Source organism: Amphiura filiformis, chromosome 3 (genome assembly GCF_039555335.1).
Source record: "Amphiura filiformis chromosome 3, Afil_fr2py, whole genome shotgun sequence".
NCBI classification, from domain to species: domain Eukaryota; kingdom Metazoa; phylum Echinodermata; class Ophiuroidea; order Amphilepidida; family Amphiuridae; genus Amphiura; species Amphiura filiformis.
Window position 1 is genome coordinate 30,995,003 of NC_092630.1, and position 144,179 is coordinate 31,139,181.

A 144,179-nucleotide genomic window follows, 5' to 3' on the forward strand; every position below is an offset into this window, starting at 1 on the left:
GTTCCGCATGCGAAACTGCACATTCCGTCACGCACACCCGCATGCGGAACTACACATCCCAACTAGCATTTCCACATGTGGTGATGCACACCGATGTCTTGATTCGCGATGGGGAACTGCAACATTTTGGTGCATTTCCGCTTTTTTGCATGCGGCAATGCCACAAACAAATTGCAGATCCCCATGCGAAATACGCCAAACATATTGCAGTTCCCCATGCGGAAATACACCAAAAATATTGCAGTTCACCATGCGGAAATACACCAAAAATATTGCAATTCCTCATGCGGAAATGCACCAAAATATTGCAGTTCCCCATGCGGAACTGCACATCCTAACCTGCATCACCGCATGCGGAAATGCAAGTTGGGATATGTAGTTCCTCAACTTCCTCTCCTCATGCGGAAGTGCGTGACGGAATGTGTAGTTTCGCATGCGAAACTGCAATCTGATGTGTGCAGTACTGCATGCGGTACTGCACATATAACGGTCGGATGTAATACCTGGTTTGAGACCTTGATGACATATTTTTGAGACCATCAAGTGTTTTTGAGACCATAACATGTTTTTGAGACCATAATGTGTTTTTGAGACCATAACGTGTTTTTGAAACCTTTTCTGAATTCTCTGTGTTTGAGACCTTCTCTGTTTTTGAGACCTTTTCTGTTTTTGAGACCTTTCTCTGTATTTGAGACCTTAATTATTATACTATTGAGACATTCTTGTGTGTTTGCTTCTGAGACCTTTCTCTGTTGGTATTGTGCTAGTGAGACATTACTGTGTGTTTGTTTCTGAGAGCTTTTTGTGTTTTTGAGACCTTATTATACTTTTGAGACCTTGTTGTGTGTTTATTTCTGAGACCTTTGTGTGTTTTTGAGATCTTATTGTACTTTTGAGACCCTTGTGTGGTTTTGAGACCCTTTTGGCCCTCACGGCCACCCATAGATATCTACTACAGTCTATGATTATGACCAATAGCTAATAGTCCTTTGGCTTCGAGAAAGTGATATCAGTGTGTGCATACATGTGGTATTAAATTGTGCGTACAGTGACTCAAAGAAATATGTGTTTACAGGTGCAATCACTAAAGGTGGTACGTCTGTGCTCGCTGTTCGCATGATGTAAATTTTACTCCAACAAAGTTCTGACATCACTCTCTCTCAAGGAAGCCAAATAGACTATTAGAGTAATAAACATTTTCTATGTGTATTTGTATTTAATTAAGGCCCATTCAGTGATTCCAGCGTATGTGTAAAAAAATTATAATTATTCATAATTTGCCTAAATGTGGAAGGATAAGTAATTCAATTTTTGAAATGAAAAATTGGGCAAAAAACAAGAAAACAGCAGTATTGACAAAGTTGAAGCTGGGAAGCCCCATTCAAATACATGTAGCTAATTTCTCTACTGAACTAGAGAAATTACAGATTTGTGTAAAATGTCTTCTTTTGTCTTTATGTACATGGCTATGTTAGCACATGACACTGACAAAGGTGCCAAAACCTGAATTATGATGATTTTTATGATCCCCGATGAAAGAATCACTGAATGAGCCTTTACAGGCACCTTTAGGAATTGGGTATTTTTTGAACAAGAATACATGATATGATAATATATTGTACAAAGTTCAAACATGAAACAATCTCACAAAGGGAGGATGCAGCAGTTAAAATTAACGAAGTTAGCGTACTTTGTCCGTATGGACTTTCACTCTCATGTGGCAAGCCAGGGGGATGGGTTGGGGTAGTGGGCAGTGTTGTAGTCAAGACCTCTATGTCCGAGACCAAGACCTGCCCGTCCGTGACCGAGACCAAACCTTCCGAGATCAAGATCACCCCTTCCGAGACCGAGACCTCTAAGTTCCGAGACCAAGACCTTGGTTTAATCCCGGGGATACTCAAGTTTGATTTGCCGCTGAGAATTTGAAGGGGATTCATCAATGTACCAAGTTTTCAAGAAATTTGGACCCAAATTTAACACAATTTGTCTTAATTTTTATAATTTTCCTTTTAAATTTTGGGAAAATTTCAAAAATGTTGGCTACAGTGGAGGCAAAATTTTCTGCAAAAATTTATATAAAAGGACCCATTCTTATACCAAATTTGGCCTAGAAAAAGGTTTCATCGATATACCAAAAGGCTAAAAATGATACCCATGTTTGCAGCACATCCCCCATAGGGTAAGGAATAAGTAATGAACAACAACAGAAAATCATATCTTTTTCCTCATGTTCTTCTTGTCTCGAACTAGAAAAGCGTTTGAGACCGAGACTTTTAAGTTCGAGACCGAGACACTGCAAAACCAGGTCTTGAGATGGTCTCGAGACCGAGACCTGGTATCGAGACCTACAACACTGGTAGGGAGTGTGTTTAGTGGAAAGGTGGGTAGATGTGCAGCAGATTTAGGGTGCATTTTCAGGCTTTTGGGTATAACTGTGGGCTGCAATTTTCAGAAAACTGGTTTAGAGATGTGCTTTTTATTCTTAATTTCCCCTAAAAACTAGAAAAAGGGCAAATTCTTCAGCACTATCTGTGAAGTATTTGCGCTTCTTAAAGCCATAGTGTATGATTAATGTCAAATTTTAATTTTGTTATTCTTGAACCAAAACACTGTTATTAAAAATAATGCTAATAATACCTGTCAGAAAGATCTTCTGTCCATTTTATGCTGAAATAACAAGGTAAAGTGAAAGAAACCACACTGGCTATTTTGGCTGTTTAACATGGATTTATAGGGGAATTAAAGTTGTAATATGACTTTAAGTTCAAATTGTTCACATTGACCTACAAACACTGCCCACAACAAATTTGGCTGATTCAATTAAGGTGGAAGTTGGGACATGTGTAAATGTTACAAATAATGCCAAAATATATGGTTTCAAAAACATGGCTTTTTTACAAATTAGTTTTTAATAAATTTATGGATGTGTTAGAGCATGGAGCAATTTGTAACTCCTCTTTAGAGATTTTCATCCACCATGTTTTTCTGTTGGCAAAGGTCCACAGCTATCATAATGTGTTTGTTTGCCATTAATCTTGTGATTGGTATAGTGTAGAGGTCGCTCAAAGGTCAACGCAGGGGTCAAATTTCAAAATTTTGTTAAAAACTGTACTAGTATTCCTCTCATGTGAAGGATTCAGAAAAAGTTTGACCTGTCTGCAACATACCATTCTAGAGTTACAAACAGAAAGGTCAAACCCAGTATAATTATGGTCATTTATTTTGGCCACAAACTATACAAAATGTAAAAGTGCTCTGATTTCAACAAAAATTATCCCAAATTGGTTTGTAGTTCTTACCATTTAGGATGTTTTGATACATAGCAAACATTACAAAATAGGTCATGTTCAATAGGCCCTATACAGGGTTGATCAAATCATAAATTTAGGCAGTAAAAACAAAGCATTCTAGACAAAGCGAACTATTCCTTATTTGACTTTATTTTACATGACAACTAATTTGAGACCATGCATTTTTGTTGAAATCTGGACACTTGATCACCATGTTGACCTTTGACTGACCTACATGTATGCCTATACCCATCACCCGATTAATGGCAAACAAGCACAAGCAGATCAGGGGTAGCGTTAACCCCCGATCGGGGGTAATTGACCCCCTAAATTTTAAAAATATTAATTTTTCACCCTCTATATTGGGAATATGTGCAAGCTCGGGGGTGAACTCTGACCCTCTACTTTTGGACCTTACTCCTACCCCTGACTACACTGCAAAACATTTTTCACCCCCGAGATTTAATTTTCACCCCATGTATTTGGTTTTCTGCAAGCTTGGGAGTGAAAAACACAGGAAAACAACCCCCGACTTTCGGGCCTTAATGCTACCCCTGATTATGATAGCTGAGATGACTGAAAAACATGAAGGAAAATCCAAAAGCGGGAAGGGGTGTTTGGTGGCCTACAGTCATTCACATGATTGTTGCCAAAAGATCGAAAGGACCTCATTATTTCAGTCAATTTCAAGAACAATTTGCTCAATTTTAGCCCCATAATGATGACAAAATGGCTTAAAGAGACATTTGTAATGCACATCCTCCCAACTTACTCCAAAAGAGAAATCTGGGACTCCCATCATAATTTGTGTGCATAAGTTTTCTTGCAGATTGGATTGTTTGATGACATCGCCCAATTTGTATTTCCGGACAGCCCCAAATTACAACACATAGTCTATGTTGCACTGTATTACATGTAATTATGCATAACGTGTCAAATTCTCAGTCTGCATCAACTGAAATTTGCTTTTTTGTGGATATCTGTTGAACTATACCCTAAAAACAGGATGCCAAAATCACAAAATACCCCTTTAAATGACTACTCCCATTTTGGGCAATCAAGGATGTTTTAAGGGGTACTACACCTTAGCCAATTTTGTGCCTATTTTTGCATTTTTCTCAAAATTATAGAGCATTGGTGACAAGTAAGATATGTATATTATAGGGGCAAGGACTATAACTACTGCACTGGCATTTTTATTTCAGCACAGACAACAGTTGTGGAGTTACAGTCAAAAATGAAGGAAAACCAATATTTGATCAATAACTACTTGCCTTGAGTTGCTGAATTTTATAATATACATATCTTACTTGTCACCAATGCACTACACATTTTGAGAAAAATGCAAAAATAGGCACAAAATTGGCCAGGGGTGTAGTACCCCCTTAATGAAATTAAATGCCCATTCAGTGATTTGCTCATCAGGACAATCTTAAAAATCATCAAAATTCTGATCTTGGTACCATTGTCATTGTCATAGATGTGCTAACATAGCATGCTAGTAGTTCAGCCAAAAGCTGTGTATTTGAAACAAAATAAGACATTTACATGAATCTGTAATTTTATACTGACAGTATATAAATTAGCTATCATGTATTTGAATGGAACTTAGTCAACACTGCTGTTTTTGTTTTGTTTTTGCCAAATTTTTCATTTCAAAAATACCAAATGACAATTTTATCGACTTATCCTTCACTTTCAAGAATTTTAGGTTTTTTACACTTTTGCTGGGATTAGTGTTAAAGTCAAAACATTTCAAGATAACAGAAGGATAACACAAACCAATTACTTGACTTGAAAAAAAGAAGCACCCTATTTTAAAGGGGTTATATTTTGGGTTTTGGTCAAAATGTTTTAAATAACATGTCACGTTTTATAAAGGACATGAAAACGTTTTAAAATGTGTGTATGAAAAAATACTACAATATCATAAATGTCAAAATGTTTGCAACATTTAAGTAACATTATGTTAGAATGTTTTGCAGTAAGTTTTCAAACGTTTGTGAATGTTAATATGAAAAGCGCTTTATAGCCTTTATATAACCCGGCAACAACATTTGAACATTGTCGCAACCTTTTCTAACCATATAACCTTAGCGAATATGTAGAAACATTGTGTTTACTTGGATTGTATATTTTAAAAAAAAACGCATGAGAGATTTATAGGGCGCTACGCACAGGCACAAGGCCTGGACGTTGATGCCCAAACTTTGGCACACTTTACATTAAGAAATAAAGTTACATGTTTATACAGTGGTAATGTGTATTTCAATATTTAGCACAAATATAAAAAGAGTGATTGTTTTGATTTGATGTGATTTGTGAAAAGCCTTTGTATGTTGCATTATCCTATTTTGTTTTATAAAGGTAATAAAGGCTAAATCAATCCTTTGCTCATAACCTTTGACATTGAAATCACAGGTACAAAATGAATGAAAAGAGTTCTATATTTCCATGTTTTTTGTGTACAAAACACAAAATGTTGCCATGTGAAGGGTTTTCACAGATCACATCATGATACTCTGTAGTTCTATATCATTCCCTTTTTAACTGGTTATAAATTACATGTTTATAAAATGTAGTGCCAGGTATTGGTACATAAACAGAATATGATGGTAAATTAGTCTGAACATTTTAAACGTAAAACTAAATTAATTTTTTTTAAAGGGCCGACTCTGATTTTGGCCAATTTTGGGTCGGTTGGTGGATGGAGGACAAGTAAATGAAACAATTTTTTTGTTGCTTAAGGTGGTACTATACCCTTGATAAATTTGTGACTATTTTTGCATTTTCTCAAAAATAATAACACACAAAAGTTATATATATTTTAGGGGCAAGGAATCCAGTTACTACACTGGAATTTCAGTGACTCGAGACAAGCGGTACGTTATTTATGATAAGAAAAGAGGTACCGCTAGAATAACATATATAATGAACCACTTGTATTGAATCACTGAAATTTCATTGAAGTAATTGGATTCCTTTCCCCTATAATATACATAATTTTGTTACCAGTGTAAAGTTATTTTTGAGAAAAATGCAAAATTAGTCACAAAATTTATTAGGGGGTGTAGTACCACCTTAAGGTGGTTATTCCTTCATGTAATTTTACACGAAATTAGGGTTAGGGTTAGTTTAGGGTTATGATTAGGGTTAGGATTAGGGTTATGATTAGGATTAGGCTTAGGGTTAGGATTAGGGTTAGAGTTAGGATTAGCTTACACGAAATAATTACATGAAGGATCGACCCTTAAGGTAATGTTTTTGCCCATACTTTATAGTGTTCGTAATCATACCTCATTTAAAGTTTCATTTAAATAAAACATACTTATTTTGCATAAGTTGTTAGTACAAACTTTATGTAGAACCTGTACTTATTATAAGTTTGGTTCAAACATTTTGAAATTAGAGGTGGGTAACCTGATTGAAAATCTCATCCCCACTTTACCTCATCAAAATGCTGATTTTGGTATCAGAAGAAAGCTCATATTTTTCTCATAAACATATTGAAATTTGGCGTTCCAAAGGGGTGTATTTCCCAAGAAAAAAAAAAAAAACTGCCGAATTAGTCAAAACTATGGTATACCATTGTTTTGACTAATTAGGCAGTTTTTGAAGATATCTTGGGAAATACACTGACTTGGAACTTCTAATTTCAATATGTTTATGAAAAAATAGGACCTTTCACTTGAAATCAATATATTACATGATCATGATGATTATCATTAATTAAAACACTGTAGACTACCAATATCACACTGTACAGGGTGTCTCAATAAAAATAGGCCCTGTGGATTTGGGGACATAGCATCAATTACCAGCAGTAATCAAAAGTTTCTTACAGATTCAAAAACCATGAAATGTCTGCTATAAAATGGTGCAACAATTATCAAAATCCGTTCACGCGTCACTGAGATAATTGGAAAACTGCAAATAGACCCATTTTTGTATTTTTTTAATGGGCAATATACACGTTAACAATAATATGCTGCTTTGTAGTTTAGTATGGAGGAAATACACGTAAAACTCCCGGTGTTGTTGGGTAGGTGATAGCTTGTTTGATCAGAAACTATGCCTCCACGGTTATTGATAATATTTTTCAAATTTTGTTTATTTCACAATCAATACTTTCACCTGAACCATTTAATTTTTGTAACCATTTTTAGAACAATTTATTTCAGCCACTGCAATATTAAGGCCAGCCCTACTGTTGCTTGAGAAATGAGTGAACAATATTTTTAGAAGATTCACTTTTACATAATATTGTTAACCCAAAGAGAAATGTGTGAACAACATTCTTTGAGAGATTGCTTGATTGCTTGATTGATTGATTTATGTTGAATCCAGCAACATTGGGAGTATTCATCATTTTATTTTTTCATTTTAAACTACAATGCATATTGTTAATGTGTATTGCCCCATTGGAACGGTCCAAAAATGAGTCTATTTGTACAATCTCAATTATCTCAGTGATTCTTGAACGGATTGGGACGCTTTTTGCATAATTTTAAAGCAGGCACTTTGTGGTTTTTGAATCTTTAAGAACATTTTAATTTTACTGCTGATACTTAAAGTTATGGACCCCATTCCACAGGGCCTATTTTTATTTAGACACCCTGTCGGTAATTCCATTAGGAATTAGTCACATTTACAAAAAACATTTACATTTTCTTTTTGCATGAGTGCTTGAAAGGGATGACATTTTATGTTATACGTAAGTTTTAAAGAATTTGATTTTCCAAATAGGTCACCTTCCTTTAAGCCTAAGAAGTATTATACTCAACATATTTGTATGCCCCTTGTGGGTTTGTAAGAACAAAATAAAGAAGCGAATATAATGCAAACTTGTATCTGCTTTCATTCTACTATTTGTAATGTCACTTCTAAACAGGTCTTTCATTTTAAGCACCCGGGTCCCGTTGCCAGTATCTGTGTGAAAGTTTCCTTAATCACCCCATCTGTGTTTTACAATAACAATTTCTCTTTATAAAAATCCACAACAGTCCACATTTTTCAATGAAATGGTCCAAAACTGGGAAAAAAAGGTTCGATAATTTTAGTGGGGTTTAAGTCCCAATTTTTACAAGCGCACTTTTAATTCAAAGATCCCCTCTTTGGAAGTACCACATCCACACCCAAACTAAATCCTGCGTATGGGCCTGAAGCTATACATAATTACATACTTATGTGAATGACCCAATTGACTTTCTTCCTCCTGACACCCACTATCAAAGTTGAGATTCTGGTATCAGAAAAATTTCGGCTATGTCACTGAGTCTTGTCAATAATAGAAAAAAATCCCATACAATAGTAACATTACAAATCACAGACAAAATAAGAAATCATTGATATTATGTTTAGGGGCTGTGCAATAATGATGGGTATTTTCAAAAGATGTGCCAAAATTGCTGCCCTTTGGCCTGCCAAAATACTTTCTCCCTCTCGACCTGCCAAAACATCTTTGCCCCCCCCTTTATAATTGCACAAATCTTTAATGGTCAAAAAGGAATAATGAGAGGATGACATTTTGCATCTAAATCAAGGTTTTTGTACTGCCCCCCCCATTAAAAAGGTGATCCGTTAATGAATGTGTGCCCAAAAAATGGCCCCCCAAAAAAAAATTAACCCTCCCCAGGGTTCATAATAATTAGCATTCCCGTTATCTCACCCGTGCATGTTCAAAATCAATTTTGCGAATGCAAAAAAAATCGTAGCTGGAGTGTTTGACAAGACCATCACTTAAGGGGGTACTACACCCCTGGCCAATTTTGTGCCTATTTTTGCATTTTTCTCAAAAATTATAGCGCATTGGTGACTAATCTTATAGGGGCAAGGACTACAACTACTGCACTGAAAATTCAGCAACTCAAGGCAAGTAGTTATTGATTTATTGATCAAATATTGGTTTTCCCTCATTTTTGACTGTAACTCCACAACTGGTGTCTGTGTTGAAATAAAATTTCCAGTGCCGTAGTTGTAGTCCTTGCCCCTATAATATACATATCTTACTTGTCACCAATGCGCTATAATATTGAGAAAATGCAAAAATAGGCACAAAATTGAGCAGGGAGTAGTACCCCCTTAAAAAACCTTTTTCTTTAATTATTAAACATGTAAAAGGGGACATTATAATTTATGGGAAGCAACATGTGATTTATAAGAGCAGGCACTCAAACATTTACATGGTCATAAGGGGTTGTAGGTTACAAATTGCATGTTTGTGTATCATCACTGAACCAGATGGATTGAGAGCAATTGTGTGTGTGTGGGGGGGGGGAAGGGCCCCCAGTCATAAGTCATTGTCCCTAATGCCCCTCGAAATAAAAGTGAACACTGTTATTTATGGGAAGCGAGGTGTCCAAATAAGAAAAGGTGCTAAAACTTTAACATGGTTATAGCGTGCTTTAGGCTCAAAATGCAGTTTATTCTATCATCACCGAACGGGGTGTGTGTGTGTGTGGGGGGGGGGGCTGAGACGAATTCGTCTCAGGTGGGGGTCCCCTTCAGAAGTAATTTCCCTAATGCCCTTCTAAATAAATTAAACATGTAAAAGCGGACAATATAATTTATGGGAAGCAAGATGTGATTATCATGATTATAAGAGCAAGCGCTATAAGATTTACATGGTCATAATGGGTTTTAGGCTACAAATTGCATTTTTGTGTATCATCACTGAACCAGATGGATTGAAAGCAATTGTGGGTGTGTGGGGGTGTGTGTGGTGGGGGTTTCCCGCAGTCATTAGTCATTGTCCCTAATGCCCCCTCAAAATAAAAGTGAACAGTATAATTTATGGGAAGCGAGATGTTATTATAGGAGAAGACGCTAAAACTTTAACATGGATATAGCGTGCTTTAGGCTCAAAATGCAGTTTTTTTGTATCATCACCGAACAACTGAGGTGTGTTGGGGGAGGGTTGTGGGGGGAGGGGGTCCCCATTTAGAAGTCATTTCCTTAATGCCCTTCTAAATAAATTAAGCATGTAAAAGCAGACATTATAATTTATGGGAAGCAACATATGTCCAAATAAGAGCAAGCGCTAAAAGATTTACATGGTCATAAGGGGTTTTAGGCTATATACAAATTGCATTTTTTGTATCATCACTGATCGAGATGGATTGAGAGCAATTGTGTGTGTGTGTGTGTGGGGGGGGGTCCCCAATCAGAAGCCAAAAAAATGTTTTCCCCCAACAAAAATTAACCATCCCCAGGGCTTATAATAATTGCACAGCATTCCCATAACAAGACCATCCCTTAAAAAAACTTTTTTTCTGCAATCTCTTCTATAGAGAACCGTCACGTCTATCAGTGACTTGCTTACATGCAATAGAACTGCGTATTTGGCGATGAAAATATAGGAGGCCTAACGAGGGCGCTCTTATCTTTTATAGCCCGGTCGCCCTACGTACTAAAGCTGTGTTCAAACAGGGATGAACTAAAAAGTTTCATAAAAGCAAACATACATCATCACTGAACCAGATGGATTGAGAGCAATTGTGTGGGTGGGGGTGTGTGTGTGTGGGGGTGGGGGTTGGTCCCAGTCAGAAGTCATTGTCCCTAATGCCCCTTCGAAATAAAAGTGAATACTATAATTTATGGGAAGTGAGATGTCCAAATAAGAAAAGGCGCTAAAACTTTAACATGGTTATAGCGTGCTTTAGGCTCAAAATGCAGTTTTTGTATCATCATCGAACTAGATTGAGAGCAATTTGTTTGTTTGTGTGTGGGGGGGGGGGTCCCTAGTTAGAAGTCACTTCCCTAATGTCCCTTCTAAATGAATTAAACATGTAAAATGGTACATTATAATAGGCCTATATAATTTATGGGAAGCAACATGTCCAAATAAGAGCAAGCGCTAAAACATTTACATGGTCATAACGCCCGGTCATAACGGGTTTTAGGCTACAACTTCCATTTTTTTGTTTCATCACTGAACCAGATGAATTGACTCGAGCAATTGTGTGTGAGGGAGGGGTCCCCCAGTCAGAAGTCATTGTCCCTAATGCCCCATCGAAATAAAAGTGAACACTATAATTTATGGGAAGCGAGATGTTCAAATAGGAGAAGGCGCTATAAGTTTAACATGGTTTATATAGCGGGTGGCGGGGGGGTACCGACCATGATTTTTGTAGGCTACAAATTGCATTTTGTTGGTATCATCACTGATCTAGATGAATTGAGAGCAATTGTGTGTGTGGGGGAGGGATCCCTTTGAGTCATTGTCCCTAAGCCCCTCGAAAAAAAAGTAAACACTATAATCTATGGGAAGCGAGATGTCCGAATAAGAGAAGGCTCTAAAACTTTAACATGGTTATCATGGTTATAGCGTACTGTAGGCTCAAAATGCAGTGTTTTGTATCACCATAGATGGATTGAGCAATTGTGTGTGTGTGTGTGGGGGGGGGGAGGGGGGGGAGGTGCGGGGGGGGGGGGTCCCAGTCAGAAGTCTTTTACCCTAATGCCCTTTACAAATAAATTAAACATGTAAAAGTGGACATTAGGCCTATAATTTATGGGAAGCAACATGTGATTATAAGAGCAGGCACTAAAACATTTACATGGTCATAACGGGTTTTAGGCTACAGCTTCCATTTTTTTGTTTCATCACTGAACCAGATGGATTGACTCGAGCAATTGTGTGTGGGGGAGGGTTCCCCCAGTCAGAAGTCATTGTCCCTAATGCCCCATCGAAATAAAAGTGAACATTATAATTTATGGGAAGCGAGATGTTCAAATAGGAGAAGACGCTAAAACTTTAACATGGATATAGCGTGCTTTAGGCTCATTATCGAACAAGATGGATTGAGAGCAATGGGGTGGGTGTGGGGGGGGGTGTGTGTGTGTGTGGGGGGTGATCTTTATCGAACAAGATGGATTGAGAGCAATTGTATGGGGGGGTGGTGGGGTCCCCAGTCAGAAAGCTTTCCCCTAAAGCGGATATCATATATAATTTATGGGAAGCAAGGTGTGATTATAAGAGTAAGCACTTTAAACACATTTACATGATCGTAACGGGTTTTAGGCTACAACTACCTTCCATTTTTTTATCATCACTGAACCAGATGGATTGACTCGAGCAATTTTGTGTGGGGGAGGGATCCCCCAGTCAAAAGTGAATAGGCCTAGTATAATTTATGGGAAGCGAGGCGCTAAAACTTTAACATGGTTGTAGGGGGGGTACCGACCACGATTTTTTTTTTTTGGGGGGGGCAAAGGGTCTAATGGGGGGGTCAGCAAATTCGCCATGGGATTTTTAAAATTCCAGATCGATTGGGGGGGGGGGCCCCGTGTCCCTATGACACTATATGTACTATGTATGGGAAGCAACGTGCCTAAGTTATCACTGGTGAGCTGAAGCAGCTGGGTCGAGAGCAAGGAAGGTGGGGTCATAAGTCATCCCCAGCGGCCCCTTCCAAATAAAAACATGTATCAAACAGTACAACATACAACTTACCTTCAATGAAGAAACTGGAGGCAATCAATTGTGGGGTGGGGTGGTGTGGACAGTAACGGTCCCAAGCCAGGAGAAAGAAAGAACTTATCCATTCACCCCTTCACGTAATGTAGGCTTACTTTGAACTGCTTACTCAATCCCTATACTGCTCAATGACCCCATTTACTCACTCAGCTATTAAATCACCTACTTAACCAATCAACCTACCTAGCGATCAACAGATCAAGCAATCGATGAATGAATTAATCCAATCAACTAATCCGAATTAACTTGATATACTCTCCCCCCTTTCTGAATCTATCCATCTCTCTCATTCACTCACATAATCAATCAATCAAACAATCAATCAATCAATCGATTAATCGATCTAAATCAAACTAAACTAAATGAACGAATAACTAAATAGATAAATAAATAAATATATAAATAAGTAAAAATTTATAAATAAATAGATAAATTAATCAATAAATGAGTGGATGAGTCAACAAAATATTTAAAACAAAATCAAATGAATAAATCCAATCAGCTTATCAATCAACTTGATACTTCACCCTACTCACAAGCTCTCTTTCTGACTCACACAATCAACCAATCAATCAATATATTAATCAATTATTAAATAAATAAATAAATATATAAGTGACTAAATAAAATAAATAGATAAAATAAATGAATAAATGTTAATTAATTAATTATTAATTAATTAATTAATTAATTAATTAATTAATTTATTTATTTATCAGTCTATAATAATAAATCGATAAATAGGCCTAAATAAATAGACAATAAAATAAATGAATAAATGTTAATATTTATTTATTTATTAATTAATTAATTTATTAGTTTATTTATTTATTAATTATTAATTAATTAATTAATTAATTAATTTATTTATTTATCAGTCTATACTAATAAATCGATAAATAGGCCTAAATAAATAGATAATAAAATAAATGAATAAATGTTAATTAATTAATTTATTTATTTATTTATTTATTTATTTATTTATTTATTTATTTATTTACTTACTTACTTACTTACTTACTTACTTACTTACTTACTTACTTATTTATTTATTTATTTATTTATTTATTTATTTATTTATTTATTTATTTATCAGTCTATAATAATAAATCGATAAATAGGCCTAATAATTGCCATTCTATGTTATTCTAGATAATAACCTATTGAGCAATAATTCGTCCTGTATGTCTTGGTAAATTCGTATGGACCCTGTATGAGACTGCATGCGCACCCCGACACCGCTATTGCCCGTAGTAGCCACTCATTAAAGGGAATATTCGATCCGGTTATCCGGTCTTTTGTCCATTCGCGTATCAAAACAAAGACACGGTATTTACATACAGGTACACCTATACACACATACCCGTGGTTTAATATAGGCCTACGGATAAAATAAAAGCTATTAGGCCTAATATAGGGTCTACGAAAATTTTTTATCAGGCCTATAGTGTCAGCTTCTAGATAATTATGAGAACCAAATTTGTTGTGATCAAGGTACCCCGGGATGCAAGGTCGCCAGAGCCAAGCCAAATCACTGTCAAGTCAACCGTGCAATAAATACGCGTTTAAAATTTAAAATTGTCTAAAAGACCAGTCGTTCTGAGCTGCTCTGCTTTAAAACTAATTCATCGGATCCTAAAGAACAGTGCACTCGATCAATTAGGCAACGGACAGTGCAACGGCATAATAGGCATAGCAACAACGGGTCCAGCACACGGAATTACCCGTGTGCTTCTATACCAGACTACGCAAAGTACTAGCTTGGCATCAGTATTACTGTGTGCTTCTGGATACAAATCACTCAGTATATACAGATGCTTCTGTATGATACTGGTGTGCAGAGCTATAAAGAAATGTAAAAATGACGAAGACCAAAATTTAAAACGGCACTTATAAAGCAGAGATTATCACCTGCCTGTTTCTCTATTTTTACCTTCTCCCCCCTTTTTTTAAATAGCGCGGCATATACATGTATGCCGAATGCCGATTTGTTAATTCGGGCAGAGTAACCGTGCGCGTTTTAGGATTGTTTCGCTATATCTACTGAAGATAGCATTTAGAATCTCATCCCGATTCATTGCATCTTTCTACTCTAGAAGTAATGTTTTACATTATTTTCTCTAAATTTTTCTTCATCATGTAGCGGCGAGTTTTTCTTTCTAATACATTAGTCCCGATCAGAAAGTTTAAAGCGATATTACAGATTCATCACTTTCCGCATCTGCCTGTTTCTCTATTTTCACCTCTTTCTCCTCCCCCTTTTTTTAATAGCGCGAGATGAGGCCGAATGCCGATTTTTTTTTATTCGCGCAGAGTAAACTCGACTTATGGCCAAAACGCGACCACTATTTAGCACGTGTGACGTGTGACTGATGGGCCAAAACGCGACCACTATTTAGCACGTAAAGTCGCTGGAAAGTTTTTTTGTGGTATGTACCCTTTATCTCAGCAGACAAAAACGACAACCAACGGGCACTTAAATTTGAGCTATCTGCAGTTGATAGCAAAATCACACGAATTCGACAAACACCAAAATGACATAAAACAGATAGAGAAATGTAAAAGCTTTATTTCAAAGTTTGTTTGAGCGTCATACGGTATTCGGTTCTTGAGATATTTCAATTTTAATATTTCCCACGTAAATCAATGCAGGAGCTCTATAGACACCGGCACCAGAATCGATCAAATTACGGCATGTCTCGACACATTTTCTTTTAGTATAAAACTCGGCACTAGGCCGAATGCAAAGCTAAAAAACAAATGTTAAAATGACGAAGCTGACCAAATTTGCTATCTTCAGAAGATAGCAAGCAAAAAAAAATAAAAATAATAACATTAAAAAAACAAAAACAAAAAAACATTGCCTAGCACGCGTTGTAGATGATGATTCAGTACGGCGCGAAACGGCAAAACTACATTGAACGGGGCTGCGCGCTCAGAGAAAAATCGGCAGTGGGCCGATTGCAGAGCTATAAAGAAATGTAAAAATGACGAAGACCAAAATTTAAAACGGCACTTATAAAGCAGAGATTATCATCTGCCTGTTTCTCTATTTTACCTTCTCCCCTTTTTTTTTTAATAGCGCGGCATATACATGTAGGCCGAATGCCGATTTGTTAATTCGGGCAGAGTAACCGTGCGCGTTTTAGGATTGTTTCGCTATATCTACTGAAGATAGCATTTAGAATCTCATCCCGATTCATTGCATCTTTCTACTCTAGAAGTAATGTTTTACATTATTTTCTCTAAATTTTTCTTCATCATGTAGCGGCGAGTTGTTTCTTTCTAATACATTAGTCCCGATCAGAAAGTTTAAAGCGATATTACAGACTCATCACTTTCCGCATCTGCCTGTTTCTCTATTTTCACCTCCTTCTCCTCCCCCTTTTTTTTTAATAGCGCGGGATGAGGCCGAATGCCGATTTTTTTTTTATTCGCGCAGAGTAAACTCGACTTATGGCCAAAACGCGACCACTATTTAACACGTGTGACGTGTGACTTATGGCCAAAACGCGACCACTATTTAGCACGTAAAGTCGCTCATGGAAAGCTTTTTTGTGGTATGTACCCTTTATCTCAGCAGACAAAAACGACAACCAACGGGCACTTAAATTTGAGCTATCTGCAGTTGATAGCAAAATCACACGAATCCGACAAACACCAAAATGACATAAAACAGATAGAGAAATGTAAAAGCTTTATTTCAAAGTTTGTTTGAGCGTCATACGCTATTCGGTTCTTGAGATATTTCAATTTTAATATTACCACGTAAATCAATGCAGGAGCACTATAGACACCGGCACCAGAATCGAGCAAATTACGGCATGTCTCGACACATTTTCTTTTAGTATAAAAATCGGCACTAGGCGGAATGCAAAGCTAAAAAGAAATGTTAAAATGATGAAGCTGACCAAAATTGCTATCTTCAGAAGATAGCAAGCAAAAAAAAATAATAATAATAATAACATTAAAAAAAAAAAAAAAAAAAAAAAAACATTGCCTAGCACGCGTTGTAGATGATGATTCAGTACGGGGCGAAACGGCAAAACTACATTGAACGGGGCTGCGCGCTCAGAGAAAAATCGGCAGTGGGCCGACTGCAGAGCTATAAAGAAATGTAAAAATGACGAAGACCAAAATTTAAAACGGCACTTATAAAGCAGAGATTATCATCTGCCTGTTTCTCTATTTTTACCTCCCCCCCTTTTTTTTTAATAGCGCGGCATATAGGCCGAATGCCGATTTGTTAATTCGGGCAGAGTAACCGTGCGTGTTTTAGGATTTTTTCGCTATATCTACTGAAGATAGCATTTAGAATCTCATCCCGATTCATTGCATCTTTCTACTCTAGAAGTAATGTTTTACATTATTTTCTCTAAATTTTTTCTTCATCATGTAGCGGCGAGTTTTTTCTTTCTAATACATCAGTCCCGATCAGAAAGTTTAAAGCGGTATTACAGACTCATCACTTTCCGCATCTGCCTGTTTCTCTATTTTCACCTCTTCCTCCTCCCCCCTTTTTTTTAATAGCGCGGGATAAGGCCGAATGCCGATTTTTTTTATTCGCGCAGAGTAACCGCGCGCGTTTTAGGATTTTTTCGCTATATATATCTACTGAAGATAGGCCTAGCATTTAGAATCTCATATAGTCCCAAATTAACGCCTAACGGTAACGGTTTATCACGCCTATAGTCCCACTGAACTTTGCATAAAAATTCTAGAAAATCGGTACAATATTAACGATTTTAGTGTTGAAAATCGTGTTTTACTAGAACTTGTGAATGTGATCTCTACAAATTTGAAAAGAAAATGCGAAAATTTGAGTGATATTTACGATTATGTGCGCATGAACAAACGAGGTGAGAACGCGGTTAGCAGTCGGATGTAAACACGGGAAGATGTGGCCTTTTTATATAGCACTAATTTTCTCAAAAATTAGTCGGACCTAAAATGTGTAGTCATTTTTAGAAATGTTATGCAGAATTTTGTTCTAGTTAAGATGATATCAAATATATATTTCAAAGTTGGACGTAACTCGACTTATGACCAAAACGCGACCACTATTTAGCACGTAAAGTCTCTGGAAAGCTTTTTTCTGGTATGTACCCTTTATCTCAGCAGACAAAAAATGCCGAATGCCGATTTTTTTTTTCGCGCAGAGTAAACTCGACTTATGGCCAAAACGCGACCACTATTTAGCACGTGTGACGTGTGACTTGTACTTATGGCCAAAACGCGACCACTATTTAGCACGTAAAGTCGCTGGAAAGCTTTTTTGTGGTATGTACCCTTTATCTCAGCAGACAAAAAAACGACAACCAACAGGCACTTAAATTTGAGCTATCTGCAGTTGATAACTTATATACTTTATACTCGCATGCATAATTTGTGTCCAAAATTTTACAGAACAGTATGGCTGTATCGCTCATACAGGTGAACCGTAACGTTTATTTTAACGTTTATTTGGTATAATACTATGATATTTTAATAGGTGCCATTCAGGTCGTCAAATGTAGAGTCTTCGGAGCTGCACTTTTCGCAAAAAATAAGGTTCTTGCATGGGAACTGTCGTTCGGTTTGTAAACTGCTTGGGAACAGGTATTTTTGTGGGCATAACAACATTTTTTTCTTATAAGATCATCAAAAGAGAAACAGCCTGTCCTTTTCACATTTTGCTTGCCGTAAGTTTTTCATGTGCGCGTGCAACTTTCAAGACGGTGGTTTCATCCCAGTGTTTTCCTACGATCATCATACCCACTGGTAGCTCGTCTACCCAGCCCGCATTGATGGAAAGTGCTGGATGGCCAGTCACGTTGAACCCCATGGTATTATTTGGACTAACAATAATTGTACTGTCCACTCTTTCTGTAACAAAGAAGATAACAAATAGCCTAATTGTGATGATATTAATATACAACTCATTAAACTACATTCGAGTCAAAGTATTCATTAGTGTATTCGTCTTACTCTGTCAAGAAATAAATGTAAAATGTTGATTCAGGATGATTGATTATTATAAAAAGTTTGAAAAGTTATAATACCTTTAAATGACATTCCAGATTTAGGTAGTTTTGGAGGACCATACGGGACAGTTGGTAAGATGAGTACATCATGATGTTTAAAAGCATCGTCGTAAGCTTTGCGTAAGAGTCGTCCCAGATTCTGCCCACGTCCATAGTATTGCCCATGATAAGTATCGTTGAGATATGCACCGCTCAACATGACATACTAAAACAAATTATATAAAGTAAGCAACAGCTCACTTACATTATCGCTATGAACTGATTTTAAAATTACACAAAACGGATTGTTAGAAATTTATATTAACTGCGTACAAGTCTAACTCATGAATATTTTACTCCATGGAAACATCCATTTTTACTACTTAAGGATGAAATCAAAACTCGACCGGTGGTTGACCGTTGGTTCCGTCCGGTTTCTACCGGTGGTTGACCGTTGGTTCCGTCCGGTTTCTATTGTTCTTAACAATGGGAACTGGACGGCACCGGCGGTCAACCGCCGGTCGAGTTTTGATTTCATCCCTTACTTCGTTATTCTTCGTCATCTTCTTCGTCATCATCTCTGTCTCCTCTTCTTCTGCGCCTTCTACTTCTTCGTCTTCTTCAACTTCAAAAATTGATTTGTGCAAACAGGAACGGGTAGCCGAATGCACCTGATATCCCAACTATACCTTGAATGTATCCGACAAATGTTTAGTGTCATTCTTCAAAGCCGCACCCGATGTCTTCATATTGCTGGAGGGATAATATCCCCTGTAGCCGAGTCCATGTACTTAGAATGAAGGGGAGAACTTTCGTTTAATGTTCAAGAATGTACCAAAAACATAAATACTGATATCCTAATAATGCCGGGTAATAAATATCATTATTATTTAATCGCATATTTCCATAGGTCTTGCGGTTCTTAGAGTTCCGGCCAATAATAAAGCAATGCCAACATTTACCGGTATTTATTTTATTCAAACGAAAGATTTGGGCGTTTTTACCATCCTGAAACAATTATGGGCATGGCGCGAAAATTTCACTCATTAATAACAAGCCTTGAGATCTTCGTGTGTGCTTTATTCGTCTCAGTATTGAGTGCAAACACCGCTAGGCCAAAATATTTCAGTGATCCTTTAACATGTCATGACAATTTCTGGTGGTCGTTCATTATCGTGACATTTTGGTCAATCGGTCATATAAATACAGAAATTAATAATAATAATAAAAAACGCAGTGATTTATAGTGCGCTACGCACAGGCACAACGCCTAGACGTTGATCCACAAGCCTCAGCACACTTTACAGGTCAAGTTAAAGTAAAAGAATAAAAGAACCCCTTACGTGATCCATTTCGCATTGCATGATGACAGCCTTCAAAGCCAATCATAGTCCAAATATCACCGCCTATCATAGATATAATGAAAGACGAAAAAAAGGTTATTGCTGATCAACAGAAACACCCATGTCGCTATGGTGACCATGTACATGTATAATAGTCAATATTCAATGAGAGATATTACATTATTTCGGAACAAAAATTCAAGTTCTTATATGTACGCTGACCACAAGTAGTTCAAAAACTCAAACACAAGTGGTGAATACTCTCAATCATCTGGAAATCATACAATGAGAGAATAATTTCAATCTCTTCAACCAGATGAATCCAAAACGTACCTTGGAGCAACCAACGTTGCGGTCAGTACCACTGACCATCAGCTGGGTTGTGATGTTATACACCTTGAGACCCGATGGTGTATAACATCACAACCCAGCTGAAGGTCAGTACAGTGGTACTGACTGCAACGTTGGTTGCTCCAAGGTACGTTTTGGATTAATCTGGTTGAATAGATTGTTATTCTCTCAAACACAAGTGCTCTTTTGTCACTTACTATGTTTGTGTAATGGTATTGAGACATCTTTTATTTCAGCTCCAACAGTTGCCAACTTGTGAGCTGCTTCGGTGACAATATCATCAATAGCCTTCACAGATATCCCATGACCAAAACCTTCTTTAAGAATCCCAATTCGTATGCCATCAAGATTGCCCACTTCAATCTGTTGAAATATAGATGAAATACACTATAATGTGCATCAGGTTGTCTTACAATACAATATGAATTGTTTCATTTGGTCAAGTCGTCTAGGGCCAGTTATTTTTGTTTTGCTCTGCTTTATAGGCCTTTTATTTTGTCTGTGTGTTTGTTTTTATAACATGTATCGATTTCCCCTGGTAATCAAACACCTTGCTTACTTACTTGCTTATTTCGGGTGGTTTTCCCGAACCACGACAGCTTTCCATATCCTCCAGTCCTGCATCGCCGTTCCCAGGTCTGATGCTTGTAGTCCAGTGTCCTGCTTGAGAACATCTACATATGTAAGGGGTAGTCTACCAAACACCTACTTATTTACTTTATTTCATAATAAATAATTAAAAACGGTACCTCTTTGCTGTATTCAGGTACATCAATATTAGGAGGTTGACGATGATCCAATCCATTGTCATACCCAGCAAGAACCTTGAAGGGAAAAACAAGACTGGATTAAGGCGTGAAAGTCCTCACTATTGTGAGTGGCTATAACTTTGAGTACATTTAACTTTAAGCCATGATCATTGATGAAAGTTCGGAGAATTTTGTTAGCTTCAGTTTGATCCCAAACTAAACGAATGATCAGAATGATTGACGATTGAATGGAATTTGATGCAATTTGAAAAGGTACCAATTCAAACAAATTACGCGGTCCGAAATATTGCATACCGTAACATGTCCCGCTCACCTGAAATTTTATAGCTTTTTATGGTCTGGCCAGTTGTATTCAAGTAAGTTTGTTCCATCAAACCCAGTGTGGCGTACCGTGGCCGCTCCTTCCCCGGGGGGCTGAAGATAATTCAATTTTGCCGCACCTTCCTCAGCAGCCCGAAAAGGTTGACCCATTTTTTTCGGTGGTTTGAAAAAGTGAATTCTTTTTGCCGCCCATTCTTCTTCCACCGCCCCTTCGTTCTCCGATAGTAGCCATTTCGAGCCAGAATGAACCCAATATCGGGCCAATACCACAATGTTTGCTGGGAAGCAGATGGATGATCTACAGGAAGCTGACAAAAAGGGCGGCTATAACATCACATGGAAAATCCATAACATCTTTGGTAACAGAAGAGCTAACCCAAAGGTGAAGAAGCGTGATGGATCAACCCCGTCCAGTGACAAGGAACTACTTGTTGAGAGGAGAGAGTACTTTTCGGCACCTTGAAGTATTCACAAGACTTATTCTTCCTAATCAGTGGATCACCATTGTTCCATTTCAAAGAATGGATTCCTTGGTCTCGGTCCCAGCCGATTTGTGCCCCTTTGTCACCATGGTCACTAAACAAAAGTGACGGAGGAACACAACCCGACTGGGACCGAGACAATAGATTCCTCAGCCTTATGTCTAATTGTAGAAAGATCACACAGATGTCAATTACTGGAAAAGCATATATAATAACAAGATATGTTGATGAGAATTAGAGACCATATAGATCCCATATTAAATAAGGAAGAACCAGCCGGATTCTGCCCAACAGAAAATCCACATCCTTAGCACAATCATCGAATCTTGCAGAGCTTATCAACTTCCCCCAAATCCCCTCACCATCTCATTTTATCGACTTTATGAAGGCTTTTGATTCAATGAACAGGATTGATTGTTGTGTTTTCAATACACCGCCACTACAATACTCCATTATAGCCATTGTCAATGCTATAGTTGTACTTTATAACAAATGCAAGAGTACTGTTATGGTGGATGGCAACAGCTCATTATCCACCTGCAGTGAGATGTTCTAGTCCCATTCTTGTTCATTGTACTTATAGACTACCTGATGACGAATGCAACCGAGGCTACCGACTCTGGTGTAGTAACACACCTACGTCAGACAAGTTGATATCCAACCAAGATTATAAATGATCTGGATTTTACCGGACAACATTGCTTTGCTTGAATCTTCCATCAAGAGCACACGCAGACACAACTGATCAGAACAGCAGGCGCAGCAGTACATCTAGGTCTTTATATCATCAGCTGGTATACAAAACTGAGTGCATGACAGTCAACTGCAACTAACAGACACAGACACCACTTCAAGTGTATGGAGAACCTATCAAGCGCAACTTCTGATGTATCCAACTTCAAATATCTGAGATCAATGACGGCTTCCAGTACTAGTGACCTACAACCAGGCGGAAAGCACTTGTTTGGATTGCTTTTGGAAGTTAGAGCACATTTGGAGAAGATCTTCATCGCAACCAAAATCAGGCGTTTCAACAAAAACCTGCGTAACTGTTCTTTTTTTATGGTGGGAATCCTGTGTATCTCGTGACATGGAAAATAAGATATATGCATTCGCCGCATCATGCAACAGGATTATGCTCAACAACAAGCGCCTTGACTATGAGCAATGCAACGAACGGATCTATGCTATGACTGACACTCAGCCTCTCTTCAACTAGTAAGGCAGCGTCAACTTCGCTTCCTCGGACACATCCTGAGGAAGATTATCCGGGAAGATTATACTCATCGCATGCATGCAAAGGAGATCTGGGGGACAAATCACAACTTATCTAACTTAGGCCTATCATATACATAAGCTGTTTGGGATACCAGTAACGATTTATTGCCTCAATAGCTATGGTTCGCGGTGCTTAGAGAAACTTTGTAGTCGCCTGCTCCGCAGTTGAAGTAGTTGAATGATGTGGTGGTAGGCATTGATCGATAAGAGGCATCTCTGCATGGTTGACATGGTTGATTGATACCCATCGTACCAAATTCCATTTAATCATTATTCCGATATTGTTTTACACATGCAGTTTGGTATCATACCGCAGCTATATGTTTTTTGATGTATTTACTACGCAGGTTCTTTACTTAAATAGACCTAATTGCCCAAATAAGAATAATGCGTTCTAACCTTTAACATTAGCGCACAATCACGAACTGTGCGGGAAATCGGTCCCACATGATCCAGGGTTGGTTCCATGGACATAACTCCTGTAATAGGTATCAAACCCCACGTAGGTTTGAACCCGACACATGCATTCCAGCTTGCAGGTATTCGTATTGAGCCACCTTGGTCACCACCTAACGCCATGTCGACTTCACCAGCCGCTACCTAAATGGCAATAAGTAAGGCCAAAAAAAAAGTTATGTGATAGCGTGTAGACATATGCGCTGGGTCTCTTTACAGGCCGCGCAGCGGCAAAAAAAGGAGGGCTAAAAATAACAAGCACATCCCACACATACCCCACCCCACCCACACAAATCTCGCGCAGCACTTAGCCTGCTAAAAATAACAAGCATAGCACATAACTTCTTGCACAAAATGAGACAAACTTTTCTGGGGGCTTGCAATTCAAATTATGTTGAACACTAATTATGTTTATGACGATTGTTTTCTCAATCGTGTTTGTTTATTTGCGTGTTTGTGTGATTAATTTATTGCTTCTATTAGAGGTGTAATGATGGCTCTGAAAAGATTCTTTTTGTCCAAACAAACGAACAGATCCAATGCAATCAGTTTATAAAAGATTTCTAATTTATTTGTCAGTTTTAAAATACATTACCAAAACTGAACTGCCAGAGCTAGATCCCCCAGCTGTTCGTGTTTGGTCATAGTAGTTATGGACCGGACCATATGCACCTGAAGAACTATAGCCAGAGAAACATAAATGTTCGCAAGCTGCTTTGCCGACAATGGTGGCTCCTGAAATATTCAAAATTATACAGAGTGTATGGTTTATTCACTTTCGCTTACTTCCAAGCTCGTTCATAATATTTTGATATTAACTGTAAAGGATGTCAGCATATACTATAAACCTTATGTCTTGGCAGCAGACCCGTCTTCATCAATAGAAATCAAAGAAAATAGAAACAAAACAAATCTAAGATACAGAGACATGTCCGGTATGTCCAGCAAGTCATATTTCAAAACTGGCTTCAAAGAAGTGTCTTGCATTGCATGAAGTGTCTTGCATGAAATCATGAGTAAGAGTGTCTTGTATGGAGACGTGACATTTTAACATGTTGTTTTGTATAGAGACGTGACTTTGTGATTAGCTAAAAAACGTGCCTCAAAACTGGCTTCTTTCTGCAAGACCGACCGGTTTCACAGTGTACCTGGAAGAGGTTTCAATGAAAGTGTGACAATGTTCGATATGTTCAAAATAGCTGAAAAAAGTCTATTAGTGGATGAACTTCACTTCTTGCATGTAAGCATTCCTTTTCTGGGAGGGGGAGGTCCACATGTTGTAAATTCCGCCTCCCTCGCAAAGCTAGGGCGGTTCTCGCACCCTTTCTGGATTATGAGGATTCGGAAGTATCGCAGTATGGTCAGAAGTGTATGGCCTCTGGGTCTGATCTCAGTGGGGAAATTGGGCCAAAACCCGGGCCAAAACTGGACCACTACCATGACTACATGATCAGAAGATTAGTTGTACAAGACAACCAACCTACGGTATTGCGGAAGAATGAAATGTGGAAATGTGACTCAGTGCGGAATAATAATACGGTGTTGTATTGAGCTGAACAACGTAAAACATCCTGGGTACTGGCCTGGAAACCCTGGGTACAGGCCTGAAACGTTCACTTACCAGCATCTAATAGTACGGTGTTGTATTGAGCTGAGCAACGTAAAAACCCTGGGCACTGGCCTGGAAACCCTGGGTACAGGCCTGAAACGTTCACTTACCAGCATCTAATAGTACGGTGTTGTATTGAGCTGAGCAACGTAAAAATCCTGGGTATTGGCCTGGAAAACCCTGGGTACAGGCCTGAAATGTTCACTTACCAGCATCTAATAGTACGGTGTTGTATTGAGCTGAGCAACGTAAAATTCCTGGGTACTGGCCTGGAAAACCCTGGGTACAGGCCTGAAATGTTCACTTACCAGCATCTAATAGTACGGTGTTGTATTGAGCTGAGCAACGTAAAATTCCTGGGTACTGGCCTGGAAAACCCTGGGTACAGGCCTGAAATGTTCACTTACCAGCATCTAATAATACGGTGTTGTATTGAGCTGAGCAACGTAAAAATCCTGGGTATTGGCCTGGAAAACCCTGGGTACAGGCCTGAAATGTTCACTTACCAGCATCTAATAGTACGGTGTTGTATTGAGCTGAGCAACGTAAAATTCCTGGGTACTGGCCTGGAAAACCCTGGGAACAGGCCTGAAACGTTCACTTACCAGCATCTAATAGTCTCGTCACTACAGAGGCGTCGATTTCAGGTATCCATTCATCATTGGCACACCAGCTACCATGATATTATCCTTTACTGCGATCTTCTTACCAAATAATTTACCACTTTCGGCGCCTTTAATGGTTGATTTGCGGCTCCTGGGGCACAAAATGGTGAAATAATTATTATAATTTACTTTGCAAATCATCACTATCTGGCTTCTTAATCAGGTGGGTCCGTCACCTGATTGGTTAAGACTGAATCTACTTTCTTATGTACATTCCTTTCCCCAACACTACTTGGGTCAGATCAGATGTTTAAGTCGATTTTAATTAAATTTGCCTAAGAACCTCTGACCCAAGCATGTTATTATGGTTATGGGTTGTTTTCACATAAAGTTCTTCTTCATCGTCGTCGTTGGCCGTAGTCATCTTCATCATCATCATCGTCGTTGTTGTTGCCGCCTGCGTCATCTTTATCGTCATTCATGTCATTGATTTATCACCATCATAATCATCATCGTCATCGATTCATCACCAGGTATCATCGACATCACTGAAGTATCTGACTTTTCTTGAAAAACAAGTATACGCCAGGGGGATTTGAAGGGGGAATATAAATAAATGAGTATCTTGTCTCTTGAGGGTGGAATCTGATTATTTAATCATGAAGGGGGTATGTTAAGTTTTAAATGTTTTTTTGCCGATTTTTTCCCAGCGTAAATATTAAACGTCCTTTACTGCGGCGGCTACTGGACTACTGGTTTAAGGATTCCCAGTTGAAAGTAGAGGCCCTGCGATGCGGCTCTAAAAAGTAAAATGGGTATTTGTCATTTGGTCTATCATGTCTATACTGCCATATTTTGGTTTAATACCATGGTATACCCTGGTATATAATCATTATACGTCCAATATAACCATTTTGTATATTCACCATTTGGTCTAATATCCATCTGGTCTAAATAACCAATAGGTCCGTATAATGACCATTTCGTCTTGTACCCATTTACCTGAAAAGTCATTTAGACTACCAGAACCTTGGGAATTGGCAAATAGACCTTTTTCCCTCTTTCCCATCATGCACTATTCCAGGGGGGTATGAGTGTCGCAAAATACATCATCTCCCCGGGGGAGTACAGAGTTATGTTCATCACATTCTGGAATACGGACATTTCGATTGGTGCCTTCATCACAAAAAAGGAATCCCCGATAATGATGATAATGGCGCCACGGTCACTAATACCTTTCGGGAGCAAAAAACAACATTTCTATGCCTTATGGACATGGTGTATTCACCCAAAAAGTTTCCTGTTATTGAAACCTAACTTTGCATACATTTTATAGACCTAATGGTGAAAAACTATGACGGGACACGCAGTGATATTTTACCGGCGTCCGTTTCACTTTTTTTTTCGGAGTTGAAAATAAAACGAACACAAAATCTCTTACACAGATGTTCTGCATCGCTCCGTAACTGCATCACTCGTGTATTCAATAATTGCATAATTAGTAACATCGATGGCCTTTACGATAATCCGCATATATGGAATACGTATGCCCATATTAAGACAAAATAATTGCAAAGGACTGGCAAAGACCATCGGATGCACACGATCTATGAGGTTGATGAACTACGTCATACCCCCCTGGAATAGTGCATTGTGGGATAGAGGGAAAAAGGTCTATAGACGAACGGGCATTATAGACCAAATAGTTAGTAAACTTATAAATGGTAGACCAGATGGGTATAATAGACCAAACGGTTATTAATGGCTATTAGAAGATATTAGACCAAGTGGTTATTAGACTATCTGTCATTGGACCAAATACTATTAGACAACATTGGACTAGGTGATTATTAGACTAAGTTGTGCGACGCAACCACCCTAGAGCTGCAAAAGGTCTGCTTTGTCTGTAGAAAATATCTATAAATTAGGCCAAAAATTGTCAAATATTTTGATAAATATACCCGAAATCATGAACTTTCAGTGAAATTTGTTAAATAAGATCCAAAAATCAGTTGCAGAGATAAAGGTATACTTTTGAACAGTAATGAATATTTCTCTTGAAAAGGTCTTCATTTGTGAAATCCCCCCCCCCCACCACCACCACCACGAAAAAAGTCTGGGTATGGGTCTGGGTATAGAGCAAAATGGTAATAGACAAGACTCACCATATGATAATAATGGCAGTAGACTATCATGGCAACAAACCCCTAAAATTATGTAACTCACCAAGCATTGTAGGGGTTTTCGTCAGCAGAAGGCGTATATCCCGGTGTCCGTGCATATTTCACTGGTAGAGATGGTTCCACAAGATGATCCACACGGTCAAAGGCTTGAAGAGCATCGGTTATTAACGAGTGACATTGTTTTAGCTCGTCGTCGCTCACCGTATAGTTCAGACGTGTTGCCAAACCTGATAATTCGACTGTAGTTGGTCCAGGAACTGCTGGATCGCGAAACAGCTCTGTTACATAAAATACACATTAAATCACAGGCTAAGGCTTCCTATATACAGATACTCATGGATGCTAAAGCTATATAATAAATGCTTTGTATAGATAGTATTATATGCTAAATGATTGCTGATGTGTCTTCACTTTTGTAGATAGGGTACACAAACACCATGCACCATATAGGCACTTTGGTGTCATTTTGTGCTACATCTAATCCTTTGACGTAATGGTCATGCGTAATTGCCACTGGATTCAATACTTATCCCAGTCACAGATCTCATTAACGTCAATTAAAGCTAATTAAATAAAAATCTAATGGCTATCTTTTAGAATACCCTACCATTTTTTACATTCACAGTGTATGTGTATCGTTCATAAAAGACACCCATTGAAAATCTACAGTGGTAGGGTATTCTAAAAGAAATCCAATCTAATTTTGCTCTGCTCAGCATATGCACGAAATATGTCGTATTCTCCCATATTTATTTGACTATCAAATTCGTTAAATTACATACCCTTTCGTCCTACGTCCACAGAGTCTGCCATTTTGAATACCAGAAACTGTCGGTTTGCACCACAGCTACCTGAATACTGAGTATAGGCTACTATTATAGACCCAGTTACAGAATTAGGCCCGATTTCGGCACTGGCTCCATTGAAGTTCACCCAGTGCGCAATATCATCGACCAGGTAGACTGCTTTGCATTCCCTTTTTGGTATATAAATAATTATCCTATGCCCCCCGGCCTGTGTCATTCCATAAAATACAACCCCGGGAATCAGTACAACACTCCCCATCAGCTCTGCCCTGCGGTTCCGGGGGGCACTTCAATATGAAATGGATATAGGTAGCTATAGGTGTAGGGCTGGCACTTTCACACATGATGCAGTCATGTCTACAGTAGATTTCACCACGACCTTTGCAGGACTTAAACCTCATTAAAAGCTATTAAACCAAGATAACACTAATTGAAAACAGCTCAACTGATTAAATTAGATCTTCTCTGGTTGTACACATGTTTCTGCTTTACCTGTGCGGTATCGCATTGAGCTGGTATTATAGTTTCAGTTGGGTAACCGATTATAAAGGAAACGAAAGGTAACAATGGTATGTGGGCCTTTGTTCACGAAATGAGACGATGGACTGCTTATTGTTAACCAGCATTCTTGAAAATGAGCAACATAATGATTGTTGACTTAACACGGTTTGGAAATAATTTCCTCATATTTTTTGGTGTTATCTGTCGTTTACATATCCTTCCTAAAACACAAAAGTGCGACTACTTCCAAACACCTAAATTAGCTAAAAATTTAGGACATGTTACAAAACTATATTTTCTAGAATTTCAGAGAATACTTTAAATGTAGCTTGTACCGTTTTTTGTGGCATCCTTCAGAAGTGAGCGGTCCGTTACCAATATTTTCGGTCAAATCTCCATTCAATTAACACGGGGAGTTGGCTAGCTATGCCTTGCCCTCACTCATATTTTACCAAAGTGCGACTATTTCTGAACATCTAACCTAGCTGTAATTTTAGGTCATGTTAGAGAAATATATTTGCTAGAAGTTTGGAGAATACTTTAACTATTGGCCGGTTATTTTTCACACAGTGCTGTTAACTAGGCAAATGCCTATACTTCTAACACTATTTGTAAAGGTCGCGCGTCAATGGTGAGAGCACTGTGTATTGTGTATAGGAAAACGGACAGTAACTGCTGTATGAATAAGGGGCATTCGGTGAGGGTATAATGGGGGTCATTAAATTGGGTGACAGACGGACCGTTGGATCTAAATTCGTGGGCATCGGGTAAGGGGCTCAATGCAATAATTATGAGCCCGGGGGAGGGGGTAAAATTTCCAAACGGCTCGCCAAAATCGCTTGGCCGCCCCCTCTCGGCCCGCCCGGCCTGCCAAAATTCTTTGCCCCACCCCTTGCTCATGCCAAATTTTTGGGATGCCAATTTACCAACCTTTAATGGTCTAGATACATGTTGCGAGTGCAGCGAGCATGAAAATTTGCATAATTATTAGCTATTATTTTTAAAAGCGTTTCCGTACTGTTTTCCTAAACCTTTTTAGAGCGTTTTATTTCAAGGCGCCCCATGAATGTGTGCCTAAATCACTTACCTCCTCTTGGCTTGCCAAAAATTGCTTGCCCCCCTCCCCTTCGGCTCGCCAAAAAATTTCCTGCCCCCTGGCTCATAATTATTGCACAGCCCCTAAGAATACGACCTTTTTTAAAATGGGGTCTTTGGGTGAGGGCCTCGAAAATTGAATTTCTAGTTCTAAATAGCTTTGTTATTTCAAAAGAAGTATGATAACAAAATCAGTGATAGATGACTCGTTGCTGTTCAAATGGAGATATTAAAGGTGGGTAACCTGATTGAAAATCTCATCCCCCACTTTACCTCATCAAAATTTTGGTATCAGAAGAAAGCTCATATTTTTCTCATAAACATATTGAAATTTGGCGTTCCAAATCGGTGTATTTCCGAAGAAATCATCAAAAAACTGCCGAATTAGTCAAAACTATGGTATACCATAGTTTCAGAGGATGATTTAAGGAAGCCCCATCATGCACTGTAAAAGTGTTATCACTAGAGTTTCAACTGCCACTTTACTTTTCAAATCCCATTGAACTTTGTGCAAAAGATGTTGTTTTAAAATTGCCCGTGTGTCATTATTACTTGGTCGATTTTAGATATAAAGTGATGTATGCATGAAGGATAATTCACACCTTCTGTAGATAACATAAAATGTGAAATCGACCAACTTTTTGAAGGTGTTTTTATTGTAAATATATCTGTCCAAATTCAAATTTAACCATGCACTTGTGTATGCAGTGGGCGGGCAGTGGTGTCATGTTCACTCACACAGCTGTGCTAACCGCAAGACTTGCTGGGAAGTGCTTAAATCATCCTCTGCCATAGTTTTGACTAATTCGGCAGTTTTTTGATGATATCTTGGGAAATACACTGAGTTGGAACTTCTAATTTCAATATGTTTATGAGTAAAATAGGGCCTTTCACTTGAAATCAATATATTACATGATCATGATGATTATCATTATTAGGAATTAGTCACATTTACAAAAAAACATTTACATTTTCTTTTTGCATGAGTGCTTGAAAGGGATGACATTTTATGTTATACGTATGTTTTAAAGAATTTGATTTTACAAATATATTAGGTCACCTTCCTTTAAGGGTCTTTGTGTGATAGAGCCAAATGAAAAGGGTCTTTGTGTGACAGAGCATGTGATCATAAAAAAATATGGGGTCTAGTGACAGCGGTGCCAAAGGGGGTCTTAACGGCCCGACATACGCGTAACCCGCTCCTTAAGTGAGAGTGCCCCCCGGGCCGGTTCCCGTTCTGAAGTTGTAGTAGTGTGATGAGTTGATTATTAAAGTATGAATTTCCAAAAGGAGCCACGGAGTAGACTATACATTTTGTTATTGTTTCATTGTCAGTTTAATTAATAGTATTTGTACTATTTATGTTCCGCATTCAAAATACGTCAGTGTCAAGTACAAAGTACAGTAGGCCTACTTGAACATTGGGCTTCATTATTTGTTTGGAAGACTACGAATACAAGCTAATGCACTCATTTGGAGATGATCTAAAATGTTGCATTTGTAAGAAGCAGGCGTTTCAATGAGTTTGATATAGGCCTATAGCAATAATTTTTATACAACATGTATGTATATACATGGAAGAGCCGGTGGAAGAGTTCCAGGTGATTAAAGTAGGAAATTCCGGAATATAAAGCGAAAGTATTTTTTCCTTATTAGTCTCCATTTAAAAATAAAAATATAAAATCGGGGAAGGCAAAGGAAAGAAAAGGGGAAAGGAGCCCGTTTCCCTAAATTTACCCCGATAGCTCCCGATCATGGGCCAAAATAGGCCTAGTGTAAAATACCAAATTTGTAGGCTACGCAATTTATGCTTGTCACAATAGCAAAGCACCTTTTTAACTTTAAAACTTATTATTTCGCTCAAATTTCTGTGCCGTCATAATGGAAAATGTGCTAATTTGTCATTTTTTCGGGGGCTACTCGCGTTAAATGTAACAGCCAATTAACATGATTAAAGTGACGGGACTTTTTATAAGAACACGTCTTGAGCTAAGGATTCTTGTGATATAAAACTTGTTTTGATTGGATAAGGGGAACAGGGTGACATTTTGCCCTGAAATAGGTCGACGAATCAGCCGATATATGCATACTCATAGCACAGCTGACTGGTCAAATCTTTTTTGGCACGAAAGTGGGTCTAACTTTTCCATATTCTCCACTTAAGTTGAGAAATTAGCTGCGGCTTCAACTTCGTCAATGCTGCTGTTTTCTTTGTTTTTTGCCAAATTTCTCATTTAAAGGGGCATTTCGTGATCCACAGCCTCATCCCCCACTTTTCTCAAAAAAAGTTGAGATTTTTATATCACTGGAAACCTCTGGCTACATAATGTTTATGTACAAAATATTTCTTGCAGATTAATTCGTTTTGCAAAGATATCGTGAAATTCGTTCTGGTGCACCAGAACGAAATTACAACGCATTGTCTATGGAGCAGTGTAATACACATAATCATGCATAACTCGCAAGCGCAAAATCGGAATCAACTGAAATTTTGGGAATAGGCTTTTTTCGTGGATATGTACTGAAAAATGTCATAAAAAGAGGATGCTAGGATCACGAAATCCTCCTTTAAAAAAAAATACCTAATGACAATTTGCCTTCATTTTTAGGCAAAATATAAACAACACCCTGTATTATAAATATTTTTTCCATACTCCGTTGGTGAGCGACGGGCGATTGGTATTTCACCGAACGCAAGAAAAGGAGTCCTATCTGATTGGCTTGAAAGCGATCGCTAGATCGCTCAGTGGTAAAGTACAAATTCAAAATGTATTCAATTCTATTGAAATCAATATTCTATTATTGACACAGATAAAGAAAGTTTACATATGCATTGTGTTATAGACCTGTGATTTAATATTCTATACAAGCACTTGAACTTAGCTGAATGGGCTAAACGTGTTCCTTTATATAATTGTAATTCTCAAACAGTTAAATATATCACAATTTTGATGAACGATTTAAAATCGTTACGGATAAAATGCAGTAAAATATATCCACAGCTAACAGTAATCGCCGCTAATTAGTGTATTGCATTTCAAGTTAGTGTACTGGAAACAAAACCTGGGTTTTACCTGACAACAAATCGAATTTTCTTGTCATGAATAGCAACATCATATGGAGTACTGAGCATGCGCAAATCGTAATAATGTGTATAGAATAGAAACTCTGTGGTATCTCATATGATAGTCATATCGTGTAAATGGTATGCTTAGGAGTGTTCATAAATATAAATACTTTGGTGGGGGGGGTGGAAAATATTGGGGGATCAAAAATTTTGGGGTCCTAAAAGGGGGATAAAAAAATTCAGTCCTTAATAGGGGGGATCAAAAAAATTTGAGGGTAAAATTCCGCAGGTAAATGTAGGCCTACAAGAAGGCATGTACATTCCAAAATGTTAAGTATTCAATTTTGTAATCTCAAGCTACAAATCAACCAAATGTGTGTAACACTATCACTCCAATGAGTAATAACTCCAAAACGGTAATTTTTACCATATGGGTAGATCCCGGAGGGATACCCACCACAATATTTTGATAGGGGGATATATGGAAAAGTTTTCCTATGAAAAGGGGGTCATTGGGTAATAGGTAGGACCATAACACAAAAAGGGGGTTATTGGGTACAAGCCGGTTTGAAAAAGGGGTCTATCCCGAGGCACATGATGCATATCTGTCATGGAAGTGCCCCCCCCAGGATACAATCATTCCCCAATGTTGATGCATGTAGGCCCCTATATGGGTTTCTAACCCGAAAATTAACCTCATATTTGGTCATTTTAAAATAAAAAGTGCCAATTTTTTTCCGCTTCGCGCAAATTAATTCCATTTCGTACTATATTTCACCAGCTTAGCTTCAATATGGTAAACTTATTTTGTCGGCAAAAGGTGCTGGATTCACTGACTTCAAGAAAATTTCTCCAACCAGTCAAAAAGAAATCTATGCCACTGTTAATGATGTAGATTTTTGGTTTCTTTTTAGGACATGAGGGGGGATCAAAAATTTTAGACAATAAAAAGGGGATTAAAAAATCCACCCTTTTTTAGGGGATCAAAAATTTTTGACATCCGAGGTTCCAACTTTTCCAACGCCCCCACCAAAGTATTTATGAACACTCCCTTAGCCTGAGTCGCTCAAAATCGCCATGCGTAACTATTGACTACGAGACTGAGGATTCGTCGTTTTCAACTTTCCTGGTCGTACTATCATTTTTGGCACGAAGATAGGCCTATAGGGATGATGACGCTGGTGCTGGGAGGCACTGAATACACAAACCGTTCAAACCCAAGGGAACGTCCATTATATATGAGCCTTATATGGAAGTCACCACTTGACTTCGATTATTCCATGGTATCAAAAGCCACAAGTACTTGAGTACCATCACCCACGGTCAGCGGACATTATTTTAGCAAATTTAAAAATAAATAAAAATACATTTATTATAAATGAAAATGAATCATGATATTATGATTTTAAAATAAATAAAAAATACAGGAATTATTAGTACTAGAGATTTATCATGTAAAATAATAAACAAAGTCGTCATTTTAATAAATCATGACAAACTTATAAAATTAAAATCATGCTACTAAACTATGCTAGCCTACAGTACCATCTAAATAAATTTAAATTAATTCATGAATGATAAATAAATGAAAGTTACCTGAAGAAATTAACAAAAATAATAACATAAACAAATAATATATTATACTTAGCTGTACAAATAAACGAAAAGGCCTATAAAAAGAAAAAGATAAAGAAAAATCTGAAATGAATTCAGTGTAGGCCTACTTTTTAATTGTATCTTTACAAATTTAAAAATAAGATAGTGATATTAAATAATAAATAGTAATAATAATATTAGGTCTAGTAATAATAATAAATAATAATAATAATAAAATAATGATTAATATTTATAATAATAATTTAATAATATAATAGTAATAAATAAAAATAAAAATAATAGATTTAATATATAAATAAATAATAAATAATAATAAATAGTAGTAATATACGGTAATATTTAAAAATAATATTGATTACAAAAAAACATTAAAAAAACCCATTCATCCCATTCATTTATATCATGTTATTTTTAATAATATTATCAAACTTATTTCTCCACTGAAAATTATAAAATAACTGTAAACAATTATAACTAAATATATTATAACTAAATATTAATTGAGTGACAGCCAATCGATCAAAACCCATCATAAACATCCAGGCATCCATTGCCAAGACGGCGTAAGAGGATTAGGTAAATAATAACAAAGAACTAGTATTATAATAATAAAGGACGTTCCCTTGGGTTTGAACGGTTTGTCTGAATACGGTACCGGTACTAAATGCAAAATGAGGTTTAAAAAAAAACCTTTCCAGAGTCAGAATGTAGGTATCATTATCACTTATTTATTGTCACCCGATTTTTACATCAGTGCAGAGCACTGCAGATTAGATATGAAAATTGAAAGAACAAATTTCTCATAGCCCTACACTTGATCCGTGAACTTTGTCTTTTTTAAAGACTCTTCTTGTTTTATGGTTACCTGTGCAAGATTGTACCGTTCCGTATTTGAATAAACAGTCATCAACCGCACGTTATCAGTGCAAACTACTCTCATCCCCAGTTATCACCTTGTAGAATTAGCGTCAAGGGGGAACTTAGTGTAGAAAACGAGTTCACTCAATTGACAACACGTGAGGCGAAGTAAGCTTATACACATGTACATAGGTTGGCTCGATACGTTTAACCAAAACTTGTTTGGGTCAAATTCCCGTTGCACTGACTACTATAATAATTACAAGTAAGTGTTAGATGTACTTAGTACTACTGAGCACGTACTACTGTCTACTGGATACAATCATACATCTATTTTAGCCCGAATAATCAGACCCAGAACAAAATATTAATTTCTGACATGATCCTGTTCTGGGTCTGAACTGTTTCCATATGAAATCTTGATGGCAAATTGGACAATAGAAGCACATGGTTCTACGTGACAGCTTTTAAATCCCTATTCATGTTATGTGAATCACACTATTGTGGACCATCCTTCTGATACTTGAGTGTTTGGACAAGCGGAACGGTCTTTTGTCTACCTCTCTGTTTGTAAACAAACCAGGAGGTCGAAATCGTCCTCCTCGCCGAATATGAAAGTCAGCGTAATAGTACGGCACTGCATCTATTTACACTGTCATGTACCGGTCTGCTATTCAATTGCGTGGTGCATGGGTGACATGTATTTTCAATGTAAAATGCCTATACGGTGATACACCTAAAATAAAAAAATCACCGTATAGATCCCTGTACTAATACAACGGTGAAGCTTGTGGCAACAGTTAAATGCCAAGGTAAAGGTTTGGTGTATAATGAATTGACGTCAAAAACTGTTCTGCATTCACTCAGTCGGACATCCAGGAACATTGTCCGCTTTGCACAAGCGCGCACATATGTTGTTGAGCCATAATTATGTGTTTGGGCCATAATTCTGATACGCGCAGTTTGTATTTATTATACAATCACATTCAAATGAGTACCTATAGCTTTCTAAAAGCATGGGTAAAACATTTGATACTGGTACCTGAGTTTTATCAGTTGACACTCTTATTTTCTTACAGAAAATGGGAAAGCGAAGAAACAAAGGCAGAAAACATGTGTCTGATAATGTTCGTACAAGTAAGAAAGGAGCATCAGATGTTAAGACGAATCCCTTTGAGATTCGAATCAACAAACAGAAACACCAAATCCTTGGCAGGAAAATCAGCAAGCATGATAGAGGACTACCAGGGGTATCTAGGGGCAAAGCAGTCAAAAAGGTAACTTACAAGGGAAGATTTGGTATATTTTGTATCACGTTCATTTAATTATCTGTGTTTTCCAAATCTTATAGTAGGTCTTGCCCTCACAAATTTTTTGTGGGCCCGAATGAAACTTGAAAGGTTTTTTTTAAGTTAATTAATCAAAATGCATGACACAATCATGACGATGGGGAAATTATGGCTGATGTGGTTTAATTTACTATAATTTATCACAAGCCGAAAGTATTGTTTATGTGTTTCAAGTTTATTTTCTGTAATTAATATTATTATTATGATGAATAAATGCAATTTAAAAACCAAAATGGAACTAATAAAGACTTTTTAAAATTTGCATCAGGTATCTTACTATAAATAGGCGAATGTTGTGAGTTTGTGGCGGGTTCCACGTAAAAGCTCCGTCAGTTTCGATCCAAATGTCACCAAATTCATACGGGAGATCGGGGAATATACGGGAACGTGTTTAAACTTTATTTGGTTGAAAACGGTCAAGAATTGGCTTTAAAATCAGTGAAATTATGGTTAAAACCGGGGTTTTCCCGGTTTTGTTCACTGCAGCTGGCCGACAGAAGCGTCAGCGCTGCGTGCGTATCTTGCACTACGCCAATCTTGTGGCGTAAGCGGCGCAGAGCCACGCGACTTGCGAGCCAGAGACCAGTGGACATGATAATACGGAAAGAAGGAAAAATAAAGGTACATGGACGGGTCACAGGATTATGATAGCGGGTGAACACGTCCGTGAGACACGCTTATGGGAGGGCGTAATAAATACGGGAAAAAGATGTGTGTTGTATAAACAACATGAAGCGGTACTATAAAGAAAAAGAAAATTAAAATGAGGTTAAAAAAGGTACAAGTAATAGGCCAGCGGGTTAAAGTAACTAAATGAAAGCAGCATCGAAACAAAGAAGGAAAGAAACTAATCAGGAAATGTAAGAAAAAAAGAAGCTAAAACAATGAGAACAGAATTTAATAAAAACATGGAAACGGGAAATCACAAGCAGCAAATAGACCAGATTTAGAAAATAATGAGAACGGGGTTAAATAAATAAATAACATGGAAACGGAAAATCACAAGCTAAGCAGAAGAAACTAAAAAAGAAAATGTAAGAAGAGACAGATTTAGTTAAATAAAATGTACCTTTTCAATGATTCTACCTGTTCAGTAATTTTTCCTGTTATATAGTGAACGCTCCCATTTACTCATCTAGCGGGGACCCGCGCGAAGCGCGGGTGTCCCGCTAGTAATAAGTAAAGCCACAATTTCTCCGTGATACGGAAAAACGGAAAAATTCAAGGAATTCGGGGTTTGCTCATGGAAATTTGAAAATGCCACAAAATAGTGAAAAACTGTGTAAAATGTCTAACTTTTTGTGTTGATTTGCAAAATAAAACAAAGAAAAGTGATTATTTAGCAGTAATCAATCATTAAACAATCCACTCTAGCATTAATTCTAGGCCTACAATGGCGATGTTTTGAGGGGATACTACAATAAACGGTAACAAAAAATACACTTTTAAAACATGTCCAATTTGTAACACAGATTTTAAATTTTGTAACATGGAGAAATTGTGGCTTGAAGGGGTACTACACCCCTGGCCAATTTTGTGCCTATTTTTGCATTTTTCTCAAAAATGATAGCACATTAGTGACAAGTAAGATACGGTATGTATATTATAGGGCAAGGACTACAACTACTGTACTGAAAATTCAGCAACTCAAAGCAAGTAGTTATTGATTTATTGATCAAATATTGGTTTTCCCTCATTTTTGACTATAACTCCACAACTGTTGTCTGTGCTGAAATAAAATTTCCAGTGCAGTAGTTGTAGTCCTGCCCCTATAATACTACTTGTCTTACTTGTCCCCAATGCGCGATAATTTTTGAGAAAAATGCAAAAATATGCACAAAATTGGGCAGCCTTAATAATAAGCATTGTGTTACCAGCTTACCATTAGCCAAACGTTTTAACTTAAAAGTTTCCAAACCTGAAAGCAAGATTAATGTAACAGAAACATTTTGCAACACTATTTAACTAAATATATATTTTTCTTTACATTGTTTTCAAAACTGTGAACAACAGGAACCGTTGGCATAAAACCAACAACTGTTACAAGGTTGCCTGATGGATAACCACTTTTCCCCTTCATTTGAACGGAATGTTGCTAACAATATTCGGAATGTAGTTCATGATGTAATAAAAAAATTTCAAAAATAATGCAGTCCTGGTGTTAACTTTTCAGAGAAAAGAGACTCTTTTGAAGGAGTACCAACATCGAACCAAATCCAACCAGTTCGTTGACAAACGGCTTGGTGAAAACGATCCAAATATGACTGTGGAGGACAAGATGATGCAACGTTTTGCAGTGGAACGACAGGTAACAAGCAATATTATAGAGAACAACAAATACAGCAAGGTTTTCAGTTTCTGACAATTTGATAAAGTCTTGCAGCTCATAAATGTTGGTATCTTTTGTAGGAAAGTCAAAAAACGTGTAATCATGTTAGTATTTGACTATTGGTATAGTCCATTTTTGAAACTGTTTAAATCAAACAATCTCCAAACTTGATCAACTCTTTTTCACACACACTGTCAATTTACAAAAATGGTCCCTTCCAAATTGTAGCTAGTTTATTACTTTAACTTCAGAACACAGCTAATTGAGTTGTTAACATGTAACATGTATTTTCTGCTGAACTGCAACCCCTTTTAATTGATTTGTTCTCATTACTGCTACTGAATTCAGAACTAAGTGGTCCGAAATAGTAAATCTAGGTACCTATCTACTATCCTGCATGAAAGTTCAAATTACAGGCTGTATAGTAGTCTCAATAGCAAGAAAATTGAGTTATTAACTCTGAGATCTTTGAAAATGTTATTCGGCACTTAACATTGGAACGTTTTACTAAATCTGTTACTACATCTGCACCAGCTAATTGTCATTTCTGCGTCATATGTTTTCTTGCCTGCAGCGAGCCCATGAGAAGTCAGTTCTATACAATCTAAATGAAGATGAGACACAGCTTACACACTACGGGCAGTCCTTAGCAGACATTGAGAAACAAGAGACCATCTTGGAAAGTGATGAAGACGATGAAGATGGTGCCGGTAGGTGTTTGCACCAGGGAAGACATCTTACACTTCCCATAATGCATTTCTGTCATTTCAATTTTCTGTACTGATTTGCTATCTAGTGCTACATGGGTGACGAAATAAACCTCAATGAACAGTGCACATCCAGATCTTGCAAAATATGTTTATTTCTTGACTATCGACCCATGTTTTAATAGCCAGACTGTTCTCAAAATGAAAACAAAGGGAACCTGTGCAAAGTAATGTGAGTGTCATTTGATGAAATGAGGTGATGTTATCATGTTGCAAAGGAGTCTGGGAAGGGTAAAATATCTTCTGTGTTTGCACCATCAACCTATTTATTGTAAAGAAATTGGAACTTTTAGTATTTATTATTATTAATAGCCAGCATGTCTGCATGTTAAAGGAGGGCACGGTTTAAGGAGGGCACGGTGGCTCAGTGGTTACGGCCTTGGACTCATAATCTGAGAGCTTGCTCGACGTGCGTGGGTTCGATTCCACGTCCCACCACCGTGTAGCGCCCTTGGGCAAGGCGCTTTGCCTCGCTTGCCTCACCTCACCCAGGTGCAATGGGAATCTGTTAGGGGTAGTCACAGTCGTTGTACTGATGGACCCTGCGCCACTTGTAGGGTGCAAACGTGGTTCCAACATATTCTAATGATGGCGGAATAAATGTAAAGCGCTTTGAGGCTGTTTACGGCATAAAGCGCTATATAAATATCTACATTTTTATTTTTTTATTTTTTACATTTCTGGTTACAGCATGCATTTTGTATTTACACGAATGAATATCTATCATTACTATTGGCTATTTTTGCAGGAAAATTTGGGGAAGAAGATCATTTTGGTGGTTTCTTAACCAAGAAGAAGATATCATCAGAAAAAGAACAGGTGAGAATGAATGCGCTATTCCATTTAAAATCCACACTACCCCTGTGGAAGGTTTTGGAAATATCTTCCACAGGGGGAGTATAAATTTCAAATGGAATGAATACATTTGCACCTCCATTTGAAGTTCATTCTCTGTGAAAGATTCAGGTTGAATCGCTCTTAGAAAGTGTATGAAATTCAAATGGAGCTGCCTAATGTGTTCATTCCATTTAAAATACATACTCCCCCTGTTGAAGATATTTTATAAATCTTCCACAGGGGTAGTGTGGATTTTAAATGGAATCACTCAATATAATTAGTTCCTACACCAGCTCAAGATAGTTGACAGTGATATGTTGGCAGAGTACATTCAAGGGGTGTAGCATTCTCTTAGTCGGGCTGACATCACAAAGAGGAAAAAGCCTTGTAAATCCAGTGTGCACATGTACAGTTCCCCTTTCCAGCCGCTATGCACGCGCTTGTGCAATGGGGACAAAGGGGACAATGTTCAAGGATGTCCGACAGAGTGAATGAGTCATCTATAATCGGAGACTGGTTAAACAGATTAGTTTTCGTCTGATGATCAACTGTCCACTCTGCAGCTCAAGATTGGTTAGTAGCATGTGAAAGGAAGGTTAATTCATCTGGTGCCTTCATTGGAGAAAAAGAATTGCAGAAAATGGCAAAAAATGATTGTTGACATGGTGACTTCCGGAAAGAAAGTTTTCTGTTACTAAGACCTAACTTTTGAGATGGTTTGTATGTTTGGAGGTGCAACATGAACCATAAGGCATGTTGTTTTACTGCTGCTTTCAGAAATTTCAATCATCACAACAAATCGCAAACAAATCGTTTCTGAATTTGATTGACAAATGTGAGTGGGCACTACGAATGAGCCGTAAACTCGGCAAATTGTATTCTGAGTTACAGTGTAAAATATGCGTGAAGGTCGTATTCATAGGTTTCTCAATTCGGCGCGACAAGTGTCTCATCAAACACTGTTTAAACCAATCAATAATCCTATTGCTGAAGAGGATAATAAGCTTCTACCTATTTCTATAGAATCCTTTAAATAGTTCTTGTCTTTGTTTGCTTTGGCTAAATCCTGTTCAAGTGGTGGATTACAAAGCATTGTATTTTGTCTAGATATGTATAACCAACAATTAACAATGAGAGGACATTCCTGAACCTCGTTGACTTGGGGATGATTTGAAATGATCGCCAATTATGACTGTTTGATATTTATTACCAGAAATGTGGAAAAAGAGACACATGTAGAACCGAAAAAAAGTACAATTTTGTTGAAGGAACAGATTTCAACAAACCATAACCCCGCTTCTCGGCTTCTGGATATCGTTTGAAGTCAAATGATATACCATTTTAAAGCTTATGATATATATTTTCTAAACACGAAATAAAACAAAATTGACCGGGGTCGACTTTACGGCTGATTCGTGATGTCCAGTCACAAATGACATCAGACGCAAATAGTCCTTTGAATTCAGTCTCGGATTATAGTGGGGACTGAGGTGGAGCCTTTTTTGATGATGCAGAGACTGTTCTTTTCAATTTTCATTCAAAATTGTCAGTTTCGCTTTGATTGGGAGAAATGTGATCTCCCTCCCATGTGTCCAGTAATACACCCATGATACCAACAAAAAAATGGTTGACATTAACTTAAAGATTTCTCATTTTGTTAATAAGTCAATTGCAAAAATCTTATACAAAACATTTCAATTTATGTGATATATCTTCCTGTTAGGGAACAAACCAAAAGATCGATGACGTCCTATAAACGAAACTAGTTCGTTTAGGGGGGAGGGGGTAAAAATACTCAATTACGTTTGTACAAAAACATCGGTCTGAAGAATGTGTCATTATTATTATTATGTTAAAATTTTCAACATTTCATTATTACGTTTCTGGCAGGGAGGGAGGGGTCGGCTGAGAAAGCGAAACTGAAGTTACGTTTATAGGGCGTCATCGATCTTTTGGTTTGTTCCTTATCTAGTTTATATATATATATAGTTTATCCCCTGAGCACTACTTGCCGATCTAGCATTGCCTCTGATTGGTCAATTACATGATATCTTCACTTTAATCACCAATCAGAATGGAGCTTTGCAAATAATTCACCCCAATTTTTTTGTGTGATGAAATTATTCTAACAATGTTGCTGATTGGTCCAATTGATAATGAACACATATTAAACGTCATATTTTATGTTTATGTACAGGAATCGGAAAATAAAAGTCGAAAAGAAATGCTGGAAGATATCATCATCAACTCAAAGAAAGAGAAGGTAAGATCCACCGATATTATGAAGCTGTTAAGGCAATGTGAACATGAATTGGTTGCATTTCTTTCAGATCTGCTATGCCACATGCCCTCATACCTGGCTCCATATACTTGTTCATCCAGAGTCAGTGTCACATATTATGGAATGAACTTTTGGTGAACCAAAGTTTTTATCAATAACTGTGTCTACATGTTACAATCTGCCAAAAGCAAATCATTTTACTTGCCCCATGAACAAATTGTCTGTCCAAATGATGCAGTGATATGTAGTTAGGTGACCAGCTAAGATGCTGCCAAGCCAGAATTCAAACAATATCACTTAGATGGACTGTTGCAGAGCCAGTGAGCGATGCTATGAGCAATGAGTGGACTATAGGCAGCAGCGTAGTAAGCTTTTCAGTGTCAGGGGCAAAGCCAAATTTTTGTCTCCATTTGTCAATTTTTGGTCCCACTTTGAGTCATTTTAATGACACTTTACTCTTTGCCATCCCCATTTTCATCCCTGGTAATTTTTATTTATTTTTTTTGGGGGGGGGGAACTTTCCCCCTGGCTACGCCACTGACTATAGGCCAGTCAATTTAAGGTCGCATATACCTCATCAAATGTGTAATTGACTCAAATCCAGTGTTGCCAAAACTTTTCAGTGTCAAGGCGCGACGCATTGACGCGCCAGGCTGCAGTAAAGGATTCTCAAGTAGCCCAATTTTTAAGCTTCCAAAAAAGTGCCCAATACCGGATATTTGGCCGGATTTACCAGAATTTAGAATGCAAATCACCCAATTGGGCGGAAAAGCACTTGACTTTCAAACTTCCGGTAATTACTAGGAAGTTACTGATCAATCAATAAATGGTCACAAAACCCGTTGTAATTGTAATTTGGAGCTTTAGAGACTCAAAGCCTTTATAAATCGGCTAAATTGAAAGGAAAATACATAAAATTACTGCCGCGGCCTGACACTGTCAAAAGTAGCCCAATTTTAGGCAAGGAGCAGCATTCTGTTAATATTATGAGTGATACTACCATGTAAGTAAATAAATAAATTTCGGATTTTATATAGCACCATCTGACCAGATCTAGGAGGATTCATAGCGCTGTAATTTTGCTGCCGTGGTGAATCATCACAATCAGATTGCATCAACTAGGCATTGTGCGGCAGAACCCCGTGCAAACCTATTTGCACTTAGATTGTAACATCCACCAATTATCTGTGCAGCTCCCCAAATTCTGTGGGGTGAAGAAAGTTTTTAATAACCAAACAACTAATCGCCATAATTCATATGCTGACATACGACACATATGAACTAATGATAAGACATTGGATGTTACTGATGCAGTATTAATTCAAATTGTGTACAGTTAGAGAAAGTAGGATTTAGTTTACTAAAATGTTGTATATCTTTTTTTTTGCCAGTATGAACGACAGCATGAGAAAGATACCCTGATTACTTTAACTGAAAAGTTGGACAAAGAATGGAAAGATGTCAGTTTTCTGCTTGCCAAAGGAAACAAAGTATGTACAGAGTGCAGGTTACTGGCGTATGGGCTCAAGGAGAGTGATTCATAGCTCTTTTGGACAGCTCACCTCAAACTATCAGGAGTGTGATTCATCTCCTTCATTCTTTTCAACACACTATCAATGGTTATAATGTGAAAAAGTGGGTAATGGTGAATCCAACGGACGAGGACACAAAACACATCAAGGATCAATAAATGATACAAGAGGATACCTTGAATATGAACAACAGAAAAGAAATAATGGTTATAATGTGGTTCAGAAATCTTCCATGAAAAGAATTGCTTGAATATTATAAACCTAGGGGCCAGTATATAGTTTTGTATGTGTTTTGCCACTGGAACATGTACAAATGCATATTGTTTAATTCAATTCAACATTATTTCAGAGATGATTGGGAGGCTAATAAACCCAGACATTATTATTCCTTAAGGTGGGACTACATCCTTTGATAAATTGTGTGACTAATTTTGCATTTTTCTCAAAAAATAACTACACACTGGTAACAAAAGTTATGTATAATATAGGGGCAAGGAATCCAATTGCTTCACTGAAATTTCAGTGATTCAAGACAAGTGGTTCATTATATATGTTAAGAAATGAGGTACATTCTATCGGTACCTCTTTTCTTATCATAAATAACATACAGCTTGTCTTGAGTCACTGAAATTCCAGTGTAGTAACTGGAATCTTTGCCCCTATAATATACATAACTTTTGTTACTAGTGCGTACATACATGTAGGCAAGATAAGACGTCCTTTTAGAATACCAATGACCAATATTTGTTGACTATAATAATTGATATCAATTGGGTTCTGATACTATTTTGTTGTTGTTATTGTTTACAGAGTAACAAGGATGACACAAGCAGTAAAAAGCCTGATGCATATGACATAGCAGTGAGGGAACTCATGTATGATATGAAAGCATCGGTAAGTATAAAATAACAAGTTTGGGTTGTAGAAGACACACATTATTTTAACTGTTCCAAACAGCTTTGAGCTTATGTAACTGGTAAACTATTAAGAAATATCTTTGGGGAAACTAGAATAGAAATATCATATGTGAAATGTGTTTTTGCCATATCAATAACTATGGTTTGAACCAAAAGTGAAATGAAATAATGTTGTTCCTCTGCAGCACTGGTAGGATAGACATTCTACTGGGTTACTGATTTATGTGTTAATCATGTCAGCATCTTGCTATTCTCATACACCGCTACAAGAGTTCAGTTGCAGCACATTCCTGTTGAGACTACCTCACTTTTCACATAGCTCCTAGGTTTGTTCTCAAAAGGAAATCCTTTTTTCTAGAAATATTAGATCTTTACCTAGTAATTTTATCCCTTGTTTTTATTTTTTTTCAAAGAAATGACTTTTGCACCAAAATCAGTTCCCGAAGGTGCAGTTAAAACAAAATTGAGCAAGCAAACAAAACAAGCAAACAAAACTAGAACTGTGTATTTTGCCAACAAGGCAGTAGCATGCGGTGCAGCCGGTGAGGTAGACTGGCCCCCAGTCTCGGTTCAGTTTCATCTCTGGATAATGTTACAATAAATAATTACATAATGCCCTATGAAAAAAATGCCAAAGTCCTGTAACCCCCCTTATTTTCTTCAATGCCAAAAACCCATTCCTCTTCATCCACAAATCGACGCCACAGATTACACACACAGTCAACCATGCAGCAATATATAGTCCATTGGCGCTGATGCCTCGATTGGCCCAATCTGTTAGAGATCTCCTTCCAAATAATCGCGTTCAACGAAGCACGGTGATTCCGATGTCAATTACGAAAGCCCCCCCAGTTTCAATTCAAATATGGTAGCACAAAGCTATGCCGTGGGATGCGACGTAAGATCGGATGGGACACTTGTCAACAACTGAGAGGTATTGAGCTCAACTGGCACACGTCTGATAGACCCACGGTACGCGCAATGGACCCGAGGGAGGGTCTACCGGTGAGGCCATTACCACCCCACTTTTTGAGAAATTTGTTGTTTTTCTTTATATCTTTATTTCAATTTGGGCCTATATTTGCATTTTGGCCACCCCACATTTGTGATGGCCGCCCCTTATTTTTCAACCTTAATACAGCCCTGATAGCGACCTGAGGCTTGTGTACTCACAATATTTTAACTGTTTGTTGATTGGTTTGCAGGCAACAGACAGACTAAAGACACCAGAGGAGCTTGCCAAGGAGGAGAAAGAAAGGCTTGATGCTCTGGAAGCAGATCGACAGAGGAGGATGAAAGGAGATGTAGATGATGAGGATGAAGGAAAACCAAAGCATATATCAGCAGATGATTTGTATGATGGGTAAGATACCCTGATTCGTTATTCTAACTATGGGCTACAATCGATTTTCAAATTCATATGTTTGAAACTGGGCTATGTAGCAAAAGATGCATTTGTCAATACCATGGGTGTACTGGTTGGTGTTAGTGGACAATGTATTTGCCCCTCATCTCATTGCTGGTCAGGTTTGACACCCTATAGCGACACCCAAGAAGCGAGTATGGCTGCCAATCCACACCCATCCTTCCACACACATCTGACATCACAACATCATCAATCAGATGCCTGATCAAGTCTGATGTTTTCGGACTCAACATGAGTTGCAAATTTTAGTTCCAGTATTCGATATAACTTACAAAATAATGCTTTGTATTGAAGCTTCGTAAAATTGTACTCAACAATAGTGCCTTGAGATTTCATTTGGGGATGATAAGTCACAATAAAACGTCCCAATAGTTATTTTGGGAGTTTTGCTACTTGTCAATTCCAACAGCATTATTTTGGCACAGGACTTGCTATAATGGGCACAATTCCTTCAGGACAAAAAAAGGGGAAAAAGAGGTTTCCAGTTCAAATTGACCATTTCTTGAGATAAACATCTCAAAAAAGTAACTCCCCCCCCCCCCTTAAATAATGGTCATTGTTCAAAAAGGGGCTATTGTATTACAAATCTGTAAAATGCGTTGGAAGCAGAATTTATTTCTCGCATTTTGACACCTCATTTGATACGATAGCCCAGAAAACAATAAAACACCGGTCAATTTAATGTAGTGAGGTCCAGATTTGAAAGTTGCACCTACATGCAATTTTTTACAATACAAAAACACTCAGATATCATTACAAAGATTTCCTTCCATTACACTGAATACAAAATCAATACAATTTACTGCAACTTTCAAATCTTGGGTTACATTGATTTAAATGTACGCTGTGACATCAATATTTAGTCAATTGCTGCAAATGAGGTGTCAAAATGTGCAGAAATAAATTCTGCTTCCAACGCATTTTACAGATTTGTAATACAATCACCTGTTCTTGAATAATGGTCATTATTATTTAAGGGGGTTAGTTACTTTTTTTGAGATGTTTATATAGCTGATGCCTTGTCAAAAATCTCAATAAATGACAACAACAAAATGAGAAAGAATACAGAGTACAGTAGGAATTTCAATCGAATTCAGACAGCTTTCAACAGCTGTACTCGATCTAACTGTGATCGTATACCACATATTTCAAACTACAACACGAATGCACCTTGGATACAATACTAATCAATCACAAGTGAGTTGGCATGGTGGGACTCACTTCTTAATTCATGCATTCACAAACACGCTGGCGTACATCGCGCAATGTACGCGAAAAATCATCACGCTATGTCAGGCTGTGTTCATTCAATTGAATCTACCCTAGTAACATAGGAAGTAACTTTGTCAAGTGCTTAATTTCTGTATAGTGTAATAAACACAGCCAAATTAAAAAGTCTCCACTAGTTCCATCCCCATTTAATCAGAGTCTGATGAGTTTATGGCAAAATAATTTATATAATAATTTTCTATACACTTTCCTTTGAAGATTGATACCAAATTTGATATCAAAAGTTTAATCATCGTGAGCATAGGAGCCGTTGTTTGGAAATTTGTGCATTCTTCACTCATACCTCCCGACCCTGAGATCCCCCACCGGGCCCCCCTCACACAAATGAATAAACATACCAAAACACAAGAAATTAGCATTAATTGTCGGTACTGTTATTGACCAGAGCACTACTGTAATGCTCCATAATTACCATTATGTTAAACATAATGAATCCATTGTCTTAAACTACTACATAGATCAGAATATTTGAATATTTGAATCTATTACAATAGGACAGCCTACACAGAATACTGACGCAGCAACTAGGGAGCTCGAAAACTCGAAAAACTTGAACTTTTTATTATTATTAATATTTTGTATTATTGATCAAGAACAAGAAAATTTGAGAACGTAGATTGGCCCAGCCTAGTCACCCCATGCCAATCTGGTGTTCGATTCTCCCTCCCGCCAAAGTTTCACGTGCCAAAAGACCTTCCCATCCAGACTACTAACCAGCTTGACCACAGCAAAAAAAATATATATATATATAAAAATTGTGTGTTGTAGGCTCCAGCTACCGACGTGAAGTGATCTAACCCCGGAACAACCCTTCACAATCTCATTCCCGATGACGTAATCGTGAAGAAGTTTAATTTATTCTAATTCAACGAGGGCAGTATCAACCGAATAAATTTCCAATTCTTCACTCATACCTCCCGACCCTGAGATCCCCACCGGGCCCCCTCACACAAATGAATAAACATACCAAAACACAAGAAATTAGCATTAATTGTCGGTACTGTTATTGACCAGAGCACTACTGTAATGCTCCATGAAGGGAAAAAAGCCAGGGAATCAAAGGCCAAGTGATTTTGTCACAGCCAACCTGTTTTCAAGTGAATCTTTAACATAGCCATCTTTGGCTGACTCGGACTTCCACCTGCCATGCCTTTTAAACATTCTATCATTAATCCCGGCATTGGTCGCCTCTGAGGCTCCGCCTGAACGTGAGGCTATGGACACAATACACTGACGCATCCCCAACAATAGGTTTTAGAGCATCTAATATGATTTCTCTAACACGAGTGTATGACATAGGTCGGTTAGTATCTCTTAACTTGAACCCCAATTTGGTGGCGAAAGATTTCTGAAAATAAAGCGATCTGCATCAGCAACTTTGAATTGGGCTAACTCTAAATACTTTTCAAGAATAGCAACAGGGCATGTTTTTGAACCTAGCCTTGCAATTACCACATGGTTACCATCTCTATAAACATCGGATTTACTCTCGGAATGAATATTGAAAGATGTGATTGTTTAAAATCAAGATGACCATACTTAATATCTGACAGTTCGTCAAAAGCGTAGAAAACCAGCGTATGCAATTAAGCACATACATACTGTTCTGATATTAAACAGGTTTTTACGGAAAGATCAGCACAATATAACTCGTACATATTAATCAATATTCCCGGTGAAATAGGCTCTTTTTGACTTTTGGAGCGATAGCTTGCGTTTTAAGCCTTCGACTGAGCTTTTAACTAACGGAGTGCTACACGGATCAGCTAAACCAGCCAATTTATGAGCCCAGGCAATACTGCTGACTGCTGTAAGGATGGGTGCTGGAGATTTGGCTGAGTGGCTCAGGCTTATCAGATAAGCGACAGATGAAACGGATCAGCGGGATTTTAACTAATCTAAATTTACCTGCCCATGTACACCATTTATTAAAAGCCCCACTGTATTGGGCATTGGTAGATGTAGCTTTAGAGTTCAAGAGTACAGAGGGTAACTCTGCTTCCAGTTTTATAAGTTCTTCATGCTGGTTCTCAACAGGGCTATTTGTCCATATTCCGCTCCCAAATATTACCTGAAAGCAAACAAAAACAATAATCAGAAACTATACCATCTGAATAAACACTAATATATACTACACATACCTGTTATTTTAAACCTGGTTGACTCCCAACTCTTGGGCTTACCTCTTTTTGAGGACAAAAAAATGTTAAAGACTTAACCAATAGTGATTGGATAAGAACCGCTGTCTGACAGCATCCTTTTGCCAAATATCAGTGACAAAACCATTATCCAAACTGTTTGGAAAATTTTGCTGTCTGACAGCAATACCGATTGCCAAAATACCATGACAGGATCATGCTAAGATATAATTGCTGTCCGACAGCATCTAGCCAGTGAAATAACTTAAGCCGTCTGAAAAGCGCAAATTTGTATCAATATACACTATACACCCAATCGGTGATAATACCTGATATCTGATATCTTCTAGGATCTGAAATCACATCTTAGTGCTATAATTACACTTCTGGCTATCTGTTCTACAAATTTACTGTTATCACCTCTGCCCGTTTCAAACATTCCGGGAAAATATCGGATTTCTTTAATTTCCAGGATTCCTGGGATTGGGGTAAACCCATCCGAAATAATAAAGGCCAAGATGGTGCCGAAAACCACTGAGGGCAAATCAAGGTCCCTGAACACCCCGTTTTCATCATATGAAGGATTACCCTGGGGATCAAACTTATTGGTGGAACTAGCCAATTATGCTCTGACGACCAATCAAAAGTAAATGCATCTATTCCATAACAGCCTGGATTCCAAAACCTGGAATTAAATTTTGGTAGTTTTGCATTATAGAAGGAAGCAAAAGCGGTCTATAGAATGAGGACCCCATATATGATCAAAATGATTGAACACCGAATCTGCTATTGCCCAATCGTCAGAATCTACAATACGACTTATGAAATCAGCTCTGTCGTTTTCTGCTCTAGGTATCCACTCTACTTCCAAGGAAATGTTGTGTCTGACACAAGTCCCACATATATCTAACGCTATATTGTGCAAATCAGGCTTCATACTACCTTGTTTAGCTATTTTAGCTACTGCTTGATTGTCAGTAAACCACTTAATCCTATGATTGGACAGCTTACCAACTAAAGATTGCATCACTAAGTCAACTGCCCTTAATTCTCTCCATGTAGAGCTTGTTTTCATTTCTTCAGTGGTCCATAGACCGTGTGCTATATCATCTCCTAAACCAATCACATACCCACCATAACCTGTGCTACTTGCATCCGAATACGCTATTCTAGTAGCGGATGGCTTAAACTCCAACTGATTATTGTTGAGAATACGGATGTTTTCAATCCAGAATTTTAACTCTTCGACAGCTTGAGTGGATAACTGAACAAAAGAATGCCAATTTACCTTTGTTTCAATGCAAACATGCATTGCTTTAGTCATTAAACTAGACATATTTCCCACCGCTAACCCTGTGGAAACTATCTTACCTGTAATACTTGCTAAAAGTCTTACACTTACTCTTCAGAGGAGGACTTCTTGAGAGAATCCAACATACCTAAACAAGATTGATAAATGTCTTGCACTCTCTTCTCAAGTACTTTAAAACTGCCGGATTGTGTATCTATACTGTAACCTAACCATTCCATGTATTGGGTAGGCAACCAGATTGATTTTTGAACATTTGGTACAAAACCAGAAGCAATAAGATCAGCCTTAATCTCTTCGCTTAACGAATTGGCTTCCACAAAACTCTCTGCAAAGCCTAATCCATCATCCAAAAACACGACTATGTTTTTACCTTCACTCCTCCATTTCTTAACGAGGGTCGAACCGTTTTCGTGAATAGAAAAGCTGCAGAACTGAGACCAAATGGTAATGAGGTAAACCTGAACATAGTACTCTTACCATCAACTGTCCATTTGAAACCAAGGAAAGTCTGGTGGCTCGGATGTATATCCACATGATGATATCCTGATTTAAGGTCAAACTTAAACATATACCCACCTTTCTTCAGGAACAACAAAGCTGTCCTCATATCTTCGAAGTTTACTGATTTCTTATGAATAAATTGGTTCACTAATCTTAGATCGAGAATTAACCTCTTCTTACCATTCGACTGGACAGAAACTGTTAAAGGGTTAATAACATGTGGCGCTATATGGCAAACCTCAACTGTGCCTAATTTGACCAAATCAGAAATAGCCCTAGTTAGAAAATCAGCATTATCCAAAGCCGATTTGTTATTCCTTGAAAATTGATTTGGCGGCAAATCGTAAAATGGAATAACATAGCCATATTTTACGATATCCAGAATGAAATCAGGAGCACCAATCTTGTGCCAAAATTCTTGGTGAGATTTTAACCTACCAGAAACTTTAATATCGCATGTACCATCAGATTCTTCATATTCTGCTAGATCATTTACCACATTAGGATGGTCTATATTCATGATTTCTACAAGATCATACTTAACTTTGTTATTTACTTTAGCGGCTGTTTCCAGTCTGGGTGGAACTCTGGTAGCTCTGATCTCTGTATTGACTGTTACTGCGTGCTGGACAGGATTCTTTCCAGTGCCCGAACTTGCCACAGAAAAACATGCTCCTTTTGCTTGCTTAAAACCGGGGCCATACCGGGGTTGCCAAGAAAAAGCGGATTAGGATTAGCCCAGGAGTAAAACCAGAAGTAGACTGTACGTCTCTCTTGAAGCGTTTTGGGGGCTTTCTGGCTTGCTGTTTCTGTTTGATTTTCCTCCCTGCTCTTGCTTCTGCACGCATGATCCTCTTCTCATCGTCTTCATCTTCAGCCAACTCATTGGTCTCGTATTCAGCGACGGTTGTCCAACCATGCTCGCTCTGTTCACCGGGTCTGTTCAGCTAATTTGATCAGCTTCTGTCTATCTCGTAGTAAACCCAAGGCTTTCCTTAATGATTGGTCTGCTTCAATCGGTTTCTCAATAGATTCTTCTATTAATTCCAGAATGGATTGATTGAATTCAAATTGTCTTTTGTTGCCTTCCCTCTTCCACTTGACTTCCTTCTTAGCGAAACTTCGCTCACTTTCTTCTGTAACACCTCTATATTTCTCTCGTTTTCTTCCTGAAACTGCCTCTTGGTATCCTCTAATGAAACTGCGAACCTGGTCGCTAACTCATCCTGAGAAGTCTTAATAAACTGTAAAAGTGCTTGAAAATCTCCTTTCGTTGCTGCCTCGGTAGACATGTCGGCGGAAAAATTGTGTGTTGTAGGCTCCAGCTACCGACGTGAAGTGATCTAACCCCGGAACAACCCTTCACAATCTCATTCCCGATGACGTAATCGTGAAGAAGTTTAATTTATTCTAATTCAACGAGGGCAGTATCAACCGAATAAATTTCCAAATTTTAAAAATGACAAATTACAAATTGACCATGCAAAAGCCAATGCATGGTATCAGCTTATTATGTGGCCTGAAGCAACCCGTACATAAATCATTGTACACTTGCCTGCGCACAATTAAAAGAGCGGGGTATTTGATTTGCATTTTGTCATGCATGGATAAACCTTTAACCTGCCGGTCTATTCAGGCGACATAATGCTTGGCACTCATGCTAGCTCCGCTATGTGATACAATTCCCTATTGCACGAATTTCCAAACAACAGCTCCTATGCTCACGATGATTAAACTTTTGATATCAAATTTGGTATCAACCATCGAAGGAAAGTGTATAAAAAATTATTATATGTCTTTGAATTATTTTGCCATAAACTCATCAGACTTAAATGGGGATGAAACAAGTGGAGACTTTTTATTTTGGCTGTGTTTATATCAGATACTTGATAGAGATGCTTGTGTGTTGTTTGAATTGATAGCTATCATATATCGATTTTTTTTTGAAGATGCTTATGTGTGATTATTTCATTTACAGCTATGATTTGTCAGGTCCTGCTCCAAAGGCGATGCTGACTTATGAAGATGGAAAAGCCAACTTAGATCTCACGTCAGCAGGTAAAGGTAAACTGGTACAAGATGCACCTAAAATTAAAAATGCAAGGTAGAGAAACATAAAATAAATGTAACAGAAAACAGTAGTGTTAGTCTTCAATACTCTTCATCTATGTACAGGGAGTCCCAGAAAGTTACATTTTGTGATGGTGCAACAAAACAATGTTGTTTTTTCAGATATTATTTATTCATCTTCCTGTTAAGGGATTGGAATGAGCATTTTAAGCATTTCGACAGTATTTTTTGTGGGACATGAGAGCACATCAGACATATCGAATTGCATTCTGAATACGAAGAATGTCTTTCTGATATCAAATAATTTTCATTTTTTGAAATTCGCGATATAATACAAATTTTATGACAAATTATTAAAATTTGATATTTTTCACATTTTGATATATAACAGTCCTCGAAGTAAATTTTATAAATCTAATGATATATTTTTTAAAGTGTATGTAGCTGGGAGGAAAAGCCGATGATCAATTGAAAATGTTGACCTTTCATATTGCAGATATGGATTTTTTTCCCAAAAAGACAAAATGTTTTTTGGTGTCTTGGGAAAAAAATTTCATATCTTCAATACGAAAGGTCAACATTTTCAATTGATCGTCGGCTTTTCATCCCACCTACATACACTTTAAGTATAATCAGATTTATAAAATTTACTTCGAGTACTGTTAAATATCAAAAATATCAATTTTTAATCATTTGCCATAAAATGTGTATTGCATTGCGAATTTTGTATTCAGAATGCAATTCGATATGTCTGATGTGCTCTAATGTCCCACAATAAATACTGTCCAAACGTTCATACCCCAGCCCTTAAGTCTGCTTAGTTTCAACTCTGTGTCTTAAAAGCAATGACAGGGGTGTCAAGAATTACTAACCATGAAAAAAAAAAGAAAACAAATATTGAACACAAACACTTATTCTCTTGGTTGAGCTGACATCACACAAGGGAAAAGCCTTGTAAAACCATTGCGCGCATGTGTATTTCCCCTTCATCAAACTGGTTGCTATGCACACATTTGTGTGAAGGGGACAATGGTCCCGGATGTCCGACCGAAAAAATTGCACAAAAGGAACACATTGACAAATAAAATATTGCACATCCAAATTTAGACTCTTGAAATAAAGTTTTCTGCTCTGTTCATTGGGATCAAATTTGGGTGGTAATGAACCTTGGGTTGCATTATGTCACATAAACAGCTTGCTCAGGAAATGCAGATATCAAAGTTTTCTCGGACAAAATGTTATTCATCTTCAGTGAAAGCATGAATAACATATCACCTCGTATTATAAAATAGATAATGTGTACTAAATTTAATGAGATACACAAAATTTAGGGCGAGAGTATGAAAAAGCGCCTGTTGATCAAACTTGCAATGAATTGCATTGATGCATGCATTATGTAATCATTAATTTCTTCGCAACAGTCAACCGAATCAAATAAAATTTCCGTATGTGATGCGCAATAAAATAGGCTATGCGCTACAATTTTAATTTTTTGATTTTGATGTCCGTTTCTCGACTTACGCTCAATTTTATTCACTTGGTAATTTTTTTCTGGGACACCCTGTAGTAGAGGGTACATTGATTATGTCATGAAAATTACATTTATATTTGTTAACATTAAAATAGATAATTTTCAAAAATCTACATGCAACTTTTTGGGGACACCCTGTAGCTAAGCATTTATAATATTTTAGACATCATATTGGACAAAGTGCTAATATCTTCATCTTTGCATGTCCTGTTTTGTTACAGGTGGTCCAAGTGCTGAAGCTGACGATGATGATGATGAGGATGAAAAAAATGAAGATGACGAAGAGGAAGGAGATGGGGAAGAGGAAGATGAAGGGGACAGTGAGGAGGAGGAGGAGGAAGATAACCATTCAGACTTGGAATCTGATGAAGATGATGACAGTGATGATAGTGAAAATGAAGACAAAGAGGAATCAGATGAAGAGACAAAGGATACGAAGAAAAGTGCTCAAGTGAAATCAAAGAAGGTAAATGAGAGAAGTACTTGTGTTAACAATTCGTGCAATAATGATTCCAAAAAGATAATTTGCAATCATGGGGAAGAGAGTAAACAGTGATAAACGTTTAAAGGAATTGCACTGAAAGGCTGTCATCATCTACTGTTGCATCTTGTTCTCTCTCCCTCTTACCGATTCCCTGGATGTGTGTATGGCAGAACTTTTGTAAACACCGGCAAATAAGGACACAGTACAGGAGAAAAATGTCTGTAAAACTGAATTTATACATGATCGCTGAGTGATTGTGATGCACTACTTTTGGACAGCGATGGCCAAACGCCCAATTTTGCAGTATATCGCTCATTGCTCATCACTTTTGCATTTATGCTAATCACCTAGATAAGGATTGCAGCCTACAGTTAATATATTCAAAAGGCCACAAAACACATTTTTAGACAATTCAGTGCTGTCAAAAATTATTATTTTGAATTAATTCAATTCATCTCCGAAAGTTAATGACCTTGAAAGGTAAATGTGACACGATCTGGTCCATGGGGCCAAAGGAGGCATTTGTATGCCTCCACCGCGAGGCATACTGTTTTTGCAATGTCCGTCCTTCCGTCCGGAGGCTATATCTTGGGTGAGGTTCAAAGTCATCTACTGAGGTAAAAGGTCTTTTGAGGTCAAGGGGCCCATTTTTACCATTTTCCCTATTTACCTCTTTTCTCAGAGACTAGGGGTCGCACGTTCCTCAAACTTGGTGGGTGGGTGCATCTTGATCCCAAACAGAACAAGTTTGTATTGGTTAGTGGGTCAAGGTCTCCTGAGGTCATGCAGGGTCATTTGAGGTCAAATTAGCAAAAATAGTCATGGCCATGAAACTTGCTAGGTACGGTCAACATTTAGAGCCAAATTTTTGGAAGGTCATTTTGGGGTCACCCAGGGGTCATCTGAGGTCAAATCAGTAAAAACTGTCGTATGGGCATGAAACTTGGTGGGTACAGTCAACATTTAGAGCCTAATTTTTGAAGGTCATTTTGTGGTCATTCAGGGTCATCCAGGGGTCCTCTGAGGTCAAATTAGTAAAAATTGTCATATGGGCATGAAATGTGGTGGGTACAGTCAATATTCAAAGCCAAATTTTTGAAAGGTCATTTCAGGGTCATCTGAGGTCATCCAGGGGTCATCTGAGGTCAAATTAGTACAAACTGTCATATACATACATACATACATAAACACATCCCAAAAAGAAAGTATCCAGTTTGATTTTGGTCCATAAATCAAAGATGGGGTTTTAAATCAAGACCTACCATAAATATGTTACAGATGAATTTATTCCGCACAGTTTGTTACCTCATTTGTCCAAATCGATGCAGGATTGATGACACAATGACTTTTTGAAGGCAATCACCTCAATTTTAAAAGTTGCAGTAAATTCCTATTGATTTGGTCCTGCTACTCAATAATGGGTAGCGATAGATCAAGATCAAGCGCCGCAGATGTCTGGCAGTCATTGATCCAGCAGGAGGACATACCAGATATTCACTGTGAAGTGTGAAGGGTTAAATATTGAGGAAGGAGTAAAAGAGTATCTGTATTGAATAAAACACATGAAGTGAAGTCAAGTCTTAGACTGTCTTTGTTATTGTATACATTTATAAAGAATCTTGAGAAGCAGGAAAACCACATCAATAGGGATTATTGCAACTTTTAAAATTGGGGTGATTGCATTTAAAAGATCACTGTGTCATCAATTCTGCATCGATTTGGACAAATGAGATATCAAACTGTGCGGAATAAATTCATCTGTAACATACGTTTAGTAGGTCTTGATTTAAGACCCCATCTTTGATTTATGGACCAAAATCAAACTGGATACTTTCTTTTTGGGATGCGTTTACATACAACGGCATTTATATAGCGCAATTTCAAAGAAATGATCATTGCACTTTACAGAAAACTTACCCTACTACTAAAGACTACAAGAAAACAAAAATATGCAAAAGAAACAACACAAAATCAGCAATGGTTAAGAAGATGGGTTTTCAGGCTACGTTTGAAAGTAGTAACTGTGGGAGATGACCTAATGGATGAAGGAAGATTGTTCCAGATTCTGGGTCCAAAGACACTGAACGATCATATGGGCATGAAACTTGGTTGGTACAGTCAGCATTTGGAGCCAAATTTTTGGAAGGTCATTTTGGGGTCACCAGGGGTCATCTGAGGTCAAATTAGTAAAAACTACCATATGGGCATGAAACTTGGTGGGCACAGTCAACATTTAGAGCCAAATTTTTGGGTGGTCATTTTGGGGTCATCCGGGGTCACCCAGGAGTCATTGGAAGGTTGTTTTGGGGTTATCCAGGTGTTGTCTAAGGTCAAATTCAGTCTCCTCTTTTAGGCTTGAAGCTTTGTATCAACTTGTAAGTGCCACATCACACCCTTTGGTGGAGGCATCACGGTCGACGCTATGCGTCGAAAACCATAACATCTGAGAACCATGGTCCATCTAGTTGAAAATTGAGTTACTGTAATTATTACATTATACATTCAATAGCCTATTATTTACTGAAAACACCAAAGTTCTAGCATACTTGGTTTTAAAGTTACGAAGTTTTTGATGTCTATTTTCTTATGTATTTAATTGTTTTTTACTCCATATTTTTACCTTTTTCTCAATTTCAAATATGCCGCCTTTGCACCCCATAGACCAGATTGTGTCACAAATTAATTAGCAAAAATAGATCCAGTTGGTAGGAAATGATTAGTTGGTGCATTCCTGTGGGGATACATATATTTACAAACTCTTCTGTGTTTGTCAATTACTTAGAACAAGAAGAATACAGCAGTAATACAGCAAGCAGCCAAAGAAGAGCTCCCATACACATTCAAAGGTCAGTAATCGTTCTATACTAATATTCCTGTAAAACAATTGAAATATAACTACAATCTACTAAATAAGTCCTTGGAATGCTTGGTACACTCTGTCGAAAATCCGTGCAGAATTTCATATGATCATGGAAATGACGTATATTTTGCCTGGGAACAAGCATGGCATCTACTACAGTGATTTACCCTTCCCCTCTCCCCATCAATCAATGTTGGAACACATTGGGAAACCGCTGAAGACATTGGCATTTCTCAACATTAAACAGGGGAGAGGGGATGAGAGTTTTCCGTTATTTACACCCAAGCGTTCCAAGACTTATTATGATGATTGTAGTAAGTATATCACCTAGATTGTGATTCTGAAAAGCTGCTAAGAGTTTATTGAACTCAAAATTTTGCCCAGGATGCATTTACATTATCATCACAGCACCTAGATTGTGATTTTTCTTAACAGCTCCCCAATACATTATTGAGTAGGGTGATGCAAATAAAACAAAGCATCTTGCTTGTCCCAACAACCATGAGCAATTATCATGAATTATATGCTCAAAGAGAAATGATTGCCCAACTTATTTTATATACATTTCTCAACCTTATTAGGACCCTGTGGACTTTGTACAGTTAACCCAGTGTAAGTGCCCCATAAGCATAATTATACTGTGTAATTGGGTCAAATATCTAGGTTAATTCACAGATATATCATTCTGGACCTTCAGTTGCAATGACTGGTACATTTGTTCTACAATTCCTACTCTAAGAATTGCAATTTGCAGCATTGTTTTGCATTAAAAATATCCCATTTGACTTCCATAACACAGTCATATTAATAGCACCTTTGAAATGAAGTACTTTTTTGGATTCTATCAGGTCAAATGCAGTAATGATTTTTGTACGTATTGATGATCTTGTTTTAGCACCTGCAAATTACGATGAATTCCAGCAGTTAATTGATGGTCACTCTCCAGCCAATCAAGCCGTTATCATAGAGAGAGTTCGCACATGTCATCACCCGAGTCTAGCTGAAGGAAACAAGGAGAAACTGGAGACGTTCTTCTCTATTCTGTTGCAATATTTTGGCGAGGTGGCTTCTAGGCAACCTGTAGATATGGAACTACTTAACCAATTAACAAGGTTAGTTATGTTGTGTTAACATAAAAGTAATATTTTGTGTAGTACTCAAAGAATGGGTTGTTCCATTGAAGATCCACACTACCCCTGTAGAAGATTTAGCTATTAAAGTCTTCCACAGAGGGAGTATGTGTTTTGAATAGAATAGACAATTGGGTAACTTCCATTTGAAATACTCACTCCAGTTGTGGAAGATATAGGTAAAGCCATGATACAGGGGGAGTATGCGTTTCAAAATGACTAACCCTGAACAATTACATTTGAAAACATTCTCCCCCTGTGGAAGATATTTCGAAAACCTTCAACAGGGGTAGTGTGGATTTCAACTGGAATAGCTTAAAGTGACTTCATCTTACCAATCTTACACTTTTACTTGTTTCTTATGAGTAATTTTTTCTTCCAATCTTGTGTGTATGTACCAATGCAGGCATTTACATGGGTTGTGCCAGCAATCACCGATCAATGCTGGTCAGTGTATGCAGTCACTTATAGTTGACAGATACCAGTTATTCTGTAAAGCAGCTGAGAGACGGGCTGGGAAACCAGATTACCCATCATTAGACACGGTAGGTGGACAATATCATATTTATTTCTGTCGTATATTGTTACAAAATATTTCAAGGTTTATTCCTATATCACATGCACGTCACAACCCAAAAAATAGTTTAACAGGGGCATGGGGAGACAATATAGACAAAGTTTTGATTTATTTACTTGAACTTACACTTTTGTAACAGCAGCACACACATCACAGTAGAAAAACATTCATTAAACAAAGAGTTATGGTAAAATTACATTACAATAGACAATATGAAACAAGAATTTGAAAGAGGTGAAAACTTGAGACAACTAATGAGGTCAGATACTTGTGTATCCAAAAAACCACACACCCCCACTCCCACCCCACCTCACGCCCTCCAACCCACCCTTCCCCACCATCCCTTTCCTACCTACCCCCCCCTCTCCCCACACACACACACACACCCCTACATCGCAAGACAGTATGTATATCATCAAGGTCCCTAACAAGACAGAGCAAAAACATAAATTGGCATTTAGGCTGCTGCAAAACCAAAGTCCCAAAGATGAACGTGCCAACGCAAATGGGGGCGCTAATACAAGGAAGGGTAGCAGCAGGGTGGGCGGCCAAGATTGACTGAATTTTGGCGTCGTCATTGGTTTTACATGTAAACACGAAAATGTCTCAAAAATTCCAAAAGTGTATGCATGTTATCAAGCACTATTTTATCGGTCTAAATCCGTTGAGGTTCGACAGTGAACCTCATTGTAAAGTACTGTTTTTTGACTTTTTTGTATGAATAACGCACAATATGTTATGATATATACTAAACATTTCCCCCCACATGTACCAATGTATGTGTGGTGCTGTGGTAGCGTCTTCGCCTGCCACGCATAAGCGCCCCACACCGATTCCCACTCCCGGCTATAATAATAATTTTTTTCTTCTTCACATTCATTTTGAATCCAAAATTATTTATTTTCATGTGAATATGTATACATTGCACTGGTACATTTAAAATAGACTTGGTGATTTATTAAAGCATTATTTACAATATTGTTTCATGCAAGCCAGCCGAAGCCGACCTACACTCGTCAGAATATGCTTATCACTGGAAACTGATTTCTATTTCTAGCGGAATGCTCACGCCTTGAAGTGGCGGCAATGACGCGAAGCGCGATCACCGGCGTAAAAGCTGGAGCTAGTGCTAGATCTTTAGACAGTTTAATTGGCATACATTTACAGTCAAAATGGTTACATAACATAATATAAGCAATTCAAGTTCATGAAGACAGTCAATACTTGATATATTGATCAGTTGTAGTTGATCAAGAGATGCTTCTTCCTGTGTCTACAAGTGTTTATTAGCTCATTCCTTTTGTTCAGTGAAGAGAGATGGGGTTTAAATATGATGAAGTATTTTCCTCTAGACAAAGTCTGCATAGTTTGTTGGTAGTTGAATAGGCCTTAGCCCGACTGATTAATTTCCATTCAGTAGAATAAGGTATTTTCTTATCCTTTAATTTCCAAATGTACTCGCTTAATGTTGTTGAATGCCTTTTGTCACTGTTATTAAAGTCACTCTTATGGCAACTAAAGCGTGTTTTGAACGAGTTAGCGGTTAGTCCAATATATGTTTCATGATGTGAATTGTCAAGTCGAGTTACCGTCGCCTGGTAAATTATACTGGAAGCTAAACAATTGCCTTGGAGGGACAGTCAAGTTTCACTCTACAGTTGCAAGTTTTTCCATCTGGTTCCTTGGGTTCTGCTTTGCGCAAAATTGATCTGTTGTGTGAAGTTATGATTTGTTTTACATTGGTCATGCAACAATAACTCAGTTTGACAGCGGCGTGAGCATTCCGCGCTAGAAATAGAAATCAGTTTCCAGTGATAAGCATATTCTGACGAGTGTAGGTCGGCTTCGGCTGGCTTGCATGAAACAATATTGTAAATAATGCTTTAATAAATCACCAAGTCTATTTTAAATGTATTCCAGCTCCCTTCTTGGTTGAGCACTTTACTGTGGATGATTTACCTTACTTGGATTTATTTACATTGCACTGGTAAATATATTTTGTGCATTTTTTTTCTGTAACGGGGCCAATAGAGCTAAAAACGCACCTTGGCTCGGGGAAAAATAATTGCATGCAACGTCCAGGCAGTGTTGCCGTCATATTGTCTGTTTTGTTTACGCTATTGGCTGTTGCCACATTGAATAATGTCGGCCACCGTCATCTGGGTAGCGGGCCCTCAGTGCTTGAACCACATTTCTGCTTTGTTTTGTCCAAGGAACGTTAATGGTACCTTTACATTTCATGGATTCCAGAGATTTTACCTCTACTGGTATGTCTGTGGCAGAGTGTCCTTTACTAATAAAAATATTAGGAAAGTTATACAAGTAATTTTGTATGCAGTTTATTACTGTTTGGATCATAATGTGTAATTTTCTTTCTTTTTTTCAGCTCTTGTATTTGAAATTAGTATCAGTACTGTTCCCGACCTCAGATTTCAGACATGCTGTTACAACTCCCAGCATGCTCTTCCTTGGTCAGATTCTGTCGCAGTGTCTTGTGCGATCATGTCGAGATGTTGCTTTGGGTCTGTTTGTTTGCAATTTGTTTACTCAGGTAAGTTGCAAAGTGATCAAGCGTTTATAGTATAACAAATAAATTGGAGTGATAATAAGTTGTATAAAATTGCTGACTAGGATATATATATATATATATATATATATATTGTTCATCTGGGTGAAAAAGTAACATTCAATGTTTTTGCTAATGCATATTAATGTGAATAAATTATAACAAGTATGACAACATACAAGTCAAGAGCTTAATAGGTGTTTTTAATATCTAATACTGTTGTAGAATCTATCTTCAAGCATATCATGTATATGCCTCTATATGAGTGGTTTTTTTATAAAAGAGACAAAAGGCAGAAACTCTGTACAAAAATTGATTGGTCTTACAATAATACATAATTGTACAGCCACCTGTATCTGTAATATATTTGCTCAAACGCCAAATAATGTTTTTGTGGATGGTGTCTGCCTTTTGTCTCTTTCGGCAAAAAAATCCCACTCATTTATACTCTGATCAGCTCGTAATAGGTGGGACTCATAACATCATGGATTGATATAGAATGGCGTACACACAGCTGGGCGCAGCACCTACACGAACTGCACTTTGTGTATTGCGTAAATGATGTGCGCTTTTTATGAATTTACGCAAAAGAGTATTTTCAAATTTTGTTAACCTTTTCAATTGTGAATTTTTCCTCTGAAGGGGTCAAAAACATTGCCCAAGTGGTATTTTTATAATATCATTTTTGAAGACATTTTAAAAAAATGTGTGTGTTTTTGGAGCAGTGGTGGATCTAGAGCAGTCAGAAGGAGGTGGGGGTCCAATTTTAGAAGAAAATAATAAAATGTAAAAGAATGCCCCTGAGAAGTAAGAAACTTTTGCAACATGAAGATTGAAATGAAGCGATTTGGTGGACCATTTTGGCACTATTAATGTGTAAATTTTTAGCCGAAAAATTTGTGAAATAAGCAGTCCAAGTTTTCCCTATTATGGTAGGCCTATAAATTGTGTTAAACATAAATTGGCAAATGTTGAAAGCAGAAGTTAAAGTGGCCATTATTTTGTTTATCCACTATGTCAGGATTGGACTGAAATTCCCAACTGACGCTAAGCAAAGCCACGCAGCAAATAATGTGAACAACAAAGAGACGGAATAATGTCACGCAACAAAAGGATTATAATAAATACTTCAAAAAAAAGTTCTCTTATACGCATGAAAAATAAATAAATATCACAATGGCAATAACGGTTAAATATATTATGACTAGTCAGATGAAACTAATTAATGAGTATACTCAATTTAATCACTCGCGATAAAAAAAAATATACCAAGTGCACTTGGAAAGGATACGTTTTAAGCGTCGTTACACGACTAGAGTTCCATCTGGCGTTGTCAGTTATACAGTGCGTTGAATCCATTCTCAATGATGCCACACACGTATACGCCTAGTTCAACCAACGGTTAATTACATGGAATGTAGAATGTCGACGAAAACAACAGTTCCCAACGTCCAAGTCCAAGAGTAGAGTATACACACCCATGTGCGGCTGTATAAATACAATTAATGAATCCGTGACTAGGATTTGTTTTCAAGTTCATATGATAAACTTCACACAATATTCTATCTGGAAGACTTTCACAATTCCAAATGAGCCACAGAATTTACTACTGACTTCTTTCTTTGATTAATGAAAGATATGGAACTTCTTTACAACATTCACACAAGGCTAGTTCCACAAGATATGTTTTAAATTCCTGAAGTTTATGTCTCTACAGCAGGATGATTTAAATTGTCAATCTCGACACAAAATTACATGATATGTTGAACACCAATTCAACTATGTTTAATTTGGAACTTTATACTGAATGCAGAATTTATCACACTATGAAAATCTAAATTTGATTTTCCGCCAAAACAATAATTTAAACTATCACAAGCAAAGCTTTCTTTAAATAACTAATTCATCATTAAATCCACTTTATAATTTACAAACAATATTATTTTACTTACACGAACAATGTCTTAAACCAGCATGGTTCTCACAAAGTTGGAAAAGTTAAAGTGTCAGCTTCAACCACGACGACCATTTTAAACTTCGCCAAACCCGACTCAAACACAAGGCACAAATTAGCTTCTATTGCTGATTCTAGCTTCCATAAGACCTGGTATATCTTTCTGTATGAAGCATCGCAAACTGGTAAAGCCTTTTTAGCCATACGATGTTAGTAAAGAGAACTATCCATCATGCTGAATAAAACAACATTTCACTTTCCTCAGTGAAATGGGCAGCAGATCTTATCTCAATCGAATGTTAAAATTGAATGCCCAGATTTTCTGTGAACATGCATCCACCAAGCCAGAAACTAATTTACATGACACACAAAAATCTGAATATTGACAATACCTAAAGAATTGTCCACAAAAGAAATGGGCTGACCTAGGATCCAGGTCTGACCACTACATACAATACACACACACATCTAGATTGCAAGCTTCAGTGCACATACCTGCAACTAGATTTAAGGGATCATGACATTAAGGTGAATTACCCAGAAAACAATCCACTTTTATTTTAAGGGATCAACTCCAATTATGACATTTACGTCCCCCCTTAAACAAATTGTGGCCACACAATTTTCATATAACACACAATCACCACTTAAAAATAAGTGGATTTACATTTTCCACAACTTACCATCTACCACTTAACCTTAAGCGGATTTACAGTTGTAACTGTGACCTGTCTTCACCAAGAAGATATATACTCAAAATTACTTTTCACATGACTCTTACCTTCTCCAATGTACATTGCACAAATTCTACCTTTGAATTTCCAATGCTACACAAAAATACACATTACCTTATTCATGTGAAATTCTGCTCATGTAGTCTGCGCCAATGTTGTCACTTCCCTTGATTGCCTCAATCCTGTAGTGATATGGTTGCAATGACAATGCCCAGCGCATTATCCGACCATTTGCAACTTTGGGCGCTTCACACATAGCAGTGGTTGATGATCTGTTTCTAAGACAAAGTCTCGTCATTACAAATAAAGTTCTAACTTGCGAATTGCCCATACAACGGCAAGACACTCTTTCTCCATTATCGCATATCCTCTCTGTGCTTTGTTCAACTTCTTACTTAAATATGCAAGTGGAAATTTGACACCTTCGAACTCCTGGAACAGGACAGCTCCGATCGCTACATCACTTGCATCTGTGCGTAAAATGAATTGACGATGGAAGTCTGGTAGATGTAGAATGGGTGCTTTTCCAAGCATATTCTTGAGGGTCTGAAATGCTACTTCTTGGCTTCTCTCCCAGTTGATTTTCGTTGGTTCACCAGCTTTCGTCTTGTCTGTCAATGGTACCGCTATGGCTCCAAAGTTCGGAATGTACTGCCTGTAGAAACCGGCAAGACCCAAAAACGACTTCAGCTGTGTTTTGGTCACAGGACGTGGAGCCTTCTGTATGACCTCCAACTTATCTAGATTTGGATGACGACATCCCTTCTCAACAGTATGACCTAGGAATTCGACACGTTCAAAGCCGATATAGCACTTTGAAGGTTTAGCAGTCAAGTTCGCATCTCTAAGCCTCTTCATAAGTTCATTCAGTTTCTCCAAGTGTTCTTCCCAAGTGACTGTATACACTAATATGTCATCTATGTAGTTTACTACTTTGTCAAGATTGTTCAACAGTTTCCTCATAATCCTAGAAAATGTCGCAGGAGCGTTGACAAGCCCGAACGGCATTCTCCGGTATTGATACAACTGATCAAAAGCAAAGAACGCAGTAAGCGGTTTGGCATTCTCAGTCAGCGGAACTTGCCAATAACCCTTACTGAGGTCTAACTTTGAGAAATACTGTGCATCTCCCAATTGATCAAAGATTTCTTGAGGAGAAGGAATCCCCTCTCGTCAAATTCGTAATCGCATTAATTTTATGAGTGTCACAACATATTCGATTCTTACCATCTGCTTTCTTGACGACAACCAGCGGCGATGCATATGGACTAGTTGAAGGTTCGATCACATCCAACTCCAACATTGTTTTAATTTCCTCCTTCACTGAGTCTCGTAAGGCATATGGAATAGGATATGGCTTAAATACGAACCGTGTACTATCCGTAAGTTTGATATCATGCGAACCTAGATGAGTAAACCCTGGTTTGTCGGTTAGTACACTACTATAGTTACCTAACAATCTCTTCACTTCCAAACTCTGCTCTTCTGTCAAGTCTTGGTTGATATGTACATCAGCTATGGTTTCTTCAGCCTGAAAAGATGGAATCTGTAGAAGATCTTCATTTGTCAAAGACACATCATCTTCCTCTGACATTTCTGACTCTTCTTGTACTTCACTTTCAATGATGGCACTACACGCAATCTGTAAAAGACCAGCCACTACCTTGGATGGTTGATCAGTATCTCTACGAAAATACTTCTTCAGCAAATTTGCATGAAATGTCTTCACCTTGGTACCAAAATCCACCTTGTAATCCATACTACCTACTTTACCTACCACAGGAAATGGACCCTTCCAATGTAATAGAAGTTTGTTATGATCTGTAGGGAGCAACAACAATACCTCATCTCCGACATCAAATTTCCGAGTCTTAGCCTTTCTGTCATAGTACATCTTGTACTTACCTTGAGACTTCTTCATCTCTTCCCTAGCAAGATCACATGTTTTCTGCAACCTATCCTGCAGATCCAGAACATACTCAAATGTGGTCTTGGTTTCTGGTTCTTCTATCTGACCTGTCCAGAACTCCTTTAACATACCAAGAGGACCTCTCACAGATCGACCACACAAAAGATAAAACGAAGAAAACCCAGTACTAGCATGAGTGGTAAAAAAAAAAAAAAAAAGTAATGCATTGATATACCTATCCCAATCACGAGGGCGTTCTTCACACATCTTTCTCAGAGAAGCTTTCAACACACCATTGAACCTTTCACACATACCATTGGTCATTGGATGCCAAGCAGTTGTGGTTAACTGACGGATAGATAACAATCTATTGACTTCAGCCATCACTTCAGGCGTGAATTGTCTACCTTGATCACTTAGTACTTCACGTGGAAAACCAACTCTGGAATAAATATCCAGCAGTGCCTCTGCTACTGATATCGAATCTATGTTACTGAAGCGGAACTGCCTCAGGAAACCGAGTAGCGTAATCCACTACTGTAATGATAAAACGATGACCTAGCTCAGTAGACGGAAAAATAGGACCAACAAGATCCATTGCTATACGACTGAAGGGAACATCGATGATCGGCATACTACCAAGAGGAACCTTTGTTACTCTACCTTTGGGAAATGTTCGCTGACAGATATCACATGATCTACACAATCTACCAATGTCTGCTTGTGCACCAGGCCAGAAAAAATGTTTCAAGACCTTGAGAGTGGTTTTATTCACACCAGCATGTCCTCCTAAGAGCGTTTCATGAGCCAACTTCATAACTTGCATACGAAATGGTTGAGGAACAACAACTTGGTTGAGACTTTCACCAAAGTTGACAGATGGAGACTGAAATTCACGGAACAAAATACCATCCTTACACACAAACTTTGATGTACCACCACAACGACTCGCCTTTACTTCCCCCGATTCTGCTAACTCGTGAATCTTATTCAAACTTGGATCATCAGCCTGAGCCTTTTGCAACTCATCAGCAGAAATAATCTCAGTAACTACCTTTGGTACCTTAAGAGCTTTCTTGAGTTTCTCACTTGCCACCTTTTGACTACGAGTTTGTACAGCGTTCATCACATTACTAATTTCACCATGGTCCTCGTCATCTGTGTTTACACTTGACTGACAACGTGGTTTCCAATCAGGATCAGGATCCTTAGGTTCACGTATTCCCACGAAGATTATTACCCAAAATCAAATCATACACAGGATCATTCATCACCAGAGCATGAACATGACCAGTGAAATATGGTGTATCAACATCCAGACATGCAACAGGAAAAGTTCTCACCGTACCATCAATAAGGCGACATTTGTCATATACTCCAGTAAATTTCTCTTCTGGCACAAGTCTCTTCCTTACAGCTACCGCGTCACACCCAGAATCTCTCATCACCTGAACCTCCTTATTACCAAGAAAACCTTGAACGACCGGCATATCCTCTACTAAATTATCGCTACACGCAGCACTCGCAAGAGGAAGTTTATGACCACAAGACATCGTTACATACGCATCGTCTGATTTCACACCTTCACCATACATTTCATTTGAGACCAGCAAACACGCAGATGCAGTCTGCACTCTGTTCTGTCCACAAGACTCACAACTACATGCAGTGCAAAGAGAAGATGAAGCATCAGTCTGATTTAACTTCTTACCTTGTTTACCTGATTTGTGTCCATGTGATGCACTTCCTGTGCTTTCAAAGTAGGTCTAGTGCGGCGATAACAGTCTTTAGCTATGTGGCCTACTTTGTCACAAATAAAACACCTTCGTTGGTTACCTCCAGTATTCGTACTCTGCTTTGGATTAGTACCATGAGTGGGAGGGTTAGTGTTAGTCTTCTTACCTGAAGATTGTTGACCCTTTTGATGTGATAACTTACCTCCAAAGGAAGCATTCCATCCACCTCTCGCCTCTATGTACTGTTCAGCCAATTGAGTCATTCCGGCAACATTTTTAGGTTTCCTTTCTTTTAAGAACAACGCCATGTCTTTGTTACAGCCAGCGACAAATTGCTCACGAATTAACAAGTCCGATAACCCAGCAAAATTCTTGGTTACAGCAGCCAGTTCTACCCACCTAATCAGATAGTTCTCCAATCTTGTTGCAAACTGTGGAGCACTTTCTGTTTGTTCAGGTTTAGCTGAACGGAACTTACTTCTAAATCCATCTTCGGTCATTTGATACGCTTTGAGTAATTCAGATTTTAGAACATCATAAGTATCAGTTGGTGCAAGCCTAGCATAAGTATCTAAACCCTTCCCATGCAACAATGCACTAAGATTTAAAGCCCAGTCATCCCTTTCCCATTTATTTGATTCGCGTACCTTTCAAATCTTTGTAAGTAAGCATCAATGTCATCCTTGTCCTCACGGAATTCTGGCAATTTGGGGATTTTTGCTTTACCCTGGCCTGCAGATGCATGTTCTGTTTTAATGCCCTTAGCTGCATTTTCTTTCCTTAGTTCCTCAATTCTTAATTGCAATACAAGTGCCTCTTTCTCATAATCGCGCTGTGCTGCACGTTCATCTCGCGCAAGGTCACGCTGCATCTTGACAAATTGTTTTAGGTCCTCCCCTTTTTAACCCATCTTTTCTCCTGACAAAGTTAATTTATCAGTATCCATGATTGGTAAAAAATGACTGCAATAGAGCGCAACCAGAAATTCAATGCACAAATCGTATATAGAAGCAGAATTGCAAATGAGCCTATTGAACTTGAATACCTTACTGACACTATTTTGACACAACCAAACACTCTTCCAACAATGCGCAGAAATACGGACAAAATAGTCATCAATCTTGTTCACAAAATAACTGGTAACTTTTGCTATTAGCTTTGTTTTGATATCCCGGACGAGCCCCCACAAATGTCAGGATTGGACTGAAATTCCCAACTGACGCTAAGCAAAGCCACGCAGCAAATAATGTGAACAACAAAGAGACGGAATAATGTCACGCAACAAAAGGATTATAATAAATACTTTAAAAAAAAGTTCTCTTATACGCATGAAAAATAAATAAATATCACAATGGCAATAACGGTTAAATATATTATGACTAGTCAGATGAAACTAATTAATGAGTATACTCAATTTAATCACTCGCGATAAAAAAAATATACCAAGTGCACTTGGAAAGGATACGTTTTAAGCGTCGTTACGACTAGAGTTCCATCACTAGCGTTGTCAGTTATACAGTGCGTTGAATCCATTCTCAATGATGCCACACACGTAGCCACGCCTAGTTCAACCAACGGTTAATTACATGGAATGTAGAATGTCGCCGAAAACAACAGTTCCCAACGTCCAAGTCCAAGAGTAGAGTATACACACCCATATGCGGCTGTATAAATACAATTAATGAATCCGTGACTAGGATTTGTTTTCAAGTTCATATGATAAACTTCACACAATATTCTATCTGGAAGACTTTCACAATTCCAAATGAGCCACAGAATTTACTACTGACTTCTTTCTTTGATTAATGAAAGATATGGAACTTCTTTACAACATTCACACAAGGCTAGTTCCACAAGATATGTTTTAAATTCCTGAAGTTTATGTCTCTACAGCAGGATGATTTAAATTGTCAATCTCGACACAAAATTACATGATATGTTGAACACCAATTCAACTATGTTTAATTTGGAACTTTATACTGAATGCAAAATTTATCACACTATGAAAATCTAAATTTGATTTTCCTTAAAACAATAATTTAAACTATCACAAGCAAAGCTTTCTTTAAATAACTAATTCATCATTAAATCCACTTTATAATTTACAAACAATATTATTTTACTTACACGAACAATGTCTTAAACCAGCATGGTTCTCACAAAGTTGGAAAAGTTAAAGTGTCAGCTTCAACCACGACGACCATTTTAAACTTCGCCAAACCCGACTCAAACACAAGGCACAAATTAGCTTCTATTGCTGATTCTAGCTTCCATAAGACCTGGTATATCTTTCTGTATGAAGCATCGCAAACTGGTAAAGCCTTTTTAGCCATACGATGTTAGTAAAGAGAACTATCCATCATGCTGAATAAAACAACATTTCACTTTCCTCAGTGAAATGGGCAGCAGATCTTATCTCAATCGAATGTTAAAATTGAATGCCCAGATTTTCTGTGAACATGCATCCACCAAGCCAGAAACTAATTTACATGACACACAAAAATCTGAATATTGACAATACCTAAAGAATTGTCCACAAAAGAAATGGGCTGACCTAGGATCCAGGTCTGACCACTACATACAATACACACACACATCTAGATTGCAAGCTTCAGTGCACATACCTGCAACTAGATTTAAGGGATCATGACATTAAGGTGAATTACCCAGAAAACAATCCACTTTTATTTTAAGGGATCAACTCCAATTATGACACACTACACAGGGGGATGTTCCCTCCTCCATTCCTCAGAACTTGGAAAATTTTGCAAAATGAAGACCTATAATTGAAGCGATTGGTGGACCATTTGGCCTGCACATTGGGAGGTTCTTAATAGTGCCAAAAGTCGAGAATAAATGCACAATATCGGGTGTTTTTCTATTCAGATCTTGCAATATTTGAACGCGTATGTTTTCAAGATTTTGTACGCTTTGGACTTTGGTACTTTGGATTTGAAGGAGTCCGCAAAGTGCCTGAACGCGTAAATATGCGTGTTTTGTGCGTTAAAGTAAACCCTGAGCGTAAGTTTGGACTTAACGAGCTGATCATAGTATAGAGGCATATACCGTAAAACCCTGTCTACAAGCATATAGTGTGCTTCTGATGAAAGCTACATTAATCCAGTCGCCATTATGGAGTTTGAGCAAATAAATTACGGATCCAAGCATATACAAACAAGTATTATTTTAAGACCGATCTATTGTATTGGTATATTAACGCTTGCTTCGAATTAATTAAGCTTTTATAAAAAACACTATATATGCTTGTAGACAGGGTTTTACGGTATGCTTGTAGGTGGAATTCTATGGTATTAGGCTTTGAAGAAATGCTTTGATTAAAAGAGTGAAAAATAAGGAAATGCTAATGTTCTTTCATTTCTCCCTACAGTATATTTCATCTGCAAAGCGGTTTGTTCCGGAGCTAGTCAATTTTCTCAACGGCCTCCTTTTCTTAGCATCGGATAAACCTCATACAGGGTCAACACACACAATACAGAGTCTGTCTGATTACCATCTTGTGCCTCCTTTTAGACCAGTTGGCAAACACATTGACCTACTCAAATTGCAATCAGAAGATGCGAACGTTACAAGGTATGGAATGATACTTCACACATATAAGGATATTTTCTACAACCTGAATATCCCATCAACATCGTTCATTATTCTCCTAGGTGTCGCTCAGAAAATCAAAATATATGAAAACAAAAATGTTTTGGGTAAATATGTGATACGATCAAGCAAAATCAGTCGGATCTCAGAAATATTAAATTTTCAGGTTTCTTATAGGATAGTAAAAAGCATTTGCAAAACTGCATTTTGCAGAAAACCCCATTGAAATTTAACAACCAGTTCCAATCCAAAGATATGAGCAATTAAAGAGTTTCCAAAACAACAGGAAACAAAAAGAAATATATATTTTCTTTGTTTGGCTATATCTCAAAATCAATATTTCCGAGTTCCGACTGATTTTGCTTGATCGCATCACTTAATATACTTGTGGGGTCTTTTAAAATCCATTATTAAACATTGCTTTAATTTCATCCGTATTTGTTTGTTTCCTTGCAGGCAAATTTCAATAAGTCCAATAAATATAGCAGAGATACTTAGTCTTCCAGCAAAGGAAGCATTAGAAGAACTTGAAACAGATGAGTTTCGTATTTGGGCATTGAGTCTTACCTTGCAATTATTATGTGAACTTAGCACCTTGTATGAGCAACTCAGTAGTTTCAGAGAGATATTCCATCCCATCAGTACATGCCTGGAATCTGGACGGTTACCACAGGATAGATATCCAGACAGCATAAAGGTAGGTTGTACGGCTTGCTGGTGTGTGAATACCGTATATCCTCGAATAGTCGCCCCTGGGGGCGTTGCATTTTCCAAAAGGGGGGTCTATTAGAGGTCATTTTTAGAACGATAATCCCGTTAAAATCATTAGGTAAGCTTAAAACTCATGAAATGACAAACTATGAACTTAGGAACAATGACTTTTGGTTCACTTCGGGGTTTACGATCAGACTTTCACCAAAATTAGCGATCGTGTGTGCACCTTGGTAAGCTTACTACACAAGATAGTATGGAAATGTCAGCATTTTTTAAACATCTTGGTTGAAAATTAATGGTGGGGGTGTTTAATTGAAGGGGCGACTATTCAAGGATATACGGTATGTAAATTGATTGGTGAAAGGGAGGATGATTTCACTAGCTTAAGTTATGGTGAGTTTGATTTCACAAAAAAGATTTACGATATGTGGATCCTGGGTTTCTATAGACTTCTCCGTAGTCCACTTGCTCATTGTGCATACTCTGGCTATTGAATAAAAGCTTAAAACTCTGAATTAATTAATTCAATCTGATCTTTTTAGTCACCGTACTCCCTCTGTTTGTTGGCTTCCCAAGTGGCCCACTGACTTTGGATTGCGGTTAACATGTTTAACACGGTTGTCTATGGATGAGAATGTCGGATTTCTGGCCTACTAAAATTGGCCATGATGTAATGCATCTTTAAATGGATCTCGTTATGGTTTAAATCCTCCGAGCACATGCCATTACCATTGATAACAACATCATACACAACTATGTGGCGCTTTGTGTACTAGGTGCATGAGCGCGTCGTGTACGTACAGCTTTGCGTTTGCGGTTAAATTGGATTGATAAACAAGTATAGTTTACTGTTGTTGCACTAATATAATTATAATGAACTTTTTCATAATTAGTATTTTGATGTCATAGATATAAGTATAATTTCGAATTCAACTCAATGCGTTCATCATGATTAATAACATATTTTCATTTATCAAAAATGGCATAGTCTAGGGTTTATACTGAATTTCCTTTCCAAAAGGTAATAGGCGTTTTGCATAACAAAAGGTACAGCTCGGGGTTAATCCATCTCCTTTGTTATTGCAGTGTATTGTGGGAAGGAATTTCTGTCAAATTGACTTTCTGAGGACAAACCTAGCATCCATGTATTGATTATTTTCAGAAACAAAATGGATTAAGCTATTTTGTCATGGTAGGGCAGTATTGTGTGTACAGCAGTTTACATGACATAATTGTGACATGAATTTCATATTTTCTCTCCATCCAGACATTATGCGATACATTAAGAGAAAACCTCAGTGTTAAAGATGGTGTACCGTGTAAATGGTTGCAGCGAGAGAAGAAGCGCCCTCAACCAATCAAGATGCTGGAGCCATTAATAGAAGAAGAGTAAGTCTCGGAAACGGCACATCAACACATGAATTTTTATTAGTACAATGGATGGATGTGAATGAAGTATTTGATCAAAAAATCAAGGACGTTCTAAGCATTTGCATAGCTTTAACATTTGGGCCCCTTGGATTAGAAACAATCCAAGATCAACCTCCTTGCTTGGAAGCTTGTAAAAGAGAAATAGTATAGCAAGCTGTTGAAGCTGCACATGCCCACATGTTCTCAGCTCCTCAACTGTATCATAGCCTTCTCATCTCTATGCTCCCAGGTTTTCTTCTGTTCATATACATGTTCTTCATGTTAAGCATGTCAATAGAAATCTCAAGAGATTAATTATTTTGTATTTCTGCACCCGTTTCAACAGAATCATTAGCGAGGTATGGTCAACCAATTTGAAGTGATATTTTTATCCATCATACTTGCTACTGACTTCATTGTACTGTTTTTTTTTGGTAGCTCTTTAATCCAGTTGGAATGACACTAATATATATGGAGAGCGAGTTGGCGCAGCGGTAGTTCCCTCGCCTTGCACCACTGAGGTCCCGGGTTCAAACCCCGGCCGTTGCCAAGGACTCTATGTGCATTTGGTTTATCCCGGTTCCATGCTCGCTCTCGCAGGTTTTCTCCGGGATCTCCGGTTTCCTCCTGCTTTCAAATAATCATTGATTAGTTGTTTGGTTATCAAAAACTTCCTTCACCCAATGGAATTTGGGGAGCTGCACAGATACTTGGTGGATGTTACAATCTAAGTGCTGATAGGTCTGCGCCTGAGGTTCGGCTGCAACTGGCCTAGATGATGCGATTTGATTGTGATGATTCAACATGGCAGCAAAATTACAGTGCTTTGAATCCTTCAAGATCTAGCTGGAAAAAGGCGCTATATAAATCTGAAATTTATTTATTTATTATTTATATGCCATTGATGTATTCTGTTATTGAAAAGGGGTTTAAAATGTATTCTTTTGATTCAAATCTATTTCAGTTATGATCCTATTAGAAAGAAGAGAAAAGGCAACAAAGCACAGACTGAAAGACAGCGGCTGGTTCACAGACACAAACGTGAAATGAAGGGCGCCATCAGAGAGATCCGTAAAGATGCACAGTTCTTGGCTAGACATAAACTGAAGGTCCAACTTGACAAGTGAGGACAAAGATTGATTTAAGAATTTGGATATGTTGATATCAGTCTTGGAATAAATTTTTGGCCACCACATATGGGGCTTATGTAATCGCGCAAATGGTTGCCCGTTTTGTTTGTTGCCTGGTTGTTTGTCTGTCTTGGCAGGCGGAAGCAAAATCATTAATCCACTCTGCAGCTTCAACACAATAACCGATCAACTTCATTATTATGTTTTCAGGGTTATTAGGAGTTAAGAAAGCCTAATAATGATAATATTGGATGGCTTATTTCAAGCATGATACCATAACATATCGGATTAGTCATACAAATATCGAACTCGCCGTTGGCTCGTCCGATATTTTTACGACTCATCCGATATGTTATGGTATCATGCTCAGCCATCCAATATTATATCAAACTTGGTATGGTGATAGGATATGGTGGCCTGATGTGCTGTATAGTTTTGTATCATGTTGCTTGCATATTTATGAATATTAATGAGCTTATTTGCATATTATGCATACATTTTCATTAATCCACTCTGCAGCTTAAACAAAATCAACTTCAAAAACTTGGTATACTGATAGTATATGGTGGCCTGATGTGCTGTAAACTTTTTGCACTGCGATAGGGCTTATTTTGAATGCCAATTGATATACTTACACAGTTTTGTATACAGCTTGTAGCTCATTGCTATTATGTCCTCTTCCTTGGATAATAATTGAAAATTTTATGTTTCCAATTTTGCAGGGATGCAGAAAGAAAACAGCGTGTGAAGGAAATCCACCATTTGCTTGGAACACAAGAGGGTGAAATGAGAGCCATGGAACGCAAAAAGAAGAAATTCTAGCAGATTGTCAGAACTTTGTAATCCACATTTTGTCTGGTCTATTTATCTGCCACTGTATGTGGTTGTGATGGAAGGAACCGATATTGTAGCATCAGTCCTCCCAAGGGAAACACTGCACAGAGGAAGAAGCTGGTCATGGCAGGGACTTTGTGACCTGCTCACTTAGTTAAGGGGTGGGGTATGAACGTTTGGACAGTATTTATTGTGGGACATTAGAACACATCAGACATATCGAATTGCATTATGAATACGAAGAATGTCCTTCTGATATTAAATAATTTTGATTTTTGAAATTCGCAATGTAATACACATTTTATGGCAAATGATTAAAATTGATATTTTTGATATTTAACAGTACTCAGTAAACTTTATAAATCTGATGATTTATACTGTATGTAGGTGAGATGAAAAGCCGACGATCAATTGAAAATTTTGACCTTTCGTATTGAAGATATGGATTTTTCCCCCAAACACCAAAAAAAATTAGGTCTTTTTGGGAAAAAAATCCATATCTTCAATATGAAAGGTCAAAATTTTCAATTCATCGGCTTTTCCTCCCAGCTACATACACTTTAAGAATATATCATTAGATTTATAAAATTTACTTCAAGGATTGTTATATATCAAAAATGTGAAAAATATCAAATTTTAATAATTTGTCATAAAATTTGTATTATATCGTGAATTTCAAAAAATGAAAATTATTTAATATCAGAAAGACATTCTTCGTATTCAGAATGTAATTTGATATGTCTGATGTGCTCTCATGTCCCACAAAAAATACTGTCAAAACGCTCATTCCAGATCCCTTAAGCTTCTCAAAGCAGCTGGTCAAATCTGGACTTTCAAACTCGATATTTAGGCACTCAGTCATCTAGGAAACCAGGGACAGTGTATAAAGGGACTGGAAATGGGATTATTGATAGCTGTTGTCAAGCTATTGTTATTAGATTATCTTTTATGACCTTCGATTGTATGCGAGTTGCGCCAAGGGCGCGATGTTTGAATTTTATTATTTACTCATGTTGCCCTACAAAATATCAAAAACACATCCAAATATTTCAATATCTTTTTAAGGGATGGGGTATGAACGTTTGGACAGTATTTATTGTGGGACATTAGAGCACATCAGACATATCGAATTGCATTCTGAATACGAAGAATGTCCTTCTGATATCAAATAATTTTGATTTTTTGAAATTGGCCATGTAATACACAATTTATGGCAAATGATTAAAAATTGATATTTTTGATATTTAACAGTACTCGAAGTAAACTTTATAAATCTGATGATTTATACTTAAAGTGTATGTAGGTGAGATGAAAAGCCGACGAAATTGAAAATTTTGACCTTTCGTATTGAAGATATGGTTTTTTCCCCCAAAACAAAAAAAAAAATTAGGTCTTTTTGGGAACAAAATCCATATCTTCAATATGAAAGGTCAAAATTTTCAATTGATCGCTGCCTTTTCCTCCCAGCTACATACACTTTAAGAATATATCATTAGATTTATACAATTTACTTCGAGGACTGTTATATATCAAAAATGTGAATAATATCAAATTTTAATAATTTGTCATAAAATTTGTATTATATCGTGAATTTCAAAAAAAATGAAAATTATTTGATATCAGAAGGACATTCTTTGTATTCAGAATGCAATTCGATATGTCTGATGTGCTCTCATGTCCCACAAAAAATCATTCCAGAACCCTTAAGCTTCTCAAAGCAGCTGGTCAAATCTGAATTTTCAAACTCAATATTTTAGGCAATCAGTCATCTAGGAAACTAACAGAATAGTTTATTCTGGACAACAGGCACACCCTTTTTTAATTGGATGAACCCATGTTACAATACGCGGATTTAGGGTTTCTCTACCGGAAGTCAATTTGTGCAGAAATTCCTTCCCACAATGCAATATGCATATTGCATAACAAAGAATATTGATTAACCTCCGAACTGTATCTATTGTTATGCAAAACACTTATTGCATTGTGGGCAGGAATTTCGGCACAAATTGACTTCCGGTACAGAAACCCTAAATCCGTGTATTGAAATAAACACTAGGTTTTAAAGGAATATACAGTCATATTGCTAGCAAAATAGATTACAGTTTTGATTTCAAGTTCAATTGAAGGAGAATGGCAAACAATATCAACAACAAAAATGACCAGGTATGTTGGCAGCCCTATAGTAAATGAATGACAGAATATATGCACACATCTATGACACGAGATGGTCCATGTGGGCCAAAGGAGACATAATTACTAAATTAAGTTTCAAAACCCCTTACATCCACTTTTGACTTTTTGAGAAAAACAGCTTTTTTTAATTGTGCAAGTATTACTTGTTCGATTTAATTCAATTTGGGTTCGGATAAAGTGTTGATGAATAGAAACTAAAAGAATAGTTTTGGTACAATTTTCAAGCCTTCCTATTTATTTTATTATTTCTTTAATTTCGCGCCTTTTGTGGATGTAAGGGCTTTTGCAACAAAATAAATTTACCCCTTTTCTAGAAACCACCTTTGCAATCAAATTTGAGCCCATTTGTTTGCACTACTTTATGTAACTTGACTAATGCTTTCAAAATCAAAAAAAAAAAAAAGAATTATCTCATTTACTTTTTTAATTATGAATTTTTAATTAAATCCGGGAAAATGATGTTTTTGAGCATTTCCGAAGCTACAGCTTTCATTAATTACAATGATTTTTTTTTATACATACAGTGACCCCAAAATAGTTCCTGTTGGTTTTAATAGTTAAAGAACATTCAAGGCTACTATTATACATCAAGAAATTATTTTCCTAAAATTTTGTATTCATTTTAAGTTCTGATTTCCAGAAATTCCCTAAGATTTCCCAAACGGGAAATATATGATATCTCCGGAAGGGAAAGTGGTATGAAGGTCAAACAACCACCAAAATGTGTATTTTTACCCACACTATTAGCTACTTGCGGTTCCGCCATTATGCACTATGTGCGGGGAGAGCCTCGAACTGGCAGCATACATGAAAGGAAGAATTATGTAACCTTACACAGAACGTTATGACTAGTTCAATTCCCATTCATGTATGCTGCCAGTTCGAGGCTCTCCCGCACATAGTGCATATAATGGCGAACCGCAAGTAGCTAATAATGTCATGTCAATAACTCAATTTCAGCTAAAAGTGGATGTAAGGGCTTTTGAAACCAAGTTCTTCATATACTGAAAACACCAAATGTCTATCATACTTTGTTCTGAAGTTCTGTGATGTGTATTTTCTTATGTATTTTATTGTACTTTACTCCATATTTTATCTCAATTTCAAATTTTCCACCTGCAGCTTTGGCTCCAAATGGACCAGATTGTGTCACTTATATGAAAACAGTTTCTTGTTAAATTCAGTAGGGTCAGGTTTTTTTAAAATCACAACTGATATATTCTGTCAAAGTATTAAAAAGCTAGTCTTATGTTTTGGTGTTGAAATAAAATGACTGTATATCCATGAAGCTTGGATGTGATACCTACTGACCTGGATTTCTGATTACTTAAGGGGGTACTACACCCCTCGATAAATTTGTGTCTATTTTTGCATTTTTCTCAAAAACTAATAACACAGTGGTAATAAAAGTAATGCATATTATAGGGGCAAGGAATCCAATTACTACACTGGAATTTCAGTGACCCAAGACAAGCGGTTTGTTATTTATGATCAAAAATAAGGTACCACTAGGATGTACCTCATTTCCTATCATATATACTGAACCGCTTGTCTTGAGCCACTGAAATTTCAGTGTGGTAATTGGATTCCTTGCCCCAATAATATACATAACTTTTGTTACCAGTGTGTAATTATTTTTAGAGAAAAATGCAAAAATAGTCACAAATTTACCACATGGGTGAAGTACCCCCTTAATGTAAAATGTCAAATGGTTGGGAATAGGCCTATACAATGTTATTCTTTCTGTCCCAGTTATGAAGATGGACCCAATGGTTTGTACCAGCTTTGGTTCATGATAAAAATGATGTATACTGCGCCAATAAAGTATCCTTACACTTGGAAAAATAATCACAATTTCCAAACTGAACAATATTGGGGTAAGTTTCTTTTTTTAATAGATGTACTATCTAATCCTGCACATTATGACACCACATTGAATCCAATGTGACTTCAAGAAGCAAAGTTAGAAGCATTTGATTAGACGAAAGGTCCCGTTTTGAAAATGACAAACTGGCCTATTCAAAACTCCACAGACTAGACATCTGGTTTGAGAGTGGTGAATGGCTAATTTAAAACAAAAGGAACAAAAGAAAACTGAAACAAAAGAACTGACAAATAAAAATGATAGTTATGAAAAGGAAAGAGAAGTAAAAATTGAAATAAAAACTGCTTTAAATAACGCTTCATTAAAGAAACTGTGTTGTCTCTTTGTTTCGCTTGTTGGAATCTTTTTGCCTTGTATAGGCCAGTTTGTCACTTTTAAAACTGGACCTTTGTCTATTCAATTGCTTGTAACTTTACTTCTTGAGGTCACATTGGATTCAATGTGGTGTCATAATGTGCAGGATTAGATAGTGCATTTATTAAAAAAAACAAATGTATCCAAATATTGTTCAGTTTGGAAATTGTGATTATTTTTCCAAGTGTAAGGATACTTTCTTGGTGCAGTATATTATCAAATGAAATTGCAAGAGGTGAATAGGAATGGTGGTTTAGAAACAATTTCAAACAAATTGAAGCTTGTTTCTTCTTTGAGAAGGATGATTTATGAACAAGAATAAATCGAGATATCATGGAAGTTGAGTCGTAATCTTTCCCTGTATGGTCTGCAAGTGTCATAAAAATTGGAAGAATTTTCTCCCAAAATAAGTAAATTTCATACTTTGTGCATGTTCCTGCACATGCATACATAAACTGAGCTCAAAAAGAAACTTATAATTTTTTACAGCTTGTGAATCACAAGGTCATATCTTAAATACTGTCAATCAAAATGAACCAAAATTACACACAGGATTACCTTAATACTCTACTCAAAACACATGTCAGTAACCAAGCAGTTGTCCAACTGACACAACAGCAAAATGCACTGTCATGGCGACAGCTTCCTGGACTCCTTCACTTTCACAGCCCAACATTTGGCACCCAGGACAAAAAATCTGTGAGAATGCACACAAGATCCTTGCACAGATGATAAAACGGTGCTGCTTTCTGATTTTCATACACTTTTTTCATGAAACAGGGCTGGGCTGTGAATGTGGTCCAGGAAGCTGTCCCATGTCAGTGCATTTTGCTGTTGTGTCAGTTGGATAACTGCTTGGTTACTAACATGTGTTAAGAGTAGAGTATTGAAGTAAATCTGTGTGTAATTTTGGTTCAATTTGATGGACAGGATTTCAAGATATGACCTTGTGAAAAATTATAAGTTTCTTTTTGAGCTCAGTTTATATACCAGCATGTGTGTGGGTTTGTGGGACTGAGCACATGCACCCCACATACAAATCCCTTCACATAATTCTGGACGTATGATATTTACAAACCATTTAGATATGAATGATACTAACACAGGAAGAGGCTTACGCATCGTACACTGGGACATAGAAACATTCAAACATTGTTGATGATACCCAAATGGGACAATGCCCAATGGGCCACAACATATACACGCATACTGCCTCTCTGAAGATATCAAAAATGAAATGTGTGTTCAAAACACTGGCCAATGTTTGCATGTGCATGATCCAAACCCCCTATCATCTGCTATGCGGGCTGCTATGATACAATAGGATCTTTACCAGAACATGCAAGGATATTAGGTTTTTTGGAAACCATGTGCTTTCATTTCAAGTCTTCAGATATATACCGTATTGTTTGTAATAAATGCCCCGGGGGTGTTGCATTTTTCTAAAAGGGGGCATTTATTGAAGGTGAATTGTCAGTGAAAAAACTTAAAAATCGGGCTAAATTTCTCGATGGTGCTCCTGTAGAAAAGAGGGATTTACGGCTATACTAATGGCGACGCCCATGGAAAATATCATTTCTGTGGTAAATGCATCAAAATTACACCCGTAAGTACATCATCAAGCAAGAATCTGGTGAAATTTTACCATAATTAGGCAATGGAATGGATGGAAGTGTGAGTCATAACAGGTTTTGTCCATGCAATTTACCTATCGTCCCTGACAAGACTGACTGACTGATGCCAGTTTTAAGCTTACTCACACGATATAGCATGGAAGCGTTTATTACAAACAATACGGTAGTAAAACCAAAGCACACCCACCTCAGCATGTGGAGAACTTTAGTAATACCTTGACCTTTTATTGGGATACTTTGTACTTTGTCAGGAACTATATATGGGTGACCTTTGCCTTACACATATCATATGTGCTTATTTCTGTACCATCCCCATATCATATATATGCTAGTATCAGGAAAAAATATCAAGCTCTTGTGATAATCCCTCCAAGCACAACATAATGGAAAAACACAATGGTTCTACTGTTTGACTCTGGATTTATTCATATCGTATTATATACATAATTGATATCCAAATATGGCACCATGAGTATCTATTATTAATTACATTCAATTTTATTTACAAAATACATTAAATGCATTAAACACACTTATCTAGCATATTCAGCTTGGAAATGTATATTATCTCTGATGGCATCAATTAATTCATCTGTTCCATGATCCTTAAACTTTTGGCAACAAGGCGTACAAAATTTATTTGATTGGTGCAACCTCACCTGAATGACCCTAATTTGTTAAAAGAAAAGTGTCTCGAAATAGCACTCAAATTTCCTGAAAATTTATAGGGAAAAACACCAATAAGTTGGATGTTTTCCTCCTTAAAACAGTACAAAATAATGAAATAAAAGCCTGAATATACCCCTGTTATGCCAATCAAACCAATTTTTAAGGCCGAATCCATCAATAATATATGTATACCAAAATAATGAAAACATACTTTACAAAAACTAACTGATTACAATTCTTTGGCAAGCATTAGAGGACATAATTCTATTAAGTACAATACAACATTTTCATCTATGGTTATAATTGCAAATATTATTTAAAGGAGTATTTCGTGATCCTGGCATCCTCTTTTTATGACATTTTTCAGTAGATATCCCCTGAAAAAGCTTATTCCCAAAATTTCAGTTGATTCTGATTTTGTGTTTGCGAGTTATGCATGATTATGTATATTACACTGCTCCATAGACAATATGTTATAATTTCGTTCTGGTATACCAGAACGAAATTCAAATTTCACGATATCTTTGCTGAATGAATTAATCTGCAAGAAATTTTTTGTACATAAACATGTAGCCAGAGGTTTCCAGTAGTATAAAAATCTCAACTTTTTTGGGAAAAGTGGGGGGGATGATGCTGTGGATCACGAAATGCCCTTTTAACATTTGCTTAAAAAGTTACCTTTTTCAGAAATGGGCTAGCAGTAACATAGCTTGTGACACCATCACAGTATCTTCATTAAGCATAATACTTAAAATCCTCCACACCGGTCACATGATCACCCAAATAGTGACCAATTGTAAGCAGATCAGCAAAAATGACAGGCAGTCATGTGACTCATGTGACCAGAGGATTGTAAACGCTATGAGGAATGAAGATGCTGTGATGTCGCTGCTAACCAAGACTCTGGAAAAAGGTAACTTAAAGAAAAAATGATACAGCACATCATGACTCACTGGGAATACCCCTCTCACATTACAATTATACAATCATATATTCTTGAAAACAAGACATGACAACTTTGACAAAAGAACACAACAAAGAACTTCTTCCCAATATGTTTAGATATGCATGGACAAAGATTTTTGACTATGCTAAAATTTGCGTACACATGATATCAGCTCAAATTCAAAGTATATGAAATATAAGTTTACTTGATATAGCAACATGATACAAGCTGGAATATAAGCTGAGTTGTCTAGCATGCTACATTTTCATCTTGGCGAGGCAGTGATGGCAACACGTTGAGGCAGCTGTTTCACAAGCATATCTATCAGACATCTGTAAATGTGTGTGTGTGCCCCGACGATTTGAGCAAATGCTTGCGATTTGAATCGGCGCCCAATGGTATGCACCAATGTCACTAACTTGCCAAGGTGAAAAATGGTCTAGTTTTAAAAATTCCCATGTGCAACAAAAATCAAGATTTGTTGAGGGAATTAACATTGTCTACTCACAGATGCCCATCTTTTCTGCATGATTCTACACTGACTTAAATCATCACCAGGACACAATCACACAGTTTTAAATATAATACATCTGTTATTGGACTTATGTATTATTTAAGATCAATAAAACATGATGCAATATAAAATTTTGATAAATATTGAAGGAAAATATACCGTATTTCGTCAAATAGTCGCCCCCCCTCAAATAAATGCCCCTACCACTTTTTTCAACCAAGATGTTTCAAAAATGCCAATATTTCCATACTATCTTGTGTAGTAAGCTTACCAAGTTGCCCACATGGTTGATAATAGCGTCAACAATTGGCGAAAATCTGGATCGGAAACCCGGAAGTGAACCAGAAGTCAGTGTTTCTAGTTCATAGTTCGTCATTTTAGCGTGAGTTTTAAGTTTACCAAATGATTTTAACAGGAATTACCATTCTAAAATTGACCTTGAATAAATGCCCCCCTTGGGAAAATGTAATGCCCGGGGGCGTTTATTTGACGAAATACGGTAGATCTCTTTAAGCTCTATGAATGTAAACAATCTAACATGATGGAACACTTTACTTTAATTTTAACCAAGTAAAAGGAACTTTTGGAAAATATTCAAATTTGTTTAATGGCAAAAGCTTTCGATCTTTGTCAAAGGCAGAGATATTAGACCATGAAAATCAAACATTTTGTCTCTCAAACATTTGCCAAAAAAGTGGGATTTAAAAAAAAATTGTGTTTAAGCCCACTTTTTCCTACGTCGCTGCAATTTAAAAATAATAATAAAAAAAAGCTAGAAAAAGAGGTCCAAAATGGGCTGTCTACGTAGACCTACTCAGTAAAACTGATTTCACATAGCTACGTGTCCGAGTATGAGAGACAAACCTTTTGCTTTGTTTGACATTACTATATACTTAATTGCTAATTTCTAAAACTTTAAATTGACTTTCAATAACTTTCAATCATAGGACTTCTGGTTACGAGAGATAAGATTAACTCTATAGTCAACCAGATAAACATACCTTGGAGCAACCAACGTTGCAGCCAGAACCACTGACCTTCAGCTGGGTTGTGATGTTAAACAGGGTGACATCATCGGGAGTCAAGGTGTGTAACATCACAACCCAGCTGAAGGTCAGTGGTTCTGGCCGCAACGTTGGTTGCTCCAAGGTATGTTTATCTGGTTGACTAGAGTTAATCTTATCTCTCGTTTACGATTCCCAGACGATTGAGAGTATTCACTAATTCTTGTTACACATCACAAATTCAGAGTCAGTTCAATTTGTTGTGCTGAAAGTCAGTTTAAACTTTTTTTAAATTCTTCATTTATTACCAACACATATGAACTTTTGAGTATTTTATTGCTGAAAATCACACCACTAGGAAACTTGGTATTCATCATCAGATAAATGGTTGGAAACAAACAATTTATTCTGGCCAATAAGAATTCATAATTGTTGGTAACACCAATGTTGTGGCCAAATCATTTAGTCATTCTCTGGTTTATTATACAGTTGTAGCTAGACCAAGTTGAGTGCCGGCTTATTTTACTTTCAAATTAGAGTGCTGGCTCAGGGCACAATCTTTTAAGCGACCATGAGGGATCGGGGAATAGGATAGGGGTATACCCAAAAAAATTTTTTGGTCTTTTACTCTTTTTATGATGAATAAATCATTTGTGGGGAAAAAAATTTAAAAAAATGTTTGTTTTTTTTTAGTGCCGGTCACCTAGCTAGGTACTTTATAAATTTTTGCAAAATTGATGTTTCCAGGAACTAAAATGTGAGTTGGCATTGTACATTTATTACTTTAAAACTATTACATATATCTTCAACTTTGGTGTGTGTGTATAGTGTTTTTCAGCCACAGTGTCATATCATCTCATAATTTTTGTTGACTTGTGGATGTGCTTTATGAGAGGCGGTAGAATTTTGCTTGATAAAATCAACATAGGCTATAAAAGAAGATCAACACATCCCCTTTAGGCAACATTCTACCCATGACAATATGCATGGGGTGTTATACCAGCTGAAACCACTATAATATTAACAACATCAGAATTTTTACAAAAATAAAGAACTTGGAATTTTTTTTGAATATTACTCTGTAAAATATAATATATTTGGCAAATTGGTCCACTACTGGGGACACATAAATCGGTAAATAGCTCTACCAGGTTTGTTGATCAACACATGTTTGAATTTTTTGTGACAAAATCAAGTACATAATAACTTAATCGACATTCTTGGGAAACTGGTTCCAGCTTTCCAGTCTTCAAAAGTGGATCAGATCAGATCTTATGAAGGACTCTGACATAGTAACATTTTTGTTTGGTTTTGTCAAGTAAAAATCATAAAATATTTACAATATATTCCAGTTGATAATGTAACACACACACAACATGCATTACAGATAAAAAGATGAATACACCAGGCACAAAAAGAAACTCGTCAGTTATATTCTTCCTTGCTGTTCTATTTTGGATTATTCTGAAATATACATTTTCTTAATTGGACTTTGCTTTCTCATTTGACACCCTGTTCGTGAAAAGCGAACAAGAATTGACCAAGATATGCGCCTCCAAAGCCTCAAACCTCAAAATCAAAAGTTGCATTTTCAATGATTTTCAATGGGAACGCATCGTTGTATTGCACACAAGCACCACGGGCCAATCAATAAAGCACACAGTGTAACAGGCACAATTGAGTCGTAAATATGGCAACTTCTCATTTTGGGGTTTGAGAGTTTGGGGCGCATATCTTGGTCAATTCTTGCTCAATGTTCACGAACAGGGTGTCAAATGAGAAAGAAAATTCCAAAAACAAAATGTATATTTCAGAATAATCCAAAATGATCAAGTTATTGAACAGCAAGGATGAATTTAACTGACAAGTTTTTTTTTGTGCCTGGTGTAGATTGATCATAAGTCTTATTTTGGGAAGTGGATTTTATCCAAACTTAAGATCACCTGGAATCTAAAACATAGTTAGCATTTTCTATGTGAAATTATATAATAGACATGATAGAAAATACTAACTATGTTTGTACTACACCTTTATTTCAGTATTTTGGTATCATTAAATCATTTCTTCAACTTTCAGCAGTAGTAAAATGTATACAGTATACCGTCTTTTTGGTAAAACTTGACTTCAGAGCAGTGGTTCCCAACTAAAGACTACTCAAAAATAAGATGGGCCACAATTTGGGCTGTGAGTTGTATAACTTTTCAAATATAAATTTGGGAACTCCTGTTCTGGAGAATATATTATTAATTACTATGGAATGACAGCCTCTTGATTCCTCTTCTGCATTAATAAACAATATTTTAAAATTAAATGCCTCATATAATTCTGTGCACATGGAGGCTTTAACCCGAGTACAGCTTATCTGCTTTAATAAGTTCATTTTTAAGTGAAGAGACAAACCTCTATTGCTCTGCCTATAAGCATGTATTCTATACTACACCAAAAACACCTCTGATTTAGTACAAAAATGGAGTTTATTAAAATGAAAGCATTTATGTTCACACAACTAATTTCACATTAAAAGAATCTTCTTCTTCCTAATTGAATACATTGCTTATGATTATTGCTGTGTTCTTTGTTTTTGTTCGCTCGGTTGGCTGTTATGTTGTTTTTGTTGTAGTCATAACTTAAATATTACCAAAACATATATATTTGTATTGAAGATACTCATCTATTCCGTACTTTCCTCCTTCCCTTCCCATCCCGGTTTCCTTGACTCCTCCAAATGGGGTTGTTTCAGCAGAGATGATGCTCTCGTTGACACCGACCAATCCGACCTCTAATTTTTCCGCAACACGCCAGATCTGGGAGATGTTATTGGAGCAGAAGTAGCCTGCTAGGCCTACATTGCAGGCATTGGCTATGGCAACGGCTTCCTCTTCAGTTTTAAACCTAAAAACATAAAGAATAGATAAAAAAAGAAATGTCAAAACTAATGTAGGCCTACAAAGTGTTACTTCAAGCCTCTGCTACGACGTATGTATGTGATGTCAAGCCTCTGCTATATTGTCAGCCTGCTACGCTTTTTGCCTAAGTCATTTTTGTAATTTTGAGAACAAAGTACCAAATATAGTTCAAGTATGCATTGAACATATTTATTCACCAATCTGTGCACAAAAACAAATGATAATGATACAAATGAAATGGAATAATCTGAAATAATTAGGGTGATTACGTAACTGATGCATACTTGAACCACATTTTGTTCTTTGTTCTCAAAATTACAAAAAAAGACTTAGGCAATTAGCGTAGCAGGCTGACGATATACTAAAATAGGTGCAGAATGGGCATAACATTTTTGTCTCTTGTGGAATGATTGACTTTCATGCAAGACTTTCCATGTAGGGGTGCTATCTATAGACAAATCCAAATCCACGCCTTCCTACACCTGACTAGCAGCCTTTAGTTGGGTACCAGTTGGCTACAATGCACCCAAAATGTGAAATGATTCGGCCTTGGTGGAAATTTTAAACTGCATTCCATCACCCGTTTTACACCTTCCGCGAAAACACAGGTAGACAAAAGAATGATTAAAGTTTACAACACAATAGGCCAGGGTCGGATCCAGGAATTTTTGATAAAGGGGGTGCCTTTTGGTCGACGACGAAAAAAATGTGTCAAAGGGGGTTACCCCCACGAAAACTCAACGGTTTTGGCCCATTGTTTGCTGTTCATGGCGAATTTGTTCCATTTTTTAATTTCTTACACTTTTGTATTTTTAAGTTACCGCACACTTTGCTAGTAAAAAAAATAGGGGGCACGCTGCCGCTGCGACCCCCTAAATCCGCCCCTGTAGGCCCTACAGTTCCCTTCGGCAAAACACACAGCTTCTACATGGTCTATTCGCTGATGAAGTGACATAATAATCGGATTAACTACGCACGGTATCAATGCATACATAATAATCGGATTAACTACGCACGGTATCAATGCATACACCATATCAAACGCTACAAATAGTACTTGCGAACAAAAGGACTATGTATGAATAGATGCGACTGGATTACCTGCGGAATTATTTCTATTGTATTATTCTATTAACCCTCCTCGTCCTTGCATCTTCTCTAGGTGTTAGGCGGCTTTTATTTACACAATTGGGCGCTCAAAACACCAGGTTGGTGCTAGCATAGCGGGTAACCAAAGATGGCCGACCAAATCCTGACCATGACTTGGCTCGTTGGATTCGTCTATACAATATCAATCTATAATTTGCATGAATAAATTTGTTACTTGGCACAAGTGTCAAATTGTAAATTTGAGCCTTGCACAGGAGGAGCAAAATATTTCACAATATCAAGGCAACTTACGACTCGTCGTAAGTTGCGAACGATTTCTAAACTTACAAAGCTTCGAAAAGTTTAATGAAGTGGACCCCTAGTTACATTTTAGGAGTGAAATATTTGTTATTTCCCATGTTTATAATATATTACCTTATCAGTGGTGCCATTGGTCCAAATGTTTCTTCCCTACATGCTAACGCTTCTTTTGGAACATCGGCCAAGACAGTTGGTTCAAAAAATGAATGACCTAGTTCATGTCTCTTTCCTCCAATAAGCACTTTAGCTCCCAGAGCCACAGCATCTTTTACCTGGTTTTCAACCTGAAAATTATGACGGAAAAAAGTATACGTATAAAGTTGGATGTTGATTGTGTTCACTTGCATGTTTTGGTGAGCCTTATGCACAATGTGCACTGCACATGGTTTTCTGATAATCAGCTAATAAATATATAAATAAGTATCATAGGAAATTGTGACACGATCTGGTCCATGGGTGCCAAAGGCGGCAAATTTGAAACTGAAATAACGGTAAAAATATGGAGTAAAAAACAATAAAATACATAAGGAAATAGGCATCAAAAAACTTCATAACTTTAGAACCCAGTATGCTAGCTAGGCCTTTGGTGTTTTCAGTAAATGATAACCAATTGTATTTATAATGTAATAATTACAGTAACACAATTTTCAAAAATGCCTCCTTTGGCCCCCATGGACCAGATTGTGTCACAATTAAACATAAATCTGTCAAAAACAAAGCCATATTAATTGTGTGTAATATATTCAATACAACCAAATGAAATGGATGTCAGCAAACTTTTATTGGTGTTGATGTAAAAATTTGCATAGGTAGGTGTAACAGACTGACATTTGATTTTTGTTGTTGCAAAAAAAATCATATGCTGTACATTTGTCTTGATGACCATCACAATAAAGCATTTTTTCAAAGAATTTTAAGACAAGTAGCTCAAAATAGCAAAGTTTGCACCTTTGAGGTGTAAGTAGCTTTAAATTTGCTTTAAAAAAGAAAGAATTACACCTCTATTTGTGTGCCAAACTTGGTGTAATAATAGTGTATTAATTGGTAGCTATGGTGTTTTGACTTCAGTTACCTGCTTGTTTCTCCTTTTTCCATTAAGCGGAGGCACCGTCTTTAGCATTAGCTTTGGATATTTAATTACCGGGTGGAAAATAAAGAAAATAATTAAATATCCAAAGCTAACGCTAATTACGGCGCCTCCGCCTAATGTCAGTGTCAAGATATTATGCCCTTTGACCTGTCACACTTTGTATCTGTAAACCCTATAGGGCAGCAGAACATAAGCTGTAACACACTCAACTGTAAAGTTGGGTAAATATAGGATTTTTTGGTAAATAATGCAAGATAGAAGTCCAAAGTATTCTGAAAAGTTTTTTACAAGTTTTTACACTTGTAGTTTTTAAACAATAGACTGATTAACATAAAATGTGCATATTTTGTGCTAATTTTAAGACAAAATATAATAGTTTGTAACTGAAAATTAGAAGCAAATTTTACCTTTCTGATATTTACGAAATTTGAATGAAAAAAATATTTTTGGGAAAATCATGAACCGAGTTAATAATGTCGCTTGTATACTGCTTGTAGCTTGTATATTTAATGATAACAATATGAACAATGTTATCATTGTCAACAATATATGAAAACATGAACTTTACCGTTTACATTCATAATGATTATCATAAATTCAGACAATAAGAATAACCACTGATCATGCTGATTATTATATAAAGTATCATCATTTTGCACACAAGCCATATTGCGCTATAATACAGGGTGTATCAAAATGATTGGTAGATGGTGTGGCAGAATGGTTATAGACTGTAGACAGTGTCTGTTAAGTTAGACTTGGGAAGAGTTATTGCAATGGCTCCATAGTATTCCACACTTCAGCGTAGTTTCATAGTGAAGAATTACTGGTTGACACGAAGCTATGGAGAAGTGCAGAGAAGATTTAGAAGACAGTTTTCAAGAAAAGCAAGGAGTATCCCATGCAAACATGCTATAACTTACAATGTTTCAAAATTTGATATGGGCAGTTACGGAATCCATCCCAGATGTTAAGATGGGGCTTTACTTCACACTGCCATAGTCGTTAGGCAGAGACACTTCAGGAACTATCTTTCTAAAAGTACATGTAAAGCAATTTTAAGTTTTGTAGACTGAAATGAGATATTGATTGAGAGCATGTATGCAATAAATATTCAATCAGTGAGCCTATTAATGTTGTGTTGTGTAAGTAAAATTATGATTACGACGATCTTCGTTTAAATGACAATAGCTTCCAGATGCATCAACCTATTATCATCAGGTTATTAGATCAATAGGTAAACATATGCCCCTTTCTAATTATAGTACAAAAACTATATTAATTAGCAATTTTGTATTTTTGATATATTTTTGAAAATGTCACATATCCCGCTACCAATCATTTTGATACACCCTGTAGTTTAAGGTTGGTCATAACCCTGGAATTATGGAAACTTTGCCTCGTGACTGCTCAATTGTGTATAATATTTAGAACGGCAAAGACTTGCCGAATCCATCTTGGAATCCATTTTGGATCCAATATTTTCACACACTTGGATTCATCAAAGCATAATAATGTACATTATTATTTTATTTATATCAGGCTTTTGAGCGATACAATAAAACTGTATATTGTACAATATTTGCAAAATACCCGGATGCAATACAATATTTGTTTAATATTGTACGCGTTACCATGGTGACAACACCAACACGCGTCATGATACAACAGCACAACAATACATACACCGTAACGGCTCACAGGAGATTTCGTACTAAAACAAGTACAAACTTAATTCGTGGCTATTCTCGATGATGATAACCTTAGGAAATATAATCACCATCTAGGCCTACAAATAAACATATATATACAATTATTCTGAATTTATCTTTAGAGAGTAAAGAGCAGAAAACAAGAAGGTCAAAAGGTAAGCTTACATTACAATACAAATTGGTTAAACCCGGTGGCTAGGTAAGCTTAAATTTTCATTTTACCGCCTAGCAAAAGCCTGATATAAATAATAATAATAATATTGAATGGCTTATTTTCGTGTGATACAAGAATATATTGCACTCGATAGAAAAATATTGCACTCGTCTTCGACTCGTGCAATATTTTTATATCTCGTGCAATATATTCTCGTATCACACTCAAAGCCATTCAATATTATATAAATATTTAGTAAATGGCAAAGACTTTTCAAATCCATCTTGGGGTCAAATTTGGGCAAAAACGCTTAGTTTGGATAACATTAATTTTTTTTTTTAAATGTGTTTTGTGGCCCAATTGAAGCCATTCGTAGACCAGTATTCCCTATTTTATACTGTATAGGCCGAAATTATTTAAGTTATTGCTTAAAATATCAAGTGTACTGGTGTCCTTTTCTCCCTTTTTCTTCTCTCCTTTTCCTTTTTTTTTTTTTTTGGGGGAGGCAAAATGTGGGGAGACATTTGATATTGTGTGCCCCCACTTTGAAAAGTGGCCTTACTAACAAATGTCTTATGAAAGCCGAATTATTGAAATTTGTCTAGAACATTGAATTCTTTCATTTCGGATGTAATTTTATCCAGTTTTTTTTTAAACTTCAAAGAAATTCACTTTGTTTGGCAATTATGATTTTGAATTTCCAAATCATACACATACGCACAAACATCTCCAGTACATTTTACTAGTAATGTTTAAACGCCCTAAAACGCGCATTGCGCATTATACGCATACTATTCAAAATGCGATACGTGTGCGAACACAGTACGCGTATATGACAAACAAGTGTGCCTACGCACAAACATGCGTAGTACATAATTAGCCTCTCGTTATAAAAGGTCAGCAGACCTTCCTCGTCCTTCAACATGTTTGAGGGGAGTATGCCGATTTAATTATGAAGCGAGAAAAACGTGCGTCTGGTTGTACATAACACGCGGGCAAGACAGGCAAAACAATAATGTAACATTAATGTTTCACATTCCTTCCCCCTCCATATCAATGTTTAAGCAAACACTTGACTAAACGTCATTTAATTTGAAGGTTACTACTTGTTTATAAAGAATGCAAATGAAGTGCTCAAACCTAAACATTTTCCTAACACCACATCCCTCCCCCTCCCCCTTCCCCACCAATCAATGTTGGGTTCTATTAGGCTCCTGTGACCAAACAAATTAGGATTCAAAATTGCAGAGTCCGAACACGGAGGCTATTCATAAGACCCAAATCAACATTGTTACAGGGGAGGAGGGGGTCGAATATGGTGCGTGGTCCTCAAGTGTCAACCATCATCACCATAATCATCATCATCACTACCATTGTCAAAGGAATACATTTCTTAAATCACGTTTTTCTAGTTTGCCACCAAAAAATATCAACTACCAGATAAGGCTCAAATAAAAATAAAGTGAACTATTTACAGTCTATTTAAAAACAAATTTGTTTTACATAATGATTTGGAAATTCAAAATCATATTTCCAACACAAAGTGAATTTCTTTGAAGTTTAAAAAAAAGTGGATTTAATTACATCCGAAATGAAAGAATTCGGTGTTATAAGGTGTATGGTTCAAGGATTGGATAGCAGTTATCCATGCTTGACCAATGCATGCATGGATAGCCCTTGTGAAATGGACATTGGATAGCTCTTATCCATCCTAGTGCTGACCAGCATGGATAATCGCTATCCAAGCCTACACCTTACTGGTGTATGGCTCAAGGATTGGATAGCAGTTATCCATGTTTGACCAATGCATGCATGGATAGCCCTAGTGAAATGGACATTGGATAGCTCTTATCCATCCTAGTGCTGACCAGCATGGATAATCGCTATCCAAGCCTTGAGCCATACAGAAAGAAAGAAAGAAAGAAAGAAAGAAAGAAAGAAAGAAAGAAAGAAAGAAAGAAAGAAAGAAAGAAAGAAAGAAAGAAAAAGAAAGAAAGAAAGAAAGAAAGAAATTGAGGTAAAAAAGCTTTTAAACATATCGTACAGAAGAGGATAGGAAAAGTAATAATATTAAAAATAGCACTACAGAAGATTCGAACTCATGGCTATCATTATAACCTATAGTTCACAAGTCACCGCCTCTACCGCTGCAACGCGAGGAACTCTCTGAACAGTTAATCGATTTATAATGTATATTAAGTTATTCAATGTACGTATGGTCCGTGGCGTGATAGAAAACTTAACTGAAACGTATCAAATAGACATAATTTCATCGGTTTACTCGAATATATTTGTTGGCAATGTATTTAGGGTTGTAAAAATAAATTTGGAATTTTGATTCATTAACTTCCCCACGGTCGACAAAATTTAAAGAAAGAAAATTACATTGATTTCTTTTTAAACTGTTTGTGTCGACCGTTAGCGTTATACTTATTATAAATAAATTTGCACGACTAACAACGGCCCTCCTACAGTGTAGTGGTTTAGTTAATGCTTTGTGATCACGAGATCTAGAGTTCGAGTCCCATTGTCGCCATTTTTTTTACTTAAAGAATCTGCACCTTATCCCTTTTTTTAAATCTCAGATGACACCTACGTCGGTTCAAATTAAAAAAAAAATATGATCAATAAAGAAATGAGTATAGATTTTAATTAGGGTGTATGGTTCAAGGATTGGATAGCAGTTATCCATGCTTGACCAATGCATGCATGGATAGCCCTTGTGAAATGGACATTGGATAGCTCTTATCCATCCTAGTGCTGACCAGCATGGATAATCGCTATCCAAGCCTACACCTTACTGGTGTATGGCTCAAGGATTGGATAGCAGTTATCCATGTTTGACCAATGCATGCATGTATAGCCCTAGTGAAATGGACATTGGATAGCTCTTATCCATCCTAGTGCTGACCAGCATGGATAATCGCTATCCAAGCCTTGAGCCATACACCTTACAACATTGAATTCTTTCATTTAGGATGTAATTTTATCCAGTTTTTTTTTATACTTCAAAGAAATGCACTTTGTTTGGCAATTATGATTTTGAATTTCCAAATCGTACACATACGCACAAACATCTCCAGTACATTTTACTACTAATGTTTAAACGCCCAAACCGCATTGCGCATTATACGCATACTATTCAAAATGCGATACGTGTGCGAACAGAGTACGCGTATATGACAAACAAGTGTGCCTACGCACAAACATGCGTAGTACATAATTAGCCTCTCGTTATAAAAGGTCAGCAGACCTTGCTCGTCCTTCAACATGTTTGAGGGGAGTATGCCGATTTAATTTGGTTACGAAGGTATCCTTTCAAAGCAAACACTATGGACCACAAGAGCCTCGTCCAATGGCACAGTCCAATAACCTCAATTACATAATCATAGTGCAAAATTTGACCTCAAGTTGCAGAGTATGAGTTTTGTACCCAAATCTTCAAAGGTCATTCAATGAATGTACACATGTATGGGGTATAAGAACTTCCCCTGATAGATGAGAATGTTGTGGATCTTAATGAAATGAACTGGGAATTGTTTCATCGTAAAAGTTCTAATGTCCTCGAGAGAGACAGTTATATATGCTTCGCTATGCATCTGTGTGTTAAAACAGGCTACCATTGCAAAATATTATGAAGCGAGAAAAACGTGCGTCTGGTTGTACATAACACGCGGGCAAGACAGGCAAAACAATAATGTAACATTAATGTTTCACATTTCTTCCCCTCCATATCAATGTTTAAGCAAACACTTGACTAAACGTCATTTAATTTGAAGGTTACTACTTGTTTATAAAGAATGCAAATGAAGTGCTCAAACCTAAACATTTTCCTAACACCCCATCCCTCCCCCTCCCCCTTCCCCACCAATCAATGTTGGGTTCTATTAGGCTCCCGTGACCAAACAAATTAGGATTCAACATTGCAGAGTCCGAACACGGAGGCTATTCATAAGACCCAAATCAACATTGTTACGGGGGAGGAGGGGGTCGAATATGGTGCGTGGTCCTCAAGTGTCCCAAGGCTAGTTTCCGTACTTTGCGTTTTGTTTACAATTACCTTTCCGATGGTAATGACATTTTAAAAATAAATAAAAAAATTGACAGTGATTCGTCGTCATCATTAACATTATCACCATCATCATCATCATCATTATCATCACCATCATCACCATAATCATCATCATCACTACCATTGTCAAAGGAGTACATTTCTTAAATCACGTTTTTAAACTTCAAGCTTAGTTTGCCACCAAAAAATATCAACTACCAGATAAGGCTGAAATAAAAATAAAGTGAATTCTTAAACACTTGAGAACGTTCCTGCAATCTTATTGGTTCTTACCCAGCTTTACCGTGTGATATGACACGATATCACACGGTCAGCGTGCAGGCGTCGACGCCGACACGCTGTACTCGCTATTTGGACCAATCGGAGGCGCACAGCAACAACGAGACTGATCGATTTTAAGCGCTTGGTAATTCCTTGCAAAATGTAGGATTTAATTTAATTAAAACTTGTATAATATTTTTATTTGAATTGAAGTGTTTAAGAATGAGAATAAAGGTATTGTTTTAGCCGCTGTCGTGCATCTATCGTCTCATATAACACGCGCTATCATTATTTTTGGCGTAAAACAATTCGGCTTCGCCCCGTTGTTTTACTTAAAATAATGATGTCGCCGTGTTATATGAGACGATAGATGCACTAACAGCGCTAAAAACAATACCTTTATTCTCTAACTATTTACAGTCCATTTAAAAACAAATTTGTTTTAGATAATGATTTGGAAATTCAAAATCATATTTCCAACACAAAGTGAATTTCTTTGAAGTTTAAAAAAAGTGGATTTAATTACATCCGAAATGAAAGAATTCGGTGTTTTAGACTATATAAATTATCATCAGTTTAACTTTAATTAAGTTTGATCATTATCTAGTAGGCTATACATTTTGATATCATTGACCTGTTCATTCAACCCAATTAGTGTTATAATTTTTGTAAGACTAGATGTATCGTAAGGGTATATTATTGAATAAATCTATATCATGTACATAAAAATATGCAAATTTTATGTTAATGAAGCCATATTTTTTGAAACCATATGTGTAAAAACTTGTAAAAAACTTTTGGGTATACCTCAGATCAAAAAATCCTATATCTACTTCAAATGTTGGTTTTTTGTTAAGGAAGCGCCTTTTTGCGCCAGTTCTGCCGCCTTACTACAAATAGTGATTGAATATGAATATTACTGTGATACCAATACCCAAATGTATTGTGCACCATCAGCCTCATTTCATACCCATGCTGGGTCACAATTACAGACCTGCCAACCTACCGAAGTCAGAATGAGGGACATTGAGACCAAAACCTTGTACATGTACACAAACCATGTATCGACAAATTCAAAGACAAGGTGTGCAATACTTTCAGAATTCAGAGAAGGTTTTGCAGGTCCGAATTTATCACAATAGACTAAAGAGAATAATATACCAATTTTTAAAGAGACATTTTCGTCATTTTCTGCTGTTCTTACATTTAAATTTGCCATCACTGAAATTTTCAGAAAACAGGTCTGTCCCTCATTTTCACTTTGGTAAACCCCAAATGTGGGACAGTCCCTCAAAATGAGGGACAGTTGGCAGGTCTGCAATTAGTATTGACAACAAAATGTCTTACCTTTTGAACAGCCTTGTCATTTATGAGTGGTCCCTGTGTTACGCCAGCCTCCATACCATTACCAACAACAAACTTCTCTACGGCTACAGCCATCTTCTTGCTGAACTCATCATAGATGCCATCTTGGACCAAGATTCTGTTGGCACACACGCAAGTCTAATGGAAGATACAAGTTTATAATCATTGCTACATATTGGTTTGTTCACAATTAAATCTATACTTTGTTTCATCTCAAGCTTGGTAAAAAAAAAAAAAAACACAAGTTTGTTTCCTGTAGCGTGCTCATTTCGTTTTGACAGCTTTTTTTAAGCATTTAGATTTTTTTTTTTTTCACTTTTGAAAAAAGAAAGAAAAAAAATGTAAAAAATCCCAAAAAATAATATAAAACACTACTGGAGTAAACATTTACACATCACACAACAAACGAGCTTAGTGAAAAACTACTGGAGAAAACATCACACATTTTTTTAATACTTTTTTAATCTGCAGGTTGAAAGGGGATCATAAATATTCTTGAATATGAAGAAATATGATTTTTGTGTGTGTCGGAGAGACCCACTGTAAATTTCCATTCCAATTTGCAGCAAAAAAGTTTTTTTATTTTTTATTTGAAGACATGGATTATATAAAAAAAAAAAAAAAAAAAAAAAAAAAAAAAAAAAAAAAACACATTTCGCATTTGACTTTTTTGACCTGCTACAGGAAACAAACATGTTTTTTTTTTTTGGCCTAATGATAGTATTTTTATGTGATTGCACTGCAAGAATACTGACAAATATGCCTGTTAGATTAGTTTAGCACACATATCTTGTACGGGTAACACAGACAGTAAGCAGTTACTTCCTTGTTCAGGGGAATTTCAAGTTAGTTTAACTTCTTCACAAGAACATAACTTTGCCCCCAGACATGTTAAAATCACAAACAAAGCATCTAAATATATGTTTTGAGGTACGAGGAATGTAATGTAACAAACATTACATCACGGGGATACCGATGTGAACATAGGCTTAAGCCATCTTGGCATGAGCTCAGCTCTTTTGGAGTACATTTTGAATATATCCATTGTAGCTCAAAACCTATGTGAGATATTTTGTATATATGTATTAAACATGTCTGGTTGAAAACTAATTTTACTTACTAAAATGGCAGCCATTTTGGCCGCCATATTGGAATTTGGCTACTTAGGATCATTGAAACCTCTTGCAAATGTTTTTAAAACATTCCTTGTACCTCAAAACATATATTTAGATGCTTTGTTTGTGATTTTAACATATCTGGGGGCAAAGTTATAATAAAAATTGAAAATGGCGGCCATTTTGGACGCCATCTTGATTTTGAAGGAAGCACAAGGGGATTCTCGGGGACTTTTGGAATTTGATTCTATACATATTCCTGGACCTATCCTGAAAAAATCAGCTTGTTATGAGAAATGTTAACCTTTTTATGACATATGAGCTAATACTATTGGACTATTTGAAATATCACAGTTGGATTGCATACAGGTGTTGAAAACTGTGTTTATTCAATTGAAATTTCTAGTATAGTTGTCCTAACTAATTTACACATAAGACAACAAATTGGCAATGTCCAAAAGACATGGCAATTGACTCAGATTTGCAGTCAGAGTATATCCTCCCATATTTCCATTGACTACCTACCTGTCCCATATTTCTGAATTTTGCTAGCACTGCCCCTGCTACTGCTGTGTCCACATCGGCTGAATCAAACACAAGGAAGGGGGCATTACCACCAAGCTCCATAGACACACGCTTCACTGTACTTGCTGCTTGCTTGAGTAAAATCTGGCAATAATATGGTGACGTAAGAACAAAACTTAGAAAGTAGAATGACAATTTTCTAAAGGATGTAAATATTAATAAGAGCAACCAATAGTTTCTTTTTCTTTCTTTCATATTATCAGTATTGGTCCAGTATAGTCCCACCCGCTTTTTTAGGTGAAAATTTTTCACCAAAAAAAAATTTCAAGATGTTTTGTATTTTTAATATGAAAATTGATAATTTGTATTCATGTCATACTCTATTAATGATTTCAAAATCCATTGAATTTGAATGCATTTTGAAAACATTAATAGAATATGACATGAATACAAATTATCAATTTTCATATTAAAAATACAAAACATCTTGAATTTATTTTTTTACAATTTCTGGAATTTTTCGAAAAATGGGGGGTGGGACTATACTCGGACGAATACGGTATTTGTTTGCTTGATAGTTGTTAGTATACACATAGTCACTACTTTTGGAAATTTGGTGCAAGCTCACATATGTGTGAGGAATCTTAATAGAGGCTCAGTGTAGAATTGAGGTTTAGACTCATCCTCCTTCAATGTAGGTCTAGTTCTGTGAAATGTATACTTGTCATCCTAAGTTCTTTGACTCAATATAAAATAGTTCTTATGTATAGCTGGTTGTATATGTGACACGATCTGGTCCATGGGGGCCAAAGGCAGCAAATTTGAAACTGAGATAAAGGTAAAAATATGGAGTAAAAAAACAAGAAAATACATAAGAAAATAGACATCAGAAAAATTCATAACTTTAGAACCAATTATGCTAGACCTTTGGTGTTTTCAGGAAATGATAGCCTATTGTAATAATTACAGTAACTCAATTTTCAAAAATGCCTCCTTTGGCCCCCATGGACCAGATTGTGTCACATATACCCTCAACATACCCAAATGGATGTAATTATTAATAAATAAATCCAAGTAAGGTAAATCATCCACAGTAAAGTGCTCAACCAAGAAGGGAGCTGGAATATATTTAAAATGAACTTGGTGGTTTATTCAAGCATTGTTGACCTACACTGTCGGCATTGGCTGGCCTTCATGACACAATGTCGTACTTATCAATATAAACTTTTGGCCGGCAGTAATAGAATGAAATTTTCCTTATTTATTCTTCAAGCCAAGGCTGTGAAAACCAAGAGTAAAATATCTATAAACGTTTAGAAATGTCATTAATACAATACCGTACACTATGAAATATCTTAACATTTGTACACCTTTATGCCACTTGGACATTCAACGAGTGCTCAGGTTTTACAACACCTGCTTTAATAATTTCAATTCAAATTGATTTAATTTGTCAAAATTTCTAAAAATTACTTTCGGGTTCTGTTCACCTACCTTTCCTGTGGCGGTTGATCCAGTGAATGACATCTTCGCCACTAGAGGGCTCTCACAAATCACCTTACCAACAGCAGGTGTGTTTTCACGAGAAGACGTCACAATATTCATACATCCAGCAGGTAGTCCAGCCTCCTCTGCTATCTGTAAAGTATCATAAGGTAATGAAAAGCTGCCATGTTTTAAGCCTTTCTATTTGTGACCTGCTACCACGAAATCATCGTAAAGTCACCGCGACTTTATACTCATTTCGTTGAGTTGGTAGATTCGAGACATTTGATCTGACTAAGTTGATGTTCTTTGTTTGCCGCTCACCTGTACAAGCCAGTAGTATTATCCTTTGTGAATCGCCCATTGTGCCCCCATTCATAAAGGACATACAGACATACTTAGTGGCTTTAACAGGTGAGTGAACACCAACGCAGTAGCCAGGGCGTTTTGAGTGACTAACACCTTGCGACTTTAAGCTGATTTCGTGGTAGCAAGTCACATTTTTTACAATGTTGTAAGACTGCACTCAGAACCTTTCAAAACTTCCAGGGTAAAGAAACAAGGTTTGATTTTATAGTTTGAATAATCATACAAATATTCCAATATTTTCTAAATGTATGTCAAATTGTGCACAATGTGTATGATTTTTCAAACATAACTTGTGTGCAGTGTTGAAAATCATTTACAAAGGATTTTGGAGACAAAATGTGGAAAAATTTTGTGGAAAAGTAGAATGCTAGAACAAACAAATTAAACATTTTCCTGGAATGCGTACACCATGTGCTTTCTATTACTTCTGATTTTGATACTAAAATTATTTTTAAATAACGTTCTTTGATGAGAGTATTCACAATGTTCTTTGATGACTTATGTCAGAATTTCAAGAGTCTTTCATTAAAGGTGAGCATGTAGGCTCCTTTCGCATCATGCAAGATAAGCCACACGCTGTGTTGTAACTCTGCTGGCATTATTAGTACCAGGGTCTATCGATTAACATATCATACATACCTGCTTAACTGAGGATAATGTATACAGAATAATGCTAACCACTTTGGCCCAAAACACACTTTTATCCATTTGGCATAATTCTGAAATTATACAGCTCTATTCAGGCACAGAACCCAGATCAGCCTACACTGAGAATAACCATCACAGCCAGGATCAGCTCACCGAGTCTCGTATGGGTACACAGGAACACAATTTTCCATGAGAACAGAATTGTGACACTGCAGTTGCCCAAAATTGTACTGTCTAGTGTCTTACCAATTAAGCTATAAACTGGCCTCAAAAAGAAATTTATAATTTTTCACAAGGTCATATCTTAAAAATCCTCTCCATAAAATGAACAAAAATTGCACACAGGATTACTTTAATACTCAACTCTAAACACATGTCAGTAACCAAGCAGTTGTCCAACTGACACAACAGCAAAATGCACTGACATGGAACACCTTCATGGACCAAAATTCACAGCCCAACAGACTTCTTTTGTTGGGTTCCAATTATTCACCTGTACATGAACAAAAATGACACACAGGATAACTTCAATACTCTACTCTAAACACATGTCAGTAACCAGGCAGTTGTCCAACTGACACAATAGTAAAATGCACTGACACGGAACAGCTTCCAGGACCACATTCACAGGCGAATAATTGGAACCCAACAAAAGAAATCTGTTGGGCTGTGAATTTTGGTCCATGAAGGTGTTCCATGTCAGTGCATTTTGCTGTTGTGTCAGTTGGACAACTGCTTGGTTACTGACATGTGTTTAGAGTAGAGTATTGAAGTAATCCTGTGTGCAATGTTTGTTCATTTTTATGGAGAGGATTTTAAGATATGACCTTGTGAAAAATTATAAGTTTCTTTTTGAGGCCAGTTTAGTAAGAATAAGTTTGTATCACTTACCATAGCGAGAGCTAGAGCTGAATATGGAGTATCTTCTGCTGGTTTGATGACTGCAGTACATCCAGCAGCTAAGGCAGCACCAAGTTTTCTTGTAATCATGCCACTAGGAAAATTCCACTGAAAAATTAGCAGGAATGTATTTAACTGATTGAGTAAGCAGATATTTTTGTAACAGGTAGGTATAAGTTTAGATTTTCAAGAGCAAAAATATAATTTTTTTCAAACTCTTCAAACTCAAATTCTTTATCAAAGGATCAAGTTTAAGAGGGTACTACAGACTACACCCCTGCCCAATGTTGTGCCTATTTTTGCATTTTTCTCAAAAATTATAGAGCATTGAGGGCAAGTAAGATATGTATATTATAGGGGCAAGGACTTCAACTACTGCCCTAGACATTTTATTTCAGCACAGACAGCAGTTGTGGAGTAACAGTCAAAAATTAGGGAAAACCAATATTTGATAAATAAATCAATAATTACTTGCCTAGAGTTGCGGAATTTTCAGTGTAGTAGTTGTAGTCCTTGTCCCTATATATACATATCTTACTTGTCACCAATGCACTATAATTTTTGAGGAAAATGCAAAAATAGGCACAAAATTGGCCAGGGGTGTAGTACCCCCTTAAGAATATAAAATAGGCCACCTGTCAATATCTGACTATATTTGAACTATATTTTAACCACAGCCAGGTTTTGAAGAAAAGAATATTTTTTACCAATAACAATACTTGTTTTACCTACCGGTGTAATCATACCAGCTACTCCAACAGGTTGCCTGATTGTAATTCCTCTTTTACCAGTCATAGCAGGAGACACATCGCCGTAAGTCCTCTTTGCTTCTTCAGCAAACCACTCATAGAATGATGCAGCATACATGATCTCTCCCTTAGCTTCTGCTAATGGTTTGCCCTGCAATCAAATAATCATAATTGTAAGTGTCATTTTTACCATAGGAGAGGATACATCACAATAAGTTCTCTTTGCTTCTTCAGCAAACCACTCATAGAATGATGCGGCATACATGATCTCTCCCTTAGCTTCTGCTAATGGTTTGCCCTGCAATCAAATAATCATAATTGTAAGTGTCATTTTTATCATAGGAGGGGATACATCACAATAAGTCCTCTTTGCTTCTTCAGCAAACCACTCATAGAATGATGCGGCATACATGATCTCTCCCTTAGCTTCTGCTAATGGTTTGCCCTGTAATCAAATAATCATAATTGTAAGTGTCATTTTTATCATAGGAGAGGATACATCACAATAAGTCCTCTTAGCTTCTTCCGCAAACCACTCATAGAATGATGCTGCATACATGATCTCTCCCTTAGCTTCTGCTAATGGTTTGCCCTGTAATCAAATAATCATAATTGTAAGTGTCATTTTTACCATAGGAGGGATACATCACAATAAGTTCTCTTTGCTTCTTCAGCAAACCACTCATAGAATGATGCGGCATACATGATCTCTCCCTTAGCTTCTGCTAATGGTTTGCCCTGTAATCAAATTATCATAATTGTAAGTGTCATTTTTACCATAGGAGGGATACATCACAATAAGTTCTCTTTGCTTCTTCAGCAAACCACTCATAGAATGATGCGGCATACATGATCTCTCCCTTAGCTTCTGCTAATGGTTTGCCCTGTAATCAAATTATCATAATTGTAAGTGTCATTTTTATCATAGGAGAGGATACATCACAATAAGTCCTCTTTGCTTCTTTGGCAAACCACTCATAGAATGATGCTGCATACATGATCTCTCCCTTAGCTTCTGCTAATGGTTTGCCCTGTAATCAAAGGATCATAATTGTAAATGTCATTTTTATCATAGGAGGGGATACATCGCCGTAAGTCCTCTTTGCTTCTTCAGCAAACCACTCATAGAATGATGCGGCATACATGATCTCTCCCTTAGCTTCTGCTAATGGTTTGCCCTGTAATCAAATTATCATAATTGTAAGTGTCATTTTTATCATAGGAGAGGATACATTACAATAAGTCCTCTTAGCTTCTTCCGCAAACCACTCATAGAATGATGCGGCATACATGATCTCTCCCTTAGCTTCTGCTAATGGTTTGCCCTGTAATCAAATTATCATAATTGTAAGTGTCATTTTTATCATAGCAGGAGACACATCGCCGTAAGTCCTCTTTGCTTCTTCAGCAAACCACTCATAGAATGATGCAGCATACATGATCTCTCCCTTAGCTTCTGCTAATGGTTTGCCCTGTAATCAAATTATCATAATTGTAAGTGTCATTTTTATCATAGGAGAGGATACATTACAATAAGTCCTCTTAGCTTCTTCCGCAAACCACTCATAGAATGATGCGGCATACATGATCTCCCTTAGCTTCTGCTAATGGTTTGCCCTGTAATCAAATAATCATAATTGTAAGTGTCATTTTTATCATAGCAGGAGACACATCGCCGTAAGTCCTCTTTGCTTCTTCAGCAAACCACTCATAGAATGATGCTGCATACATGATCTCTCCCTTAGCTTCTGCTAATGGTTTGCCCTGTAATCAAAGGATCATAATTGTAAATGTCATTTTTATCATAGGAGGGATACATCGCCGTAAGTCCTCTTTGCTTCTTCCGCAAACCACTCATAGAATGATGCAGCATACATGATCTCTCCCTTAGCTTCTGCTAATGGTTTGCCCTGTAATCAAAGGATCATAATTGTAAATGTCATTTTTATCATAGGAGGGGATACATCGCCGTAAGTCCTCTTTGCTTCTTCAGCAAACCACTCATAGAATGATGCAGCATACATGATCTCTCCCTTAGCTTCTGCTAATGGTTTGCCCTGTAATCAAATTATCATAATTGTAAGTGTCATTTTTATCATAGGAGAGGATACATTACAATAAGTCCTCTTAGCTTCTTCCGCAAACCACTCATAGAATGATGCGGCATACATGATCTCTCCCTTAGCTTCTGCTAATGGTTTGCCCTGTAATCAAATAATCATAATTGTAAGTGTCATTTTTATCATAGCAGGAGACACATCGCCGTAAGTCCTCTTTGCTTCTTCAGCAAACCACTCATAGAATGATGCTGCATACATGATCTCTCCCTTAGCTTCTGCTAATGGTTTGCCCTGTAATCAAAGGATCATAATTGTAAATGTCATTTTTATCATAGGAGGGGATACATCGCCGTAAGTCCTCTTTGCTTCTTCCGCAAACCACTCATAGAATGATGCAGCATACATGATCTCTCCCTTAGCTTCTGCTAATGGTTTGCCCTGTAATCAAATTATCATAATTGTAAGTGTCATTTTTATCATAGCAGGAGACACATCGCCGTAAGTCCTCTTTGCTTCTTCAGCAAACCACTCATAGAATGATGCAGCATACATGATCTCTCCCTTAGCTTCTGCTAATGGTTTGCCCTGTAATCAAAGGATCATAATTGTAAATGTCATTTTTATCATAGGAGGGGATACATCACAATAAGTCCTCTTTGCTTCTTTGGCAAACCACTCATAGAATGATGCTGCATACATGATCTCTCCCTTAGCTTCTGCTAATGGTTTTCCCTGTAATCAAAGGATCATAATTGTAAGTGTCATTTTTATCATAGGAGGGGATACATCACAATAAGTCCTCTTTGCTTCTTTGGCAAACCACTCATAGAATGATGCTGCATACATGATCTCTTCCTTAGCTTCTGCTAATGGTTTGCCCTGTAATCAAATAATCATAATTGTAAGTGTCATTTTTATCATAGCAGGAGACACATCGCCGTAAGTCCTCTTTGCTTCTTCAGCAAACCACTCATAGAATGATGCAGCATACATGATCTCTCCCTTAGCTTCTGCTAATGGTTTGCCCTGTAATCAAATTATCATAATTGTAAGTGTCATTTTTATCATAGCAGGAGACACATCGCCGTAAGTCCTCTTTGCTTCTTCAGCAAACCACTCATAGAATGATGCGGCATACATGATCTCTCCCTTAGCTTCTGCTAATGGTTTGCCCTGTAATCAAATAAACATAATTGTAAGTGTCATTTTTATCATAGCAGGAGACACATCGCCGTAAGTCCTCTTTGCTTCTTCAGCAAACCACTCATAGAATGATGCGGCATACATGATCTCTCCCTTAGCTTCTGCTAATGGTTTGCCCTGTAATCAAATAATCATAATTGTAAGTGTCATTTTTATCATAGGACGGGATACATCGCAATAAGTCCTCTTTGCTTCTTCTGCAAACCACTCTTAGAATGATGCGGCATACATGATCTCTCCCTTAGCTTCTGCTAATGGTTTGCCCTGTAATCAAATTATCATAATTGTAAGTGTCATTTTTATCATAGCAGGAGACACATCGCCGTAAGTCCTCTTTGCTTCTTCAGCAAACCACTCATAGAATGATGCAGCATACATGATCTCTCCCTTAGCTTCTGCTAATGGTTTGTCCTGCAATCAAATAAACAATTGTAAGTGTCATTTTTATCATAGGAGGGATACATCGCAATAAGTCCTCTTTGCTTCTTCTGCAAACCACTCTTAGAATGATGCGGCATACATGATCTCTCCCTTAGCTTCTGCTAATGGTTTGCCCTGTAATCAAATTATCATAATTGTAAGTGTCATTTTATCATAGCAGGAGACACATCGCCGTAAGTCCTCTTTGCTTCTTCAGCAAACCACTCATAGAATGATGCGGCATACATGATCTCTCCCTTAGCTTCTGCTAATGGTTTGTCCTGCAATCAAATAATCATAATTGTAAGTGTCAATTTTATCATAGGAGGGGATACATCACAATAAGTCCTCTTTGCTTCTTCAGCAAACCACTCATAGAATGATGCGGCATACATGATCTCTCCCTTAGCTTCTGCTAATGGTTTGCCCTGTAATCAAATAAACATAATTGTAAGTGTCATTTTTATCATAGGAGGGGATACATCACCGTAAGTCCTCTTTGCTTCTTCAGCAAACCACTCATAGAATGATGCGGCATACATGATCTCTCCCTTAGCTTCTGCTAATGGTTTGCCCTGTAATCAAATAAACATAATTGTAAGTGTCATTTTTATCATAGGAGGGGATACATCACCGTAAGTCCTCTTTGCTTCTTCAGCAAACCACTCATAGAATGATGCGGCATACATGATCTCTCCCTTAGCTTCTGCTAATGGTTTGCCCTGTAATCAAATAATCATAATTGTAAGTGTCATTTTTATCATAGGAGGGGATACATCACCGTAAGTCCTCTTTGCTTCTTTAGCAAACCACTCAGAGAATGATGCGGCATACATGATCTCTCCCTTAGCTTCTGCTAATGGTTTGCCCTGTAATCAAATAAACATAATTGTAAGTGTCATTTTTATCATAGGAGGGGATACATCACAATAAGTCCTCTTTGCTTCTTCCGCAAACCACTCATAGAATGATGCGGCATACATGATCTCTCCCTTAGCTTCTGCTAATGGTTTGCCCTGTAATCAAATAAACATAATTGTAAGTGTCATTTTTATCATAGCAGGAGACACATCGCCGTAAGTCCTCTTTGCTTCTTTAGCAAACCACTCATAGAATGATGCAGCATACATGATCTCTTCCTTAGCTTCTGCTAATGGTTTGCCCTGTAATCAAATTATCATAATTGTAAGTGTCATTTTTATCATAGGAGGGGATACATCACAATAAGTTTTCTTAGCTTCTTCAGCAAATCACTCATATGTGACACGATCTGGTCCATGGGGGCCAAAGGCGGCAAATTTGAAACTGAGATAAAGGTAAAAATATGGGGTTAAAAAACCAATAAAATACATAAGAAAATTGACATCAAAAAACTTCATAACTTTAGAACCAAGTATGATAGGCCTTTGGTGTTTTCAGTAAATGATAGCTTATTGTATGTATAATGTAATAATTACAGTAACTCAATTTTCAAAAATGCCTCCTTTGGCCCCCATGGACCAGATCGTGTCACATATAATGATACGCCATACATGATCTCTTCCTTAGCTTCTGCTAATGGTTTGCAAACCCTGTAATCAGATTATCATAATTGCTCAGTTCCTACACTTACTGATGCTGAATGCCCAGGTCTCTTAATACTTGGTTGCAAAGTTATGAACATTATATGTCAAGTTTCTCATGTTTTTATTGTTTTTCTCCTCACTTCTTGCCTATATCTCGGTTTCATTATTGCCAACTTTAGCCTATATCTCGGTTTCATTATTGCCAACTTTAGCCTGATTGGATCAGATCTGGTCACATGTAGTTAGGATGACAATATATAATAGTATTTCATATTTACCTGTTCAGCAGTCATTAGTTTTGCAAGATCATCCTGGTTTTGCACCATTAATGCAAACATCTTTTTCAGTATTTCACATCTTTCCTGAAATTGAAAACAAAAATCAATGCATGTTTTAAAACCCACTTTAATCACACCTTTGCTTGCAGATTCACATCTACTCTTACTTTTACAAGTCCTCAATTCCTCATGGTCATACATGTATAACTGAGCCAATACATCTTTCTATTCTTAATGCATGCTTTGATATTTTTTATGTTTTGGGGGATCAGCATCCTAGGTGGGGGTTCAGGATGTAAGAGCTCCTTGGTAGTCAGGGGCTAAGCTCCCTGAAGATGTTGGGTTGGGGTTGAAACATATGAAACACACTCACATGGAAGTAACACTTCCATAATTTTGTAGGAGGAAGGCCATTTATTATATTTTATACAATAAAGCTCTCCCAGGGAACTTAGATCTCCGGGAATTGCGACTGAAAAAGGTCACGATTCACACAAGTCGGATCTCATCTCTACGATCTGAATTGACCTAGGTCAGTTTATTTCGTGGCATGCTTAGTAGGCACATCAGTCTTACCATAGACCCTGGAAGATATTTAATAAATATTTGCTCCACAATTTATCAATACATGTATGATAAAATATTAAAACATCATATAAGAACTATTCTATAGAAAATCAGTTATACCAAGTAACTGATGAGGCATTAAATATGCAGGATATTAATCATCTTCCTAATAGGCAGACTATGGTACATGTCATAGACGTAACTTTTCACTTCCGCAAATGGCAGTTTGGTCGGACATCATCTCTTTTCAAATTGTGACCTAACTCCCGCCATTTAACCCTTGGCAGTCTCATCCCCCTGGCTCTCCTTTGCCCTTCCTCTGGCATCATGAACCACCTCTACTGAAATTCTATTTATCTGCACCTCACCCATTATTGACGTTTTTACTGCCTGAAGTCACATTATGTGGGTGTTAAGGATACTGCATTACCCTTTATTTCGTTTGTAAAATTACCTTTGCCGATGTGTCCCTCCAAGTATAAAATGCATCATAGGCTTTCTGTATAGCGTCCTGTGTTTCTGCTACACCCAAATCTGCTACTCGTCCCAACTCTTCACCGGTAGCAGGGTTTTTAACTGTGAAGGTGTTGCCGTCCTTTGCACTCACCCATGCCCCATTGATGTATGCATGCTCCTTGAGGTACTGGGTGTAGTGTCGCACTGGAAGCCTTGCTGGTGTACGTTTAAGCACTTGTAGTGTATGTATGGCAAACATGGTGGTTTCTTTCCTGCTTAAAGAAATAATAAATAAAGAAACAAATTACTTGCAGTACACATTAATTTCTCTCTCTAGTCAAGTAATGATGAAATTGGATGGGCGTTATAAAGGCTTTACAGCCTTCCAAAAGAGTGCCCGAGACGACAGGTAAACAGGTAAATCATGAATACTGGTACATGTACTATACTGTGTCTCATCTCAAGTTGAGAGCTGTTGAGAGTGGCTCAGCTTGCCATCCAGGCGCGTATCCAGGGGAGGGGCGAAGGGGGTGCACACTAAGGCTGGCATTTTCGGTCGGGGCGGGTACCCGCCGAGATTACATTACACGGTAGGAAATACCCTCCCGGGTACCGAAATTCAAAAAAAAAAAAAAGAATTTTTTTTTTTAAATTTTTTTAAAGTTTTTTATTTTTTCGGTTTTGTAGTGTCCCTGGACCTAGACCTAAATGCTAGGATCATTCATGGTTGACCTAAAAAAAAAAAAAAAAAAAAAATAAATAAATTTCAAGATATTTTGTTATTTTTAATATGAAAATTGATAATTTGTATTCATGTCATAGTCTATTAATGATTTCAAAATGCATTCAAATTCAATACATTTTGAAATCATTAATAGACTATGACATGAATACAAATTATCAATTTTCATATAAAAAATAACAAAATATCTTGAATTTTTTAAATTTTTTTAGGTCAACCATGAATGATCCTGGCATTTAGGTCTAGGTCCAGAGACACTACAAAACCGAAAAATAAAAACTTAGAAACCAAAAAAAAAAAAATTTTTTTTTTTTTTTTTTTTTTTGCAATTTCGGTTACCCGGTTACCCGCCCGAAAAATTGCGGCGGGTACCCGGGTACAAAATTACCCGAAAATGCCAGGCCTAGTGCACCCCGGTAAAAAAGGAGAGGGAGAGAAAGGGAAGGGGAAAGAGGGGAAGAGAGAAGGAGAAAGAGAGAGAGAGAGAAGGGCAAACATTGTGAGTAAACATGGCTATGGTTATTTTTTAGCATAAATATTAGGCTACTGTATGTGATTTTATAGAATATTGTATCAAAACACTAGGGCCGCGCCGAATAGGCCTATTATTTTGCGTAATGCAGGCCCAGATTGAGGGGCAAAATAGGAGAGGAGGGGAGAGGAGAGGAGCTGGAGAGGAGAGGAGAGGAGGGGGAGCAGTAGCGTAGCCCAGGAGTGTAGCCAGGGGGCAGAGTGCCCCCTGACAAAAAATGAAAGAAAAAAGTGCCCCTCTGACAAAAAAATGAAAGAGAAAATCAGGAGGTCAAAGGAAAATAAAAGGGGAAAGAAGCACCTTTCCTACCAAATTTCAGCCCGATCATGGGCCAAAATAGTGTAAAATACCAATTTTTTGCGCGCGTAAAGATAAAGTCCTTTCCATCCTGATAATGGGCGAAAATAGTGTAAAATACCACATTTTAGCGCGCTACGCACGCACATCATCCCAATATGGCGTTTTTTGGAAGCTCGAAGACATACTGTCTATGATGCAACTGTATGATGTGTATGATGCAACTGTAATTTTTTTCGTCTGTGCCCCTGAACTTTTATTTTGCCCCCCCCTTCCGTGACCAAAAAAGCTGGCTACGCCCCTGGAGGGGAGGAGAGGAGACTCAGAAGAGAGGAGAGAAGAGGAGAGGAGAGGGGAGGGGAGGGGAGAGGAGAGGAGAAGAGAAAAGGCTAAATTGCACGTGAGTAGGCCCATGCCTACAAAAGCACAGTCGGGTCATTCGGAAGTATAATAGGCCTGTAATAGGCCTGTAATTATTTAGGCATTGCTTGAAGGCGAGTCCTCGTCCCAAAAGAATGTGAAAATTAGTACTGCGGGCCCATCAATGTGCAGGGCCTGTCACATTTTTTCACCCAAGTCAGTAATTAAGACGGACTCACTGATGCTCAACTTCAACATGAGCTAGTCATGCATGCTTTAGTAATTGCGAGTCTCACGTCTTATAGGCCTCAGTCACAGTGGACCAGTGTAACATTTAAAATTTTGCAAATTGACTTCGGGCCCTTGTTTGTTGTTGAAAGCAATAATATAAATAGTGTAATAATGATGCACCAAAATGGCTTCAATTCGACCTTCATCATTGCCCCCTCACTTCTGAGGGGGCAACATGCCCTCAACCCCCCCCTATGTAGGGCCTATGGATAAACAACTCAGTGGCCGTTTTCGCTACTGTATTAGACACTTGTATGTTTTAGGCAATAACTTAATAATTAGACGTACAGTAATAGTAAATAATGTACCATTTTTCTAACTAAAATATATACACAATAATAGTGTCAAAATAATTTATACAATAACAGTGAAAACTTGACCATGAATTGGGCCTTCATTTCACAAATTTTCGACTTTTTCAAACTAAAATTTTACATAATAATAGTGCCAAAATGGCCCACCAAATGGCTTCAATTAGGTCTTCATTTTGTAAAAGTTTCTCACTTCTGAGGGGGGCACCCCTCAGACACCCCTTGCGTCACGAATGCGCTCCGGGATGTCCGCTTTGCGGACATTTAGTATTTCACAATTATCTACTTTGCGCCCCCAGTCTACGAATTCATGGATACGTGCCTGCCATCAGTGCATGATGCACGCAACTGCCTCTTCAGCGCATGGACAAATAGCCCTTCTACGCGTGTATATATGTCCCCATAGGATTAGTTTAGTTCACGCAATCCAAAACTAGATTACCAATGCGAAATCCAACATGACGCTATTCTGATCTTGAGACGATACACACTATACAGCAAGTACAACTGCTACAGTGCTGTACAGTATTTTAAAGGGGTAATTTTTGATCTAAACATCGTCTTTCTAGGGTATGGTTCAATAGATATCCACGAAAAAAGCTTATTTCCAAAATTTCAGTTCAGACATTGAATTTGCAACTAACACACAAGTACATAATTTACATTTTACAGTACATTTGTACCCACCACCATATGTTGTAATTTCAGGCTGTCAAAAGCCTGAAAATACAAATTGGAAGGTATCTTTCTTTGTCACATAACCGAATCTGCAAGAAAGTTTATGCACACTATTAAGGTCGGCGTTGGCACTGTCTTTTGATGTCGACATGTCAACATATTTTGTATCTCCACATCGACAGTGTGTTGACGCGATGTAAGTGTGTTAGTGTCATAGACCAGACAGGGAAGTCCTCTTTTGGTCTAGATGCACTAGCGCCCTCGCCTCAACGTTTTAACCACAAGGTCCGAGCCCAGGCAGGACCGGAAGTGATACTTTGATGAGCGGTTTGCGACAGAAATGGTGAAAGGACCTGATTGTCTACACTTTGTCCTGTCCACTGTTTCATCACTTTCATGCATACTTCCCGGGGGGTAAAATTTCCAAACGGCTCGCCAAAAATAGTTTGTCCCCCCTCTCGCCCACCAAAAATCGCTTGCCCCCCCTCTTGTCCTGCCAAAAATCTTTGCCCCCCCCTTGCACATGCCAAAATGGCTTGCCCCCCCCCCCTTCGGATCGCCAAAAATGTCTTCCCCCCAATTTTACCCTCTCTCAGGGCTCATAATTATTGCACAGCCCCTAATGAAATCCTATTTATAGGTGGCCAATTTTATTATAACGAGCTTTGCTCACATTTGTTTTCCTACCAATGAATTGTTTTGTACATTTATCATGAACATTGAACATTGAATTGTCGGGACATGGGTTATACTCAAATGCAGCAAACCTTTGACGAGCGCGACTTCCGTGATGTTGCAAATTCGGCGCTAACAATGCGTACGGCGCACAGTTCATTCATAAATTTCCACTCAGCAACAACATATCGCCTTAGCAGCCAATCAGAGACAAGTGCGTGTAACGCAGTAAATATGCGATGTATCCTTACAATACGCGCTCGTCAAAGGTTTACTGCATTTTAGTTTAGTGGCCTGGATTGAGCCTTATCTGCTTCAAGTGCTTGATTAAAATTAAAGTTTAACCGACTCTTTTAAGCTTACCTGATTTTGGCGACTTAGTCTGGATTATGAAAGCTACCTAGTACTTCTATGTTTGCTTTGAAGAGAACTGCGTTATTTTATGAAACAGTGAAGTTATTTAGTGGTATGAAAAACCTGAAAAAGGTAAACAAAATCCAGCAAACATGTAAACGTCAAATCAATCAATCAGCTGGGACATTGCAACACAGTGAAGGGGACGGGCTTTGCATAGCACTGACCTCCAACCTGCGCTGCGGATGTAATTTGCCACCAAATAACAACATAACAATAGTTTCCGCTCGGCTAGTTCCGTTGTAAAAACGTCCCTGAGATTTTTAGAATCATGACTGTAAGTAATTATGGTATTATGTTTTAAACTCACTAACTCACTTTAACTGCATCTAGTTTCGTGTAGTGATCAAGTCACAGGCTTAAATGTTTGCGTAATTATCATGATTGATAAGCTTACCGCCGGGTAAGCTTACTATATTATTCTATACTAAATGTTGCCTCAAAAGTTATGTATATTATAGGGGTAAGGAATCCAGTTACTACACTTGAATTCCAGTGACTCAAGACAAGCGGTATGTTATTTATGATAAGAAAAGAGGTACCGCTAGAATGTACCTCATTTCTTAACATATATAAATGAACCCCTTGTCTTGAATCACTGAAATTTCAGTGAAGTAATTGGAGTCCTTACCCCTATAATATACATAACTTTTGTTACCAGTGTGTAGTTACTTTTTGAGAAAAATGCAAAATTAGTCAAAAAATTTATCAGGGGGTGTAGTACCACCTTAAGTAGTCAGTAATTGTTTTAGTTGTACAAATTCAACATTCAAAGCTGTCAATACATCATACCCTCACTAGATTTGAAAAAAGTAACCAGTAGTTTTGACATGCTGACATGTGAATTTTCACATATAGGCCCTATTGCACACTCCCGCATCCGCCTGCTCCACATCCGCCTGCTCCTCCACCCCTGGCATTTTTCGTTTCAACTGATGTGATTTTTTTATTGAATAATGCATAATTATATGCTTCAGTAGACTGAAAGAGTATAAAATTAGGCTTAAAATGAGGTATCAACCACTGCTGTAGGATATGGGGTTATGGAAAGCCAATCAAATTTGTAACGCAATTTTCCGAAAAATGTAATCCCTCCACCCTTTTTGCATACCCAACTTATGACATGCGACCGTGTAAGCTTGCAATACATTTTCTGCATCAGAAAAGCTACTAGAACGTCTCGGGACCCTTTTATAACGTTTGTAAACTTGTCTCTAATAAACGCCTGTTAGGAAAAAATTAGGCAAACCATGTAAAAATAAGCACCCACCAGCAAATTAGTAAAAACTGTCGGATGGGCATGAAACTTGGTGGGTACAGTCTACATTTAGAGCCAAATTTTTGGAAGGTCATTTCGGGGTCACCAGGTGTCATCTGAGGTACAAGTTTACTGAACGCCCAGCCAGGGGGATCGCGTGGTTCGAGAACCACCTATTTTTTATGGTTAATTTCACCCTTTCCTTGACATTCTCGTTTTAAGAGAAAGACTGACCTTTCGCTTGATACTACAGTCTACATGAAAAAACTTACACTGAGTCACTGACCAGTATCTTAACTTTTACTTGCATCATCCAGAATCAGCCAAACGCTCAGTACTGCGATCACTGTATCAAAGAGCTGACAATGTATCGTCGAACATTGAAAACAGACAACATGAAAACGAGTGTTAACATTTTATAGTTTATAGTTGTAGTTGTAGTTTATAGTTGTACATGTAGTTATAGTTGTAGTTGTAGTTATAGTTGGAATTATAGTTAAGTTAATAGTTGTAGTTGTAATTATAGTTGAGTTTATAGTTGTAGTTGTAATTATAGTTGAGTTTATAGTTGCAGTTGGAATTATAGTTGAGTTTATAGTTGTAGTTGGAATTATAGTTAAGTTTATAGTTGGCTAGATCGAGTTATATAACTTAAGACATTCTCTGTACCATTGTTGAAATTATGCCATAGCTTCCCATAATGCATTGTTGAAACTATATGCTATACCTATACTCTGTAGCGGAATGTCTTCCCATAATGCATTGCTGTAGATTGTATTGGAATGCTTTCCCATAATGCATTGTTGGAATTCTTGCCCATAATGCATTTTTAAAACCATGTTATTGTCATGTTAAATAGGCCTACATGCATCAGCTGTACCGCTGTACCTTATATTCCCATACAAAGTATTGATGAAATGCCATAGCTTCCCATAATGCATTGTTGATACTATGCTATACCTGTAGTCAAATGCCATAATGCATTCCGTACCCTGTACTGGAATGCTTTCCCATAATGCATTGTTGAAACTATATGCTATACCTATACTCATAATGCATTGCTGTAGATTGTATTTGAACGCTTTCCCATAATGCATTGTTGGAACTCTTGCCGATAATGCATTGTTGGAACTCTTGCCCATAATGCATTTTTAAAACCATGTTATTGTCATTTTAAATACATGTACACTATGTATTCTTCCCAGAATGCACCAGCTGTACCTTATATTCCCATACAAAGTATTGATGAAATTATGCCATAATGCATTGTTGATACTATGCTATACCTGTAGTCAAATGCCTTCCATAATGCATTCCATACCCTGTACTGGAATGCCTTCCCATAATGCATTGCTGTACCCTCTATTCGAATCTCTTGTTGAAATGATAAGTCACAATACATCAATACATCCTGGTAATATAGATTGTGAAATTTGGTGAAAAAAAACACCTCATTGTCATTTTATGGTCATGCGGTCGAAATGCCATAGATTGTTGCAGAATTTTGGGAAAGACCAAAGAAATGAGACAAAAATCCTGGATTGTACAGGGCAAAATATCCTTCTCCATCAGCATGTTGGTCGTGTATGTGAATCAATCATAGGCATAGATCAGGGGGGGTGTCTCCCAATATTTTGGCAGGGGGATGGTCCATACAACGCCCCCACCCCCCAATGTTGACGCCTGTATGTGGGTTTCTGACCAAATTAACCTTCTATTGGCCATTTTAGCCCCGAATTTATTCCCCTTTTGCATCATATTCCATCAGTTTAGCTTCAATATGGCAAAAAATTTTGCGCACATTTGTAAGTTGTCCACTTGTGTCGTCGCCATATACTATTACTAGTATCTTGATGTAAATGTGAAGATCCTTACTACAGGACCGCAACTGATGAAATGCCGTCCTTTGATACCTGTATACCATGTATACAGGTCCAACCAACCAATTATAACAATTAGCCTCAATCCCTTTGGCATTGTTCATAATTCTGCTTTTTTTTTAATATGATGAAGCCCTTCCTGGGTTCACTGTGAAATGTTACATGAGTCCTTTTTGTCAAGGTAAACAAAGATACTAAAACTGGGGTCCTGGGAGTTCTATAACTTCATGCTTGAGACACACAGTGAGGGGTCAATGTGTTGATGATGTTAATGCAGGCGTCAAAGGGAATTTTGAACCTACCCTCCTCAAGCCCTTCACCTTGATTCACTCTTCAAAAATTATTCACCTGATCTGTGAGTGCTGCTTCTAAGGGGCGCACCATTAGATTTCCAGGGGGGGGCATGGGAGTTTTTGAAAAAAAGAAAACTTCACCCACTAGTGAGACGAAAAAAAACAACTTTGCCCACTAGTGAGACGAAAAAAAAAAAAAAATTTTGCCTCACTGATAAGTAAAAAAAAAAATTCCCCACCCAACTTTGTATAAAAATTTAATAAAATTGAAAAAAAAAAAATACTTTCGCCGCCAAAGGCGGCAAAAAAAAATAAAATTGGGTGCTCTCGGATGAAAAAAAAAAAATTCTGCCTGACCCAAACTCCAATGCCCCCCCTGAGAATCTAATGGTGCATCCCTAAGGGACCGTTCACAAACACTTGTAAGGGGGGGCCTGATGCAAAAAGGGGGGCCCTGAAAATTGTTGACCATCCTAAGATTCACCGCATCTTACAACTCATTGGGTCACAAGATTCACCCCATGGTTTTGTCCAGCAAGGTAAAGATTAGATGACTTTTCACCAACGACATGGTGAAGTCTTGAGGATGGTAGAGTCAAGATTCCCTTTGACGCTTGCATAAGCAGGAAATGAAAGCCTCTGGGTGGTCAAATCATGGCCAAAACAGCAACACATTATGCAATTTATAGATAGCTCATGTCACTTCATGACTTAAATTAATTTTTATAGCATGATCCTTCATCAATTCAAAGACCCAGAAGAGCAGAGGCATACCAGCATCAGCAGTAATGGGGAGTGGGAGAGGCTGGTCCCGGGGGGGGCACTCAACACAAATGACCATATGGATATGCTCCCGGAGAGACCCCTTTTGGATTTCGCAGCTCGAAAGACCCCCTATATTTGACCAAAATAGAACTCCGAAAGACCCTTGATTTTGATAATTTCAGCTCTGAAAGGTTTTTTTCAGGCGATTTTCAACCAGAAAGCCTAGATAGACCCTTGATTTGGACTGTTCGCAGCTCCAAAAGTCCCTGTTTTACTTGTTCGCAGCTCCAAAAGAACCCCTTTTATCGGTACACAGTCAGCTCCCAAAGACCCACCACCTCAAAATTTCGGGGGAGCATACCCACCAAATTTTTTTGATGTGCCCCCCCCCCCTGGGGGCTGGTCGATATTGCCTCGGCTCAAAATACTGGGACAAAATTGACCAAAAGTATCTTCTTTTGGCCTGGTTAGACCACAATTTTTAAACATTCTAATTTTGACCCAAAATTTCTCAGTGAATATCAACAATATTTTAGTAGAGGGACAGCAGGAAGATTTGGAAATTTTGCATCTCTAGGCCCTTCTTAATTCTCCCACTCCTGTAGAAGAGTTTATACGCTGTCTTTTGAAGGCGAAAATAAATAGGGTTCTATGTACAGGCCTGTCAGTGGTTTTACTTTTGGCTCCATCACCCAAACACCACTCATTTTGGACTGTGCACTAATTATGAGCTGTGGGGATTTGGCACTTTAAAAGAGGGGGCAGTACCCCGGGCAGTACAGAAATGTGTGCAAAATGTCATGCTTGCTATGCTCGCAAATAAACTATTTAGGGACCGTTCACAAACACTTGTAAGGGGGGGCTGATGCAAAAAAAGGGGCACCATTATGTATCATTGGCCCCTGGGCACCACAACCCCTGAACTACACCATTGCACCACTGAACACTAATTAAACTAATAGAGTGCATTTTGCACTAATTATGTTATGCTAAAATGGTACTAAATGGTACAATTGTTTTTAAGTACGGCATTGTTACACCCACCCCACTATCATGACTATTTTTAGCAGTATAGGCATGGTAGGTGATCAGATCTATACCAAGTCACAGCACAGATCCTGGAATTCATTTCCAGGGTCTGTTTTCAAAACTACTAATCATGCTAATAGTCTCCCACAGTGAAAACATTTAATATGGCCATAAAACTAACTAGACTTAGCTGTGGTCTAAGACCACGAACACAGCCGTGGTGTGACCCCTTAATGACCTTTGACTCCAAAATTTCAGAACACTCCATAGACATCGGCTAATCTCAATGCACGTTTGCACGTGGCATCACTCTGCTATGTTATTTGTGCCAGAAGAGGCATTTAGAAGGAATTTCGTTTTTAGACCGGAAGTGACCCTAAATGACCTTTGATCCCAAATAAAAAATACCAGAGATACACTGGATAACCACAATTCATGTGTGAACATACCGTTACTGTCGTAATTATTTCGTTTTATACCGGAAGTGACCCTTTAATGACCTTTGACCCCAAATCTGTGTACACCCCGTAGACACTGGGTAATGACAATGCATGTGTGCAAGTGGCGTCACTGTCCTACGTAATATGTGGGAGAAGATGCATTTTAAAGGTATTTCGTTTTATACCGGAAGTGACGCCTTAATGACCTATCACCCAAAATTTAAAAAACCACATATACACTGGGTAACCACAATTAATGTGTGAACATACCGTTACTGTCCTATGTTTGGTTTGTGTAATAAAAATTTTTGAAGGTATTTCGTTTTATACCGGAAGTGACCCCTTAATGACCTTTGACCCCAAATAAAAAATACCACATATACACTAGGTAACCACAATTCATGTGTGAACATACCATTACTGTACTATGTTTTGTTTGGCTAATAAAATTTTTTGAAGGTATTTCGTTTTATACCGGAAGTGACCCCTAAATGACCTTTGACCCCAAATTTGTGTACACCCCATAGACACTAGGTAATGACAATGCATGTGTGCAAGTGGCGTCACTGTCCTACGTAATTTGTGGGAGAAGATGCATTTTAAAGGTTTTTCGTTTTATACCGGAAGTGACCCCTTAATGACCTTTGACCCAAAATAAAAAAATACCACATATAAACTGGATAACCGCAATTCATGTGTGAACATACCGTTACTGTCCTTTGTTTTGTTTAGCTAATAAAATTTTTTGAATGTATTTCGTTTTATACCGGAAGTGACCCTTTAGTGACCTTTGACCCCAAATCTGTGTACACCACATAGACACTGGGTAGTAACAATGCATGTGTGCTAGTGGCGTCGCTATCCTACGTAAGTTGTGGGAGAAGATGCATTTTTAGTTGAAATCATGTTTTTGACCCCTATGACCCCTGCGTGACCTTTGACCCCATAAGTTTCACGTGACATGTAGGGGCACGGTCAATGATCATTGTGACCAAGTTAGGTCAAAATCGATGTAAGCATGTGAGTGCTAGAGCAAATGTAAAGGTTGACAGAAGAAAGAAGAAGAAGAAGAAGAAGAAGAAGAAAGAACCTGTAAGAAAAAAGACACAGCCGTGACTAACGTCACGGCTGTGTAATTCCCCTTTGTTGTGCCCTCAAGTAATTTACCCAGGTCTTCCAGAAAAAAAGAGTATCTGATGTTGGAGTATAGTCTAAGAAGATTTAAATCTCTAGACCTAGGTTTTGAATTTACTAGGTTTAATACCTGATCATCATGAAAGATTTCTTACTTCTGTGATCATATGTAGCATAAGTTAAATATTCAACCCTAACTCTAAAAGCTTCTAAACCTACAACTACTATATTAAAAGTAACTATAAACTCAACTATAACTCTAGACTCAACTATAACTCTCTAATTATAACTCTCAATCCAGCTACAATTCTAACCACAACTATAAATGCAACTATAATCCAACTACAATTATAAATGATTATAAAAATGTGATTACAACTATAACTACAACTATAATTACAATGTCAATGATAAAAATACATTTACTCCATGAAAACACTCACATCCAACAAGTTTTGAAGCTCAACAAGTACCCTTCTAAATTTGTTCATGACTTATCATCCAGGACTGACACGCTTGATGAACCTAGGCCTAAATGCGACTGTCATCTTGCTGTACGTACATGTAGCTGGGACCTCTGAAGCTATACACAAAGTTCTTCAGTAGAAAAACCTTTGTGTTCACTTCAAAATGACCAATACCCTAAAATAGCAACTTATACACCAAAAGAACCCTATTTCCAAGGATCTCCAGCCAGGAGCTATCTATTCTATACCTTGTGGGTCTGTTGGTGAAACTGGCAGAACTTTGAAGAAGAGAACTGGCGAACACCAAAGAGACACTGATTCTGGCAACACACAAAAATCAGCAGTTGCTGAACAATAGTGAGCATGCATGGCAAAACCAACTCGGCATTGACTGGGACATCCATGGGCGTACATGTAAATCCCAGGGGGACGTGTCCCTCACCCACCTTTCGCCAAAATTACCCATTTTCTGTTCTTTTCAGCCACTTTTTGACAATTCGGGCCAAATGTTCCCCCCCACACATTTCAAGCCGGATTAGCGCTAATGGACTGGGACAATACAATGTACCAAGATTTTGAACTTGACTTAAGGGATGGGGTATGAACGTTTGGACAGTATTTATTGTGGGACATTAGAGCACATGAGACATATCGAATCACATTCTGAATGTATACGAAGAATGTCCTTTTGATATCAAATAATTTTGATTTTTGAAATTAGCATTTTATGGCAAATGATTAAAATTGATATTTTTGATATTTAACAGTACTCGAAGTAAACTTTATAAATCTGATGATTTATACTTAAAGTGTATGTAGGTGGGATGAAAAGCCGACGATCAATTGAAAATTTTGACCTTTCATTATTGAAGATATGGATTTTTCCCCAAAACACCAAAAAAAAATAGGTCTTTTTGGGAAAAAAATCCATATCTTCAATATGAAAGGTCAAAATTTTCAATTGATCGTCGGCTTTTCCTCCCAGGTACATACACTTTAAGAATATATCTAGATTTACAAAATTTACTTCGAGGACTGTTATATATCAAAAATGTGAAAAATATCAAATTTTAATAATTTGTCATAAAATTTGTATTATATCGTGAAATTCAAAAATGAAAATTATTTGATATCAGAAAGACATTCTTCGTATTCAGAATGCAATTCGACACGTCTGAGGTGCTCTCATGTCCCACAAAAAATACTGTCTAAACGCTCAAAACGCTCATTCCAGATCCCTTAATGGAAGTTAATGGAATCTTGACATATATCCATTCTACTCCAGACAATTTCAATAGGGACAAAGGAGTGGACATTCCTCCTGAGTAGAATAGATTATTCAAAAGGACCTCTGACCAAGTTCAGTGGCGTAGATTTCTTTTTGACATTGGTGGGGGATGAGGTTGGAAAAAATTCTTGAAGTATAGTGAATCTGTCACCTTTTGGCAACCAAATAGCTTTATGGTACAAATGCGTGAGAAGCTCGTGAACAAAATTGTGTTATATTGAAGCTAAAATGATGAAATATGGTACAAAATGGCCATGAGGTTAATTTGGTCAGAGACCCACATACAGGCATCAACATTTGGGGTGGGGAATGATTGTATGGACCATCCCCCTGGCAAAATATTGGGGTGATTTATCCTCCAACCCCCCCCTCTAGATTGAAATGGTCTTCCATTCTACATTTGCAGTTTTAGGGCACCACTATACAAATTTATGCAAAGGTTCTTTGTGCACTGTTTTTAGATTTCAAATAAACTTAACACCTTCTTTATTATCATTTTCAGAAATATATATATTTGGAGCTTGCCACCAGTCAACCACATTGTATCAGAATTTGAACATCAGAAACAACATCTATCTCCTCACGATGGCAGAAGGACCTTGGCTTCGCAACTGGGGCCACATGACACAGCAATTTGAAGGTAACAAAATTGAAATGATATCTGGCACCACCAAGTTAATCGACAAAGAAATGTGGCAAAGAGCTTATTTCTCTTTAGTACAAGTGTACGGCAAACAAATGTTCATCAAACTCTCTCACAGTTGTGCAGGAGATGAAGACAAGTCCATCTGGTTGCGGTATCATTTCCAGATGCACGGAAGACTTAAAATTGGGCTGAAGCTAAGTAAAGAACAACAACCTCGATTGGTTTTCCATTTCCAAGATAGAAAATATCTTGCATTTTTCGGTGGCTCTCTCAAAATTGTAGCAGGACCTTGTGAAGACACCAAGACAGATATTCTAAGTGAGACTTTTGATAGAGAACAGGCCGCTGAAGCTGTGAGGCAAGGTGATCATGTTTGTAACATTCTATTGGACCAAACACACTTCTCTGGTGTCGGCAATATCATCATGAATGAAGTGCTGTATAACTGCAAAATCCATCCTCAAGAAATTGGGGAGAATCTCAGTCGAACAGAGGCAGAGAACTTGGTCAATGAAGTTGTTAAATTCAGCAACGAGTGGCTGGATTGGGAGCTCTCTGATCACTCATGCGAAGAAAATTTGAGTGATCAAATGAAAGTATACTGGAAATTTACATGCCCTCTTGGTCACAAAACTAAACGGGGCTGGTTTAAAGAGAACGAGCTGAAATGGGTAATGGTGTGGTGTCCTCGATGCCAGCAAGAGAAAAGTATGCCAATTCAAAAGCTGGGATGTGGAAAAGTAGTTGATAGCAAAAGTAGCAATGGTGAGGATGCAAGTAGTGCAGAATACAGTGGTGGTGAGGTTCAATGTAGCGATAGTGATGGAACAGGAAGTTATGATTGGAATTGCACGTTAGATGAGTTGCCATCTATGAGTAATGAGGATACAATCAATACCAGTGATGAGCATGGTAATGATGTGATGATGTATGATAATATGGTGACATCGGATAGTGGAATGGCATCGGATGGTGATTTGGAAGTTGTAAGTGTCATTGACAGAACATGTGTTATAATGAGTAACTATGAAGAAAAGAAACCAAAAGTTGACAACTCTTCCAAATCGTGTAATAAATCGGTAAAAGTTCTTGTGGAACAAAGCGTTCTTGAGTTGCATCCCAAGTTAAACATGGCAGCTGTTGCACTTGCGAAGAAACTATCTGCACATGAAATTCAGAGGCGTACTTGCAAGTATAAAAGATGTAACACAAACTTAAAGACAAGGTCATTTAATAGCAAATGGCACAGAATCAGTCATTCCAGGTATAATAAACACACAACCTGTCACAGCAGGCCTGGAGTAAATGCGAAAATAAGTCAGAGGAAACAAGAAGATCAAATTGCGCGAAAGTTGTATAAGGCTCAAGACAGGGACATTGCAATCAAGAAGAAAGCAAGTAGTAGAAAGACCAAGGTGCCTACATGTAGAATGCCCTTGAAGAAGTGGAGGGTTTCGGATTGTGTAAAGCTATCAGCTCAAGACAAGAACACTACAATGAAGATGGTAAAAACTCCAAGTGGTACTTTTGTTGTTACAGCACCCAAGTAAAATACAAAATTGTACCCAAATGTGTATTATATATATAAGTATACTAAAATGAGATGGAAATTAGGGGATGAGGGGGACAGGGGTCATTCAAAAAATAGTTAAAATACATCAGATATACATGACCTAAAAATCAAAAACATTTGAAAAGAGGTGTGTTTGTTGGGAGCAGGCAAGTAAGTTGTGTGATACACACAGAGGTGAAAAGTTTTTTTAAAAACCATTGATTTTTAAGTATTTGGTAGTTTTCCCAAACTTTTCCAAAAGTTAGTTTTTAAACAAATTGTAAATTGAGTCCAAAAGAGGGCATATTCTGTGTAATTTATACTTGCGATTAAAGATTGGTGTTTTTGCTGGACAGTCGTCTTAGGGTATTAAATAAAGGCACTTAATTTAATGCCCACATGACCAGATGGGCGCTGACATTACAGCTTGTAGACAGGAAGTCTGGAAAAGTGACCTTTGGAAACACGGCATGCATGAAGCATGATTTTCCAGCAAATTTGATGTTTTTTGCAACTTCCTAAATTTAGTTCTTGAATTTTGAAAACATACTAAAAAAGCAGAATGTGTAATGAATTACCTTGTACAATTTTTTGTAATTTCGCTAATATTTGTCTGAAAAGTTCCTATCTTTTTGCAGCACATCTACTGATCACTTGGTGGTCTCGGTATGGCGGTATAAGTTACAGGCCAGCCGGGCTTGACCTTAATTAAAAAGTTACCGGCCAGCCGAGCCGGCAACTAGATGCCAGTCAGAAAAGTTACCGGCCAGGCCAAAAGTTACAGGCCAATGGCCGGCTGACCGGCCCTATTTCGAACGCTGCCCCCATGGGTCATGTGGGCATTAAATTTAGTGCCTTTATTTAAATGCCCCAAGATGACTGCTGGAAGGGTGAACTTGTTTAGAAGGTGTTTTTAAAGTCAATTGGTCATGCACATATGTACACTACCACACTTGAGTGACCCCCAACCCCCTGTTGGTGTGAGGGGTACTAATTAGGTTGAATTATTAATACGGGTTCTAATTAGATTGTCTTGCCAAATTAGAAATTCACTGATGGCTCTTTTATGCACTTCAGCATGTTTATTTCTATGCTTTGCATGTACTTGTAAGGGGCATGCTATTGGCACTGCAGCAAGTTTACAGGGGTGTTTTTGATAGCAGTTATTGGTACTCCACAGCATGTTAAACATGGTGGAGTACGTGTTAGTAATTGTTGTCTCAGTGCCCTTGTGGGCGAGTTACAGTTTTGGTCTTGGGGCGGTGGCTCCTGTCTTTTTACGTGTGAGGTGCGGGGATGGGCACGTTAAGGTGTTTGAGGGGTGTTACCAGTCTGTTGTGTTAACAGTCAATCTTATGCCACTTTTCTGTTTGTTTTCAACGTGTATATACAATAATTGTTTAATAAGCATGTTAAGTTACCGTAGAAGCAGGATTAATTACCATAGCAGTGTACAAATTAAGTGGTCATCCGGTCATCCCGTAGCCCAGATTTGCTGGCGGATGACCAGAAATTCACTGCAGGTTATCCGTTGGATGCCCATACTTTATTTAAAAAAAAATTAATACTTTTCCTTTTGAAATGTTACTTGACCTAGAGCTATAATTGCTAGGATCATTCATGGTTGATTTTAAACAAAATGTGTTTTTAATATGCAAAGTTCAAATTTAACTTTAAAAAAATTACAATTTTTAATTTTAGATAATTATATACGGATGACCAAAAATTTTGGCGGATGACCAGATTTCATGACCTGGTCATCCGCTGGATGACCTGATTTTTTTTCTTAATTTGCACACTAATTACCAAAGTGATAGTTTTACACTATTTTTGATGTGTATTGTTCCACACTATTCAGCATCGAGTTACGTTACTTACGTAATTCTCTTGGTTACCGGATCACGCTATTTTGGTATGCCTTCGAGTGCCATATACTTTGTGTAGTGATGGTTTCGATTGTGGTTCATTACTCAAGCACATGATTCCGTTGACATAGTAACATTACGTAACTTTGATACTGAATATAAAGCAAGCTGCACTCATTGACCACAGTGTATGTGTGCAATGATAAATTGGCTACTATACTTGCTTTTTTCAAATACACTAATCTTTACAGGTGCGAGTGATCAGCATGATGTGAAAATTCTATAGAATTATGATCCAGGTCTCAGGCATGAGAATTTTCAGGTTTAAACCTGAATTCAGACTTTTTTTTGGTCCAAATTCCTGCACTTTCTTTTAATTTCAGCCCATTTGTGGCCTTTTTAGCCTAATTTTACATGTTTTTTGAGGCTTTTTCAAACATTTTAGGTTTTTCATGGATGATCATTCTCATGCCTTATCCCTGTTCTTTGATAATCTATGTGGAATGCAGAGGAACTGTGTAGCACCTAGTGCAGGGCAATACATTCAAAAATAGTGTAAACCCATCACTATGCTAATTAATACTAAACACATCAAAAGAAATAAGTCCCCCTCTGAAAATTTCGTCATAACATCGTAAAGTAAAACTTTGTACCAATAAAACGTGCTTAGAAATAATTATATGATTGTTTACTAAGTGTTTTGTGAAAATGAAAGATGTCCATGACTTCATGGCTGAATGAACCCAAATTGAAGACAAAAACTGCCCTTTCCAAAAGTCACAAAGTAGGCCTATGCTTGTTAACTGCAAGGCGTATTGGGACAGGAATGGAACTGGCCATCTTACAACTCACTGTGCTGAACTCTGCACCAAGGGGATTTGCATGGCTGAATGATCAAGAATCGATACACGTTACAGTAAATGTTCACTTGGTGAGGATTTTAAACTGCACTCAAACACATGGGGTTTTCCATTAGTAACAAGCCATAATCAACTTTTGTGACAAGCAATAGGCCTACTTTGTGACTTTTGAAAAGGGCAGTTTTTGCCTTCAATTTAGGCTCGTTCAGCCCTGAAGTCATGGAAATCTCTCATTTTCACACAACACTTAGTAAACAGTCATATAATTATTTCAAAGTTAGTTTTGTTGGTACAAAACGAAACCTTAACAATGTTATGACGACATGTTCAGAGGGGGACTTTTTTTATGTGTTTATTAAATCACTACTTCTATGGGCTATGATGAATTATGTAATGTTACATTATACTTGCGGGGGGGGGGGCACTCATACATATTGGCATGTATCATGTGCCTGTCAAAGACCCATTTTCTTTTACAAAACTGCCACCCAAGGACCCCCTTTTTTTTTCAAAAGTATACACCCAATCCCATTATAATGTCTGGAGGCTACACCCTATGAGCTCCTTTTATCTTCATTTTTAGCTCAAAAAAACATTCTTTTGGGCTAAAATACACCAACAAATTTCATATGCAGGGGCCTGTCCTGTGTGCAACTCACAATATTGTTAGTTTGCAAAATCACACCCTGCAGAAGATGATTGTGAACATCTTGAATATATACCGACTGCTCAGTGCCAGAAGTGGGTAAGTGCAATAGCTGTCATGTGTATAGCTGCCATGTGTAGACGAGTACAATATACTCTGTGTAAATTGCCTAATGTTCACAGGGCAGCTATTGCACTTACTCACTTCTGGCACTGAGCAGTCAATATGTGGATCAGGGAAAACATACTATACATGTAGTTACTTCCTCTCACATATCATTATCTCATATTGGAAAATGGATCTCATTGTGGATCTCAAAGTTCAAATATGAGACCCATAATAAGATTTAATATGAGTATCATTGACTATCATATAGAGATATAGTAGCTAACCAATTGAATTTCACTGGGTACCACAATATAACTTCAAATTGTTCATCAATGGTACAAATATTTTGTTGAAATGTATGCTTTTAGGGGATATGCAATAATTATGAGTGGGTAAAATTTCCAAATGGAAAAATTGTCCCCCCCCTCTTGGCCTGCCAAATCTTTGTCCCCCCCCTCCTCCTTAGCACATGCCAAATTTTTGGTATCCCAATTTGCTGTTGTTTTTGTAAGTACTGTTTCCTTTTTAAAGCGTTATATTTGAAAGGCACCCCATGAATGTGTGCCCAAAATCGCTTGTCCCCATCTCGGCTTGCTAAAAATTGCTTTCCCCCGCTTCAGCTTTCCAAAAATTTCTTGCCCCCCCCCCCCCCCCCCCCAATTTTACCCTCCCACCAGGGGGGCTCATAAAGAACAGCCCTTATGATAGTATGTATTCTGATGTTTGATGAAGAAAGTTAAACAATTACACAAAGCATGTTTGTTTAGGTCAGGGTTTTGCAATGTTGTTTTCATATTCTTTTATTGGTGAGGGTGTGGATGCCGGTCATCCATGATCTCTTTTTATTTCTTGCCACATGTATATGAATGTTTTTATCTTCTTTTTTGTTGTTGATATGTTTGTATATCATGATATATTTATTGTCTATATTTGTTTCTATAACTGTAATTTACTTACTATTTATTGCTTGCATGCTTCGTAAAATCATCACGTTTGAGTTTCAGTTTATTTGTCTTGTTCTGCTCTCCGTTTGAATGTGTTCTTAAGCGTGTTGGTTCTTTTAATCTATATTTGTGCTTGTATATTTATATATATATATATCCAATATGAGTTGGGTTCAACAGTGTCATAAAAGTTTTGAAATTCACTCAAAACTTTCATTGTGAAAAATGTAGTGATCATGCCATGGCAGCATGTTGGATGTGCAGGAAGAGAACTTCCCAGGTGTGGTCTGTGCGTGTGTAGGAAGTGTTCATTTGAGCAGGCATGGGATTTTCCAGTGGAAACACTGGAACCAGTCTTTTTTGATGTTAAAATTCCCGCAGTTTTATTTATTTTCAGCCCATTTTCAGGTGTTTTTGTCCAATTTTACGTGCTTTTCCAGCTTTTCCGGACTTTTTCATAAATGCATAGTCCCATGCCTGTTTGAGGGGTTGATGGCAATCTAACAATTATTGTAATTTTAATGAGAATCATTTTACAATGATGTTATGTAATACATTACATATCAAAATTGAGTTATGTAATTAAAGGTCTATTCAGTGATCTTATTGAGGGTGTAAAAAATAAAAATGTTTATAAATTGATTAGTTATTAAAATTGTCAGTAGGTATTTTTTTGAAATCTAAAAAAGGTATAAAAGGGAAATAACAGTATTGATAAAGTTGAAGCCATATTCACACGCATATGTATGTACATTAGTTAATTTCTGTACTAAAGTAGAGAAAATATATTTTTGTGTAAAATGTCCTATTTTGTGTTTAATAAAAATCTTTCAGCTTAACCACTAGCAGGCTATGTTAGCCAGGGTTCACAGGTTTTTGCCTCAGGTGGGAAAAACCATGGTTTTAGCCACAGTTTTTTCTGCTTGGCAAAAATAGCTTTTGCCGACTAAAAAAGTGAAAAATGTTTAACTTTTTTCACCTCAAAACTAATTGCTTACTTGCTTACTTAAGATGAGTGGTGTCCTCGAACTACAACGGCACGCCAAATCCTTCTGTCTTGCATGGCCGTTCCCAAATCCATAACATCCAGTCCAGTGTCCTGCTTCAATACATCCACATATGTTAGAGGGGGTCTACCAGGTTTTCTGTTTCCATGTTTTGGTGTCCAATGGGTCAGCTTAGCTGCAGGTTCATTTTTGCTTCTGTATGCGTGCCCAGCGAAATGTGTCCTCCTCTCTCTGATCTTCTATGAAAGTTTCTGAGTACATGCTCTCCAAAACTAATTATTAAGTAACAAAAATAATTTTCTGAGTGTAGTTAGGCCAAATTTTGCAATTATAGGTAACTATTATCGAGAAATTAAAGGCACATGTTTTCAATATGCACTATAGTGCACTTAACTGAAATGTGTCATATCAAATTTAAAATGGTTCCATTTTAAGGACTTGATGCGATAAAATTTATGCCGAATGAATGATTCATGAAAAGTTATTACTATTTATGAGCTTTCTGTGTTACTTTTTATATTTGACTGACTATAAATTATGTGTTTTTATATGCCACTTTTCACAAGCAACCAGGTTTTTGTTGGCAAAAATTGAACCTTGATGTTTGTACCGTAACCGCTCGGGTATAAGCCCACCCTCCTAGATGGGCAATTTCACTTCAAAAATGGGGGTGGGCTTATAACCGGGGAGGGGCTAGTAGTTTAATTTAAAAATAAGAACAATCTGCCCCATTTGAATATGCCCAAAGTACCAGCAATTTCTATCATCTACATGTATATCATTTTTTTTAAATTATAAGTATGGAATGTTAATTTTTAACTGATATTTTTTTTTATTTGTTCTAGAATGTGAAAGAAAAGCATTGACATGATTTAAGAACTAAGCCAAAATTACCACTGGGCTTATACCCGAGTGCACCCTTGTTCTCAGAATGGTTTAAAAAATAGAGGGTGGGCTTATAGCCAAAGGTGGGCTTATACCCGAGTGGTTACGGTACATACTACATTAGCAAGTAGTAAAGGTGCAAAAAAAAATTGATGATTTTACGAATTTCCAAACTTACTGTTTGGATCAGATATGCACCAAGATTTTATAACCAAACTTTTATGTGTAGTATTAAGGGCTGGGGTATGAACGTTTGGACAGTATTTATTTTGGGACATTGGAGCACATCAGATATATCGAATTGCATTCTGAATACGTAGAATGTCATTCTGATATCAAATAATTTTGAATTTTTGAAATTCGCAATTTAATACACATTTTATGGCAAATCATTAAAAATTGATATTTTTGATATTTAACAGTACTTGAAGTAAACTTTATAAATCTGATGATTTATACTTAAAGTGTATGTAGGTGGGTTGAAAAGCCGACGATCAATTGAAAATTTTGACCTTTCGCATTGAAGATATGGATTTTTTTTCCCAAAACACCAAAACAAATTAGGTCTTTTGGGAAAAAATCCATATCTTCAATATGAAAGGTCAAAATTTTCAATTGACCGTCGACTTTTCCTCCTGCTACATACACTTTAAGAATATATCATTAGATTTATATAATTTACGAGGACTGTTATATCAAAATTGAAAAATATCAAATTTTTATAATTTGTCATAAAATTTGTATTATATTGTGATTTTCAAAAATGAAAATTATTTGATATCAGAAAGACATGCTTTAAGGATCTAAAATGAGCGTTTATTGCGTTTCGATAGTATTTTTTGTGGCACATGAGAGCACCTCAGACCTATCGAATTGTATTCTGAATATGAAGCATGTCTTTCTGATATCAAATAATTTTCATTTTTTTAAAATCACAATATAATACAAATTTTATGACAAATTATAAAAATTTGATATTTTCAAATTTTTGATATATAACAGTCCTCAAAGTAAATTATATAAATCTAATGATATATTCTTAAAGTGTATGTAGCAGGGAGGAAAAGCCGACTTTCAATTGAAAATTTTGACCTTTCATATTGAAGATACGGATTTTTTCCCAAAAAGACCTAATTTTTTTTGGTGTTTTGGGAAAAAAAATCCATATCTTCAATATGAAAGGTCAAAATTTTCAATTGATCGTCGGCTTTTCATCCCACCTACATACACTTTAAGTATAAATCATCAGATTTATAAATTTTACTTCAAGTACTGTTAAATATCAAAAATATCAATTTTAATGATTTGCCATAAAATGTGTATTAAATTGCTAATTTCAAAAATCAAAATTATTTGATATCAGAATGACATTTTTCAGTATTCAGAATGCAATTCGATGTCTGATGTGCTCTAATGTCCCAAAATAAATACTGTCCAAACGTTCATACCCCAGCCCTTAAATGTACTGAAAAGGTTGTTCTTTTAAAACTGATCAACTTTTATGAATTTAGAAATCTTGAGAATTTATTTTGTATTCATTTTGAAGAAAAAATGTTTCTTCCTACTTTTTCAGAATGTGTTTGTCATAACTTTATAAAGCTTTCAAACAAGTAAAGCCATAATGTATGATCTGAATTATTATAAGATGAAATTGGTGAATTTTTACTCAATTTTTTGCTTTTTTTGACATGATCTGGTCCATGGATGTCAAAGGCGGCAAATTTGAAATTGAGATAAAGGCAAAATAAAAACATTAAAATACTGTTTACATAATAAAATAGACATCACAAAACTTCATAAGTTTAACCAAGAATGCTACATGTAGACCTTATGATGTTTTCAATATGATAGCGCACAGTGTCATCGCCCCGATATCTTCATGGCAGAAATCGCCATGGTAGATTGAATCCTCCGCCACGCATGGCCATTATACATATCGACCTGTTTAATAGTTTCGCATAAATAGGCTGAAGGACATCTGACTAAGGCTACTGAAAATAGCCCCGATTACCTTGGTGACTGACCTCGCTGTGTGTCAGTCAAGCATGGTATGCCATAGGTCATATTCTTTTAGACAACCTTCACGATTGGCCTATACACTGCGCTATATAATTCGGCACATATTAATCAGAATTATTGCGGAATTATTGTCAGTTTTTGACTCAAGACGCAAGCTACTGTCTCAAAGCGCAAGTTAACGACTATCATATCTGTTCAAAATATATATTCATGTGTAAGGAACCACATCTGGTTTCTTTACGAAATCATTTACGGGAGATATTCATCATTTTCTACATGTACACCGCTATCCAAAGATTTTCTTCACATATCAAACTCATGCATAGCAAATGCACGTGTATCGATCCCGGGTATTCATTTTAGTATCTCTGCTGTACCAAGTAATTATTAGCCAGGCGATGTCGGTGTGTAGCGTAATATTTGTATTTTTAAGTATAAATAATTATTGTAACTAAATTTTCAAAAATGCCTCCTTTGGCCTCCATGGACCAGATCGTGTCGCATATCTGTAATGTTCACACACATGTTCCAAGTTACACCTAAATGGAATCAGCCAAGTTTGTTGTGCTTGTGTAAAATGAGCAATTTTGACAGTACATTTGTAAGTCGTACATTAAGTCCCCCGTATAACTCCATGTTAAATGGCTAAAATAGCCAGTGGGGTTTCTTTCACTTAACCTCGTTATTTTTGTATAAAATGGAAAGAAACCCTTCACCATTTTGGTAAAGAATGACAAAATTAAAATTTGACGAAATCGTACATTATATGGCTTTAATTGAATATTTATAAATCAATAAACTATGAAAATAGCATTTGTTAAGTTAAATTTTGAGGCATGGTAGTATTTTTGTGCATTCTTCAAATTGTGAAATTTCATGAGAACTTTCATTGTGTTTTGAAATGATTTAAGCAAAGTGTTGGTTAATCTGTGAAGGTGGTACTACACCCCTCGATAAATTTGTGTCTATTTTTGCATTTTTCTCAAAAACTAAAAACACAGTAGTATCAAAAGTTATGTATATTATAGGGGCAAGGTTCCAATCCAATTACTTCACTGGAATTTCATTGACCCAAGACAAGCGGTTCATTATTTATGATAAGAAAAGAGGTACTGGTAGAATGTACCTCATTTCCTATCATATATACCGAACCGCTTGTCTTGAGTCACTGAAATTTCAGTGTAATAATTGGACTCCTTGCCACAATAATATACATAACTTTTGTTACCAGTGTGTTATTATTTTTTGAGAAAAATGTAAAAATAGTCACAAATTTACCATAGGGGTGTAGTACCCCCTTAAAGCTTAAAAAAATTATAAGATCAATTACTGATCGACCAACAATAGCCAATGAGAAGTCTGCCTTTAGAAGAATATCAGAAGAATCCCGCGTCCAAAATTGAACATCTCAAAATAATTAATTATTTTATTTTTGTTTCTAATTTTCTCCTTTAAAATAACTTTCAACTACTTCTACTTGCCATTTTCTGACTTTAATAATATCAACAATAATGATGAATAAACAAAGAGTACAACTCCACCTTCACTTATTTATAAAATCAAATATTGTTGTGAAATAATTAAATGCCCACTCCAGTCAAAACAAGTCAATAGTTGCTTGTAATAGTTCAAACTAGATAAAGAAAATAAAAGATAATTAATAATTAAGTCACCTCGTCCCTTTTTCCAAATCAGGGCAGCCAGCATACCACATGGGCGGGGGTTAAAAGGGGCAGGGTTTTGTCACTGAACTCAATCAGTTAATTAACCTTATCAGTTTATTAATCTAATCAAGTATCCATGAATGCTGACGATGCTGATGCTTATGATGCTGCTGATGCTGCTGATGATGATGCTGTTGACGATGCTGATGCTGCTGATGATGATGCTACTGATGATGCTGTTGATGCTGCTGCTGATAATGATGTTGATACTGATGATGCTACTGATGATGCTGCTGATGATGCAGATGCTGCTGATGATGCTGATGATGTTGATGCTGATGATGTTCATGATGCGACTGATGATAATGCTGATGATGCTGCTGCCAATGATGCTGATGATGATGTTGCTACTGATGATGCTGATACTGATGATGATGCTGATGATGATGATGTTGCTGCTGATAATGATGTTGATACTGATGATGCTGCTGACAATGCAGGTGCTGATGGTGCTGCTGATGATGATGCTGATGATGTTGATCATGTTGATGATGCGACTGATGATGATGCTGCTGCAGATGATGATGCTGCTGCAGATGATGATGCTGCTGATGATGCTGATACTGCTCATAATGCTGCTGCTGACGATGCTGCTGATGTTGATGCTGCTGCTGATGATGATGCTGATACTGATGACGCTGATGATGATGCTGCTGCTGACGATGTAGATGCTGATGATGATGCTAATGCTGCTGCTGATGTTGATGCTGCTGCTGATAATGATGTTGATACTGATGATGCTGCTGATGATGCTGCTGCTGACGATGCAGATGCTGATGATGATGCTGATGATGTTGATGATGCGACTGATGATGTTGCTGCTGCTGATGATGCTGCTACTGATGATGCTGATACTGCTGCTGATGATGCTGCTGATGATGATGCTGCTGCTGATGTTGCTGCTGATAATGATGTTGATACTGATGATGCTGCTGCTGACAATGCAGGTGCTGATGGTGCTGCTGATGATGATGCTGATGATGTTGATGATCATGTTGATGGTGCGACTGATGATGCTGCTGCTGCTGATGATGCTGATACTGCTCATAATGCTGCTGCTGACGATGCTGCTGATGATGTTGATGCTGTTGATGATGCTGATACTGCTGCTGCTGCTGATGATGATAATGTTGCTGCTGCTGCTGATGCTGCTGATATTAATGATGCTGCTGCTGATGTTGCTGCTGATGATGCAGATGTTGATGATGCTGATGATGATGTTGACGATGCTGCTGATGATGCTGATGCTGCTGCTGATGATGCTGTTGCTGATGATGCTGATACTGATGATGCTGCTGCTGACGGTGCTGCTGCTGATGTTGATGCTACTGCTGATGATGCTGATACTGATGCTGCTGCTGCTGACGATGTAGATGCTGATGATGATGCTGCTGCTGACGATGCGGATGCTGCTGCTGATGATGATACTGATGATGTTGATGATGATGTTGATGATGCTGCTGATGATGACTGATGATGACAATGATGCCTCGGATGATGACTTGCATGATGATGACATGTATGATCAGTAGCTGTATCATCACCATCATCAGCATCAGCAGGATCATCATCAGCAGCATCACCAGCATCAGTATCATCAGTAGCAGTATCAGCATCATCAACAGCATCATCATCAGCATCATAATCAGCATCAGCAGGATCATCATCAGCAGCATCACCAGCATCAGTATCATCAGTAGCAGTATCAGCATCATCAACAGCATCATCATCAGCATCATAATCAGCATCAGCAGCATCATCAGCATCACCATCATCTGCATCATCATCATCATCATCATCAGCAGCAGCAGCAGCAGCAGCAGCATCATCATTAGCATCATCAGCATCATTATCTTAATTGGCATCATCAGCATTATCAGCATCAGCAGCATCATCATCAGTAGGCCTAACATCATCAGCATCACCATCTGCATCAGAATCATCATCAGCAGCATCAGCATCATCATAATCAACATCATAATCAGCAGCAACATCATCATTATCACCATCATCTGCATCAGAATCATCACCAGCATCATCATCATCATCCTCATTAGCATCATCAGCATCATCATCATAATCGGCATCATAAGCATTATCATCATCATCAGCATCATCATCAGCAACATTATCAGCATTATCATCGGCATCAGCATCATCATCATCATTAGCATAATCAGCATCAGCACCATCAACATCATCATCAACATCATCATCATCATCATCAGCAGCAGCAGCATCTACATCGTCAGCAGCAGCATTATCGTCAGCGTCATCAGTATCAGCATCATCATCAGCAGCATCAACATCAGCAGCAGCATCGTCAGCATCAGTATCAGCATCATCAACAACAGCAGCAGCATCATCAGCATCGTCAGCAGCATCATCAGCAGTATCAGAATCATTTTCAGCAGCAGCATTAACATCATCAGCAGCAGCATTATTAGCATTAGCATTGTCAGCAACATCATCAGCATCATTATCATCAGCAGCATCATCAGTAGCAGCATCATCAGCAGCATCATCATCATCAACAGCATTATCATCCAGCAGTATCATTATCAGCAGCATCATAAGCATCAGCATCGTCAGCATCATCATCAACAGCATCACCATCATCAGCATCATCATCAGCAGCATCATCAGCATCTGCTCCATCAGCAGCAGCATAATCAGCAGCATCATCAGTATCAACATCATTATCAGCAGCAGCATTAACATCATCAGCAGCAGCATCAGCATCATCAGTATCAGCATCATCAGCAGCAGCATCATCATCATCAGTCGCATCATCATCAACATCATCATCAGCATCATCATCAGCATCTGCATCGTCAGCAGCATCATTAGTATCAACATCATTATCAGCAGCAGCATCAACATCATCAGCAGCAGCATCATCATCAGCAGCATCATCATCAGTAGCATCATCAGCAGCATCAGCATCGTCAACAGCATCATAATCAGCAGCATCATAAGCATTCATGGTTACCGTAGATATTGATTGATTACTTGATAATGATGTAAGGGGTGGTGCAATAATTATATGTACCCCCGGGGGTGAATTATAGGGGGGCAAAGATTTTTGGCAGGCCAAAAGGGGGGGAAAGCATTTTTGGCAGGTCGAAAGGGGGGGTTAAGCTATTTTTGGCAGGTCGAAAGGGGGGCAAGCAATTTTTGGCACAGTTATTTTGGGCACCGTTTCTATATTACGCCCTAAAAAGGCGTAGGAAAACGTTACGAACACATTCAAATATGCAAAATTTCCTGCTCGCTGCGCTCGCATTATATGTTATTGACAATTTAAGGTTTTAAATTCGGGTTCCCAAAAATCTTGCATGTGTAAGGGGGGGCAAAGGGCGTCAAAAGGGGGGGCAAAGGTTATTTGGCACGTCAAAAGCGGGGGGGCAAGCGATTTTGGCAGACCATTTTGAGAATTCACCCCCCCGGTACACATAATTATTGCACCACCCTAAATAATATTAATGATAGGCCTAATAGTAATAATAATATGCCTAATAATAGGGATGCCCACTCTCAATACAGTTTCCACTAGAACGATTTTTCATTTACTGTGTGCGTGCACTCACACACGTATTGTCTATGGAGAAACTGATCGATACAAGAAATCCCAGGCATGTTAAATGGCGTACATACTTGTTTTGATCCAAATGTAGGCTTATATCAGGGTGTTTCAAGAAATTCCTGATTCCACCAGAAAACATTCACCAAACTTTTTCCTGTTTGGTCAGTAAATAGAGAGGACCTTCCTGCATGAAGAGATCACCTTTTTTTAATGAAAAATTTAATGAGATGAGAACTACAACAGGTTGAAGTGACACCATTCTGTGCATCAGGTGTTCAAACGCAATTATCTCCGAATTTGGAGTGAATCAGACAAGCAAACTTACATACTCATAAAATTTAACTATTTATGAAGACAAAATGTGTAGGATGTTAAGAAATTTAAGAATGTTTAAGCCTACCGCGGCCCATCTCAAATCATGCACTTCCCGTGCACTTCTCACTACCATGTCCATTTCATAGGGAGTATAAAAACCGGGGACCATCATGGCTTCCATGCACACAGTGTATTGCTCAATAAAAGATAACCTTTGAGTTGGAGCAAATTTCTCAAAATTGGTAGTGATTAATGTTACCAAACTTATGCCATGATGAAATATAATAATTTTGAAGATAAAATGTGCTGACCTTAAAAGATTGAACAATGTTTAAGACTACCGCTTTTCATTTGAAATAATGCACTTATTGTTCATCTCCTCTATGGAGATATTTTCCATGGCGGCCATCTATGATCATGCTTGAGGTTTCAACAAACAAACCATGGGTTTTGAGGTCTTATAGTTTTTGTTGTATGTCAACAAAATCGATTAAATTTTCAGGATGATCTTATTTTCATGTTGTTATAAGCAAATATAATGTTCCAGATAAGATAGTTAATAAATACATTAAGAAAAAGTACATTAAAGTTGCACTTTCTGTTAGTATTCCTTTTTGGACTAACTTTTTAACATGTTCTAGCAGCCCTATATAAAACCGTGACACTCGAAAGGCCATATCTCTGGAATGAAACGTCCGATTAAGATTATTTAAACGCCAAAATGTTTCTTTCATCAATTCCCATCCATAAAGTTAGGTCTGAATCAATTTAAAAGTACTTCAATTTTTAGTGGACATGCCTACTAATAATAATAATAATAATGATGATAATAATGATAATAATAATAATAATAAATGATAAGAGCAATATTAATAATAAATAATAAATTGAATATTATCTTTGGATCAGGGATGTGAGAGTAGACATTCAAACATAGACTTTGTATTCGTCAAAACCAGGGATGTGAGAACAGACGAAACACTACGTCCTCAGAGTTGGTAAATACGTCATCTGCTTTATTATTCATAGGTACCTTGAACGGCTGGAATACATGATGTATTACCAAACAAAATGGCAGCCTACATACATCATGTCCAGCTCTGCACGAAGCACGGGTCTAAATATGTGCAGAAGTTTGTCCAGAATGCTAATTTCAAACTTTTTGCCGAGAGAACAACTGATTCTATAAGGCAGTGGGCTGTCAGGAGTGGCTCAACAGTATTTGTCATCAATCAACCCGTCACTGCGAACGCTGAACCAGGCGCAGAACACGTTGAAAATCCGTATAGGCCTACGTTGTTGTGTAATAATACTATTACCAATTCTCGTATTTCTGATCGTGGTTCTGGCATGTCTGGTGAACACCCCCAAAGTTATAAGAGTGATCAAAATCAGTCAATACCAAATCAACGTCATCATATACCATTATCCTGTTTTTCATCTAATAAGGACCGAAATATAGATACAGTTTTTAATGTTGCATTCGAAGTTCCCAATGTTGAAAAAAGTGTTGAACTGGCACAGCAAAATGGGGCTAAAGTCCTATGTGAACCAACAGCAGTGCATGATGGTAATGGAAAAGTGGTTGTTGCTTCTGTGCAATCTTGCATCGGCAATGTTGTTCATATGTTGCTCAATGCAACAGACTACCATGGGGTCTTTTTACCAGGGTTTTGCAGCATAGAATCAGAATCTCATCATGCTCATGATAAGAACTTGAATTTTTTTGAATTTGAAACAAGCGAAGTTAATGGACAGACATTAACAAGTCATCTGGATCATGTAACTTTTGCATCAAACATAGGTACTTCAAGTCACGTTCTAGAATGGTATGAGAAGTGTTTTGGAATGAAGCGATTCAAACTATCCAGGTAAGAGGTATTATATAGGCCTACATGGATGTATACATGTAAACTCCATGCAATACTTTTTTCTATAGTATAGGCCTATTAAATCACAAAAGATTTTTTAGGAGATGATGAGTGCTTTATATATTTTTGCAGAATGATTTCCATATGTAGGGACAGGCACATCTGAACGAGGGCGCTATTTATTTTACTTGATAATACAGGCGGTGATGGAAGCGATATCGCCAATTTTGAGGTCGCCATTGGATTAACACATAATCATGAAATCTTCACAAACAATTCTAAATTTGTTATGTGGTGTCAAAGCAAAATTACATGTATCTTACTCTAAAACCGTCGGGGTACGACAATGTACCACACTGCAAGTATGTTAATTTTCCATTTGTAATTGCTAACCGTGTATTTTGAATGGGGCTGTCAGCCCTGTATCTTCGCCAGCCTCAGACGTCACGTGTTGCGCTTCCTATGCCGCCTGGATAATAAAGCCCTATGTAAATCTGTGCCATTTTGTGCCACTGAAAACACCATTTTTGGAGAAAATGATGAATAAAACCAAAATGAATCGTTTTCAGATGCTCTAGTTTGCATTGACAACAGATTCAATGCTTTAGGAAGCAGAATGCAACATTGACTTCACTTTTGGATATTTTTTTCTGTGAGATATGCCTTGGTGAAAATCACTATTTTGGTCAAAAAAGGGGTCAAAAAGGGGCATTTTTGGGAAAAAAATCTATTTTGACCCAAAATTCATC

At 37.3% G+C, this 144,179-nt stretch overlaps 6 protein-coding genes across 8 annotated transcripts in view; 3 read left to right on the plus strand and 3 right to left on the minus strand.

The window, feature by feature from the left end:
- Nucleotides 1-18,433: 18,433 nt before the first annotated feature.
- On the minus strand, nt 18,434-28,981 carry LOC140147817 (amidase-like). The gene is given in 12 exon segments (XM_072169564.1): nt 18,434-18,633; nt 18,810-18,996; nt 19,316-19,395; nt 20,114-20,176; nt 20,662-20,827; nt 21,214-21,288; nt 23,715-23,915; nt 24,367-24,506; nt 25,986-26,030; nt 26,033-26,136; nt 28,212-28,446; nt 28,951-28,981. Coding segments are annotated over 12 exon segments (1,527 nt in total).
- A 7,278-nt stretch (nt 28,982-36,259) lies between these two features.
- On the plus strand, nt 36,260-78,254 carry LOC140148350 (nucleolar protein 14-like). Of its 3 annotated transcripts, none has more exons than XM_072170273.1 (20): nt 36,260-36,280; nt 37,192-37,389; nt 39,635-39,769; nt 40,365-40,500; nt 41,306-41,376; nt 43,592-43,657; nt 45,067-45,165; nt 46,018-46,101; nt 47,330-47,487; nt 54,770-54,855; nt 56,614-56,858; nt 59,659-59,722; nt 60,632-60,848; nt 61,273-61,411; nt 63,830-63,994; nt 73,731-73,933; nt 74,408-74,648; nt 75,933-76,054; nt 77,040-77,198; nt 77,928-78,254. In XM_072170273.1, exons 2-20 carry the CDS (start codon nt 37,195-37,197, stop codon nt 78,025-78,027), a joined length of 2,685 nt encoding a protein of 894 aa, XP_072026374.1. In that variant the 5' UTR covers nt 36,260-36,280; nt 37,192-37,194; the 3' UTR covers nt 78,028-78,254. The 3 variants fall into 3 exon arrangements, with proteins under 3 accessions (XP_072026374.1, XP_072026373.1, XP_072026375.1); XM_072170272.1 differs by having other exon boundaries at nt 36,275-36,377; XM_072170274.1 differs by having other exon boundaries at nt 36,275-36,377; nt 54,770-54,849.
- On the minus strand, nt 69,097-71,213 carry LOC140147855 (uncharacterized). The gene is given in 4 exon segments (XM_072169624.1): nt 69,097-69,837; nt 69,839-70,246; nt 70,318-70,989; nt 71,151-71,213. Coding segments are annotated over 4 exon segments (1,884 nt in total).
- A 10,718-nt stretch (nt 78,255-88,972) lies between the features above and the next one.
- Nucleotides 88,973-116,960, minus strand: LOC140148352 (succinate-semialdehyde dehydrogenase, mitochondrial-like). The gene is made up of 10 exons (XM_072170275.1): nt 116,798-116,960; nt 112,547-112,820; nt 111,526-111,609; nt 105,983-106,150; nt 105,242-105,358; nt 103,343-103,486; nt 101,849-101,992; nt 100,191-100,346; nt 91,669-91,838; nt 88,973-90,130 (listed from the first exon to the last, which is right to left on the minus strand). Exons 2-10 carry the CDS (start codon nt 112,805-112,807, stop codon nt 89,866-89,868), a joined length of 1,509 nt encoding a protein of 502 aa, XP_072026376.1. The 5' UTR covers nt 112,808-112,820; nt 116,798-116,960; the 3' UTR covers nt 88,973-89,865.
- An 8,954-nt stretch (nt 116,961-125,914) lies between these two features.
- On the plus strand, nt 125,915-127,598 carry LOC140147902 (uncharacterized). The gene has a single exon (XM_072169691.1). The coding sequence runs from the start codon at nt 125,988-125,990 to the stop codon at nt 127,596-127,598; it is 1,611 nt and encodes a 536-aa protein (XP_072025792.1). The 5' UTR covers nt 125,915-125,987.
- A 14,967-nt stretch (nt 127,599-142,565) lies between these two features.
- Nucleotides 142,566-144,179, plus strand: part of LOC140148353 (4-hydroxyphenylpyruvate dioxygenase-like protein) — a 7,294-nt gene continuing 5,680 nt past the window's right edge. Inside the window, exon 1 of the mRNA XM_072170277.1 lies at nt 142,566-143,430. Coding sequence (XP_072026378.1) covers nt 142,631-143,430 — 800 coding nt within the window. The 5' untranslated portion in view covers nt 142,566-142,630. The remainder of the gene's footprint in view (nt 143,431-144,179) is intronic.

What these genes read in the sequence shown, in the direction of transcription:
- LOC140148350 (XM_072170273.1), top strand. Translation starts at nt 37,195, where the DNA reads ATGGGAAAGCGAAGAAACAAAGGCAGAAAACATGTGTCTGATAATGTT. An exon ending in TGCTTGCCAAAGGAAACAAA is followed by an intron (nt 45,166 to 46,017) that starts GTATGTACAGAG and finishes TATTGTTTACAG; the next exon opens with AGTAACAAGGATGACACAAG. An exon ending in TGTATGATATGAAAGCATCG is followed by an intron (nt 46,102 to 47,329) that starts GTAAGTATAAAA and finishes ATTGGTTTGCAG; the next exon opens with GCAACAGACAGACTAAAGAC.
- LOC140148352 (XM_072170275.1), bottom strand. Translation starts at nt 112,807, where the DNA reads ATGTTTGCCATACATACACTACAAGTGCTTAAACGTACACCAGCAAGG. An exon ending in TAGCTGGTATGATTACACCG is followed by an intron (nt 105,359 to 105,982) that starts GTAGGTAAAACA and finishes CTAATTTTTCAG; the next exon opens with TGGAATTTTCCTAGTGGCAT. An exon ending in AATTCAGAAATATGGGACAG is followed by an intron (nt 100,347 to 101,848) that starts GTAGGTAGTCAA and finishes ATCTTCCATTAG; the next exon opens with ACTTGCGTGTGTGCCAACAG.
- LOC140147902 (XM_072169691.1), top strand. Translation starts at nt 125,988, where the DNA reads ATGGCAGAAGGACCTTGGCTTCGCAACTGGGGCCACATGACACAGCAA.